Source organism: Platichthys flesus, chromosome 23 (assembly GCF_949316205.1).
Source record: "Platichthys flesus chromosome 23, fPlaFle2.1, whole genome shotgun sequence".
In the NCBI taxonomy this organism is placed as follows: Eukaryota; Metazoa; Chordata; class Actinopteri; order Pleuronectiformes; family Pleuronectidae; genus Platichthys; species Platichthys flesus.
In genome coordinates, this window is record NC_084967.1 from 2,052,223 (window position 1) to 2,196,401 (window position 144,179).

A 144,179-nucleotide genomic window follows, 5' to 3' on the forward strand; every position below is an offset into this window, starting at 1 on the left:
AAACTTTTAATAACCTATCCGATAAGAGGAATGGTGTCGTGGGACCTTCATTAGAGCGAGTTTAAGGTATGGCTCCACCAGGGACAGTCAGACAACCAGGGGCTGATAAACTGGGTGCTCCGCTCTCATTCCATTTAGAGTCAGGTCAGTCTGCTGTCCCCTTAGCCTCAAGTGTCCCAGCAGCACGAATACACACACAAACCAACACACACACAAACACGCTAAATGAAACTTGTGAAAAAAAGTGGTGAACACTTGATGAATGACTCCTGGACACAGCAATTTCAAAAACTAATTTCTTCCTGTGTGGTCACTTATAAGTTATGGGTGTAATAATGTGTTGTGGAAGTCCGGAAATGTGATTGTTGGCATCTTTAAGCTGCAAACAACAACAAAATCACAGCAGCAGATACATCCTCAGGGTTTGTTTCATTTTCACATACAGATCTGAATATATAAATAATTACACTCTTAATAATATCATAGGACGTGTCTTGAAAGGCAAATAACGATAATAACTCCCGTTGTGAGGGAAAATGCAGTTGTATTTTCTGTAGACTGTGTATTTAGTGTTTGCACTTATTCTCTTGAGGAAATGGATTAATGTGCAGTTTAAAAATCCTTTCCATGGTAAATGTTCAATATTTAGGCTGGAGATTTTTTCGTCTTAGCAACCACTACAATTCATATTCATTCATTCACACAGACATTTATACAGCGCTTCTATACGCTGCACTTTCACACATCATTCACTCTCTGATGGAACAGCTGCCAGGGACACTTTCGTTCCCAGCCTCTTGCCTGCTTACATTATACTCAAGCATAGTCCTCCACAAACAGTTCTACAATATAGTGTCACTTTTTTATCGTTTGCGAGACATTGCGTGCAGAATATATTATAAACGATATAGTGCAGAGTGAAGTTAGAAAACTTTGTGTTTATCCTACCTAGTTTATCGGAAGGGAAGACTTTATAGTGAAGGTTTTTCATAAACTGAAACTGGATTTGCTATATTGCTTTTCATATGTGTGGTTTTTAGTTTGAATGATTTACTTAACTGCTCTTATCCGTTCAGATGTTCCATGTCGGCTATTTGAGAGGTCTGTTGTATAGTGGACACAATATTCTGGCCGACAATCTTTCAAAAATAATAACTGGCACTATACCAAAATCCAAATCACTACACCTTAGTACCGCACTTATATATATATTGTTGTTTTATGTCCGACGCACCAACCACACCAAGTTAATTTCCTGTATTTGAAAATATAGTTTTAAGGATTCTGATTCTGAAATTTTAAATAATTCAGCTCAATATAAAACATTACAGCAACCAAATACAGTGGAAACTGACGCCACAATATCATATAATGATCAATACTTTTCCTCAAAGAGTAAAATTCTCCTTCATGGCTGCGCAAGCATTCCTCATCCCCGCTCACTCTTTTCCTCTCTCTCTCTTTCTCTCACACTGACTGACACACATACAGACACACACACACACACAAACTGTGGTCGGACACATGTGTAAACTCAGATTGGGTAAAAACGGGAATTTGTATGCAGAGCCGGAGGAGGAGGCTGCGCGCTCGGTTTGGCTCGATTTGGTTGGCAGCGTGAATGATAGAGACACAGAGAGGAGCAGTAAATTACTGACACAAAATATATTCTTCACTGTAACCAAATTATTAAAACAGCATTTTTATTGGAACGATTCCGTCCCAAGCTTTTTGATCCATATACATGGTTGATCACTATATCAGGGATTTACACTGTATAGGTTATGCTTTAACGTTAAAGACAACTTGCCAGAAAGAAAGTGATTCTTCGAATGTTGCAGTCTGATGGACAAACAGCTCCCGGGGTAATGTCAGTGTCAGTGTGATATGGTGAAAGAAATCTAAATGAACTGAAGGTTTGACCCAGTTACCCTCCACCGCCGTACTTTATCCGAGGACGTCGAAGAAGACAACCCTGTTCACAGACTGATTGTTGCATGATGCCCCGACTCCACTGACTGCTACAGCTTGTATATTGACTTGTATCTAAAGATTACATTTTTTTTTTATAATCAATGACTGAATGGCCAGTCACCAAACTCACAACATTGGTCCAGTTTTGTCATACAACACAAGGATAAGTCTCTTTATTCCCCAGTATATTTTTCAGTGGCAGCATTTTAAGTTCTATTCCCCTGCTTCCTTCATCAAGTATTTGCTGTGCAGCAGTCGGTCAGTAGCTGCAGAGGTGTGTCCTGCTGAACTTGAATGTATATTAGATCCTGTGACAACATTCTAAAATATATTATATATTAGTATTTGTGTTCGTATTCCTCTCGAACACATGATGTGAATGTTTGCGTTTAATCCAAATTTCTATCCTAAAGCTGAGCTCCCATGTGTCCCTACACATCACCCTGAAGTACTGTACCACTGGTTAAGACCCATTACTCACTGGAGTTTGGGATTGTACCTACTGGATTTGTCTACACACACATTAGCTTCAGTTGAATACCTCTATTCAGTGAACATTGTGTGTTAAATCGCACATATGCTTGTAACTCAGGCAGTCTGTTAACAAATCTGTAGTCAAGTGTTGATAACCCTGATATCAAAGTGATTTGATTTTCTCAGCTCCAGACAAAAGTGACATGTGCCCCTTTAACTCTGAAAGATGGCAACGCTCTTGGGACTTCTTGCCAGTACAAAGACACACACAGGTATGTAATATTCTGCTTTGTGTGTTTGTTTGCTTCACATTAAACTGATAATCATAAAGAAAGAAATGGTGAAACAGAATGACAGAAGAGTGTTTGACTTTGCTTTTATTCAGGTAGCAGCATCAGTCAGCACTGTCCTACTTACACACCGCAGCTCCTCCCAGCTCCACACTCACACACACACACACACACACACACTAGCAAATTGAACAGACATGTAAAATCAGAAAACGGCTCATTCACCTACTCACACACACGCACACGCACACACCTGCATGACTGCACCGAGCCCTTCTGCAGCTCTCCTGTACAGAGTGAGAGAGTGCTGTCGAGAGAGAGACAGACGGGGGGGGGGGACTCTAGTTAAACCCCACAGCAGAAACCAGTGGCGACGTGTGATGTTTGGCGAGCAGACTGAAAGGTCAGGCCTAATTAAAAATAATGATGTGTGGCTTGTTTGTCCCTTTACAAATTATCTCAGCTACTGTTCTCATGAAACTCATCACAGCTCAACAAACTTTTATTGACATGATCAGCCCCTACCCATGCGCAAACACGTGCACACACACTCTTTAGATACTGTATCTGATACAGAAAAATCTGTGGAAGATCATTTCCTTTCTCAGAAAGGAAATGAAATCAAAAATTTTTGATGGTGGCACGGTGGCAGAGTGGGCGGCCCTCTCTCTGGGTGCTTCTTCTTCCTCCCACAGTCCTCTGATGCAGATTGGGGTAAGGTTGATTGGAGATTCGAAATTAACTGTAGGTGTAAATGCAAGCTTGAATGGTTGCTATGCGATACACCGGTGAAGGGTTCATGATGGATAATGTATTTTTCGGATCGAGAATTGCATTATATTTGTAATGATTATATTATATTTTTTAAAGATTAGAGTGGGAAGAAATGTGTGAGCGGATTTGATTGCTTGGAGAAAACGTATTAATATATAAAACTCCGCTTTCTTCTTCTCGCCTCAGTGTCACTTCCTCAGTAGCTGATGTGCGGAAGTTAAATCTACGGAGCTGCCGGGGCATTAAACGCTAAGTGTAACCTCTAAATGTTCTGTGTGGGTGAGGCAGTGTCACTGGACCCTGGTTTCTACTGGGAACACCAGGAAAGATTCTAATCCTATTTGGATCTTTACTTGATCATTTAAAACCCTGCATTGTTTTTTCGTTCTATAATAAACTTGACAGAGGTTCTTATCTCAACCAAGGACGTTGTATATTCATTTCATGTGGCTGTTAAGTGAGCAGGATTACCCAAAATCTACTGGACAGTGTAGTGGAAGGGTATGTTTTTTGTTTTTTATATTCAAGACTTTGATGTCTCAGAGGATTATGTGTAACAAACGTTCAGACATTCAGCTTGTGAATTTTCTTACGGATCCAATAAAAAAAACTGGATATAGTGGATTTAAAGAAGAGGGCTAAAAGGTGTAGATGAGGAATGTAATGTGGAATTAGCTTTAAGGATTGGTTGGGATTGACTGATTGTTGGGCTGTGGTTAAAAATCATGTGCTCTGCTAAGTGCATACTGTCACATTGAAAATAAGATTGTAAAAACCTGTGACATTCCCCCAGTGTTACTTATTCTTGATCCACTTTAATTTTATTCTCTGTGACTTCGTCAAACTAGAGGCCAGAGTGAGAAAGAAATAGACAGAGTGCGAAAAAGAGATAGTGATAGTGGATCTCCTGTTCAGTTTCTTCTCCTCATGGCCACGCCAAGCGCCCCCCCCCCCTCCTCATTTCCTCCAGACAGTGAGTAGAGACCCTACCTCTCCCTGCTCCACCCAGGAGGTTGGTGATCGTTTAACACACTGATAAACGATTCTGATTCTTGGAAAGAAAAAGTAAACTGTGCGCTCATTGACTGGTGCTCCGCTGCTTAGTGCTCAGTGTGGTGGGGGGGGGGGGATTGCCCTGGCATTAATTTAAAATACAGTGGGATAAAAGCCCTCTGCACCAACTGCTGTCAGATTCTGTTAATTGTAACAAAACACTGGAAACACTCGCGAGCAGCACGGTCAGGCGGATGTGGAGACACCCTGAATATCAACCGTGTGGACGACCTCCTGCCATCCTTGCACTTAACTCCTCTTGTTATACAAGGAGGAGGATTTATTCTGATCGGTATCAGCTATGGAACAAATTAGACGGCAGCAGATGGTCGGCGGACTGGCTGCTCCACTTGATATCTGAGCACGTGTCATTCGTCAGGAGGAGATTTTCCAAATCTGTGTGGACGTGTTTACTGCTTTGTCTTATCTCAGCCGCTCGCCGGAGATTTGCATTTGAGTCGGGGTGCGCCGTCACTCAGACCACAGCAGCTTTTTGTTACTTCATGGCACTTGGAAGGCATTCCTCTTTGCAGCGTGCAAACAGAATGTTAAGCTCCCGACGCTTCACATCTTCATCTCTCCTTAAGCTTTTTGCCAAGCACCACCCTGAAGGGACACACACACACAGTAACACCTTTCATCCAACTCCATGTATACACACACACACACACACACACACTCAGATACAAACGTACATAATGTTACACATAGCTCACAACTTTGTCACTGCTCTTACAAATATGGCAAGGCATTAAATGTCTTCTGTCCTTTGCCTGTCGTCCGACACAGTTCCACATCTGGAGCCCAGGGCCCCTACAGCCGGGGCCCACGTTCAGCTGCTCCGACCCCTTGCAGTCCCACGCTGAGGATCAGTTTCTTGTAGTCCCTCATGTCATCATACCCCCCCCCCTCCCAAAACCCCATTCCCTCCACCACACCCCCAGGCTCTGGAGTGTGTTCAGCAGTTCACCGGGGGTGCGAGGGTCAGCAGCAGTGGCTAGCTGTTGTTCTCGGCCGTCATGTACTTAAGGGCGGCGAAGCCGTAGCGCCGCGACATGTTCTGCTGGAACTCCTCCTTCAGGGTCTTGAGACAGACCCGGTACTGCTTGTTGGAGCGGAACTTGGTGATGTCGAAGCTGGGTGCATGAGGCATGTGGATCATGTAAGCATTGGGCAGAACCACAAACTCGTACTCCTGCAGCGAGAGAAGAGCAAGAAGAACTGTTGAGTAACAAACATTTACGGCCCCTTGAATACAGAGAGCACACACGTGGCATCAGTCCTATCAGAACTGGTGAGTATTTCATTGGAAAGAGAGCAAAGGACAACGCTGGAGGCTTCTCTCCATGTGAAATATGTTTTCACTCTTCTCCTGATCGCCTTCGGCACCTGTGATAAACAGTGATAGACGGGTGGTTCAGCCTTTCACCTGAAGTATCTTTCCCAAACAGTTTCAAAAGAAGGCCTCCCAGATGAGTCTGTGTAACAAACCATGTGGTGCGTCAGGTTATATATTCAAAACTGCACATTTATTGTCTTACAAATTAAAATTAAGTCAACCTTGGGCGGTTAAGTACACATAATGGTTGTGCATTACCTTTTGTTGTCTTACCTCTTCCTAGATGATCATTTAGTTATTGTGACTCATGTGAGCTACTGTCGGCAAACTTTAGATATTGCTGTATAAAGCCCCTTTTCTGATATGTCAGAGAGAATCATAACTACTGCACCATCATCATACAAGTAGGGATGTTCTGAAAATTGCTTTTCTACAATGCCAACCAGTCAGTATGAATCCACATTCACCAGTAGTAATACTATCATATTGTGGGTTAGATTATGTAATGCAGTACTTCTCACTCAGTTTTAATCTCAATGCTGAAAATCACTTAAATCACAAGTCTGTCACCGGGTCAGAGTTTGAGGCTACAATCACTGATCTATAAACATCCGGCTCATAGTTTGATCTACATCTTCAACGGCTGCTGCCAGCAGCACTTTGTCTTCAGCTAAATAAATATATTTAAACATTTAATCTAACAAACAGTAGGCGTTCAGCACTTCAACATCCATTAAAGGAATTAAAGTCTGCTAAATAATGCGGTCTAGTAGACTATGCTGAATTAAATGTAACAGTGTTGACTTAACAATTTTCTAAGACTCACACTCTTCCACTGGTGCTGTTGTTATTTTCAATATGTGGGCTTTGACAAAAAAGTGAATTGTCTCAGGTTTTAAACCAAAACAGCACTGATAAACCCCTTTGTTTTCCTCCAGGAGGAAACAGCATCAGTAACAGCAGCATCTGCCTGTCCTGAGGGGGATGCAGGCAGCGGATATGAGGCAGCTGAGGTTGACGTGGAGCACAGTGTGAGCGATGTTTACAGATGTTCCTCAATCGTGCAAAGTGAGGGAGGGAGCCGAAAGAGGCCACGAGGAGGGAGGAGACTGCTTCAACTGCGTCCTTAAATCAAGCCTTCCCTGCAATCCTGAGTACACTGAGCCGAGCAGCAAGATCCATGTATATAGGACTCATTTGTATTTGAACTACATTACATTTAACATATATATTTGCAGCTGCTGCAGGTGCATCAAACTCATTATTACACGCCTCTCTGCATGACACACTCATTTCTTTGCATGAGGTAACTTGTTGTAGATCTGCTGTTCAGATGTCAGCAATCCAAAGTCAGATAATGGTTTTAAGAGCCAGTTTTGTAAGGGATAGGCAGCGTCGCTCAGGATGTAGTAGCCAACTTTCCCTCCTCTGGTGATTCTGGTGTGAGCTGCCACTGCTGGCCAGCTCCCCCACAATGAGGACTTCCACAAAAGCACGAGCATCATGCTACCTCCCAGGCTGTCCCCACAACCTGTTCCAGAAGAGTCCCATTCCAGCTACAACACCATGAGGGATGATGGAGCACCAGCCTTTACTGTTGAAATATTCACAGTGGTAGTTCTGATGGGCCAATAAGGGGTTCTGTGATCCATCAATGGCACCAATACACTGTGGGAGCCCCCACTTGGTCCCAGTATAGGCAGCCACGTCTTCAAACTTCTCCTGGACTGGGATACGAATGTATTCAAATGTACCACTAACGTCCCCACAGCCACAGTGAACTCATTGGAACAGCACTTCTCTGATACCCGCCATTATTTGTGTGTGTGTGCAGCATTGAAGATGATATCCTGATAGATTTATGTGTCATCACTACTGTAACCATGGCACATGGGCAAAATACTGTCTGCCTGATACCAGTGAGTCGAGTTGAGTCAGAGTATGTGGTGGAATAAACACCATGACTGAAATTTCTGAGACAGTTTGTGGACTTTTCTGTGACTGCTCTTTACTCTTAGGCTGCTTTAGGATAAAGATGAATTACTTACATTGTTTGCTCGCTATGTGGCAGAGAGAAAAAACAACACCTACATATACGGTTGAGATATCTCATAGTACCTTAGCTTATAATGACTTACAGTTAGCAAAGAACAGTTGCCCACACATTCACCAGACACTTGGCATCGATGCCATTCATTTTGAGAAAATTGGCTGAATGTTTCCTGTGCAACTTTAGGCTACTTGATTAAAATGAAGTACCTGTCCATGAATTACAAAGAGTAAAGTATGAACTTATTCATACAATTTATAACCTTATAACCGCTTCAGTAGCGGTTTTACATTTTTATTATGTTAAAGATGAGAAAAGAAAAGTATAAAAAAAGATCAGCCTGAACACAAGGAGATCCAGTGATAATTTCTGCCACTGCTGCATAGTTTTACTGATCCACACGCAAGTCACTGTAGTGCACATTACATCCGTGTGTTCTCCTGCTCAGGAAGGGTGCAAGGGCTCAGTTATGATGTAACTTTGTTGAAGGAGTACCAGTGATCGTGCCCACAGTCAAACACAGCTTAGTTCGAGGGCAGTGGAGGAGTTACACAACACGCAGCTGGTGCAAAGGCCTGTTGGCTCTCTTCACTGCTCATCCCACTCATCTCAGTAGTAACGAGTGGAGAATGGCTGCTGATGGAAAAGACTAATGAGAGTTTTTTGGGCTTGAACACCAAAACAATGAGCTTAAAGAACCTGAGGAGCTCAGTCGACCGGACAGGAAGGGCAGAGTTGATGATACATCCCCTCTCACCATTTATATTATATGATTTTATATTTCCTCTTTAAGGTGGTTAGTTATATAGATACAGGTCTTATTTTGGGGGAACCAGCATTCTTATGAATCAGAATCCAATATTTGAGATGTCACTTTGTCGAGGTTAGTGAGGCTGTGAGGCACGATCAGGGACTCCTTCATAATAAGATGGCATTTAATTGAATAGGTTATGAACAATTAAGCCGAACCTGGCCTTAGGCCATTTAATAAAGCCTTGATAATACCACCTAATTTTAGATGTGACTTTTCCACAAGGGCACTGTGGATCAGACAAGAGCATAAGTATGAGGTAGTTTTATTTCTGATCGTTCGACTTATTGTGTTTTTGGCCTAGTCTGATTTCATTTGAGCTATTTTGGTGCATTACCAGATTTTAGCGCTTCACTTGGCAGGTACAATGTTCTTATTGCTTTCACAAATGATGGCCAAAGTAAAGAAAAGAAATGAGTCCTGCAATAAACGGGAGTGATTCTTTAAAATGGTATTCAATGACTTGGGGACAAGGACTCTGTTTATATTTGTGAGGATTTTCATCTTTCTCCCAAAACCAGAGAACAAAGACACCAAAAGTGCTTCCAGTGATGTGAATCCAGCATACAGCTGATAGATTGACATTTAGAGAACACAGTTTAGGTGGCCAGACAGCATCCTCTGTGGCTGTGGACAAGAATATATTTACTGGAGCAGAGGCAAGCCATTGGCTGGATTCCGTGTCTTTTGTAAAACGTTTGTAAACTTATCAACACATCTGCCATAACTTGTTTATCAATCACGTTTCTGTGGGGAGTTTTACTTTTGATGATGGTCTGAATTCTTATTTTCTGAGCTTAAGAAATGTTTTCCTAGAAATCTGGTTATATTATCACTGTCACAAGAAAATACAACACATTTCTGCTTAATACAGATAGATAAGAGTTGGGTACAGTTACCTGCGCATCCAATTCCATGATGTGAGCCACCTTGTTCCAGCCGAAGCCCACAAATCGGCGGTCGTACTCAGGACTGTCCCGCCTCACCATTACATAGGGTTCGAAGTCCGCCTCCCACTGCACCCTGTAGGGCGTGGTGGCAGTCCGCCATTTGGCAAAGTTAGTCGGTGCGTGGCCTTTGGTCCACACATGATACCTGGCAGGAGAGAAGAGTAAAGGTTCTGACTATTGTTGGAGACGGTGTGAACTTTGCTGTTTAGAATGTTAGGTGTCATTTCAGTTATGAACCTGTCTTTATTTCACGCAAACTCTTAAAAATGTAGACTCTATTAGAATACTTTACCTTACATGGCGTATCAAATGATTTATTGGTTTAATTTATTTATTTATTGCTTTATTGGTCTGGCAGATATTGCACGGTGATACAAAGACATTCACATAATCTATCTTATCCTTTCAGAAATCTCTGTCTGTATGTGGCTTGCATGTTTCGAAAAACGTTCATTTTATAAGCATGTTCACAACGTGTTCAAGTTGCAGCACTGGCAACTGATTTAAGTTTGCGGTTCTATTTACCAAGTGAAGATTCACTGAACTACTGAATAAACAGATGACCAGATCCTGTTACTGCCAACCAGGCATCCCTTTGCAGCTTGACTCGCTTTGGCTTCCCGCACAACCTGGGTCCATAAGGTGCATTGTTAGTTACCACAATGTAGAACACAGCAACCTTCCAATTTAGTACTCTCGCAAATGTCTTAAAATTGCATTAAATTAAAACCTGTTTTGTATTTGCCTATTTTTCATTCATGTGCTGTCAGTAGCATTCCAAATTTCTTACTGTCCATCATTTTTAAATTATTATAAGCAATTTGCTCTTTGTGCTTTATCTATGGATAATTCAGCATAAGTGCAAATAAGTCTGTCTCAGTATGGCCCTGAGGGTTAAATTAATACTTGAGGTAATTAATGAAGAAAAAAAACGAATCAATATTATTGAGCGATAATTTTTGCAACCTCTACTACGTACTAGGAAGAATGTAAAGTACTGCTGCAGTTCTGTTGAACCAAAACTTGTATGATCTTGAACATTGTTGACTACTAAGAAAACAGTTTTACCTGAAGGTGAAGAGTGTACCCATGTCGAGCTGAGAGAGCAGCTCAGCCTTAGATTTGGGGTAGGACAGGCGATATCGCAGCGTCTCAAAGGCCGGAACCACCAGAGCTTTCTTGTTGTTGGCCATGTCCAGCTGCACCACTGACTTCCTGTTAACACACACACACAGCAATAAATGATTAATCTTACTGCATGTCCAATAGTTCAAAGAACTAGAACTAGTTCTTTGCGGTTTTACACCTCCACCAACCAGTGAAGTTGCAATTTACATCCATGTCTCTTCAGACTCTAGTTATTTGTCATATATCATAAGTGAACTCATGAGTCATGTCCGAATGTGTTTTGTGTTGTTGGACACTTTTATCACCAAAAATCTAATCGTTACATCCTTGAGTCCAAGTAGACAACTTGACAAAATTCCCTAAAAGTATTCCTGAGATGAGTCTGATAGGAATTGGATGCATAGACGGCTAAACCAAAAGCATAATGCCTCAAGCCGTACCTGTCACCAGCATGGAGGCCTTATGTTTAGTTGTATAAATCTGCTATCGATGAGAAATACCTATTTTGAATACCATCATGACCTATCGTTCAACACATTTTCTTACCCCTCTTACCTGAGATATTCGTAGAGGCCATACATGGGTAGGAAGTCGATGTCTGAAAGGAACATGTAGGGTGTGTTGACCTGCCGCATGGCCACGTTCCGCAGGAGGTTGACTGGGTAGAACTGTCCCTCCTTGTAGACGATGTGGTAACCTACGTTCCCTCGGCTCATCAGCACTTCGGAGCCCTGAGCATAACGCAGGAACTGCTGGGCCTCGGCATCGGACAGGTACAGGGCCAGGCTGATTGGGCCTTCCCAGTGCTTACAGATGGCCTCCAACATCTGGAGCCTGCAGCAGATAGGACAGAGGGTAAGTGACTTCACAAAAAAATACATTACTATCCTCCACTATGCAATGGATCAGAGTCAAGTTTTTCCCATTACTTATTTTGGGTAAGGATGTGAGATAATAATGTTTGTGCAAAACAATTTGGGGAAAAATAATGCTAACAAGATATTAAGTTACAACCAATATATTGGTACATAGAAATGTTCAATACACTACACTATATAGTCATATCTTGGTTTGTTTTGACATACAACTGAGCTTCAATGCAAATTGCAAAAATGGCATAATAAAAAAAGGTTGTGTTAGAAATAAATCCTTTGATTTAATTTATTTTGTGAAACTAAGGGAATAATAAATTACTCAGCCACTTGTTAAACTAGCAAAACAGAGTACTGATATTTATTTTATGTTTCTTACATTGAAGACATTTTCAGAAAGCCTGCCTTCAAGGAATACTGGGCTTTTGTTGAAGAACCAATATTTTATAACTTTTTTGGTGAGACTGGCACACAACGTTAATATTTAATAGACATCTAAAGTATTTACTGAGTCCAACACTATCTGTCTGTATTTAAGATTCTGAAGTGTCTACAACGTAATTTGTAAAACCATGTTTTGTTAATCGAATTCTTTCCAAACTACAGTTTATAATATGGTATTCTTGCTGAAGGTGAGATTGTGTTATTTGCTCAGAGTCTGACACTGATTTGGATCTGCAATAGGCCCGCGGTGGCTCCGGGCCCTCCACGGGCCTCATTAAAACAAGATGAAGTCTATAGTCAGCTAGCAGCCCCTAGAGGCAGCCATGTTTATTATACATACGCCACCATAATATATTGCAGAGCAGGAGACACAACAAACTGACAATATTAAATAGGGGCTTAAATTATGTTTGTCCTGTGGGTGATTTAAAAAACTATTTAAATATAAATGTTTATCACCCTGGGAACATGAATGAATTCGCATTACATAATTATCTTGTTTTGTGGTTTTACATTGTGTGGCACATCAGAAATGCTTGTGGGATGCCTGTAATAAAAAGTGCTCATCCTCAAAGGAACATGTGCCAAGCTAATTTCAATCAAACTGAACCTCAGCAGAACATAATTTGGAAAGCAGAGCCAAAGTTATTAGTCCGTCCCCTCACTTGAATGAAAAGCATTTTATTCTGTTGATTTCATGATTTCATGTGAGGAAAGTTACATCTTCCACAAATGAGCAATGCATTTTCTCTATATCATTTAGATTGAGGGATCCCAATGAGAAATTGAGTTATTGCAAACACGCAGTTTGAAAAAGTGAGAAAACATTCAGATGAGAAAAACAAACACTGAAGACAAGATTTAAACATATTGCATTGAAATGACCTTAATATGAAACACATCTGAGTGCTTGTCGTCTCAAAATTCCGGCATTACTTTTACTATTGGAGAACGTAGAGTATAGGGCAAGAAACTGTCCCTTTCTTTATCATACATATCATATCATAAGGTGCTTCAGTCGGACATAATACTGCGATTGAGAGCCAGTGCTTACTTATTGATGTATTAAGTGGCAAGACGACGATCCACAGGTCACCAGAGCATCATGGGAATTTTCTATGTATTTGCGAGTGTGGAAATACAAAGAAAATTCCCATGGTGTCTTTGTGGGACCAGTGACCATGTATCACTGTTGATCCTTCAGGGGCAAAAATGGAGTAAGTTGTCATATTGTGCGGCGAGGAAAAATAATAAAGTCACCCAAGGACTACACTTAAAAGATACTTGGACATGTTTTGCTTCAATACATGTATTTAAGAGGAATTGCATTTTTGCAGAAAAACACAATGCTCCCTCCAAAATTGGCCTTGAATCCCCCTGCCCACTGTTGGCAATGCAACAATCAGCACAATTTGCATATAAATAGCAGATTGATGTCTCCTCACCTTCACATATAACACAAAGCTCTTTATTAAATTTGACATTGGCACGTTCCAATTTCACTAAAAACCCGACATTGTATTTCTATTCAGATATCGGAGATTTGTCAATAGGCCTCATTGTGTCTCAGCATGGCGTTAGTAGAACAGTGACATCCATTCTGCTTTATTGTTTGTACATGACCCCCCCCCCCCCCCTTACATGAAATACTATCCTGAATACTTGCATGTGAACACTTTGAGCCTGAGGCCCTTTCATCTGTGTGTGCATGTGCATGGAAAAAGCTGTGAAGGATTATTATTCATGGATGCATGTCTGGTAAAAGCAGCACCACGAAGAGCAAATCCCGTCCCAGTCATCTGCACCGCTTCCCCTTTGCAATGCACAGACTACTAGCTATGTGATGAGTCTTGTAATTGAATATAAAGGCATGAACCTCTCCTAGTTCCCCTAACTGGGTGAGCGGTCAGCTTTGAAGGTGGTGGAAGTATTTGTGTCCCAAATGATAAGAGGGAGCTACAGACTGTGAGAAGCCCCTGGACCTGAAGGACTGTTGTATCCGTCGCATATTCCCATTTCAATTTTCCTTTCAAAGGGTTCCTACACACAGAGACACACGAGCTAGGGATACTGTAACCATGCTGCAGCTTTATGCTATTTCAACTCTGTCTCTGAGAGATCCTTGGCCATTAGTATGGTATGGTTGAAGGCTCCAATTCTTACTTCATGAACATCCATGAGGTAACTCCATAGCAACTATGGAGATAAAGCCAGTCAGGGGTGTGGATTATAAGTTTCGTCATTGCAATCATGATAAAACAATAAGTAGTTGCTAAACTAGTCCAAAGTGGCCTAAAATCTGAAAGAGAATTTGTTGTGGCTGCTTAAAACTATTTAATTATCTTTAGGTTATGTTTTCGTCTGCATTTGTGTGTTTGTCTGTTTGATTGTTACTTAGCAGGATTACGGAACAACTGCTGAACTGATTACCATGAAAACCTGGTGGGAGGAGGAGGTATATTCATTTACAGCAGTATTTCACTTATAAGTAGGGAGGCAACCACGAATCCGACATTACCTGTCCATGGAGAGCTGAGCGACAAGAGTGACGTCAGTATTGTCCGAGCTTGGTTCGTACTCATAGTGGAGGAAGTACAGGTGGGTTCGGTGGACGGTGAATCGCTCTCGGCGAAACTCGTAGCAAGGATCGTCTTCGTCCAGCTCGGACAGAGTCTTCTGGAGCTGCAGGGGGAAAAGGAGAGAGACAGGAGTGAGGCAGTATATGGGCCAGAGGGAAGCCCCCTAAGATGCTGTTTGCTGCATCAGCCACATGTATTGCCACTGCCTCTCTGCCTGGGTATATTCAGCACCCTGATCAAAAGCACAAAAAAATCTGCTTAAACAGAAACATCATTAATCATTTCACTGGTAGAAAACTGCACCAGGCTTAGGGATGTTTCCGTGTCCTTTTTGGCTGATCCAACTATTTCAGCTCACATTTTCAAGGAGTTAAGTCTTGAGACTGTTCACTACAGGTACAAGCTGCCACATAAGGAAGGTTTGTATGTGGCACCATCTCTACCTGTGGACTGATTTATGTTGCTTGTTTTTGAACAGCTGGAAGTGACAACATAAATATCCCCAACAGTTTAAATCACTGTTGCCACGTCCTAATCCGACTTGACATGGCATGGAAGAGCAAGACTGATGTGGTGTGAGAACTGGACGAGCAGAATGAAAGTTGGACACAGCCCAAACACACACACACACACACACACACAATCGGATAACATTTTAAATTGAACATCGTATATACTGTATGTAATCTAGAAATAATCTTGGGCCCATTACAGGTCAAGTCATAAACAAACTTTGGTCATGAGAGAATGAGAGAAAACATTATGCTGTTGTCCTTCATCTATAGGAGACCCGAATGAACAGGGTATATAAAGAGTGAAAAAGGGCTTATACAGAGCTTGTTGCGGAGGTTGATTGCTCACTTTCCCTTGTAGAGGACTGGCATATTAATCACATTTTACTTCATGATTTATTTGACCTATTATTTTCCTTATTATTATATTTAAATGTTTCACTAGGAAGCCTGCACTTCAGACTCCCTCATGAGTGAGGAGCTGATGTGAGGAGCTAATGCACAATTTGAATCACCTCATACACAGAGAGACAACTGAACCTGTTTAACAATTTAAATGGTTTCCAGAGTGAATGTCCTGTGCTTGAACCCTTCAACCACCATGATCAGTTACTCTATATATACTCACCTGGCTTCCTAGTCTCCCTTTGTTAAATTAAAGTACATTCCTTGCTAATAGAAAGACATGACAGTAATATTACACACAGAGCTTCCGTATTCCTCCCTCATTTCCATTTTTTCATACATTTTACGGGGGAAGTCAATTTAAGGGTGTTAATAATGTTATGCAAATAACATGCATGTAATGTGAAGATATAATAAAATTCAGTGTTCAGCTCAACTTTCTACTTTCTGATGTGTGTTCCACACAAACAGTGATGGAGGATGCAACAGTAATACATTAGTTGATGTGTTAATAGAGCAACACATCAACTAATGTATTATGGATGTCAGCATTCTGTTCGGGTCTATCTGACTTGATTTTAATTCAAGTGGAGATGAGCTCAAAAACACTGGAATCGCTGCAGCTCAGCAGAGCACAGTTGAGCGGTGCTGTGGGGAGAGTTAGACAGAAGTGTTTAAAAGGGCTTTCAGCGGAGGACTTGGTGTGTGGCGTCGCTCTGCTGTGAACAGCGTTTGATTCGCGGAGCCACGGAGAGTGACTGGGCTGCAGTGGCACTGAGGCCCTGAAGGACCCCGGCCTGCCATGTGCCAGTGGAGCCAATCCCTCGGTGACTTCATTAGTCTAATAATCACGTAATGGGATTTAAATCGCTGCTCAAACTCTGAAAAATTGAGTGGGCAAACTATTTCCTGAGTTAAGGACACATTGGAATTGACTGATGGCAAGAAAAAAAAAAGAAGCCTGGCACATCACGATGGAAATATATAATGTGATTAGCTGACCACAGAATAATTTTTATACCCCATCGAGGCTTGTCCTGTAAAAACCTAGCTCCTGAGTCCTGGCCATGTGTGACCTTTAGCAGGTCAGGGAGTGAGAAGGTGCAAAGAATGATCATCCTGTATTTTAAAACAAACAACAGAGTCTGCAGATTGCTAAACCTGTTCTGAATGGACAGCACATACTACCTGCCTGTTCCCTCTCTAGACATTCATGGTGTTCATACTTAGAGCTCTGTGTAGACATCTCCCCTTAACCTGGACACATTAGAGCGAACCCCACTGTTGCAGCAGATGTAGGTTGTCAGTGTTGCACATGAGCTAGCATCTGTTCAGGCCACTCTGACTGACTGACAGCGGTAGGACTGTTGCTGTCTGCAGAGCCAGCTGTTCTTTTATCAGGGCAGCTTAGGGACGAGCTGAAGGAGCAGCAGCTGTCTTCACAACCGTGGCTGTTATAGAACTTTAAAGTTCCTTTTAACCATCAGGAGGAGGCAATACACTTGCTTTGTCTGCAGGACATTAACAGAAGAAGAAATCACCTCAGGGATCAGACCTCAAACGTTTTCTCAATACCTCTTCGTGAGTTCACACCAGTCCACGTGTAATTGGAATCACCCTAGTCTTTTAAAGGACACATATTCAGCTTTTTCAGTTTTTCCCCTTTAATGTGTTGTATAGGTTTTTGGTGTTTATGAATGTTCTTCAAAGTTTAGAAGTCTAAAGTCTGAGATAAAGGGAGCTCCTCTCCCCCACAGAAAAATCCTGCCATGAAGCTCCTGAAACGCCTCGTCAGGTGGCCAGCCGATACTTCTGGGGTACTGTGATGTCCCTTAACAAAGCCAGTGAGTGGAGGTCCTCATTTCCTACATGCAATGAGGGCACGATCCCAATAGAGTGGGTGAGCTGGCCAGTCAGAGCATACTGGGCTTCATCGCAATGGGGGTCTTAGAGCGAAAAAGTGTTTCAGACAGAGGCTGAAGAGAGGAGCTGCAGCAATGGACAAGAAAGTGATGTGTTTTCTAAGCTTTAGAGCATGAAAACCTTTTCAAGTAATAACTCAAATGAAAGTTATGAATATGAGCATATGCAATGTCAGGCCACATTGTGGAGTCTAAGTCACCTAAAGTGCCCAATTATTAAAGCTGTTCAAATTCTTAAAAACTAAATCCTATACCAATAAACAGCACAAACAAATTCCCTATTCCCTTGATACATCTGGGATTCAACAATGCTCAGCAGGTGAGTGCGGTGATAGTTGGATTTGACAGTTATATTTTGATACTCTGATGCAGCTGCCTGGATGCTAGTTTTCCAACCCCTGTGCTTATCTTCATCACTGAATGGACCCCACATCCAGAACTACAAAGGCAGCTCCACCTACGTTCTCACTGTTGTGGTCGGCCTCGCTGGGACAGCCAAACAGCTCACGCCGTAGCAGGTTGCCATCGTACTCAAGAAAGGTCAGATAGAGGTTCCGGAAAAACTCAACGTGCTTGTTCTTTACCCGTAGCTTCTTGGGGGAGTTCCAGTGGATCACCTGTTTAGAAGAACCACAGAGTAAAGGAGGGTTGTGTTTATATCATCGTGCTCAGATTTGATTGAATAACAGCATTTTAAATATTTAAACATCGGAAACACTATCAGTCTAAAATTTTGACTTGCAGGTACTTCCATATATAACAATGATGAGTCAAATAATTATGACCACCACTGTCTAATATGCTGTTGGTCCTTTCTAAGCGGCTCTGACCTGCTGTCGCATGGTGTTCTAGAAGTTCTGTAATGCATTCACACAAAAAAGCAAATGTTCCCATCACGTTACTTCCATCAGTTTGGCTGCAAAGGACTACTGACTAAAGTGACTACAACTGCTGCATTATACCTGTAGTGGAAACACAGCACAGGGAGGTTTTATCCTGGAGCTGTTTCTGGTTGTCTGAGCTACCTGAGAATGACCCGTGGCTAATTTTTGTTTCAGTGTCAGGAGGACCTGTCTCTGGTGAGTGTCATTCTCCACAATGATTGGCTATCAAGATGTTTCATGATTTGAATGACAAATTTCGTGTCTTTCCATCCGTCTCGTTGCATCATTTGCGTGGCCCAGTACATCCCTCAACCCCTTGTATCCAGTCGGCAGTCTGGAATGTACTCACAGCTCCTGATTGGGTGCACAGATGCCTTCCTATTTATGTCATGTAGGTATTGTCAAAGTCCGACAGGTGTCTACAACTGCCATTTCTCCTGCATCCTACACATTCACTTCGGGAACCAATTCTTTACAAAATCCTGTATCCCAGACCTGCACGTAGTTCCCTTTATGTGTGAGTGGTGATTCTCATGTGTTATCGACGTACAAGAAAGTTACTTATAGCACTTTGTAGTTTTGCTTTATTTTGTAGAAATTGTACTTTCTTGATTCTTGTCGTCCTTGGTATGTACCCTCGGGGTTGAATGCACTTATTGTGTGTCGCTTTGGATAAAAGCGTCAGCTAAATGAAATGTAATGTAATGTAATGTAACATAGCTGGTTAAAACGCCACTTTATCTCCTTTCATTTGTTAAACATTAATTGCCACTTTAACTTCTTTCTGTGCTTACACAGAGTGCTTACACCTCAATTGCCCCTGAAGCCTGGAAAAAAACTGTGTTTCTTTACAAGGTTTACAAAATCCATAAAGTGGTTAAAAGTATAATCAAATATCAGAGTGTGGGCCTTGAGAATCTGATTAATGCAGGTCACGTCTTTGATAATCTTGTGAGATCGGATCTATCTCCACAGTGCTGGGTCAACACTAGAGATTGGTGTAAGAGAAATGCTTTAGCGTCTATTCCTTTTTCTTCAAACAAAACGCCACAAATAAAAATGTGAAAGACATTTTGTTTTCGAAAAGGGTTAACACAGCAGAAGCAGGGACACAGGGGAGGAGGATGCTGGGTGAATGACAGGCTTGTGTCTGAACTGCGGGGACAGCAGGGCCTCACCTTCAGGTCTGAAACATCCTTGTAGCACTTCTCAGAGCGTGTGTGATCGGACAGCTGCACGTTCCAGAAGCACGGCAGCTGGTGAACCAGGAACGGGTTCTGTTTGATCACAGCGTTGAAGATGTCCTGCACACACACACACAAAACAGACACAGAACACACACTGAGCCTCATGCTTTACCTTATGTTTCATCATCTACAGGCGTACACCTCGGTTTATTTGATTTGCACATGAAGCTGAATTTTATCTTACTCTGATGTTTGCACAGAGTTTTGGCTATAGACCAATTTGACCGGTACAGTAAAACCATGTGGGTAAAAAACGAATCATTTTTAACAAACGCTCTCCCCAAATTATAGGAGAGTAGGACCAACATGTCATACTCTCCTAGTGCGGTAATGCATCCTACAGCAGTTATTTTAGTTTGCTAGTTGACGGCCTACATTGAAGCACACTGGATGATCAGAGATCTTTATTCCCCTACAGCCCAAAATATCTGAAGTCTTGCTCAGAAGTCGACCAGTTGCACCAGGAAGGAACATCCTGTCTCTGTCTGTCTTGTTTTCTGTTATTACCGATTCTTTGAAGAACAATCCGCCACCTTAATCTTCCTCTGTATGTTCCCTACAGAAATAAATCACCATGCTATTCTGAGGTATCAGCTTCTCTCAAACTAGAAACATTATTTGATGACTGAATCCTGCTTCTGTAGGACAACACCACTGTGCTAATGCTGAGTGAGCAGTGACAGCGCAGGGAAAGGTGTATACTGATTACTTGATTTACTGACAACAGTTGCATTCTCTCAGAGAGGTGTGACATGGACATTTTCATGCCGGTGAACAGCATCTTTTCCACTGACCTCACAATGGAGGGGGATGACACCTGTAACCATGGTAACTGTGCTCATTTGCAGTCACTCTGTGTCTTCTTTGTGGTGGTTCAGAGTCTCTTTGTGGTCCAGTTAAGTGTCTCTGTGGTTGTTCTGGGACTGAGGGCGAGCGATTATGTTCTTCTTTGGTCAGTTTATTACCAGTTATTTTGGGTCTCCTCATGGTCTGTTTGTCTATGTAACTCTTTTATGACTCTGCAGTCTTTTTTTCTTCTGACTTTATCATCATTCCTGTCTCGTTGTATTCATATATATATATATATATATATATATATATATATATATATATATATATATATATATATATATATATATATAGAATAGTTTTGGACTTTACAATCTCCGGAATTAAAAATATATATTTTATGGATTTGGCTGCGTAGCATGAAATTGTACAGAGAGCTTTAAGTGGCCATTAAAATACCTTTTGATGGATGAAAAACGTTGTCATCCCAACTGACATTAGGGGTGAGAAGAATGATCACCCAATGGATGGCTTCGAATTAAATGACACTATTCTTCCCAGATGTGAGGCCAGCTAAACACTACTGACTCCTCCTCTGCGCTGTCTGTGTTTTGTACGTCTCCAGATGTTCAAGGTGGTACTCTTAATTTATGTGTCATTACAACCCGTAAGGCTGCACACTTGAAGTAGCTTTGAGTGGATGCCCTTGTGTTACAATGGAGACACATTTTAGCAATTTGAGGTTTTGAAGGTTCACGAGACACATTCCACTCCTGTAATGGGAGGCATAAAATCTCTATAGCCACATAATGAAGGCTGTGATAAAGAGAGATGATTGTCCATTGGAAGAGCTCATGCAGCAGAAGGAATGCTGAAACAATTTCTAAAGCCCTGCTCATTTTCCAAACTGCATACCTTGCAGGACCTTGCTTAATGAAGGTTGAGTTAAAATATCATAAATGCACCTGTAATCAAGATGAGCTCTGCGATAATAATAGAAAGCCTTTGCTGAGCGCTCAGATTATGAGCTTTACTATGTTAGGAAGACTGCACAAGCTAAGGTATGACTTATTAGGTGTTGAGATTTTTTTATTGATCAAATAAACATTGCTCAGTACCTCACAAAACACAAAATAAACCTCGGCCTGCAATTTACTGGAGTATAAGTATTTTAAAGCCCTGTTCAGACCTGGAATTCACATCTGCCTTGAGGGACCCCATCACAGGTAGGCAGCTCAACCTATGTCAGCTCACATCTGTCATTAGGGTTTGGCCGTGTGTCCGAAATCCCCCGCTCATTAACTAACCCCGACTTCACTATATGGGATGTTCTATTCTGAGCACTATAAAGTGAGCTCAGCAGAAAAGGAAAAATATGCTTTTGGTCACTATTCTTTGCATTTTCTCTGCACCGGTACAGCCTATGTCTCAACATGTGATCAGATGACACTTCCTCGCTCTATATGTAAATGCACATTTGCATCATTTCTGTCTGCAAAAATAAATAATAAAATTGAAAGAGTTGATAACCTTTTGAAACATGGCACGGACCATGGAAGTTAATCTTTTGTTGGATGATGAAAATTAAGTATTGTAATTTTAGAACACGGAAAATGTATATTCCCTGCATTTGCTGTATTACAATACCTAACTGCTAGCTTGGTAACTGCAAGCATGTGTGGCTTCCAGACAATGACAGGTATGTTAAAATTAGCATCCACATTGCTGTTGCACAGCAGTGGTGTTCTCAAGACTTAGGGCTTTGTCATATATTTAAAAAAATTTTTTATTTTGAATGAACAAAGACTCTACATTAAAATCGATCAGTCCCTAACACATAAAAATAACAATGGACGCAACACCTACAAGAACAAACCATCTTAAAATATGTGTTGTTATCTCCATTTGTGTGATTTAATGCACAAAGCTGAATAAACAGCACAGGTTGTCCGAGTCTAACTTGTCTGCCAGAGCTGGCTCCGGTCCAGGCGATGTTGTGATTTGTGCGTGTGAAACAGCAACTTCTGCCAAAAGGGGACAAATTTGCCCATGTGAGATGTGAGGATGGTTACCTGGTCTGCCAGTGAGGTGGATAGCATGCTCATTAGTTCTCTCTCTGCAGTCAGCCTCCACATCTGCTCCCATCTGAGCTTCCGTAGCCGATCCAGGAGAAGCAAAATCACCCCTGGAAAGCACACATACACATTATGCAAACACACACACGCAGGCAGCGATACGGCAGCTTAAGAAACAGAGAGATTAGTATCTTGCTGCCTGGTAAAGGTGATAAATTCCCATCACGAGGCTCTGAATCACCGTCTTGTATTTTCTGAGATAAAGCTGTCGCCTTTAAGCTTGCAGACAGACTGGCACTGGGTGGAGTAAACATGTTCAAATCCTCCTGGAAACACAAATTATTCTCAGAGGCTCATGTGCTTTTCACCGCTCAACTCCCCCCCACCCTCCTGCACCTGCCACAAACAGGAAGATTCAAAAAACAAAATCTTCTAAGTTCCCTTCGCTGACAAATCTTTTTTTCCCCAGTCGCCTCGAATAACATCCAGCTGCCAGTGTTCAGAAGACAGACTCTGTGAATCATTTCCGGGGATTGGAGCAACCTAACTATGTTTCACACACTGCCGTTGCCCCCCGTATATTGCCACAGTCACTGCCACAAAGCCGACCAACCGCAGCTGAAGTGGAGGTTCTCCTGTCAAATTGCTGTTCTGCCTAAGAGCAACACGCGCCTTCCTGTCCCTGAGATTTGCTTTTCAGTCACACTCACGGGAGGCTGAAGAGCGGAGCACTGAACCTTTACAGCACAGACGTGTCTGGGGGAGTTTTACACTGCACCCGCGGAAATTCACAACGCAGTGGGCCACACTGTTTGTTCTGGGTTATATTCAATATAAAGTTTATCCTCCTGCTCAAAACAGCACAACAAGAGCTATATGTCTCCTGAAGGGAAAGAGCTGCTGGATTTGATGGAGGTAAAAATATTTATATATAAAGGCAGGGGGAAATAATAGCAACGTGTAATGGAATCCAATCCATTCCACTATCAGCAGCTCTGAGGCTCTGTGAATTATACCCTGCACCTTACTGAAAATGTGTTTTCATACAACTTTTAACAAGCCTGCTGGATGCTGGCAAATTCCATCAATGACTGTGTCCTGCTTCACTGCACACTCACTGTTATTTATTTAGAACAGGGAGAATGAGTTCTTTGAGCTTAAGTTTCCCTCAAATTCTCTCGGATGGTGTAACACACCAACACAATCACAGTGTGAGCTTACCCATAATAAAGATATAAAGCATGACAACTGTCACAGTTCTCTGTGGTAAATATGTGTAAAAGTATCAAACAAAGTTTACGTAATCTTATAGAAACACATAGTGTTTGTGACTCAAGGAACTGTTTATTGACACAGTGGCCAAACAGTGCTTCTTCAGTATAAACCAGAAAAGCACTCAAGAGCCTCACTTGAGCTGAACGCTGTCTCAAAAATTCAATATATGCTACACTTTTTGAAAAGTTTTAACTTTTGAGCGCAGCAGAATGTTACTGTTTGACAAAATGATTAAATTATATCATGACATTTATCAGAGGGCTACAGGCCAGCAAAAATAAGAATCCATTGATAATGCCACAGTCTAAACAGATTGAGAGACCTAATGAGAATATTCATTTTGTCAGTCGTGTTCTGTAGCTATTACTATCAATAGTGTAGAGAACCATGTATATTTTTATGTATTCCACATGCAGCTGAATGAAATAGCAATTTAATCGTATCTGTAGGTATATGTGCTTTTAATGGCTTTTCCGTGCTTTAGCATTAGGCTCAAATTAAGTTACAATATAATGACACAATCAAGTGGTGATTTTGGTTCATAACTTCTATCAATTTTCTCTTTGTAAAGACGCATATCACAAAGGCACACACCTAAATCCTTGTTCTATTCTGTAATTTAGGTTTACACTTGGTATTTTATTCTATTATTTTTTGAGCTGTCTTATATGCATCCTTATACAATGTTTATGTAAGTCGTTACCACTTTTATACTGTTTTGCAGATATACCGATTTTACTGTTAGATATATGACACTGTTTACATTGTTAATATGGACCTAAAAAAAAAAAGGAAAGCTATATATTTTTCTTTAACTATAGAAGTTCCGAATTTTTCTATTTTAGTTCTGCTTTTGGACGACAACAACTCCAGGAGTGTTCGCTGTTTTTTAAATCAAAGGATTATGAAAGTTATATCACTGTGTTATTTCATAAAGTGTGATAACAAGATATTATTCATCACATCCATATTAAATTCATTAACAAGCTACATGCATGTTCACTTTCAGCTTTACAAGTGAGTTTCACACTTCGAAGCTGACAGCTGCTCTGGTATAAATAAACCAGATGTGTTACGACACACTAGAGTGTCTGCACAGTCAGAACAATGACTCCAGCAGCAATGAGCACAAACAGACTATTGATGTCTCTATACCAGCGCCATGTCATCAAGAACTTACCGGTGTTGAAGCCTCTGCCCAGAGACGGCCAGGGCCGATGGTTCTTCCACAGGTTCCCAAGGTACCAGTCACTCTGGTTCTCCACCAGACCCAGAACCTGCTGACCTGAAATACAGCAAACACATTATCACTGCTTGTTCCCACTTAAACTTTATTCACTCAACTTTCTTTTTTATTTAGCTAATATTTAGATATTAATCCTTATTTGTTTATTCTATAGTTACTTGTGTCCTTAAGGTTTTAGGCCTATTGGCTTGGTTTCCAAATTTGAATTTTCTTTCATGGCATAACATTTCATCAATGACATTCTTTTCATTCTCCTCTACTTGCTACACTTGTTAAAGAACTGCCTTTGACATTCAGTATTTCATGCAGGTGATTGACATAAGCACCATGTGAACACATTAGTGGAGCAGCAGGAGCAGCTCTGGGGCTCTGTGTGTGTCCACACAGAAGCAGTACAGGTTCGATAGTGAGTTGTAGACCAGAGCCCGAAACATCACTTCATAAACACAGGAAAATAATATAAAAATGTCCTTTGAGCCATTATGTACCTTGTGAGGACGGATGGTTTGATCAAAATGGGAGCGTGGCTGTTCTTACGTCGCACACTGACGGCTGACTGAGAAACAAAGCAGCAGAGAAGAAAGCCTAAAGTTTCCTTTGATCCTCACTCAGAGGTGTCAAAGGATTCCGCAGACTAAAGCCTGGCTAATGCTGCTGAAGAGGATCAATGCAGAGCCCATGCAAGTGGCCTGCACTGTTTGCAGTTACACCATCTAAACACAAGTTACACAAAACACACCGCTTCAGTCGGATTTAGTAAATGCTCTCGAAGTCGCTCCAATGCAAGTAAGAGAGAAGACGCCGGAGGAGATGATGTGCATGACCACCAAACTGATGGAGGCAGAAGGCAGATGAATTTTCATGGACAACAAGCTGACCAATCACAGTTGGTCTGCATCGCCATGACGCCTGGTTAAATGTCTAGATAAGTGCATGTCGAGCTATGGCGTAGGGCACGGGGCTACTTACACGGCAAATACACATGTGCTGTAGCTATGGCAACAGCATTGATTTGACACAGAAAAGATACCTAAACAGTAACTCTTTAGTCATCTGATTTACAAAGCCCAGCAGAAAGCTAAGCACATGTTTCATCGAGAGGACCGACTGTTAGTCCATGGCTGTAAACATAGGCCTCTGTAGGCAAATTTGATCTACAACAGTCAGATACTGACCCCAGCAACACTCAACATCACAGTCATGATATTTAAGGAACAGCTTTGAAAGAGGCAGCTTTAAAAACAAATCTATTTTTGCCATTTGTTGCTATGATGGGTTTTAGTTGCAGACAAGAAGGCAATTGAGTCACTATGTGCTGATTATCTACAGGGTCTGTGCAGTTTGCAGCTCATCAGCAGATCATCAGAGAAGATGGTTTCAGAAACTTCAGGGTTAACTAGTTCTACACCGAGCCAGAGGAAACGCAATCCTTCCAAAAAGCAAGCTTTTATGTCTGAGTCATCAGCAAACTTGGAGCGCACACCTCACAAATGGCATACAAGTGGCATGGGAGAAGGCGGAAATTGAATTTAACACTACGCTCGTATGAATTTAGATTTTCCGGGCCACTAGACATTAGGTAGAAAAGAGGACAGGAGGTGGGATGAAATAAAGAGGAAAGATCCAGAAGGCCAAGGGACGAGAGGGGAGGGATGTACGTGGGCTTCAGGGTGACAGATTATAGAAGGCATGCTGGGCAGAGATAAAGGTCGAAGAGATAGGCATTAGGGAGGAGATAGGAACCCAGAGTGCGGGGATGGGTGTAGAGGTGGCAGCTTTAATGAAGGTTGTAAGGAAGATTAATGACAGCCTATTGGAGCAGGCAGCCTTTAGAAGGGCTGCAAAACAAAGACCACAGATCTGCCATCAAGGTGACGACTGAGCAGGACAATTAGAGCACAGAAACAATACACTGCCCCCTTTTACTTGGAAGCACAGGTGACTCAACTAACAAAAAGTCCATAATATCAATGCTAGCAGTGGTAGGAACCAAAGTCCACTGCAGATCCTGTCTGTTTATATTCTAATAAACAGTTTTATGATGGTTAATCATTTTTATTGTAATGAAGTAATAACACTGTGTGATTTATTACAGTTAATGACTTTTTAATATGGTTGGAATCTATCATCTATTTTTCCTGGATCACATGCAATTTTAAATGTCACAGAGTGTCAAATATGGAAGTTAAGACATCTCACACGAGCACATAAATGAAAAACGTGAATGCAAATGTCACAACACGACTGCAAATCCACAACAACAAAAACCACACAACTGAAACGCAATCACAACGGAAGCGAGTGGCCACAGGTGTTGACCGTGAAATGAACACTGCTGCCAAGTTAGCTGTCATTTGTGAAAACCCAGTCAAATCAGTCGGCACTTAAAATGAGATGCTTGTCTATTTGAGACGTTAAGGTACAATTGTGCTTTTTGGATGCTCCAAGCACCTGTACTGTAACACCTCAAAAAGACAAGCATCTCATTTTAAACAGCTGGTCACTTTACTCTTACATCCAGGACTTGAAGACACTAAGTAACCCTGCTTGTTTAATTGTCGAACATCAATGAAAACTCACTTCCACTGTGGTTGTGTTTCCAATGTGTGGATGTTGTATTTTACGTTAACGTGCTTGTGTGAGACATCTCGGCCAACGCAGTTAAATGGGCAGGATGTCTGCCTTCCGTATTTTGAGAGGACAATTTCAAAGATGTGGGAGATTAACTCTCCGAGTTCAGTTACAGATAGATCTTAAAGGCCACAGCTAAAAGGGGAACACATTTCAAGGCGTCAGGGCTTTGTTTGTGTCCGCAGAGAGAGAACTGTGAAGTCTGATGAATGGCCTCAATATCATTTGAGTTAGTGTCGGCAGGATGTGAAGACTAAAAGTTTAAAAAAGAAAAGTCCGGTAGTTACAAAGATCCTCTGTCGGCTGATTTTCATCTCTGCTCAAGGCTCCATCCGACAATACTTTTCTCCCAATTTAATACTCTCACGATACTTAGATATACATGTGTTGTCATTTACAGATTCCATTACAGCATCATTACAATAAACCCCTTGCCTCTGTCTTAAAGGCATGCTAATTAAAAAATATATTAAAATAACATTACATACATACAGTAGGTCATAGGATTCTACCTATTGGTTAAATAAAGTACAGATCTAATAAGCGTGGTTTTTAAAAGTGAATAAAAAATATCCCCCGACCCGACTTGCAAAACACACCTGTTAGTGTTTGGGCTGCAATATAAGTGGTGTAAGGGCCAGGGTTTGACAAAAGTAAAACAGTATCTTAGGTTCTGCTGTATTGATTTTGAATTTGAATTGGTTTTGTTGGATTTAAGCTTTTCATTTTGAGCCCAATAATATTATAGGAGTACAATGCAGCATCTGTGGAGTGCTTTGAAATGAAGCCCCCCCCTCTGGCACTGCTGACTCTCTGCTGCTGAGCTTAGGGTCATTTTGTCGGGAATCACGAGGTCAGAGTTTTAAGGCCAAATAGTAACACTTTGGAAATTCTACATTCAAACATAGTCTTATCCACATGAGGTGTCTCAGTCAACTGATTAAATATAAAAATTTAATATACAGGAAATATCTTATTAAATTATCCCAGAGCGTCTGCAACACAACAATGCATCAATGGTGTATCTTTAAAAAAAGAGTTAGCGGCCTTAAAAAGTATGAATCGATCCAGAAAGGGTGCACGGAGAATGACAAGGTGGAGCTCTAAAGTGATGAACAAATAAAACAGCAGTCAGAGAGCAGCTTGTTCACAAGTTGCTCTCTGACTGCTGTTTGCTGCTGAGCAGGTATGTGAACAGTGGGTTTTTAGAGACGTTTACACTGGAAACAGCTGCCTGCCCCTAACCCTGGACCCTAGACCTAACCCTGCTGCTGTGGCTGGAAATAAGACTGATGAGTGCAGAGTTTGCACCAAATTAATGAGCTGACTGAGCCTGGAAAGTTGCACACAGCTTAGAAGTGTGGAGTTCTCTGTGGATGGGCAAGTAATAATTCAAATAATAATAAGAAACTACTTGAAAGCATCATTCTCTATGGAACTGTTTCTGTTTCAAAGGAGAAAAATGAAAAGGTTAATGTGATTAATGAACGGCTGTGGCTGGGTGCAGGTTGTGCACTATACAGAAGGTCGGCAGTTCGATCCCCCATTCAGCACAGTGAAGAGTCCTTGGGCAAGACACTGAACCCCAACTTGCCCCTGTCATCTGTGCCAGCAGGGTATGAGTGTCCGATTGAGAATGTGCTGCCCAAAGATGCCCTGTATGAATGTATATGTTAATGGTGGAATGGCAAAACTGTAATATGTGTCATTATTTTGAAATGAGCATAGAGTGTTGATGAATTTTTCGGCTTTGACAAAAATGTGCTCCTAAATCCAAACATTCAAAATGATAAAAACTGTGTGTGACTGACCGTTATGCCTTAACCATCCGCTCCGTCATATAGTCTGTTTCCAGGTGAGTAAGTCATGACAGGCAAGAAATCAAAAACTAAATCAATACAGCTCCACTCTATTTCAACAAAGAGGAAATGTTCTGCTCTGCAATAATCTACCCCTGGATAATATTCTGTCAAAAATGGCAGATTTTTCACCCTATTCTCTGTATTCAAGCAAAGCTGTCAGCCACACATACTGGATATTCGATACAGATTAATTCAAACTATCCTGTTTAGCTGTTATTGATCTATAATTTATCGACAGGCTACCTGGCCTGGGAGCCCCTGAGGAATTCAAGCCAATACTTGCTATTTAGCAACTGCAGTCTGGGTAGAATGTATTACAGAGGTGGACATAATTGGATGTACGTATGTCCCACAAAGCAAAGACCGCACACAGCAAACCTCAGGGCATCTAATCCCAGCCTGCTGGTGGCTGATGCATGTTCCTCAATGAACTGTGGCAGGGCACCACAGGAATGAGAGGGAATTCTTTACTGCAGTGTCAGTGGCGCTGATTTAGAAAGATGAATGTCAGGGTCAGCAGGCCACACACGCACTCTTCACTCGGCCTACACATCCTCCTCTGCTGCTACTCGCATGGAGCATCAGAGGTACAATCGACATGTGAGAACAGGGAATTCCTCGTCAGCGATTATGTAGCAACCTATTTATATCTGGAGATATTAGCTGACCTGGTCCATACCAAGGATGGATAATGTGAAAAATCTGTTGTCCAAGCTCTTGATTCCAAGTGAAAGTAGTAAATAGTTTGTACGGACGTAACGCACTACACAGTGGAACAGTTTGTTGCAGTGAATATCTCTTATTTCATGTTATTCTACGTAAGTGTGGGAACATAATTGACTGAAACAAATGTTGGAAATTATGTTTGGAAAAAACTATACAACAATTATGAGATATTCAGATATCAGACATCAGATATTCAATTTAAGGAGAGAAATAATTTTTTCACATTCTATAAAAACAGGACATTATTCTGCCACATCACCATAACTTAAAGTTTTATTTGGGGCAGAGCACACATTTATTTCTAGATCTGGGGCAATAAATAGGCCACATTTGACACAAATGCATCAATGTTCACAATCCAATCGCAAGTCCTTCTTCACTAAAGTACTTCCTTGTTTGCCACTAGCTGCTGTGAGCAAACACACACATATTGAATATATTCGGCAAATTGTTCCCTGTTAAAGCGCTAGTGAACAATCACTTGTGGGTTTTAAAATAACTCTTTCAGAATTTCTGATTTATTGCATTTTAAACTCATGTGCCTAGAAAACATATGATATGTAAAAGCCTTTTTTTAATAAAATAAATACTAATTAAATACTGAATTGCCACATTTTTTGACATTTACTTGTCCGTTCAGAGAATAGTGACAAGACCGTGGTGCTTCAGGGGCCAATCAGACTGTGCCCCTCTGATCCTCACCCATAGTTTTCTAGTTAAACTTCCCATTCTGCTGCCAGAGCTCATCTCATCTCATCTCATTTTCATCCGCTTATCCGGGGTCGGGTCGCGGGGGGAGCAGCTCAAGCTGCTGCCAGAGCTGTACATCAATATTGGACAAATTAGCAAAACCACACACTTTGTTCAATGCCAATGTTTATTTAGTTCTATAACCTCTCTCTACACACGACACTAAAACAAAGATACACTACCTGTTTTGCAGTAATATACTAGGTCCCTGCAGTAGCACTCAATTGTATATTGATAAGTGGGTAAAAAGGACAGTTGTGATCGGCCGATGTGTCAGGTGTGATTGGCCATTCTGTTTAAAAGCCCAGGGCGTTTAAATAATAAATGAAACATACTGAGCTCCAGGGAGAAATGGGAATGAGATTGACACAATTGAAGGCTCATACTGTCGCCCCTGAGATTTTTCCTGCTGACTGGGTCCAGTGAAGGCAATAACCCCCCCCCCCCCCCCCCCCCCCCCCCCCCGAGTGAGTGCAGTTTAGAGAAAGCTGGAAAACACAATAAATGTTTGTTTTAAAACTCAAAAAGGACATTTTGCTTTCTTATTAAGTGATACACTTGATTCTTGGTGTTCAGGATTGATAAAGAACAACCACCAGTGCTCCATTTTCAATGCTCAAGGGAACACAGTGAAGGACTCTCACCCTGCACTACAATCTGTAACCTCCTTCTGTCAGTTTCTGTATATATTGTGTATACTAAGACTGAATTGATATTTTATGATTCAAACCTAGAATTACTGCCTTGCAGTTGTATGCCTGCAGCAAACAGTCAAGTTTCAGTTAACGTCCATGTCTTTCTAGGCACATGCAATACATTTAGAGAAGAATTTGGAGATGTTATGGTATTAGATGTGATAGTAAGCGTAATAATCCTTGAGCTATGGCCGAATGTGAAGCCACTGTGATCCATGCAGTGCGATCCCTGAGTCAAAAGTGAAGAAATGTCCTCAAGCCATTCCATGAGGCATTCACGAGGCAAACAAAAACAGGTTTTGTGAGGACACAGGTACCTTTGACATTTAAGCACCAAATCCGGATCAGGTCATCCTCGAGTCTGAGTGAATGTTTGTGCCAGATGTAACAACAATCCTCTGGTCATTCCTTATGAATCGCGTTCACAAAAGGTGACCGCACAGTGACCTTGACTCATGACATTTGACCGACAAAATGTATTAAGTTCATTCATTTTAAGCAACTCGTGAGATATTTAGTACCGTAATTTCCGGACAATAGGAAGCACCTATATATAGGCCGCACCTGCTAATTTTTAAAAGGAAAAATAAATTGTACATAAATAAGCCGCACTTGTCTATAAGCCGCAGGTGTCCCCGTTGAAACATGACATATTATTTTTCAACTGTTAAATGCCGGTAACATCCAAAATTATGAGTCAGTTCTTCATGCTGACGTCTCTAGCATCTCACCATCGATTCATTGATGGTGAGTGTACGTGCAGCAGCTCTATTTTCATTGGCCACTGGAAACAGTTTCATTGGACCACTGTGACCTGTTAGATAATTTCATTGGTCTGATATGACTCGTACTCATACAACATGTTGCGCCCTACCCACAATTCTCAGGTGCACAACCCACACACACAACAACTTTCTTAAATGGGGCAGGCAATACCTGCAACACTATGAAAATCCATCAATTAGCCGCATCGTTGTAAAAGCCTCAGTCTCAAAGCGTGTGAAAAAAAGGAGCGGCTTATATGACGGAATTTACGGTAAATGATGCTGACCATGTCTTTTGTCAGGTCACAGTGATCTTTACCTCTGACCACCAAAATAAAATCATTTCATCCTTGAGCCAATGCCTAATTCCAAGGGAAATCCACAAAGTGTTCTGACCTGATGTGTTCTTTAAGGTGGGATGAAAGCACAGAACGAAAACCTGAAAAACACGTTGTGTTGAGCTGCAGCTTTGCAGAGGCATTGAAAAGGTCAGTGAGACTCTCAGAAGTTCTTCTTTGCAGTTTCTAAGCTCCTGAGTGGGCGGTCTGGTGTATGTGTGTGTGTCCGTGTTAGACAGCTGAGCCACAGCCAAACTGACCTTGGCCAGACAGTGTTTTGTTATCCACTCTTCATCAGCTAAACTTTTTGGGCTTTATTTGAAAGTTATTGTTTTCTCTAAGTTGTCTGCACACTGATGTCAGCAGTTCATCTGGTTTAAGTAGTTGCTTGTTTAGTACCACGAGCAAACAATCAGTGTTCAAGAGGAGACATGTGTCTTTGTAGATAAGAAGCAGCCATTTGCTTTAGTGGTTGTAGTGTAAAATCTATGGCTCTTGATTTCGGGCTGTTGTCGGATTCATGTCACTGTCAACCAATGGAGAAGTTCTCCATCAACATGATATCATTCTGACTTGCTTACTGGGCACTTTATAAAAAACTAAAACCTATTAAACACATATCATCCCATTTTGCCCTCAAGAGGGAGAACAGTTATTTATGTAGCAGAAAAACATTTAATTTTTATCTAAATCTCAGTGTCCTGTGTGCACAAATGACCCATTGATCCATCCATTATGCATTCAGCTAGCCAGCCAGCATTGCAATCTCAGATGACATTGGGTAAAAGGTGGTGTACCCCGTGGACAGGTTGCCAGTCTATCACAGACAACAAACATCCATTCACACTCACACCTATGGGGATTTTGAGTCTCCAGTGTACCAAACCTACACCGGTAACTACTGCAGAACCTGTACAACCACATCCGAGTTTTACATCAAACTAAAGTAAGCAGCATTTTTAATCAAATTTAATCATCACTTACGTACTCAGTAAGGAATGATATAGTCATGGTAGGAAAAGTAAAGGTGTTACTAACTTGGTCAACAGAGTACCTCCCTTCTATTTAATATTTGCCAAAACGAGTCAACATGAATACCTGAACAAAAAAGCCACAAAATGGAACTCAGCCTTTCATCTTGTTATATCCACCTGTGTTTTTTTTATAAAACTGTGACATGTCAAACTGTCTCCTGTGAATGAACAGACCACATTTTCTTTTCTGTTAAATTTTCTTAAAGTCCAGAGTGACCGCATGAAGCCATAAAGCTTTAAAAAAGCAACAGGTAAAACAAGAGGCTCGTTAGTGAGCTGGCATGACAGAGCAACTCACTTCCTCTGTCCCAGGGCCCTTGAACACAAAGTGATCAGCTAAAAAGCATTTCTACCACGAGGATTGAACTGCTGACAAAACAGCTAAGGGATGTCTCACGCTCTTAGAAAACTGTAATACACTTAAGTGTTCTTAATTCAAGGACAGGTAGTTTGGACGGCTACACTGCCAAAGAATCATCTGCCATTAGTACTGTTGATTGCATTTCCTCATGGGATGAGGGAAAGCATGGTGTCATAATTTATTGCAGGATGTTGCCATGGTGACCCACATACTATCCACATTAGCAGAACAAGTTTAATTTGGGTTTAATGCATATATCTTCTGCGCACACTAACTATGATCCTATTGAAAATTGTTCAAAGAACAAAATCCAGAACCAGCATTCACACTTTCCCTGCAGATATAGTCAGATCAGGGAGTAAATCTAAGGATGCAAGATGACGTTTGAGTCAAAGAATTTGAAAGAAAGACTCTGGAGACATTTACTCTGGAGACAATCTACATCTGCGAAGCCTTCCATCATGAATAACCTGCACAATCATGTAGATTCCCACACCCCTCCCCTTGATCCTCGCTGGCATTCTCTTTCTTGATCATGTACTCTTATGTTTAAAAAATTCAACAGGGTCCAGGGACATCCGCTAACAAATACCGACTGAATAAATATGTTTAAAAAAAAAAAAGGAAAAAATTCATATTTGCATTGAAAGTGGTTCTTGGAGCAGCCATGGAAGCTGGGATACCTCACAGCTATAACTTCATGGTACCAGTCTTTCTGCTGTCAAAAGTCTTTCATATTTCCAACGTATTCTTTGAAACTTTCATGATGGTACGTACATCCCTCTGTTTCAATGAACCACCAGAATTTCCTGGAGACAGGCCTGACACCCATCTTTGGTAACAGTATATCAGTATTGAAATCAATACCCAATATTATAAAAATTCTAACTAAAGGTCTTGATGCTGTAGAGTGTGCTGCATTGTCCTTAAGATGGCACTGAAGGCAAGCTGATGGTGTCATGAAGGTCTGCAATGGACTCTACAGTAAATGACATGGGATTAATGCATGAAATGACCTGCAGATTTGTGTGAAACGTGTGTTATCAAAATACAATATAAAGGACCATTAGAAAGGAAAAGTGTAAGTGTCCTGATAAACATTACTCTGAGGTGTGAGGTATAAACTTACTAAACTAATTTGGCAGTTTTTACATGTTGCTTTAATGGATGGAGATCTGCAAATCTGTCCATAGATCAGTTTTTTTCATTGCCCTGAGCTGAAGCTAACAAGCTTCACACTGGGAAGTGTGTAATGAAAACCGATATCATTCTTCCAACATGCCACAGGAGATGGGGTGCTTACAGGCAACCAGACAGCAGTTTAATCTTCTATTCGTTGAGCAGTAAGAAGGCTGTTTTTTACCATCCAGTTATTAACTCGTGAAAAAAGAAATTGTAAAACCATGACTCTTTAAAACTCCCTGGGAAAATAATAATTTCAGTAAATGAAGTTCTTTTCAGGACAATGAAATGTTAAGAAGTAAATCATCAATTTTTTCAGATCAGAACATAAAAGCAGACCAGAATGAATTGTCATTTGGCCCCTTACTTTGAAGTGTGAGACTGCTTCCAAATGAAGTTTGTATAGTTTGTTTCCTCTTCTTCTCACTTTCATCATTCCTTTAAACTGTTACAAACTTGGGGGTCACCTGATTTGGCAATTGGAAGGGCACATACCACATGAACACACATGCTCTGTGAGACAGGTCACTGGTTTTACTCCTGGCATGCCAGATGTTTTACGACACGTGTTTCCTCTTCTATCGCCTACATTTCCTGTCTCTCTCCAGTTTCTTGATCTAATAAAGGCATACAAGCCATTCAAAAACCACTTTTGTTGGCATCCACAGTAAAAATTTATTAGCAATTTACACTGCTAATCATCTAAAATAGTCCATCCCTCTATCTTTACCGCTTATGCTTCGAGGGTTGGCTGGAGCCAATTCAAGCTGACATTGGGCAAGAGGTTGCCAGCGTAAGGAAAGGCTAAAAAAAGAGACAAGCAACACTTCACTCTCACTTTAACACAACTGTCAATTTAGAGTCTACGATTAACCTAACTCCTGTTTGCATGACTTTGAACTGTGGGAGGAATCCAGTAAATCCACATAGACCCTTGCTAAACTCGGATTCCAACCAACGTGCCGCCAAGATAGCACCTTGTTAAGTGAATCATATACCGTATAGCTGCACCATATAGTATATGACTTCCCCTTGAAGATGAAGGTTATGTGGAGTAGAAGTGTCCAGAGCACTAACAGCTCATTCAGCAGAGGTTGAGGTGCAATGACTTTTGCCACCCGGGAAAGAAAAGTGTGGAGGAAAAGCTCCTGTTTGCAGCAGTTTTGCTCCTGGGGCTGAATGATGCTAGATGGGTTACAATTCCAATATCAAAAAGTGAGGGGCTTGTTCCAGCTCAGCAGCTCTTTGGAAAGACTTCATCACACCAGAGATGGGCAATTATTGTTTACGTCAATCAAAGTGATATCAAGCCCAGTCCCTGTTCACTGATAAGGTTCCGTTTGCGTATGGGCTAGTCTACTATCTCTGCCTCCGTTTCTGTTTGTGTCTAACGTCATCTGAGACAATTGGGTGTAAGTGGTAGATAGCAGAGATGGAACAAAAGAAAGTAAAAGCTGTGTGACTAATGGCTCTTAAAGCATGATATTTAACTGTGTGATATGAGGAAAGGAAATGGCTGGCCGCCTTTCATTTCACCGAGTCTCGATGATGAGAAGCAGCAGCGCGGCCTGAATTGCCAGCACTCCGAAAAACGAGTCAATGTCGACCCAAGGATGAATCACATTACCCTCAACATGCTACTACTGCAACCAATTTCAGATAAGGATTTGATTTTCTTCCAGATCAAACTCTTGATACATGATTAGAGACAAAGAGTTTGAGCCCAGGTTTTTCTATAAAAACACGGATGCTGAAGCTTGTAACCATGTTATATGTGTATAAAAGACTTTGTGTGGGTAACACCAGGCATTACTCCTCACCTGGCTGCCGAGAATTGAAGTAAAGATAAATGCTTTCTCACGGCAGACTGCTCACTCCCCTGTCCATCATGAAAACTCTCCTATGCGCATGTGTATTTGTGTTTCAGGAGAGGAGGGAAGCGATTCAGAAACCATCGAGAGGGAAAAAAGAGTTCACAAGGGTTCAGAGACAACTATTGAAGATGGCCTCGGGTGACATGGTTCCGACGGAAAAAAGCAGCGATCTTTCATTTGGCAGTGGTTCAGATATCGCGAGTAAGGCTATGAACAAAACCCTACCTATGCACTATATGCTGCCAAACAATTGCCACAAGAGGTAGCAGTACCACAAATTTGTTTCCCCACCTGAAATGCCAAAAAAATGCCTCAATCTTTGTATCTCCATATCTCCACCCACTTGAAATAAAACGCTGAGGGAAAAAGCCCTGCAGCAAATTACTCTGGCTTCTTCATTTGAATAGCAATCCCATTGGACAAAAACAAGGAAAGTGTCTATGGCAGCACTAACAAAACACATCGCCAAAGACATGGCCCTGATTAGTGTTGTGGAAAAGCCAGGTAACAAAGATCTCATAAAGACACTTGACCCAAAGTACAATTTGCCTGGTCTTACATTTTCTACATAGAAAGCGCTTTCAGAGTTCATCAGTAAGAGAAAACATGGCCTTCCAACTAACAGATGTGACCCCCACCTACGGATCTGTGGTCCAGCAAAACCTGTGAGCCTTATCTCAGGTTAACAGTACATGACATCTAACAGCTTTTTTTTCTTTATGATTATAAGGGAACGCTTATTGCACAAGGGCTGCAAGATGCTCTCATGTAATTGGACTTTTCAGACACTCGACAAGAGTGCATCACCGCAGATAATGGGTGAATAGCTGTGGGCCTGAACAAGTGCGATCGGTGAGTATAGGTTTGCCTCCCTCTGATGGGCAAATTATAATAACTTTTACTATCAACAAATGTAAACATTTAATAATTTGTTACGTTCAATTAAAAACTCTGACTGTATTTTTAATGATACAGTTAAAATCTGTATGAGAGCATTTCATGATTTTTGTGTACGCATGATCCATGTATATAAATATTAAGTATTTAATATATGTCAAGCATATATTGCCAGAAAACTTAGTTTAAATAAGAATATCTTTCTGAGATCTGTAGAATATATATGAAAAGATTAATGAAGAAGGCTCCTTTGATGACATAGCCTCCTTTGATGACATAGATGTCATCATTATATAGATGTCATCCAAAGAGCCTTTTTCATTTAGGAGAGTTAGATTCTAAGAAACACCTAAAACTCCAGCTTGATCCTCTGGAAAATAGTCCTATTCATCAGCATCAGAGATTTTAGACTCAGAATCAAGACAAAGCCTATTGAGTATATAAAGTTTTATTTTAGGTTACGCTAGCTACAAATATATAATGTCAAGAGCTAGTTAGTATTGTACATATTTCTCTTTCTCACTAGTAATGCATAAGATGAGCAAAAGCATGACCCATACAGTATGTGTCATTTTTGTGACCAAACACATTCCCTGTTTGATTTGAATGATAGTAACTTAATCTTTCTGTCACTCCGCAAGCATTTAATCTAGACCACTATGAGGGAGATACTGCATCTACAGGCTGGCCAGTGTGGCAACCAGATCGGAGCCAAGGTTTGAAACACGTTTTAAAAGTGTAGCAGAGCAAATGTTAAATTCAGATCAGATTCAGGCCGCTGAATTAACTTACCTGGTGACAAAGCCTGTGTAAAGTTTGACCTGCTACGACAGGTCGTGCTAGTTAGCCAGCTAATATAACCCCTAATATTTCTTCTCCTCTAGTTCTGGGAGGTGATAAGCGACGAACACGGCATCGACCCGTCTGGGACGTACCATGGAGACAATGAGCGGCAGTTGGAGCGAATCAACGTCTACTACAACGAGGCGACAGGTTAGCGACATTGTGCCAAAGCATTTCCGGCCAGAGTTAGATCATCTAAGTTTGTGGGATTAAAGTTTACTTACAAACCACTGTTGGAAACATTTCAAGTCACTCTGTGCTTCTTGTTCTTGTGAAAAGGGAGCGATCTCTGGTTGTGTATTATTTTCTATTTCAGCATTGTGTAAATTGTCTGTGTATTCTTATTCTTGTACCCGTCATCACCAGGTGGGAAGTATGTTCCTCGTGCAGTGCTCGTGGATTTGGAGCCAGGAACAATGGACTCTGTGAGGTCTGGTGCTTTTGGCCAGATCTTTAGGCCAGACAACTTTGTCTTTGGTGAGAATTTAAATGTAAAATTACAAGGCCTGAAAAAATTGGCTTGATTTGATCTTTAAAACTAAAATTTAAGTGCTTTCCACAATTCTGCAAGAGTAAGTATGCATTGCTCATTGCAAGTATATTAGTTTTACTTCCAAATACTATGAAGTCATTGTAAATAGATCAGGAATGTTTTTCTATGCAGCTGTGATACAGTTGTGTATTTGCTTGTACCACAGGCCAGAGTGGAGCAGGTAATAACTGGGCTAAAGGCCACTACACTGAGGGAGCCGAGCTGGTGGACTCTGTCATGGATGTGGTCAGAAAAGAAGCAGAGTGCTGTGACTGCCTCCAGGGCTTCCAGCTCACACACTCCCTTGGTGGAGGCACCGGCTCTGGCATGGGCACGCTGCTTATCAGCAAAATCCGTGAGGAGTATCCTGACCGCATCATGAACACTTTCAGCGTGGTCCCCTCACCCAAGGTACACTTCACTCATTAAAATGTTATCAGATGTTTGTTGCTATACCTGTTTCCTCTGTGCTTTAATGGTGTTCCTGCTTCTTCCCTTTGTCCCCTCTTTCCCTTCACTTTCCCTCTCCAGGTGTCAGACACAGTGGTGGAGCCCTACAATGCCACCCTGTCTGTCCACCAGCTGGTGGAGAACACAGATGAGACCTACTGCATTGATAATGAGGCCCTGTATGACATCTGCTTCCGTACACTGAAACTCACTACACCCACCTATGGTGATCTCAACCACCTTGTCTCAGCCACCATGAGCGGGGTGACCACCTGCCTGCGCTTTCCCGGCCAGCTCAATGCTGATCTGAGGAAACTGGCCGTCAACATGGTGCCCTTCCCCAGGCTGCACTTCTTCATGCCAGGCTTTGCACCCCTGACCAGTCGGGGCAGCCAGCAGTACAGGTAGGGAGGCAGATTCCGTATAAGACAAGGAAATAGTATTTAAAAGTATTCTGAATCTGACTTGAATTATCTTTCTCTTTCCAGGGCACTGACAGTTCCTGAACTCACCCAGCAAATGTTTGACGCCAAAAACATGATGGCTGCCTGTGACCCACGCCGTGGTCGCTACCTTACGGTCGCCGCCATCTTTCGGGGCCGCATGTCCATGAAAGAGGTGGACGAACAGTTGTTGAATGTGCAGAACAAGAACAGCAGCTACTTCGTGGAGTGGATCCCAAACAACGTCAAGACGGCCGTCTGTGACATCCCTCCCCGCGGCCTCAAGATGTCCTCCACTTTCATTGGCAACAGCACAGCCATTCAGGAGCTGTTCAAACGCATGTCAGAGCAGTTCACCGCCATGTTCCGTCGCAAGGCCTTCCTCCACTGGTGAGTGAAATAAGACTGATGCCAGGACATTATGGAGAATTTGTTTTTCTTGTTCTTACCTGTTCTTACCCAGAATTCATACACTTACTTAATGCCCATCAGTAAGTATTTACTTTATGTCCATTGTTTCAGGTACACGGGCGAAGGTATGGACGAGATGGAGTTCACAGAGGCTGAGAGCAACATGAACGACCTGGTGTCTGAGTACCAGCAGTACCAGGACGCCACTGCTGAGGAAGAGGGCGAGGGTGAGGAGGAAGGTGACGAGGATGTGGCCTAAAAAACAGCCATGACCTGCTTCTTACTATACACAAGTTTAGGGTTTGGAGACAATGATAAAACAATCCAACAATTTATTCAAAATTTACTTTTAAAATGTTAACACTCTGCCTGTTTTGCGCTTCTTTGGACTAATAAAAAGTGTTAACTTCACCTCTGTTATACACCAGTGTCAGGAAATTCTTCTCTTATGTCATAATCCACAGACTCTTACCTGTTCACCAGGTCCTGTATCAGTTTGAGTCAATGTAGAACAGTTCGGTCCATTCATGCAGACACCTGCTGACTGCTCGGTGGTGTTGTGCAGTAATGTGAATGATCACCTGTCTGTATTTTTCCAGTTGCAAAACCTGGGTTTATATTAAGTTTTGTTTGGTCCAAGCGGCCCCTTCACATAACTCTGACACTAATCCCTCCGCACTCTTGGAATTCTAAGACACATTGCATCAAAGACATTGTTTAGAATATATTGCATTTATTTAGGCACAAAATCGCAAATGAATAGTAGTAGTTTTTATTCCATCTGAAAAGTGACATACAGTCCCTGCTTATTACCTCTTGCATCAGACAAACAGCGGAATCTCACAATCATCTCTAGTGGAGGGAGTTTGCTTAGTTGTCATGGTGATAGCTCAGATTTTTCATTTGACTTTAGCTTGAGATTTATATAAAGTTAAAGAGCAGTAGCTGGCCCCCATTCATGACCTCAGCTGAGGTTCCCTTGTGCAAGGTCATCACAACAGAGCTTGGTGGATAGTCCACAGTACTGTACATATTTATATGTCTAGAAAACAAACACCCACCCAAGTTTGACATCTTGAAAAGAGATTGCAGATGCAGTGTGATGAAATCAAAATGGGGCTATGACAGCAAGCATTGCGACTCACTTTCTACAGTGTGGCTATTTGGCATAGGGAGATTACAACTCAGCTGTTTTCAGCCATGACCTATTATTTGTGAACAATATTTGTGCCTACATGTGTAGCCAAAGCCTGGAACCACATGTTTCCTGCCCCCGGACACAACTTTTAGCCACTATTGGTCACTGTGTGCCCCCTGACCCATAAGGTCATCAGCTCAATAAAAGCCCAGTTTCCCCTCTCTTCCTTCTCTTTCTACACACTTCAATGGAGAAATGGGTATCTCCCTCTCTTTTCTACTGACTTCTCCGGGAGGAGAGGTGTAGCTCTCAAGCTCACCCAGCCAGGGAGACCAATCTCTACCCCAGCTCTTCCAACCTCCAAGCTTGATTCATGTTGCTGTGATATTTTGGTAATAATTTATTTTAAAGCTAAAGCTAAAGTTATGTTATGCCCTTCACATTTTTTCTTTGCAATTTTAACTAAGTACTTGCTCTTACCTGGCACCAACACCTCACACACACACATCTATACAAACTTTACACATACATGTGACCTCGACCACATGGTGTAACCATTCCATATGATCTTTTGTCCTCATAGTGGCTAGCCTCCATTTTGAAACTCATTCACTCACTCACACATACACACGCACACGTATACGTGCATAGACATGTATATAGTAGTTAGTTTGTGTGTAAATGGGTTACTTTAATCAATTAGTGTTATTATTTGATATTCATATTGATATTTGTTTGTGTGGAGAGGACAGAGAGAGTAAGCTGTGAAGGGTGCAGACAGAGAGTGGGGGTACACGTGCAGCACAGGGCCACAGGGTGGACTCAAACCGGGGCATCTATGGGTGAGGCCTAGCCTCAATGGGGGGACAGCTCTACCAGGTGAGCTATATACGCCACCCCACTATTCATATCTGTAATACTAATACCCAATATATTTCTGAAATCCAAATTCATTGAATTCCCTCAGGCACACCATTTAAGGGTGGCACACCTAAGGTTTAATAATCACAACCGCCACCAAAACGTACATAAATAAACATTATTAAAGTTATTAAGTTATTAGGAGTATGTTTTTTCCTTTGGTTTTCCACGGTACTTTTTTAATAAATGGATTTGTGGATGATTCATTAAAGAACAAAGGGCAACTGAAAACTGTCAATGAAAAAATTGTGACATCTATCTCTTCAACTTTTAAACGATATAAGCCAACCCAGCCAGGGTTGGAGGGCCACTCTGCCAGTAAAGTTAAGGAGTCAACCTCAAGTTGCCTCTAGCTCTCTCCGTGGGAGTTTACTTGCCAGTATAGCTAAATACACTGCAGAGCTTCAATCATTAACCCAGATTTATGGTGATTTAGTCAGACAATGTCAGGATTATTGGAAAAAAAAACGATGTTATATCAGCAGTACACCAACTTGGGAATGTCTGCATGCTGACTATCATGTAGGGCTTATGGGCAACAATTAAATAACAATTTTATACTTGTTAATTTGTCTTGCAACAGAAGATGTGTGTATATATATATATATATATATATACCTACAATATATATATATATATATATTTATATATATATAAGATCAAGTATAAATTGTTGGTTCAGCTGTAAAATTTAAAAAAAGATGCAACTTTAATTGACTTCATGCTGCTGCTCCAACTGCTGACTGTGTTAGTGAGCAGACAAATTACAATAACTAACTTCCTGTTGTGTCTTTACCCGCTGTGACAACGCTGCATGTTGTTTCCACCTGTGTGACTGTGTCTACATGGCAAATCACGGTCCTGATAACAAGTACTGTACCACTGAGGCGATTTTGAGTATTTTGGTGTTTGTTTGACTGTGTGTTGGCAGAGTTTGAAGCTATTATGCACAACTGATCTCTGCTGGGAACTGTTTGCTGGTTGCAGTCACAACCACAGGAAAAGCTAAATCTACGGCATCATGCCAGCATGCAGGGGATGGTAAAAAACACGAATGAAGCAACGATACAAAACAGAGCTTAAAAGTGATAAACAAAGATTTTTATGAAACCGGACATATGAGTCGATTGTAGGTCACCAGAGGCAAGGTAGTTAATGGTAAACCTTGGGTCACATTTGTTAGTTCTATTGTCCTTTAAGTTCCACATCACTGTAGAATCACCTTTACTAATTAAATCCTATAAAACTAATAACAGCAATGCTGAGTAAACACTACACATCATTGAACAGCAACAATAAATGCATAAACAATTATGAATCCCATAAATGTTGACACACAGGGAAAAGGTCTGCCCACATCATCTGGATATTTGCCGGGTTAGTACTGTTGACAGAATGTCTTTGACATTCCCAGTGCAGAGTGATCTCTCCCTAGAATCAAAGAAAGTGCTCTGTGTCTGTAAATGGTTTAACGAGGAAAAATGCCAGGTAAAGAAAAAATGGACCAGGACTCTACACACAGTCCCTGAGAGATGTTTTAGAATGAATGAGTTCAAATGCATTACAACAGACTCTCTCTACTCCTGACCTCAACCTACCTGCCCTCCCCCTTAGTACTCACCCTCCCTCACCTGCCTCAAATTTGTCAAAGTGGCAAGGGTCATGGTTTCTACTCCCTGTAGGCCATGGTATGGGAATGAGGCTAACATTAAACATGGGGTCTTGAGTGGAGCGCTAATTTCCCTAGGGCTCCACACCTAACCCCAGAATATCTACTGATTACAACTCGAGGGATAACTCTTAATAAATTCCAGGCAGGGACCAGTGATTTGTGGCCCTGGAGCCCACTGGCAGGATCATACAATCTGTGGTGAGTGAAGAAAAGAGGCTGAATATTCATCGCTTTACCTGGCAAACAAATTGAAGTGTGTAGAAAATATAGTCCAGAAAATAATTTGAAGATGTGACCAAACCATAACCACAGGTTTTGGACTAATCACTCTCCCTCATGATCACAAATATGATGAAAACCTTGTGAAATCATATTCTCTCGAGCCGCAGCTGTCGCTGGTGCGGAGACATGGCGCTTTTCTACTGGCAATAAGAAAGCTGGCATCTGCTTTAAAAAAAAAAGAGGAAAAAAACACCAATAAATTAAAATTTTATTGTAAAAAGGCCACATTTCAACCTCAATTTAGAACTCCAAAATGCATGTAATTCAATGTTATTTTAAGGAGGTTGAAACAAAAAAACCCCTGCAAAGTGGAAGTAGCCGGATTTGATAAGAAATGTAAATTGTGTCTGTATGAAAATGAGAAAGTTGGGGCAGAAGAGTGACTCTGATGGAATAAGTGCTGTGTAAATTCATATTATGCTGAACTTATCATTCAATTACAAACACTGCAAACTCGATGAGAGCACTAGAAGCCTCCCAAATGGATTCCCACATGTGGCTCTGTTGCCAGAATATTGGAACCAGTCTTCAACTTGCAGGGGGGTCAGCATCTACCATAAAGAATTCAACACTTTCATATTTCTGCTGGTACACCCCAAGGACAGGACGACCTTGGGCCGGATGAAACAACAAGGATCCTGGACAAAAATCGGAATGAACAGCGAACACCAGTGTCAGTGAACACCTCAAAGAGCTCCACTGGGAAAAGATGGCTGCTCTTGGTGGATCAGGAGTCAGTGACCACTTAAGAAAGATCAGGGACATTCACGTCTGACATCAGACAACATTTTTTAAAAGATAGCGGAGACAGAGGTTATCATCTCTCACATTATCACAGCTGAGGCTGAGGAGTGGACATTTATTCATTATTTTTCTTGACTCCTGCCAAACAGCCTTTGTTTAGCATCGGTCTTATTATGTTCACTGAAGTAGTGTCAATAAAGTTGTTGAATACAATGATATAAGAAGCGTGGAATCTCAGCATGCCCGAATAAAATTAAGATGTTTTTTGCAGAATAACGCATTGATCCCGCAGAAGCACTCAAACAAGGGAGAAACTTCCGACAACAACTACAAACATGTAGCTAAACAGAGTTTGAATACAGTCAGAGCAGGAAGTTTGAGAGTAGGACGATGGAGACAAAGGAAGATCAAACTTTGTGTAAGAGTTGTTACAAGAATACGAGGTATGCTTAAATACGAGGCAAACGGACAGGGAAAGGCTTAGGAGGTTGATAAGCAAACAATGCGACAAAGTGGTGTCGACAAAGCCGATTGGCACAAAGAACTTTTCAAAGCATCATAAAGCACCCTGGGTCTTTATGATGAATTTGCGAATTATCAGTTAAACTAAAGTTTCAACAACATTTAGGTATTAAGTTATTATAAACATTTACCTGGCCGGTGGGACATGATAATGTTACCCCTTTAACTATTAGCCATTAGCAGATGGCCACATTAGACATCCATTAAATTATCATTAAGCTAGCGGCTAAGGCTTATAATAAAACATCTAATGTCAATTTGGGAGCAAGGTACCAAACGTTATCAGTCCTGCCCGTTTGTAATGTTAATAATCAAGTAGCGAGTATTTACCTTCGTATTGGTATCGAGTTTGACTTCTAGTATCGTTACAACCCTGATTCTAATAAATGTCTAATTGTATGTTTAAAAAGAAAAGCGGTTTACAAAAATCAGTAAATTAAGAAACTTATCACCCTGAAACATGACTGACCAATAAAAATATTATGAATTAATACTGTGAACACACGGCTCTTAGTTGTGAGTTAGTTAAAATAAGTCAGACATTACTTGTTTTGAGAACTAACTTCCATTAGGCTAATCTAAGAGGCAAACTACAATTTAGGTCAGGTTATGGCAGTGTATAGAAGCCTTCTCATCAGCAGGGAATTTGAAGAATTAGCGGAAGCCTAAATTGCATTTCAAAGTGTGCTAATGCATTGTTGTAATGCTTTAAACATAATGATACACAGTTCAGCCAGACTGAGCAACAAAAGGGGGTGGGTGGTAGGGGTGCCACGTTGGAGATGTCTGTTAATTAAGATTGATCCAATCCCCATTGAACATGCTGCGCTATGGGAAGGCACCATCCATAAATCGGTGTGTGACTCACCTACGCCTCCTTCCCTCTTCCTGCCTATGTGCCTTTCTCAATCTTTACTCTCTCCTCTCTTCCCTACCTCCCAGGGATATACTCTCGGGAAGGTCTTCTAACGCCTTTACACCTCCTGCCAGCCTTCTATTTAAGATAGAGGACAGGATTCTATTAAGGTCCGACTGTTCTAAAGAAGTAATGCTCTGACCATTTTACAGCATCTGAAACCCATTTTCCATTGGCACAGTCTGTTGTGGCCTTTGTGTTGGTTGTTTTCATCAGCCTCACTGAAGTCGTGTACAAGGTCATATTGTTTAAATGTGGACATAATGACACATATTGAAGGCATATTGGACATTGCATTGGGGAATCTACATGAAGAGTGCCAAAAGTGGTTAAACACACTTCCAATGTCACAATGGTATGCTTGACAGATTGTTGGCTTTGGAGGATCATGGACATTGATGGGTGCAGCCCGAAACTGTGTTCAGGAAGGTGTGGGAGCACGCTTTAAACATCATACCCACTGGATACATTGACGAAGGGTGCAGAGTTGTGAAAGCGGTCAGTGTTTCATCCTCTCTCCTTGGATCCTCATGTCAGTTTGAGATTATTGAACATTTGGTCCAGTTCAGTTCAAAGGCAAGGTTTGGATTCTCTTCATTTTTAGAACGATGGCGAGAATGACCAGACGATGAATGCCCCTCGTACGTTCGAAGGTCTTCTGCACTAATTAAGTTACCATCCACCAGTAATGTTTGAAGGTGTTAGTGGCCACCGGCGGATGTTAGGGTCATAACTAGTTGTGCGCCTTAGCGTCATCAAGTGTTTTGACCTTGTGATCGACGATACAGGCCGAACCTGATGGTGCGCTGAGGCTAAAATGGAAGCACTACGACAGCCATGTGTCCCACTCATTTTAGACCAGCGAATGTTAGGGGCGTATATTCCGTGCACTCAAGAGATACTTCAACTATGAAAATGTTATGTGGGAAGTGTCCCACTTTTTACTTGCAAAGCCTTCCCAGACTCCAACAGAGGAGTTGACAGGTTTTTGGTATTTGTATTAAACACCTACGGCCATCGACTGGATTGAGCCAAAAAGCACTGAGTGGATTGATACACTGTTAGAGACATGTAACTCCCCCTGAAAACCAAAATAGTATGTTTTGATATTTTGTTTTCTGTAAGGTTTACATAAGCAAGATGGTAGCTGAAATTTCGAGACATTTTACAAACATTTCCTTTAATAAATATAATTTCTATCTTAAAACCATGTATTGCATAACATTTCCTTAAAGTTTACTTTGCTATTGAATGCCAGTTTGGATTTACACAGGACAGGTCCGGGCATATATTTCTGACCAGTGTGGTACAAGAAAAGATGGAGAGTCACTCCCCCAGACTCACAGAAACACCACCTGTATAACACACAGCATCTACCGGGCGGATCACAACCACATATTGATTCAGTCGTACATGGTGAGTCATACTGTTGCATAAGCCATTGTTGGATAACGTGAGAGGAGAGAGAAATACAGCTGCTCTCCCAGACCTAGATGATAGAATGACTTTGTGGGCTATACCATATGCAAACATAATGACAGATGCCTATCAACAATACCAGAGTACAACATGCACTGTCAAAAATAAAGCTACAATATACAAGGGGTGCCACCATTTTGCACTTTCAAAATCATTTTGGAGCCAGAGTCAGGGCAACAGTGATCATGGCGTGGCTAGGTGGTATTGAGGCCCGGGAGAGCACTTAAAAATAAGTAAACTGTGTTCACCTGACAAACTTCCATTCTTTAGTAACATCCCAGGGGTGAGGTTAGCATAAAAGTAAAAGTCATGACCCCTTTGTCAAGGTAAGAAAACTGTTTAAGAAAGAAGTTTCTGCATTCGGCCCTCAGTTTTTTTGTCGCAACCATCTGAATCTGTGGGATTTTGAGTTCCTCCCTTTATTTGACTGTACTTTTTCAACTCTCAGCCAAATGACAGCTACTTTTGCCAGCCGGAAATTTGACATTAAATGTTTTCACAGCTCAGCTTGACTTGGATACAGCTTGCTCAACACGGTATTTGTTAACTACTCGAAACAGATAGACAAAACCCTGTCAAGCTGCTGACAGACCAATCCATCAGTCCACTAGTGCTGGCAAAATGGTTGTTAGACCTTAGTTATATTACTATTAAAGAAAATAATATTGCTTTAATAAGCTATTTTTAGCCACCTTTGATTTTAATTCCTATTTGCAGGACTACTGAACAAAAGCTGAACTGTACAAACACTTTGTTTGATTTTGTTGTATATATGCATGAATTCCATACTTCTGAAAGACAAGCCAGTCAGGTAAGAAGTTGACAAGCTGCATATTCATGTAGTGAAGTAGTAAAAAGACAGGAGCCTGATCCATAAGTGGAATGTTACTCTCACATACTGTCCCAGACTCGAGTGAATGGCTCCATCTAAATGCTGTACGCAAAAGCTTTCCACAACATACACCTATGGGAAACAGCTAAATCTTTAATTTGTCTAGATTTAAATCAGCTACTGTTGAAAACTGATAACCAAAATATTCATGGTGATTTATCAAGAGATGGAAAATGGGAGCCGTCTTACCTCTGAACTTGTGAAACACAGCCCAGAGTTCAGCGATATCTGTGGCAAAGGTAATGTCAGTGTCCAGAACGATGACCCTCTGCAGGTCGGACGGCAGCGTCTTGGTGAGCACAAGCTTCATCAGACCGTAGATCCCAGAGTAGTGTTTGTTCGGGATCCATGACACCTCACTCTGAAACACACAGAGGAAAGATCGGGATCATTTGCTGTTAAATGAAGTGAATAAAAGTGCAATTTACATAACATCATTCTTAAAGATGGTTTACAGAGCCGATAGCGTTCTCCGGAGGAGTAAAACGGGTAGCACATCATCGAGCGCTACAGGAGAGAAAGTGAGGCTGAGTACTGCTCTCTGTGTTTCTGGGGGGGATCAAGGGGTTAGTAAAGTGAAGAGCGGCTGGTGTTCCTCACCTTCAGCTCATCTGCGTCGTAGAAATCAACCCTGACGGCGGGAACCATCCAGGTGTGGAACAGAGAGGACAGGATCTGCTGAGCAATGGAGTCTGTGATGAAATGGAAATGTAGAGGGTTCCGCCTGTAGGGACACACACATGCACACGCCAAAGGTTAAATACATTCTGTTGTTCTATTACCGAAACATCCTAAACGGACAGTTAACATTAAAGGAAAACGTGAACAAATGACTGGAACGACACCGAATGCTGATGCTTCCATTCAGCTGCACCTCGTGATACAATTATGCATTAAAGCTCCCACCATGTTTTGCAGCAGTTATAAAAATGCTGAGCATGCAAGAGGAAAAGATCTGAGCGACTTTCGGCGAGGGGTTCATTGTTGGGGCATAGATGGCAGCAGCTACAGACACAAAGACACCCAACCGGCTGTTTCAAAAGGAGCAGTGACTGAAGAGACGTCAGTAAACACTGCTGGGAACCTTGGTGGACGAAAGATACGGAAGCAATGAGATTGCCGGCAACAACAGTCTGTCAACGGTAACATGAAACCTCAATAATTGGGACTGGACATTTTCCAGAGTTTGGCTTTCACATATGAAGATTGCAGCGGGAAACCGACCCGATCGGACCCCTTCACAACACATGCGAAAATATCCTGAACATTCTGGTGAGGGATGGTGCCTGAGTTCAGCATGTAGGAGGCAGGATGTGATGTACACATTCCACTGTGGAAAGCTCAGTTTGGAACACATCAACGACATGTTAGCCCTCACTGCCAAGATATGATTAATATTGTTGCCTTGCCAAGTTTTCGTCTTCGTCCGCATCTTCTTGGAAACTCACGTGTTTGAAACACTGCAAACTGGCTCGCTGTGAATTTTCTTGCTGTATTCTCACAAAATGTTTGGACATCAGTGTCCGAAAGCATCTGTCAAGCATCTATAAAGGAAGGATATCATTGTAGAGCTGGAGTGCATAAACCCTCCCTAGGCACTGGTCTGCACAGATGTAAAAAAGTGATACATCAAGATGACTCATCCTTCACCATGTTCTCCACAGGTGGGCGATTACTTGCGTGGTATATGCCAGAGAACAATATAGGCCTGAAAGCCTGACCCCTACAGAGAGGGGGTGTGTGACGGCTCTGTTATTCTGCAGGGGTCAGTTTGCTTGTATGGTTCAGCTCCACTTACCTAAGGATGCCTGCGAATCAATGCAAAGTTTGCCGGAGTGATCATCTTTATTCTACGATGGAACATGTCGTCCTTTCTCCGGGGATGACAATGTTCACAACCGCGCAACATGAAGAGTCAAATCATAGTTTGATGATTGTGAAAATTCATATGCATCTATCCTGCTTGAGCAAAGCTCCATTGTTTACAAAAACCTATTAAAATCCCATCAGTGAGTCACGCTGGGTGACATGGTCCTTCATCACTGTGAGCACACGCACTGTAGTGTGTTTGGATTCACACACACATCATCTTTTCACCCAAAATACTTTTAGCACCAAGTCATAATATTCTCAAACATCTCTTGTTTAAATGTTTTATAAGGAAATTGCTGAGCTTTAAAAAATGAAATAAAACAAGACATTTACAGGTAAAATATCAACTAGTTTCACAGCTTTTTTTTTACTGTGTTTTATCTCAGCAAAATTATTTTATAGCTTCAGACCTTTTATATTTTATGGCTTAATCTTCTGCTATTACCAGAAAAGAGCTCTGTGTTCTGAAACACATTCTGATCTAATCTTGCCATGCAGAGTTTTCGCTTTGACGTTTAGGAAGCAAAACATCCTGAGTACATCATGTGCATGTCTCTCTTAATCTTCATCAACAGTTTTATTTGCTCATGAGGGAAATGTGATGTGACTGGAAGCTACAGATAAAGCAAGTAATTTGGCTTTAGAGACTTGGGCTGGATGCAGAGACGATGGCCAAAAGCTTCATCCAGAGAAGACTGTACACTCTTTCTATATCTATCCATATATCTCTCACTCACACACGCGCACGCACGCACGCACCGACGCGCACACACACACACACACACACACACGCACGCACGCACACACAGACACAGACACAGACACAGACACACACACACACACACACACACACACACACACACACACACACACACACAGACAAGATGTGTGGGGTGTAAACTAGGTATTCAGAGCATTCTAATCAGGTCAAGATACAGCGACACTGAACCGGCGATGTGAGGACGGCCCCGGTGTCTTGTGCTGAATGACTTAGGGAATGAATGTGTCAGCTGCACTTGCTCAATAAGGACAGGAGGCTGAGAGCAGTCAGAATGCATCAGAATCATACAAGCTGGCATACACAGTAGTACAAATAGAAAGGATTTTCACATGCACAGCAACAAGCCCTTGACTGGATCCTGTGCCCATAAACAGTGTGAGTGCAGGCATTTTGTGTCTTTGTGGCCATTTTGTGTCTCTTTATGATCATTTTGTGTCTCTTTGTTGTCGTTATGCATCTCTCTGTCTCCTCATAGTTTGTTTTAATTATATGCTTCTGTAGGTCTTTACCTGTGTACTTCAGCTAAGCTGGGGGTTCATCTCCCACATCAGAAACCTGAACTCATCTGTTATTGAATTTGATAAAAAAATCTTTGTTGAGAAGACGAACCATTGGTCCTCCTTTCTAAGAACATCACAAAATCAATTATAATAGAGAGCAGATGTCAAAATTAAGAGCAGTGTCAAGTAAGTGTTGGTCACTACTTCAACTTTTATGCATTTCTAGTAAAGTGTAGTAATTGATGAGTTAGTATCAGCAGAAGGTCACACCTGTGGATGACATTGCTCAGTCCAGTGTGTAAAACAGTTTTTCTATGATTGATCTCTTGCAAACCAAATAGGCTCAGGAAGAATGATAATCATGACAATCCATAGATTCCATGAAGAATGATTTTATGCATTTTGTAAAAAAAGCACATAGGTTTGGGTTCTGCAGTTCTCCTGCCTCCTTCTCCTCTTGTTTCTAGTTTTCCTCTCCCCCTCTGTGTCATGTCTGTCTCTCCCTCTGTCTGTGAGTGTGTGTGCTGATACAGGGCGTTGCTGGCCGCTCTGCTCTATCCTTCCTCCTCTTCATGTGATCACTGTTGCCTATCATTGTTGAATCAAGGGCCACCAGCTGCCACCATATTTAAGCCCCAGCTTTGCACCCAGGATTTGTCCAATGGTCGAACCACCCAGTGGGTTTTCCTGCTTGCCTGCTATCCTGACTCCTGCCTGTGTTTCGGTCTCAGGTTCACACCCTCCATCTGTTTCACCTGCTCCCTGTGTGAGTCTGGTTTGTGTCGTGTTCCGTCTGGATTGGATTCATCACGTGCCTGTTCGTTCTCTTTCACCCTTTAATATTTATTAATTCTTTCCTGAACATTCACTATGCCTTCATGTCCTGAGGTAAGAATTTATGTCCGGATCTCTTGTTCAAAGCAACAACTTGCCTGTTTCCATTCTGAATTTATAAAGATTCAGATAAATTCGGAGTGGATGTTAGGTTTCTGATTGTGTGATATATAACGTGGAGGGCAAAAAGCCCTAACCTTGATTATAGTGATCTATCGTGTTTAGTGTGTCTGACATGTGTGCCTCGGTTTATACCTCCCGTAAATATTAAGTTTGTATAAATGTAATGGCGGATACTGCAATACCCCTTCCATCAATGGAAATGTCATATATATAATATAACACATGGGTCATTGGATATTTTTTAGAGCAGACTGGGTATTAGAGAATGGAGCAGCTTTGCAATGCATGGCTCATTTTGATATCTTTCATTCATATCTCATCAGCAAAATAGGCAGATTTTGACCCTTATAGGCAGTTGCTGATCTGGTTTTGGTAGGAGTTGCGATGTGACCTGTGGTTTCACTTTGAACGTTTTTGAAATGTACCAACACTGCCCTGCTTCAGCTGTTCCTTCTCACATATAGGATTTATCAATAATTCCACCAGTAAAGGTTACATAGCTCATTTAAAAATTAAAAAAGATGACTGCTCCTGTCGGTTTACTGCTGAGGACAGTATTGGATTCTCCCGACAAGACTTATAGTCGGCGTTGGACAGAGCAAATTATGAGAAGCCCCACGGTCTGACTGAATACAGCAGAAAGAGGCCATCTCTCAAATGGAACAGCATCAGTCACACAATGAGCAACTCTCCAGGGCTCTCCATTACTGAGGGAAGGTAATTTATAGCATATTCTATATTTCATTAATAAAACATATTTTAGCAGTGTCGGTGTTTATCAAATTATTTATCATATTTGACAAGACTTGTCAGCGGTTGCCAGCAGCGCTGTAGATGTTGCTTTGAGAACACAGTAAGTGTTGACCTAGCCCTGTCATCTGATTTGAGGGGGGATGAGGGGAGGTTCTGATAGTAAAATGACCAACATGCAGACAAAATACACAACCTTGATGTTATCCTTTCACCCTTCCTCCATTCCACTGCCGAACTGTGCTCTGCATTGTTAAAGCCATCAGACGCTGTCCATGGTGCTGAAGCTACCGAAGCTCATGCACTCACATTTCATATGAAGAATATAACAAATCCCTGCTGGTTGTAGCCAACAACCAAGTACCCAGATCATTTACTCTATTAAAGGTAACAATAGCACAGTGTAAAATATATATATATATATATATATATTTTTTTTTTATCTGTCAATGGTTAGAACCATCATAATCGCACCCACTGGCTCATAGTGACACAGGATAATATAGGGTTTTAAAAAGCTGGAGGAAAAAATGTCAGGGTTTTATGAAAAAAACACCAACATTTGGAACAGTAAAGAGAAGAACTCTAAAGAGCATGTTGAACTTGACTTCACATAAAACTACTAACCAAAGAATAGGAAAGAGGTGAGGGTGTGTGTGCGTCTGCCCCAGGCTCAACGTCCGGAGTTCGGTTCAATCCAGTTCAACGACGACAAACAGATACAACAAAAATAAACGGTTCCTGTTTTTTACCGCAGATCTTCATAAACCAACAAATCATGAAAGCAAACAGAGAGAGAAGCGTCTTTGTAGCTTCAACAACAACAGTGTTCCTATATACAATATGTTCAGGGCAGTCACTGTGCCGGCGATAGTCAAGTCGGTCAGCCAGCGGCTCATAAGCCGGCCGGCAGCTACTTAGAAATGATAAGGAAAAAACAATCCACACCTGATTTCCTCCTGACTTCGACTTTAGAGACAAGGCGTCTGCCAAAGAGTTAAACGTTCACTTATTAGCAAAGTTGACTCTCAAGTGAGTTTGATTATTTCATGAAATAATTAAGACACTGAAGCATAATCCAAATTAGAATGTTCAGATAATGAGTATGTATTTATTATCATTACCATTTCATAATGCTCTTTACGGTTGGTTCCTATTTATTTCCCCTTTCCTAATTACACGTTGTAGAGTTTTAACAAAGCAATGTTCCTGCAGGGATCAATCTTTCCGATTGTGATAAACACAACAGTAGTTAGACTCTCTGGTTTCCTTTAGAGCACCATCAGCTCTTTCAGGCAGAAGGCAGAAATCTTAACCAGACACAGGTTCAGTGCTGCTGAAGTTCCCGTGGCCATTAAAATAAAAAAATAACCAACACGGTGAAAGTGTCTCTGCCAGCGGGAGTTAAAGCTTGAATTCTGTCAGGATGAAATCTAATTATAATTGCACTTATGATTAATTCACCTGCAACTCTGAAGCTAATTAACAAGTGCTGTAAGAAGCCGCGATGCTGAATGCACACTGACTGATTGCTAATGGATCCTCATATCTCCAATGCGTAATAAACCTTTCATTATTCATGTTTACATGTGACTAATGACACATGCTGCACATCAAGTGATGTTTCACGCTGTTTAACAGTGAAATGCTACAGTGTCAAATTATGTGAGTGGAGAGTAGCCTTCAACATCCGTCAGGTCCAGCACATCCTTTATCACACTAAACAGGTTGACTGACTTGACACACGTTTCTTTCTTTACAACAAAGAGCTGGATGAAAAAAATACGAGATGAAGTTTCAGGGTAAATATAATTGCCCTCTGATTCTGTCAGATATTTCTGCAAGAGAATATTTGTGTACTTTCAAACTTCTGCAACGGAACGCATCGGAGGGGCGATGCATTCCCTGAGCAGGCTCAATAAATCGGTAATGCTAATACTTTATTTATTTCATAACAATGTCATGATGGAGGTAGTTATACCATGCAGATGCTGATGAATGTTTGGATAATCAGAGTGTAGATCATGTCTACATGCACAATATCCTAGGATCATAAATAATTTTCATAGAAACTTTGGTTGTGTTTATAGTTTCATAGGATGCAGAGATACATGAAATAATGCATGTTTTAAGAACACATGCCTTTTGTAGAGTTCAGTGGGCCTTCCTCACTCTTCATGTGACTTTATTTGATGGGTAATCATTTTCTGATCAATATAATATTTTGATTCTCTCTATATTTGCAGAGATAGCTTGGCAAATTTGTTTTTCAGACCTTATTGTTCCTGACCTTGAGGCTGGTCAGCTCTGAAACTTAATCACCTGACGGTATTAAGTAATATGACTTACTTATCTAAAGTGATGCGGTGCATTATCATGGGTCTCAAACATTTAGTGGTGTGTGTCTATCCCCTAGCAACTATATTTATATGTTGCCAAGCAGTTTTTCTAACTAATTTGTGTTATCAAACAACTATTAGTCACGTAAATATTAAGGTACTAATAGTAAATAGTAAGTGTTAATACTCACACAACTTTAACATGACATGTGAGAGAGGTTGTGTGTGTGGTCATATTTACCACACAATGTCCTGAGGGATGCTACCTGTATATGCCGTATATGGTAAAGTGTTGGTGTAGGAAGTGAGAAAGGAGCATTGCTTTACCTGTGGAAAAGGACAGATTTGACCAGTGTCACCACGTCTCGGCTCGCATTGTAACCTGCGCATACGATGGCCACGTGGATGGTCTGTGGAGGGAAACGAGTAAAGGATTAGAATAAATACACTGGAAAAAAGAAAAGGTTAGAAAAAGAGACATTTAATCTGCATGACACAGGGAAGGAACATGTTTTGAATTTGCTGAGGAAAAGTACCGGAAGAGAAAAATACATATAATCAAAGGCAAAAACAAAAAAGATATCCATTCCAGTGAGCAACAGTTTGTGTTACGGGTCGCAGGTCCAAATAGCACTTAAGTCAACACAGCACCTACTTGGGGCCATAACAAAACACATGCAGAGTGAGAAGCCGATAAAATGAACGGTCCTCAGGATATGCTAGACAGACAGACAGACAGATACAACTTATACTGAGCTGCCCTTCCACAGCCCTTGGTCGTAGCCACACTGCCAGCTTGACATATCACAACTCCATGTTCATTTTCTTTCCCCCAGGGATCAGGGGAGCAGGGGCTAACCCTTCAAATGAGCAGGGGTCACGTTCAAACACCGCTGGATAGGAGCTACAGTCACACATGCCCTCCCTAGATGTCTCCTCCTATGACCCTGAAGGAGCTCTGCTTCCCCTGCAGTGAGCTGGCTGCTTGAACAGTGACTGAAGGCTGAGTGTGAGTGACAGTGGCAGAACGAGGAAAGCCGAGGGTGGTGATATAAAAACAACAACCATAGGCTTTTTTCAGCACTACACTCAAATCACACACACCTGCCTTGAGAGAGTGGATGCTGGGGGTTGAGGTAGCTCTGAGGCTGCTGCTGCTATTCTAGTTGCATTCTGAGCTATGAAGAGATATGAAATCTGTTAGGAAGTCACGTCATTCTTCCAAAGCACAGGGTGCAGCTTTAGCAGTTTGACATGCATTTAGAGACATTTATTAAATCAATGTTTGTGCATCTGTAACTTTCTCCTACTTTCTCATTTCTCCTGGTGTTGCGTACGGCCCACTTGCTCTACTCTTCTAAAATACCTGATGAATGTACAGTATAGGCTCCTATTTGCCAAGGGCTTAACACTGTGTGTATACAAACGTCATCTGTATTTAATAGTTAACTATACACGGATTCTGATAGCGTGTGATGTACTGAGACACTTCCCTCAAGTGGGATAAAAGTGTATCCTGCCTCAAAACGTGGAGAAGCGTCTCCACGTCCGCTCACTGTCCAGAAATGAAGCCCAAATATCCAGGCTACCAAAGCTGCCATGTTGCTCATATGCAGCTGGACTTTGCACAGTAACAACCTGCCAGTATGTAGGGTTGTGATCTGTACTGCAGATAGCCACCAGCTGGCGATCAAAATGCGGTGGCTTTAGTTTTGGGGAGCACTCATGTTTTCCATCTTGATAAACAGTCTGCCCCTCTATTTCTTTAATACAGGAGTATTCTGCTTATTCAAAACTGCACAGCCCTTATTTTAACATCTTTCATGTCAAAACCTCATGCCCATTGAGCCGACTATTTAATGTGACCCACTGGCAGTTTGGTTGGACATACTAGTATCATATTCTGTAAAACATGAGGGATGTTTTTTACCAAATGGAAGACAAGCATTCTGTCAGGATTTCCAACAGTGTCTTACAATGGTTTAAATTATCACATTTTATCAAAAATATTGTATTAGGTATACAAGAGAAAAACAAAACATTGAAGTGCTTATTCTACTGTCGTTCCATGAAAAAATCTGTACTATTGCCGCAACCGGCTGCAGCCTTGAACAAATTACATTTATGAAAGCAAAACATTTGTTAGATGCGAGGAAAGTAACTCATGTCCGAACCCATCCGTTCCCACTGAAAACAATTTGAGTTTTTCGCAATGGTTCCTCAAAAGCAGTAAAGAGGGCATTTATTGGTGACTAAGTACTTCTGACAGCAGGACAATGAATTAAGGACTGAGTCAAAATATATGTTACACTGTGCCACACTGTTTCTCACGGATCTGTTTTTTAATAGTTTTAACTATGGTCTCCATGGCTCAGACGAATGGGATATCTCAGTCTTTGATACAAACACTAATTGTTACTAGAATATTCATTATTGGTTTGGCTCTAAACATGGGACTTGTTGACACCAGGGGAAACAGACTGTCATCATTAACCTGGAGTACTTAAGAGAGCCCGACTAATAAAACTGCAGGGCAGAAATTAGCCAGCTGAGGATACTACAGTACTGAGATATACTGTGTGCAATAGGCAAAATAATTAACAAGGGTTCGTTTGCAGTGTAATTTCTAACTATCCCTTTCAGTCTCTCTGTCAAGCTTCTTCAATATGTCAATTTCAAAATATACATATTTTGAAATTGACCCTATTAACCCTATTGCATTGATCCAATGGCTATATCGCTAATCCTTTGAGGGGGCGCAGAGGATCTGGAGCCAATCCGGGCTGACATTGGGTGATAGGGAGGAAACGCCCTGAACAGGTCACAAAGCTATCGCATGACCGACATACAGACTTCATTCAGACCTGGTATTAACATCTATCCTGAGTGATCTGATCACTAGTGGAGAGTACTAAGCACTCGCTGGGGCGGTTGGGGGTCAGGGGAGAGAGACGATCATCTTTTATCCAGAAGGTCGGTGGTTTGATCCTAGTCTTACCCATAACGAGGTGTCCTTGGGCAAGATACTGACGGCTCCCAGACGGCTGTACCATTCTCATAGACAAAGGGCCGTCCATAGTAGCACTGTTAATGTGTGTGTTTTGTTTCTTGTTGTTCTGGGTTTGTAGCCTCCTGGTTAAATACACTTATTGTAAGTCGCTTTGGATAAAAGCGTCAGTTAAATAAAATAATGTAAAGTAATGTAATGCCCAATATGGGGTAAAGATATCTTATTATCAAAATGACCTGGCAGCGATTTACAATTTATCTGAGGAGGTCAAAGAGGACGTGTTTAACTGGGTCAACACACTGACCCATCCCCATTTAGTGCTAGAGAGAGCTGGTTGTTTATTACAGTTGTGTCAATATTGAATGTATCACATATCCAACTAGCACCAGATTATATTATTATTATAATAATACAGTTGCCAAGTGTGAAGCCGATTAGGGGGACACTTTGCAACATATGCCTCCACATACATAAATGAGGAGGGGGGGGGGGCACAAGAGACACATTCAGGATGCATCTTATGCCAATAGAAAAATACACCAGAAAAACGTTGCACTGCCCACATGTGATCGAATCTCTTAGGCCAGATTAGCAAATTCACAGAATCTGCACGTCTAAAAATAACAGCCTGGATATGAAAATAAAGAAGGAAAAGAGATAACATGAACACTAAATTAACAAAATAAGTTTTGTATGTAAAGCCCATGACCCTGTTTCAAGGCAATAAACCACTACCCTGAACTCCTTAGCTGTGACTGCGTGTTACTGTTGCACTCATCTAGACAATCTCCCAATAAGCTGAAAGCTGATGTGCTGTGATGCAGGGAGGTACTATCAGTGCATGGCTGTAACACAGATCTCACATCACGCAGCCCACTGCCAGAGAACCACATCCCAACAGCAAATCAACACTGCTGGTGGATTAGGCTAATACGAAGGCAATTACAGCCTCTAACAGGTTCCCACAATGTGCTAATGGCCCTCTGGTTCCTGGAAACTAGCTCCGAGGTCATAATGTATTCCCACGCGAGAAAGCTTTGAGTGGTCTGCTGACAATGGAACAGCTTGTTGTTATAGCAGTTGTTTTTTAAACTGTTGTCTCACCTCGCACTTATCCACAACCGGCTGCTGCACGCAGTCGGAACTGTTCCCCGCCGCCGCCGCTTTCTGGCCCTCGTTGTCGCCGGTGCCCTCCTCCGAGTGGGCTCGGCTCTGGTTGCCACGGTGACTGCCGTTTGGGAGGCGCGCTGGCGGGATCCTCGGCGGCTGGCTGAGCTCCCGGCGCAGAGCCCGGTTCTCCTCCTCCACCGCCCGCACCCGCAGCTCCAGGGCCTGCCGCTCGCCCACTCCGCCCACCGCCGTCGATGACTGGACTTCCAGTGGGGAAAGAGGGAGGGGCTTCACTGTGGGACAGGTCAGGGAGAAATTGATTAAGCATGGGGATTAAAACCAAAAAATTAGGGCATAACATTATGAAAATATGTTTGCACTGAAATTGGTATATTGACACAATGCTGCTGCATGGAAGGAGAAGGCAATCAGTTGGGAACCCTCAGGGCCTCCGAGACCTTCAGAGAACATTTCAGCCTTTTTTTAAATGTTAAAATCTTGGATTTAATCATTATTGTCCTCTCTTTCTAATCCAAAACCAAATTTTCTATCACATTTTGCTTTATGGGGGTTCGGACCAAAAATCCTTGCCCGAGACCTTTCCATAGGCTCAAGGTTCGATACATGTCTCAGGGTTTACCTTTGTTCTGTCCAGGGGTATAAGCCACCTGTCAGATCAGAGACTTCAGTCAGTCAGCACAGAGGGCAAAGTGAGAGGACGGTGGATGGTGAGGTAGAGAGGAAAATAGGTCACAAACCAAACTGGCAAAAGATATAATAACTCGGTTGCCTCCAGTAATTGCTCGCTGTTCAGGGATTACGGGCTCCAGGAATTTTCTACAAATGGAATAACTGAAGAAGTTGCGGAGTCATCTTAGAGAAATTTATTGTCAAATAAAAAGTCTAAATGTACTTGACCAAGCATTCTTGGATGCTGTGTTTATTTCGTGGGGGTGTGCAGCTGGCGACAACGGGCCACACAACCACACTAACACGCTCTGATTTGTACATTCGCTATTTAAACAAGATTAACAAAACGATGCAAAATGACACGCATTGTATCACTCCCTCAAAAAAACAGGGTCGTAAAAACAAATAGGTTAAACTTTAGAATCAGATCTGGTGCATTCCTCTATTCATCCTGGACAGTGGATCGACTGGAAGTTCAAAGGATCGATAATGGGGCTGACACAGACATATTTCCAAAGGTGATTGTTTCTTTTCTGTAACCTACTGCATTTTGACCAATTCAGCTTGTTGCAGAACAGTTTTCCTGTGTTGTCAGTTTTCAGTGCATGGTATCTTTGCATAATAGGGTGAGGTGAGCAAAACGCACAGACTCGCAAAACTCGCACACACCTCTCTGCTCCCTCGTTCTCGTAAGCAAAGGATAAGCACGCAACACGGTCTGGCGGCAGCTTCTCATCTTAATGCAAACCTTCCATCAGTTGAAAGAAGCAGTAAACACAGATGTCAAGTTTGCATGTCTAATAGTTTTGAAACCGGAACTCTCTCTGTATTTGGATTAAGAAGCCCTTGGAAAATAAGACGTATCATAGGGTTAGAAAGCTACAGCTCCTAGTTAAGTGTGTTGGATGCATATTAAAAAATAATTGAGGTAAATTATGCTTTCTAGGAGACAATGTAATGGCTGATCCCCGATATTTAAAGAACTCAAACTTAAATCAAACTATATTTTTACAATTCCAGAAATCTGTGTCTATGGTTTGTTTATCGGCTTCAAAGTTGACATATGCATTGTTAAAGGGATAATTCCTCCAAAAATGAAAAGAGTGTAGGTCATTAATATGCTACACTATGTAGCCCTGACTCCAACAATGTTTTGTGGACTCAAACAACTTCACTACTTTATGCAGCAGGGGTGGTGCAGCCTCAGGGTTCCACAGACCCCAAGCAGCCGGTCTTTACTTGCCATAGCTCAATTATGCTGCAGGTCACTTTGACAGTTACAGAAAGAAAGCTCCATTTGTATTACCACAGGCCAAACAAACAGCCCATTCCAAACAGGCAGGTTTAGAATGGCCACTGCACTGTAGTACTTGAAAATACATTACAAACACAGGCCTGCAATCACTGCAGCAAACTCTGATTTAAGCCAGGGGCATGAACCAGGCTGTAAAAGACTCTTAAGGCCACAGCTTCCTCAGTCTTGACCCGGTTTGTTAAATGAAACACAGGCTCCATATGGTTAGAAGCTGCCAGAACAAGATTGAAACCAGACTGTGTGAATAAGATGAAACAAGAGCATCACAAGCATTTTGAACAGAAGCTGAAAAACAGCTACAGCAGCGGTTAGCAGGTAAAGAAGATTCCTTTGAAAATGACGCCTCACACACACTTTACCATAGATACAACCAGACAGTTCAGTGCTTCTGACTCGGCACGAGGATTATCTGAGGTAACTGGGGTTTCAGAAACCGATCAGACAGTGTGAAGACATCACATGAACCTGTACGGACCACTGCTCACACAGCTGCACAACACTGTGGAGTGGACACGCTGGCCTCAGTGACAAGATATTAAAGAGGTCACTGAAAGACCAGTCACAGCCGGCACACCAAAAGGTTTGAACTACCTGCCCCCTCCTTATCTAGCGTAGAGGAAACCGAGACATAGGGTCTATATTTTAGAGAGAGCATTAAGACATCAGAGAGAGATATACGATAGGCGACATGATATATGTCCAGCCCTTGGGAAAAAAAGGCATTAGGAAATTGAAATTAGCAAGCAATACCTCTAAAGCAGTGGTCTTCAACAGGGGGTCCGCGACCCCTAGGGGGTCCGCGTGGGTACTGCAGGGGGGTCGCTACATTTTTGGTTGATGAGACAATTTATTTATTTTTTTTTTAGAATTTTTTTTTCCACAAAATTCACCTATTCAGAACCAGAATTGTATATATTGTCTTTAGATACACATTGACATGTATTCAACATATTGTAGCGACAGATAAATTGAGGCAGAAGACGTTAACTTTCAGTCAGCAATGCACACATTCAGCTACACACAGTAGCTCTCTCCCCTTTCATGCAAATACGACAGCACAGGCACTAGCCAATCAGATCACGTTTATGCTCACGTCTAAAGAGTGCGAAGCTCAAAAATAAGAGATGGCGGACCAAACTCTGTAGATGGTCGTATTTGTACCTAAAAGTTGTTTGTTTGACTTTTTTTTGCTTAGATTTTTAAAAATGTACAGAGAAATAGACACTGTACAATGTAAAAAAAACATTACTGTAGATGAAAAATAATTCTGAGAGGATTTGGGAGGTGTCTGAGCCACCTTTCTAATGTTAGCGTGCTACTACCCACAAGTGTAGTATTGAATGGACAATAACAGGGTAGCTATGTTTATACATGGCACTAGGCCCAGAATAATGTAAACACTATTTTATGCAATTTATATAGTAGGGGGTCCCTGTTCCATCTCGCCATCAGTTTGGGGGACCTTGGCCTGAAAAACGTTTAAGACCCCTGCTCTAAAGAGTAAAGCTAAGTTGATCACAACACACATCCCCCGTTTGAAACAAAGGTAGCAGCACATGCAGCTGCTTGTCTGACTGACATCTCCTGAAAATCATCCTGACAAGACCAAGCTAGTTCCTTTTACTTCCTGGGAAGGGCTCTCCCACCCATGACCTTACCATCACCAGCGACAACTCTTTGTAAGCCCCCACCCAGGCCGCAAAGGAACCATGCTGCTCCGTCAGTGCGAGGGACGCCTAGCCACTCTACAAAATCACGACTGTTTGCAATCCTGGCTCCCAAATGGTGGAACAAGGTCCCCATGGACATCAGGGCAGCAGAAAGTCTAAACACCGCAGGCTAAAAACTCATCTCTTCCGACTACACCTTAGTTAAAGGATGAGGGTCTAGTAACCGTCGTCAACTCTGGCAAAAAAATAAATTAATATATATACTATATACTAACATGTAGCACTTTGTATTCTGGCTTTTTTAAAAGCTGGTGTATTTATGTTATTCTTGCTGTTCTGGGTTTGGACATCCATGGTTGAATGCACTTATTGCATGTCGCTTTGGATAAATGATACATAATGTAATATGTAGAGTGATGTAACAAAATTAGGTTTGTCTTTGATTAATATTTGACTTTTACTCCCAACCATGCAAGTAACATGATATGATTATAATTACCGGAATGGAGTGAACCCCTTCTCACACCATGGACTCACTGATCCACAAACAAACACTAAATTTCCCCCCATTTCCTCCTCTCTCTCAGATAACAGGTCCGACCATAAATCATTTGACAGACCAACTGTGTCTTGGATAGCATTTTGCCCTGTTAGCACATGGTGGAATAAAAGTAAATTAGTTGTTTCATTGTGCTGTAATTAATTTAATATCGCATATCAAATGACGTTATTATCATTTCCTGTTATATACAGAGCCTGAATAACACACCAGCACAGTGCTATAAATGCAATGGTATATTTCTCAAGTTAAATTGAACAAAAGGTTGATAAATATATAATGTAAATAGTTGTTGTAATTGAGTTTTTGTTAAGTGTAATTGTTTTTCTATCCTTAAATGTAAAATTGGATGCTTCAAAAATTGAATACCTGGCCAATAGATGGCAAACAACTAAAAGCTTAAATACAAACAATAATCATGGGCTAGGAAGAGTAGACACTGTTAAGGGATACAAAACAAAATGAAAAACAAATATCTCCCGGTGAAAAGGCGGAGCCATACACGTAGAAGACACCAACAAATATGTGGAGAGAGTTTGTGGTGGTAAGAGCTGACACCCAGTACCTGATTACCTATCAACCCATCTGATACATACGCCTGCCAACTGAGACATGCACAGCAGTGCTAAAGGAGAGAACTTGGAAAAACTGAAACAACACAGAGACATTATTGGCAAATACCATGACCGCTGTAAGGATAGTGGCCACAACACTAACAGATTGGGTTTTGAGTGAGAGTCTAATCCAGACCACAAGCCACATTAAGCGGAGCCACATCCTGTTCTCCCTGTCTTCCTCCTGACCGGGATGACATCGGGATACCAGCGTTAATCCTTAAATCTGAATCACAGACATCTTATCAGCTGGAAATATTTTCGAAATATTTCAGCTATCACCACTGTTCTTTTGCTCCGTCTTGTTGATTATCTGTCAGTGGACTTCTGTGCAGCTTGACAACACCTAATAAATTATTTACGTCATTTATTTTCGTTCAAATGGCAGAGAATGGAGAACGGAGAACGGCGGAATGTCTCTCGCAGATGGGTTTACTGATATCATCCATGCCCAAGAGGATTGAATCCGTCATTCAAAATAAAAGCAGATACTGTATGTAGGATTTAATAAAATGTAACAATAGATGAAGAGTCCACTGAGTTTGCTGAAGCTGTTATTTTGGATTAATGATCTTTCCATTCAATCAACATAATTCCTCTTGAGCTTTGGCTAAAAATGAACAATATTTTTAATGATTTAAGATTTGATCTGGACAAGATATACTAATCTGGGGTGTTCAGGTGTGTTGTGTACAGTGGCATCATAACATATTTTAAAAGACTAACAAACAGAAACAGAGGCTTTAACAGCTGTTTCCAAAGTTAAGGTAAACATTGTAGCAGCCGAATCCGATACAGTTTAAGTCAATGGTGACCTACACTTACAGACGTAATAGAACAACAGAAAAAAGATAACAAGCCTCCATACTGCTCATGTGGTGTCATCCAAGTGTCTGCAAGCGTAGGTCACCATTGAATTCAACTGTATTGGATTCTACTGGAACGCTGTTTATCCCTGAGTCTCCAGAAGAGTTTTGTGGACTCCAACACTTCATCCACCCCTCCATCGCCATAATGGTGAGTAGATGATGAGTGAATTTTCATTTTTCAGTGTACTCTCCCTTTAAGCAGAACTTTCCAATGAGAACCCCATGAGGCAGTAGCCGTTCACATTTAGGAGTTGCATCAAAGTGTTGATGCCTTTCAAGACGGGGAAGTACACAGATTTGTTTTGATCAATACCACCAGCACTAACAGCTGGTCCGCCTGCACTCTGGATATACGTCAGCAGCAATTTCCTCTCCTCCCCTCTGTCTGTTTCAAATGTGAACAAGCAGCTCGGAATCCTGCAGAGAGGAAGGGAGATACATCTTCTGAGAGGATATGGAGCTCTCGCTCTCTCCACTTCATCTCAGTAGCCTCAGCTCCCACAGGGGGAGGTGGAGGAGAGGGAGGGATGGGGGAAGACTTGGTTGAAGATCACTTAAAGCACGGAGTGGGTTCTCCATTGAGACTCAGATGGGGGGAGGGCAGACCGCCTTGTGCTGCATCCACAGCACTATGTTTCAGTTGTAAGAGCATCAACTCTGCTGTGGATGCACCAGGCAGCTAGAGAGTTTTAGAGCCGCTTAAATTCAGAAGTTTTGGATACGCTGCCGGTTTTAGTTTCGTACAAAACCTTCGCAGATTCTTCGGACACTTATCACATGACCCCCTTCCAGAAGAAAACAACCGGCATTAGCCTCAGCTGCCAGTGTAGAACGCAACATGGTCAATCAATTACAGCACATGCCAATAAAGCCTGCTAGTATGCACAGGGGTTAAAACTGACACAGGGCCCAACACTCTTATGTCAACAGAGCTTGTTTTGGTAAATTCAAATGTAGTAGCATAGATATGACCTTATTGACAGATCCTAATCTTTACAGTATGGCAGAGAACCAGAGGCATTTTAGCTCATTTTACATGTATTGATCTATGTTAAGGGGGAAAGGCAGCTTTCCAGTGCGATACCATCTGTTATCTGACAACCACCAGTTGCTCCCACCCAAAGACAGTTTCCCATTTTGACAGAGATACTCAAAAACATGTCCGCACTCCTACAGATAAAATGGCAGTAGAATTCAGCACACGTAACAGTTTTTTCTTCTACAATGTGCTCAAATGGTTTTATATGTAAAGGCATCTAATTCATTCTCATGATAATGTTAGAAAACTTCATATTGGCCACGGCTTGATTTTCTGTCATAACAAATGAGTTAAGCAAGTGGCATATTTTCTCTTTCTTTCCTCCTCCGAGATTTATTGTCCCCCCTGAGGTCATAATACATAAAGACAGCCAGATACACTGAATGTGCAGGGACACATAGGCTTTCTCCCAGATAACCAGAGCACCTACTGGGCTCAATTTTGTCCAAGCCGTAATTCATTTTCAGAATGGATTTGCTGGGCCTAATCCCACTGAAACGGACTCAATGACCATTTGATTGTGATGCTCAGAGATTACATATGGCATTTGCAGGGCAGCGGATGCACCTGGTCTTTCATGCTGCCCAGCCAATTCATCTGGCTCCGAGGTAATTGTCATGAAGTTCATTGTCTATGTGCAAACAAAAGCCTCAAACAAAATACATGGATCAACATTTCCCTGCCGAGGACGGGAAAAAAAGAGCACATCAGCTGCCGTGCGACGCAATGAGAGAAAGCAACCAGGAAATGAGTTGCTTAAACACTGATCAGGTTTAGAGTAAATGTTTGGCTCTGATGTGTTGTAAAATTTAAATTCCACAGACTATCACATTTGTTGTAGTTTGCTGGGCTGCATCTCCTCTAGATGTGTCGGCAAAGTAAAAACTGTCTTGATTTTATCACTTGCTCTCTGTCCTAAAATGCAGTTCACTCCTACAGTTTTATGGTCAGAACTTGTCGCAGTTAAGAAATAAAATTTGAAATTACTCTCAAACAGGAGTGGTACATTTACCTCAGAGGAATGTGACATTTATTTAAAACTGGGTTTTACTATAAATGAAAATGTTGTGACACTGGAGTCAGAAGTTTAAAGGGATAGTTCACAGAAAAAATGTATTTCCCCCAGTATCTGCTCATCACTATGCCGATGGATAGTTGGGTGAAGTATCTGAGTCCACAAAACACTTTAGGTGTCTCAGGGGTGAACAGCGTTTCAACCAGGGCGACCTCTTCTTCAGACGTAATAAAACAACTCATACTACTTTGAATATGAATGTGGGTGCTTGTCAACACTTGGATGACACCAAACGAGCAGAATAGAGGCGTGTTATATGTTTTTTTTTTTAATGTTATATTACGTCTAAAGAAGAGGGCCATTAACTTTGGTTGTATTGGATTTGACTGCATCGCTGTTTACACACTTAACCCCCCCCCCCCCCCCCCCCTCGGCATAGTGGTGAGTAGATAACGAGTGAATTTTAATTTTTCTGTGAACTTTCCCTTTAATTACAGTTGGGTTCGGGTAGAGTTGTTTCTGAAACACTTTTTATTTAATTTATTGAAATGCTCTTTACGTCCCAAAAGCCATCGATAAACAATGGACATACTTATTAAAAGATAATGAAATATTTTTAAAAAGTTGCCGTCTGTGGCCCTCACAGGACTGTAATAAACAACCAATAATTTAAATCGTGAGATGATTGGTCGGCATGCCTGTCTGTCACTAACTGACCTGCCAACCCGCACGCACCCTGACTACTCTCACTGCACATGAACTCATGAGTATTCAGCTGGGGAGACATCCAGAGGCACAAACAGCAGCCAGAGATCAGTGAGTGAGTCACTGCAAAGAAGACTTCTCGCAGATGCAGGCAGTGCATGCTTATAGTTTGGACGAGAGCGCCAAGTGGAATGTATGAGACACAATTCATCACTTCCTGCATGTGAATTTGCCAGCACTAATCCATCCTGACCCTTGATTGCATTTGCTTTTACTCTGTGAGTGAATGGTCTAAATGGTCTGTATTTAAAAACACTTTTCCATTCTTGATGGCCACTCAAAATACTTCACAGTATAGTTTTTTTGGCACTTTTTTTACTATGAGGGGCCATTTAGGGTTCACAATATCTTGTACAAGGACCCTTCGGTATGCAGATCGGGAAGACTATGGTTAGAGGACGACCGCTCTACCCCCTCAGCCACAGCTGCCTCCAACCTGTGGTTAAGCTACTGATACCAAACTCACGACTTCAAGCAAAGACGTTTCACATTACAACCTCATTCAGTTTAAAGAGTAAAACAATTTTTTGCATATTTGTTACAGTTTGCACACTTTTCTGCAAGGTTCCTTAAATAAACTATATAATAAAATAAATGTGTGACTTTCGATCATTAGAAAAGAGCATTTTCATATGTTTCCTCTAATTAACACAATGCTGTGTCAATCCCTGCTGTGCTTTGGGCTGCCCTCAAATCAAATACATTTTTACGTTACGTCACCTCTTGAACTTTTCTTCACTGACGGTATTTGTTGTGTGTATTGCCCCGGCAGCCATACAGACGGGAAAGGGATGGGAGAGCCAAGGAGCGAGATTCACAACACCCAATTGACCACGCTGTTGTGCTATCCACCGCAAAATATGGCTCCCCCAAAACCCAATGTGTAATTCGAACTCTGTAAAGAGAGACTAACACTGTGCAGAGTTCATAGTTACAATTTATAGATTTGTATTAACTTTCCAACTCATAAATTCATAAATCTCTGTCTAAACAAAATCGACCAGTAACTAGAACAGCGGCGCATCACAGAGCGGCCCATTTGGAGCGTGCAGAAACTAATGATCTTAGAGCTAATCAGCTGACCCCTTATCCAGACACACCTGTGGCACTGAATGATTCATGATTGTTTGGGTGCCCCACTCCCAGTGTGTTCACGTTTGTCAGCTTTAATTCTCCTCAGCTGTTCTCTAGCTTGGTTTCTTTTCTTATCCTCTCCCTCCTGCTCTTGGGCAGATATCCTCTGGGCAGTGGCAACAAATCCATCATGTGATGGCAGCTGTTGACCTGGCAGATGGCTTGAAACTGCTCGGCACAAGTACAGTGCCTTGAATAAGTATTCACCCCCCTTGGACTTTTTCCCATTATGTACTGTTACTAACTGGAATTCAAATAGACTTAAATAAACTTTTTCCCGTTTGATCAACAAAACATGCATAGTACTTTGGAGGTGCAAAATAAATTTTATTGTGACACAAACAATAATGAGAACAAAAAGTTGTCGTCTGTTAGGTGCATAAGTATTCACCCCCCTGTGTCAATACTTGGTAGAACCCCCTTTCGCTGCAATTACAGCTGCAAGTCTTTTGGGGTATGTCTCTACCAGCTTTGCACATCTAGAGATGGAAAGGTTTGTCCATTCTTCTTGGCAAAAAGATGAAGCTCAGTCAGATTGGATGGAGACCGTCTGTGAACCGCAATCTTCAAGTCTTGCCATAGATTCTCTATTGGATTGAGGTCTGGGCTTTGACTGGACCATTTTAAGACATTAACATTCTTTAATCCAAACCATTCCTTTGTAGCTCTGGCTGTATGTTTAGGGTCATTGTCCTGCTGGAAGATGAACCTCCGCCCCAGTCTCAAGTCTTTTGCAGACTGCATCAGATTTTCTTCAAGGATTTCCCTGTATTTAGCTCCATCCATCTTTCCCTCAGTTCTGACCAGTTTCCCTGTACCTGCTGAAGAGAAGAATCCCCACAGCATGATGCTACCACCACCATGTTTCACTGTTGGGATGGTGTGCTCAGGGTGATGGGCAGTGTTGGGTTTTCGCCACACATAGCGTTTTGCATTGAGGCCAAAAAGTTCAATTTTGGTCTCATCTGACCAGAGCACCTTCTTCCACATGTTTGCTGTGTCTCCCACATGGCTTCTGGCAAACTCCAAACGGGATTTTTTATGGATCCCTTTCAACAATGGCTTTCTTCTTGCCACTCTTCCATAAAGGCCAGATTTGTTGAGTAGACGACTAATTGTTGTCCTGTGGACAGATTCTCCCACCTCAGCTGTGGATCTCTGCAACTCCTCCAGAGTAACCATGGGCCTCCTGGTTGCTTCTCTGATTAATTTTCTCCTTGTCCGACTCTTCAGTTTGGGTGGACGGCCTCCTCTTGGTAGGTTTGCGGTTGTGCCATATTCTTTACATTTTCTTATGATGGATTTTATGGTGCTCAGAGAGATGTTCAAAGCTCTGGATATTTTTGTATAACCTAACCCTGCTTCATATTTCTCCACAACTTTATCCCTGACCTGTTTGGTGAGCTCCTTGGTCTTCATGATGCTGTTTGTTCAGTAATGATCTCCAACAAGCTCTGAGTCCGTCACAGAACAGGTGTATTTATACTGAGATTAAATTGCAGACAGATGGACCCTATTTACTAATTATGTGACTTGCAAATGTGACTTGTGAATGCAATTGGTCGCACCAGATCTTTGTTAGGGGTTTCACAGTAAAGGGGGTGAATACATATGCACTCAACACTTTTCAGATTTTTATTTGTAAATAATTCCATGTATTATTTCCCCCCACTTCCAAATGATGCACTATTTTGTGTTGGTCCATTACATAAACTCACAATGAAATAAATTTAAATCTGTGGTTATACCATGACAAAATGTAGAAAAGTCCAAAGGGAGTGAATACTTCCCTGGCTGGTATACAAGGCACTGTATACCAGCCAGCCATTATTTTGTCTTATCATTAGGACAAGGAGTGAATACTGTTCACCAAACATTGCCACTGATAAAAGTGAAACTTCATTTGGAAAAAAAGAATAGATTAAAAGAATAGATTAATGAATCGATTCAGTATTTTTTACACAAATGTGATTTGGATAAATGTGAATAATATGTTCAATGAAATGGTAGAGGGGTAAAGGGATTTAAAGAGAATAGAAATAATGCATTGCAGAATTAGAAACGAATTCAAATTAGTCAGATTTTCAAAGCATATTATTTATATCATCTACCAATTAGACTGAAGAATGAAAATACAAAAGGTTCTGACAATATAATGTTCGACATCATCTGAAAACAAAAATGTACTTCACTTCATGGCCACGCTAAATGGGTGGGGGGGGGGGGGTGGTTGGTGGTGACCCTCCTAGCCTCCCCCTGGCTGCGTCACCCTGCCTATCATCTTTTTGTGTCTTGTATCTTGTGTCTTTCTAGTCTCAAAATGATAAAGTGAGGAGGATGAAGCAAACTTTCAGTTTATCTTCAAAAGGCATCCATGGGGTTACACTTACTTGTACTGTATGAAAAGATGAACAACATGAACCCTGCCAAAAGTGAAGGCACATTATCTGGATCGACCCACCCGGTATGATGGCTGCGGTATAGCTTATAAACCCCACTCCCGCCATGTTGGCAGAGACCCATTGACCAAGTTTAATTTTTGTTTAGCTACAATCAAAGTACATGTCAAACAAATGTTTATTGATGATGGTTGGTCATTTTGGGTAGTTACAATCATTTTTTATGTATCTTCAATGGTTGTTTGGGTTCTGGACATTCTGTGCAGAGTTTTTATAAACAGTCTATGGTGCAGAGTGGTTAGAAAACGTTGTGTTAATCCTCCCTGGTTTATCTGCAGAGAAGATTTGATAGTCAATGTTTTTCATAAAGAGAAACTGAATTTGCTTCATTGTATTGCATTTGTGTGGCTTTTATAGTATTTAGTCAACACTGGGCAATTTACAAAACAAATGCGTGTGTGAAATCGCTAAGAAAGATGTGCTCCACAGGCCGACAGTCGGACAGACGTTTGTGGAATTCAAAGTTAGCTAAATTTTCTTGACCAGAGAGGAAAGGACTCTTGTAGAAAGAAAATAAACTAAGCTGGAGGTATCGAAACCTGCATAGTTTAATTGAAAACCTTAAAATGGCAAACAAGAACATTGTTTTAATGCAAGTTCAGTTAATCAATACTTGAGATTTACTTGAATTGTTTGCAATGATACTACTACAACTACTACGTGACAAAGTCTGGGCAAGAATATGTACAGACAGATTAGGGGGACCACTTTATATAGAGGGTTAAAAGAAGTGAGCACACTAAATATGCTACACATCCCTGAGTGCAATGGAAAACACATTGCGCAGTTACTGTAAGGGATGTGTCAAGTCAAAACTGAACATAGCCCTCTTCGTGACCTTAATTCAGTCACACAGTCTGCTGTCTACACAGAATTCTAAATTAGTTTTTTCAGGGTGAAAGCTTTTTTAAGTCCCGAAATTATCTTGTTGCTGTCTGCACTTCCTCGCTGTGCTAACGGCAGGTCAGAGGACTGGCTGAGACGGTCTACAGAAATGCTTATTTTAAATGTGGGATTTGCCCTTGGCTAATGTGCTGTCCTTCTGGGCTTGCAGGGGGCATCCGTGAGGTCAGGTATATACCTTTGAAAGGATAGTTAAGGTGAGTCAGTGATGGAAATGTAGCTGTGCTCACAGATCTTGGTTAAAACGAAGCAGATGCTTATGGACAGGTGCATAGACGACTCAAAAGCTCTTAGTTTACTAATCTACCACCCACATGTGAGGTTTAATGAGCCTTGTAGCAGCCTTTCTAATGTTCTGTGTGTGAGTGCCCAACAGCATGTGTTTGTGTGTGTGTGTGTGTGTGTGTGTGTGTGTGTGTGTGTGTGTGTGTGTGTGTGTGTGTGTGTGCGTGTGTGTGTGTGTGTGTGTGTGCCAGGACAGATGGATTATGTCAGCTGCCTAATGTTGGCATTGACAGTGATGGTTTGATCCCATGATAATAAAAACTGATGAACTGTCTGGGTCAGTGACCTTCAATGTTGCTTGAAGATTGGATGGATGGTATTCTGCATGGCAGCTGCTAACAGGCTTGACTACTCACATCAAAACACACAATGCATCATGTATACAATCAGTCTGTTTACTACGTATCACTGCATACGTGTGCGATATGGTGATGCATTCTTTTTGCTTATTGTTAGGACATTACTGAATGTATCTTGTGTGCCGGAAACCCCAAATGACTGTTCATGTTGACAACAGGATTCACTGAGAAATCATTTAATTTTTTCATCTCTGTCTATCCAATTCAGGCTGAAATGATTTAACCTTTGTATCATTTTTCTACCTTTATATTTAACCCCTTAAAATGTCAGTTCAGTTCAGTTGGCATGCCACATTTTTTCATGTGTTTATTAAATATTTTAGTTTTGGTTTTTAATATATCTCAGCCACATTCGCTCTGTAAGGAAACAGATCTCTGCACAGTATATAGTATAAAACTATAAGTATTGTGATGATGAGAAATGTTTATATTTTCACCTTATTCTGTATCTAATCATTCTCATGCAGTATCTTTCATCATTTTGTGTTCTTCCACACACCAAGGAATGCAGACAGGGAATTTGCATGAAGGCAATGCAACCAAACATGGAGGGGACTGAAAGTGAGAGGTTAATTCTGAAAAGGAGAGAGACTCTGACCAGTCGAGACAAGCCAAGGAGCTCATTCCTAAAAGTGAGGTTAGGTTTGTTGCATGGACAGAGTCTGAGACTGACCAGAAAACTGGACATTGCAAATAATGCTGCAGAGTAGACTGGTCCCCACAACAGACTCAAAACACTGCTAACGTCTTTTACAACCTGCACAAGTATTGTACTGTTAGGGTACAGAGAGAGAGTAGGGATAAGAGCCACATACGCACAATTAAGTGCTAAAAACAAACCCCAGACATTGACATTGCAAGAGAATCATATAGATGGAAGAAGATAAAGGCTGCAACTAAAATCTGCAAATACCCAATTAACAGCATTCAGAAAAAGGCAGTACTAACAAATTATGATATGCATCATTATCTCGAAATTAAATTGTCTCCATTTCTAAGAAGACACAAATTAGAAGTAAATTAACATTAAAATGGAAGTAAATTGCATTATAACTATATACTGTTTATGTTAATACTTTTACTCAATGCAAAATTAGACGTGATGAAGCCATTTTGTCTTTGTCAAAGTTTGGCCCACTCTAAAAGAAACCTCAACTGTCTCCCCACCACATTAAGGACCCAAGACAATAGACATTGAAAGTGACATCTCGCGTCCTATGGGACCTAAGAAGAATGGGGAGGGTATGATATACACTGACTGATCTAACTAAGCATGTCAAATATATGTGCAATAACCAGTTCCAAAGCACACTTTTAATGATTCTGGAGGGATGATGAACTCTCCAAAGTTCTTAGCACTGTTCCCCTTGAGTCAGGGCAACACTGGGTTGTAAATTTGCATTGCAAATTACTGGCAGCTCTTCAAAGGTGACCTATCAAAGTTTGGATAATGCCAAAGTATCCCAATTATCAGGAAGAAAGGGATTGTTGTGCTTTGTTCTAGGCATGACATCCCAGCATATTCATGAGAGGCTCGCAAATAAATAATGTCTTGGACCAATCATTCAATATGGCTGCTTTGGTTTGTATGACTGGAGTAAAACCACATCCACACTAATATGTTTTAATCTAAAAACACATCACATATGCTTCATTTATGTGTTTTCACCAGTGCTCAAGGCAACATGCACAACAAATGTAAAGCATTTTGACATCCACCTGGTCGACCGCCCAGTGTACGTTACAATGTTATAGATAATTTGATAACCCACCAACAAGATAAGTTGGACCCTGGCAGGCTGCCACAGTCTTGAAGGGAAACACTGACTTAACTAGTACTGTTTGGAATAGAGGAACATAAGCACTTTATAATAATGTCCTAAAAACAAATGTCAAGTCATGGAAACTAAATAATTTACATGTTTAAAAAACAAACCTATAGAAATAATGTAAGGCTCTAACAATTCATACTGGAATTTAACTCAAAAAAGAAAATGCCTTTTTTTACAACGTAAATGTTTACATCTGATACTTATTAAAATATTCTGCCACTTTGTTGTATTATGTGATCAAAGCTGATATTGAGAACATACATACACATAAGCTACATTCAGACATGCACTGGACTCTGAAGTTCCTCCGTATTTTCTCCAGAGGAGGTGCATGTGTGAACGCAAATGTCAGAGTGAGATGCTCTGATGTCTCTGTGGACTTATTCACCTGACCTCCAAGTACAAAAGTCTGTAGAGAGTGGATGTTGAACACAGCAGGGTCCCCCGCTGGATTCACCGCGAGTGTGTGGAGAGGTTGATGACGCTTATATTGCGCAACAGCCATAAAAATAAAAAAAAACAAAAGGAAAACAAATATCTCCCGTTGAAAAAGCGGTGTCACACAGGCGAAGAAGTCAAGAGACTTTCTGGCAATAAGAACCAAAACTAGCTCACAGTGTCACACTTTGAAAGCCCCTGGATGTGAGACCTGTGAGGATTTAATGAGAATCCTACCTGTCCTAATTAGACTAATTGTAGTTTGGATTGGGTCTGACTCACATCCCCGGGTCAATTCTCGGTTGCTCGTAACTGAATGGACTTGTGAATGGACCTTTCCTCTAGAAAGGCAGAGTAAAGTGAAGCTGTGGCTGAGGGGTAGAGCTGTCATCCTCCAACCAGAAGGTTGACAGTCCGATCCCAGTCTTCCCCATCTTCATTCTGAAGTGACATTGGGCAAGATGCAAAAAAATATATATATGCTGCTAATAGATGCACTGTGTGAATGGTTGACTGGAAAACAGTACTATAAAGCGCTTTCAGTGCTAATCAAAACTAGATAGAAAATCGCTATATAAATATCCAACCATTTACCAAAGTTCTTTACTGCTGAAACACAGCATCTTTCCTGTTCTTAAATAAACAAATGTATATGAGGCAGAGGACACCTAGAGCAATTCCAAAAGAAATGGCTCCCTTACCTTCCCTACAGCCAAAGTTTCAATTGGAAGACAAAGCCTCATGGTGAAGCAGAGGACTGTACGTCTTCACTGAGCTAAACCAAGTTACAGAGACCTGAAACTGTCATACACTGTGTGGCTCAGATTGCTGTGCTGTGGAGTATACCACACCTTCAAAGACAGTGATTACACTATGGGAAAACTGGGACATGTAGGGGGACTGAGGGAATTAGAGTATGACCGAAATAGATAAGAAGAGAACATCAGGTGAAACGCTTACATTATGGTTACAGTCTTACAGTTTGTAAGATGATTTGCTCCAAAGCAAATCATTTTCATGTGGCACAATGACTGAATGACAAAATCATCCCACCAAAACCAGTCTACCTCTTTCATAACCCGGCAGGCTAATGGTAGAGCCCGTGCAAACAGATGTGATCTACAACAAAGAACCTGGCTCCATCCACAGCTTCTCATTCCCCTTAGGCACTGAATAAAAGCTGTTGAATGACCAACACACATATGAGAACACACATGGATTCTACAACTGTTGAACATCCAGACCTCAAAATATAAGGCAACATACATCAAACTAGCTGAGTGTGGAGTCTTGGTCTTTTTGTTGACATGGGTTATGAAGGGTACCTCGGGGTAATAAAGCCAAAATGTTTCCACATCCATAGAAGACAGCTGAGTAGATGAGCCCATAATGCAAACATTACATATCTCTCACACATGAATTGTGGGATTGTATCAGGATGTAGTTCACTGTCGTCAAGACAATTGTGTGGGGTCTGTATAAAGGTGTAAGTCAGGTTGAGGACAGAGACACATTCATTTCCACTTGTGGGCGAAACAGAGGGGATGTTACTGTCAATGGATTTCCCCAGTGTGAGTTTCTTTTCTGATGAATATAAAAGACTGTTGTCCATTTACAAAAGCAGGAGCCGCAAGGTTCAACTAAACCACAAAGGGAGGTAAAATGAATTTGACAGGAAGGCCAAAGTAATGAAGTAGCCAACGGGCAATGTGATTAATGAGGGACAGACAATATTTGCATACAGGGCTTCAGGAGAAGAAATCAAAGAGTAGGCTAATTTCACTGAGAAGTTCAAAATAAACCCGGCATTTTTCAGACCCCATTACTGCCAATTTGAATGAAATATGGGATTCACTAATCTGGTTTTCCGGGGCAACATGTGATTTGTTATTCTAAGATGCACGAAAATAATTTGAGCTAATACTTATTTGTTCATTCATTTGTTTTGTTAATTGAATAATTCCCTTATCCGCTGTGTGTGTCCTTGGGTGGTCTTAGTGAGGCATTGACCACAGTGTGTTAAAATTTGAGGGCGGAAAGCCAAACTTGGCCATGTATCGTTACCTAATGGAAGTTAAAATTTGGCAGTGTTCTGGGAGAAAATACACTCAAGGGAAAACTGTGCCACTGAGACAATGAGACGAGACATAATCTAATGGAGGCATTGGATAACCTTTGAAAAGTGAGGCAAGACTAAACTTTGGTTCTTGGCCCTGAGCTGAGGTAAATTGGCTTTTTACATCATAGATTATATATTTATGAAAATTGATGGAGAAAATGAAAAACGAAATGTTGGTACGTATCAGTGAGATCAAGTGTTCAGGCCGTCACAAGCCTGATTTAAGGCTAAACTTTAACATAGCAAATTTATCAGGTGTTATCAGGTATTAAGTAAGTGAGAAACGTGTTATGCTAACTATGAAATGTGTGTCACCCACCCAGTCGATCATATTGATGACTGGGCCGAACCACAATAACCAACTCCCCTCCTGTCTTTTGAGAAATCTCAATTTACCACAAATGTTAGCTCAACACATTTTATTAAGTGTTCTTTCTGGTTAAGACAACCTTGGAAAGTCATTTACTTTCTTGTGTCACCTCGGTTTTTTTCTTTGTAGCTGCATATATAAAGTTTCCTTCAAACATCACCCACTTAAAAACAAGTAACATTAATACCTGTGAGGCTTAATAAACAAGCTTTTCTACAGAAATAATTTAAACACTTAATGGATTTTTTCGTTTGCCAAAGAAATCTGTTTACCCCTACGAGCCTGATGACAACATTTCTCCAGGTTGGGCGGCGGCTGATTCATTTAACTGACTAGCTGACTCAGTCACATCAGAAACACTGAATGTTCTCATTAATATCATTAGTCGGTCGAAGTCTCTATAGACATATTTGGATTTGATTGAGTCAAATTACATTTCCAACAGAAGCACTCGTATATAAAATAATACTATTGACTTTTTATTGTGTGTTTCATCTAAACAGTTTTCTAGGATAGAGCGGATTCAGATAGTTTGATCCCAGTCTTCCCCAATTCGCATGCCGAAATGTCCTTGGGCAAGATACTGATCCCCACATATCGCCTTGTCAATGTGTGTGTGAGTGGGTGAAAGTAAAACTGCACTGTAAAGCACTTTGAGTGGTCACGCTTTTTTTTTCACAAAGTCTCAAGTTTGTAGAATTGCTATTTTAGGATTTAAAATGTTACCAGGTTTTTTGTTTTGTTTTTTGTGTATTTGACATGGTTTTTAATCTGTGGTGCTACTCACAGTTTGATTTCCGTCCAAAGCCTAATTTGCTCTCACTGTGCAATATGCAAATTATCCAGACACCCCAGCCAGGCTCCACATTCACTCACACTTTATTTTAACTTCTAGTGAAAATAAAACATATCCCCTGCAGCTGAATATATTATATATATATGCTAATTAAAGGTAGAGCTGGTAAATTGTTTTTGAAACACTTTTGAAATCCTATTCATGTCCCGACAGCCATCAATAAATCAAATTGTCATGAAAAAAAGGCTGGTGTCCCTGGCCCTCGCAGGACTGTAATACATGTGACCAATCATTTCATTTGGACCGATTGAAATGATTGGCTGGCACAGACTGAGAATAACCAACCTGCCTGCCTGGGTGCAACCTGCCCTTTCTCTCACTGCACATGACTGGAGTCTTCAGCCGGAGACACGTGCACAGCTGAAGCAGAGATGACAGTCAGAAGTTGGCTAGCGAATCATGGAAAGTCACCTTAGAGCAGTTGACAGTGCACGGTCGTGTGTTTTCGGGGGAGCAACTTTGACAGGACGGTCAATAGGAGCAACTGGGATGCATAAATTGCATATTTTCAAAGTGTAGCCTGCTCTTGCTAACTTTTTCCAGGATGACCAACCCCAGCTTTAATGAAGAGACCATTATGGTTAAAAGAAACCCTTTAGCTGCCATGTGGTTATCTCCACCACCACAAAGTCTGCCTCTGCAATATCACTTTATATGGGCATGTGACAAAAGGGTTCAGATGTTGTGTAGTTATGAGTAAAAAAAAAATCAATAAAAGGTTTCAGAACCCCAACAAATTCATATCAGGGGCATTTTGGAGAAAAGTAAAAAATGTGATAGACAGGGGATTGGTGGGGGGATTTTGTGAGATTTCCAACATAAAAGTCTCCAAGTTCTTTTTATGTTTGCCTGTTAATCCACTCGACTCTAGTCCCGCCACCTCTCCATAACCAGCTCATCTGCACGGGCCTCCACCTTCACTCAGCCCCCTGTCTCCTGCCTCTGCTCCACAGCTCTTTCTCACTGCTGTAAAGCCAGCCTCCACTGCAAAAACACGGTCAGGCTACACCATGCTGGTTCTACCACAGCACAGTTCTCCCTCCTGCTGAGCAGTCATCCGGCCCCCCGCACAGCTCAGCCCTCATCGGCTGCGTCCTGATAACGGACCCTTCCCTCTTTGCCTTCAGCCTTCACCTGCCAGAAGCCTCATCTCCCCTATAATTCTTAACCAAAAACCTAAGTCTTACAACATTGCTCCACCCCTATTTCTCCATAATAAATATATAAATATTTACTTATAATGGCCATTGTACACCATCGTACCCTTGCTATATTTCTATTGGCACCAAAGAAAAACTACATAAGAATATTGCTGTTACACCAGAAAAATTAAAATAAAAAGGTTCCTGATATCATATCATCAGCTATCAGGTGGAGGCCGACCCCCCATTACATACATTGTGGCTGGCTTAAAACACTGCAGTTAAGTAAAGCACAGGTGAAGCCTCCTTCTGATTAGAGTAATGTACACAACCAGCTACTGGTTTATTTCCATAAAAAAAAATACTAAATCCGATAGGGAGGAAAAACTTTGGTCTCTATGTAGTAGGCAGTGGGACGGAGGGCTGGGAAAAGTGGGGTCACCTAAATCAATACACAGCCTAACCCATTAATTTCTTGTATGACAGTAATACACTTTATAAAAACACCCTCACACCAAAGTACATATATGTATGTATGTGGACAGGGGTCACACACCTTTCGCCATACGGTGTACTTTTCTATCTGTGGCCCTATTCTGTCTGCCATGAGCAGCTCATCCAGACATAGCACTCAAGACCCCAGGGACTTGCACTCTTTCTCAATCTGCCAGACAGATAAACACAGCAGAGAGAGAGAGAGAGAGAGAGAGAGAGAGAGAGAGAGAGAGAGAGAGAGAGAGAGAGAGAGAGAGAGAGATGTGTTAAAGGAAGAGTTTGAGCTAGCAGAAGCACATTGCTCCTGTCTCACACTTTCAGGCCTCACCTACAGCTGATGCTCCCTGCAGCCTGGTCCTTTCAGAACTTATCATATTTCTACCAACTACTCTCCAGCCGCCAGGAACTTACTGCCAAATCGAATAATTACTTTGCAGACCCTGGCGACAATTGCATTATGGGAATGTATTCACAAGTACAGTCTCCAGGACAGTGACCCCCAAGTCAAAATTGTCAGTTTAATCATAATTAAAAATGGCACTACCGCAGCGTTTCAATCCTGCGAGTCAAAGTCATTAAAATGGCTCCAAGCACTCCAGAACTATATTGTCTGGAGGAAGTAATCAACTTTGGACAGGCCCGAGTAATTCATTAATAAACCACCTCCACAGCAGCGAGGGAGGAGGGAGGGGTGACTTTGTCGGCAGGACATTTGTTTCCTCACATTTCCTCTGATGAGTTTGGCTGTTAAGACTTGGCTGCAGTGTACAGAGGTGGGCAACACTTTGTGTTAGGTCTAATCACACAGTCTGAAGAAGAAGAACTCACATACACCAGTGAATCTACAGGTGAGTCAGAGGAGACCACAGGCCCACTGAAACTTAGCAAATAACCCCCGCATGTTGTCTCTGGTAAGAAAACATTCAACGGTTTTTAAAAAACGAATTATTATCACATTTCATTCAGGATATCTAAATATTCAATGATGTTTATTCTGTTTCACATAGTGTTGCAAATGTATTTGTTTTCATTGGATTGTTGTTAACTGGTTGTTCATGGTGTGGTTCCTGTTTAAATTTTTTAGGGTTCAGTTTTTATTCGTAATGTTCTTACTTTTTTAATGCTTGATTTTCTAAAAGGAACAAGAGGTCCAATAATAAGCCTCCGTCTTCCTTATGTCCAAACACGTTTCTAGTTCGTTTTTGTAATAAAATGGAATCGCCTGATAATATCTGACAACATTTGAATTTACACTCTCACACATGTTTCTTAGGACCGGTTAGCTTGACTGTCATCTATGTTTGATATTCGTCTAAATCAGCAAAAGATCAAATTCAGTGCTTTGTCATACATGTAGTGGGAATAGCTAAATATTTCCCCCCGAACTTTCCTCATAGGAATCAAGAATCTCACACATGACACATGCACACACTACACAATAACACATTGTGCTCTTTTTTTTTTAAGTAAGGATGCATTTAAATTATCTGTTTACCAGAGACAGTAACACACATGTGCATCAGTAATGGCGGCATTTAAACAGACTGAGTTTCACCAGTGTAATACACTTGTGAGTGAGCAACTGTGCACGGAAAGTGGTGGATACAGGACGACCAGAGACTTACATACAAGCCGTGCACACAGCAGACACGGAGACCAACATTAGGTGGGAAGAGTTCAGTGACCATAGAGTGGGATGTGGAGTTAGCTGATCCTGAAGACTGAGTGGAAATAGGAACTAGCCATCTGTTAGCTTTTAGAGGCTTTTGATGACTGGTAATTATAAATGTCATGTATTAATGGATTTTTCTTGTGTGCTGGAAATCTTTGCATAGTGCAGAGGACAATGAGCTGCTGTCATGTTATCTGTCTTGGTGCAGATGTGTCGCTCCCTCAGCTGCTAAGCACACTCACTCGTACCTTGAAAGCTCCCAACTGACAGGTAAAGCCAGGTGAGTGTTGGGATGAAGACCAGGGCAAGGGTGGCCGCCAGGAACTTCCTGCGCCCGCGACACATTACCAGCATCCTCTGGACCACAGCAAATGGAAAGAGAGGTGAAGTGACCTCTATGTGGGTAGCAGCTGTTGTCCAGGCTGATTCATGGCACTGGAAGAGAAGGCAGAGGAGGGGAAAACTGGGTTAGAGGTGTAGACAGTCACATCCTCTACAGACGCAATTACAGCTCAGCACTAAGCGCAATGCATCTGAAGGACCAGAGCCAAAACACACATTCTGAATTATTCACCCAAGATTCTGGAGGACTGGTAATTATCATTCATTCTGAATGGTTCTGAAAAAGACGCATAGGGGCGACCCCATGGCCAAACGGTTAGTGCACATACGCCTTAAGCAGCCAGTCCCTGGAATAATTCTCAATGGACTGGCCAAAAATACGACCAAATCCCCAACATTTTTGAGAAAGAGAACTATAAATCCTGGATGGGCCCTCTGATCGGGAACTACACCAAAATGTAATGGGTTCTTCCTTGGGCTGCCACAAAATTCATGGCAATGGCCCAGTAGGTTCTGTGTATCCTTCTAACAAACAAACAGACATAGACAAAACCTCTTCGGTGGACGTAATAATTTATATATAGTTATAAACAGGATATGGTGGGGGGAGTCTTTTTCTCAAATCTATTTTTGGATATGCACACCAAATGTGCTCACAATGTATTGGTAAGATAATACCAATACTGTTCTGTTTTATCATGTCACTATGTCATATCAAATTTAGTGGAGACAATCTGCAATAGATAGAGGATATGCATAATTTGATCGGGAGCTTCCCAAAGATATGTATTGTACTGCTTCAAGTGGTTATTATGACTGGGGCTACACTGAAGAGGGCTTTTAAATAGGCTGTCAATTTACCAAAAATCAATCGTGATCTGGCCCCCCCAAAAAAATTAACTATATAATTAATAAAATCAATAGTGATGTGATTATATGGATTATGTTGACACTCTCTACACCAATGCACTTAGGCTTGTGTGGTAAAAAACTCTGATTATATCCTTAACAGAATCAGGGTTGCCAGCTTCTGGGTGGCCACTGCATCCAGGTACGTTACTCGGTGTCGGTCGACAAGATATTCTACTCCATCTTTATAAAAGACCTGCTGAATTCATATTTATGTTCCTGGATAAACGGGGCGATGCTTCTTTTGCAACAATGAAGTTAAAATACAGCATTGCATCACAATTTGTGGGAAGTTCTCTCCAGTCTGCAGGAGTATGTGTGTCTGCCCATTTCTGTCTCCCTTCACAGAAAAAAAATGATTACATTTATCTAGATGTCAATGTGTTTAAATACAAGTCTCATAAACCCAGGCTAATCAAACAAACATGAAGTAAACTTCAGTGATAACCTAATAACTTCTTATAAGTGATGATGTTTTATTGTTAACGTGTAAAGTGAGTGCGTGTCCGCGTGGGAGGAGGGGGGGCATGAGCCAGGGTAACACAGCACGGTAAAAGGATTCCGGTTTCATAATGTGCGTCTGCGCTAATCCTCTAGTCCTGTTGCAACGTTCACATTTGCACCTCCCGGGGTTTTAGCTGCAGATTGATTTCTTTTGCCAAAATTGGAAGAATAAAAAATGGATATAAGCATCAATGGGATTCTAAACCACCCTGATTACACCTACCCAATGTGGGGTTAGACATGACAGTTCAGATGAGTGTCTCCATGGAGCCAGCTGATCAAGCTCTATAAATAAATGATGTTGAGTTTAGATTAGGCACTCGTAAAATCCTAACTACAACCACGGAGCAGTTGAATTGTTTTTAACCTACCCACCAAGTCTTAAGAGATATTTATCTTGTTATTAAATGTTGCATATAATATCAAGCAGTGACACATCAATCCAACCTGATGACCTAAGTCGATTCGTCAATTTCTGTGGCGGGGGCAGGGCACAGAGTGCAGAAGTCTCATTAGATCATATTAGCTGAATTCCTCAATCCGTTTTCGACCACATTTGTCCAATTACCCGGACGACCTCAGACGCTACCCAACAGCAGGGATGAAACCTAATACCTCCGGCTGGCACTGCGGAGGCTGGCGCATACACAAGCCGGGATGCCAATTATCATAGTGTCACTCTCTCAAAGCTTACTGAATCTCGGAGATATTGTACTGTTGCCTGGGCTGTGTGGAGAGCACCAAGTGAGACAGGGTTAAACGAGGCTAGAGGAGATTAAAAAAGGATTTGACAGCCACTGCTTTGATATGCTGTGAACTGTTTCAGCTGCTCCCTAGCCTTTGACCCCCGTGTGATATTAGCTTTTACTGGACGCTCGTGATCTAAATTGCAAATACTACACTTAAGACATTTATTACCACATCCAAGGGAAGTGTCGGACCGCAGGGAAGAGAGCTGCAGTCATGGAGGGACGCAGGGAGAACAGGCATTATGTTGCTGTCGGAGAAGTTTTCCTCCTTTAGGTAGTTTTCTGTATTACTGGGTCTTTATGTCTCCATGTGGTACTAGGCCATGCTTCTGGGCACAGTTTACACTCAAATGTCATTTACAGTGTACAATACTTCAGTGGAGTCTGTGCCATATAAGGATTATTTGGGTTTATATGGGCCCTGCAGAGGACACCCTTCAGATCTGGGTGGCATTACACAGAGTTAGCTTGTATTGCTTCATCTCTCTCTTCCTCGATGCTTTGAGCACCAATAAAACTGCCTCTGCTTTAAGACTTTTGGTTCTACTGAAAGTTTCTTCAAGCACTTCACTGGATTTTTTTCATCCCAGCTGCATTGAGAGAAGACACAGGAGCTGAGGTTGAAGTCTAGCAGCACACCCAAAGACATTTTCGGGCTTTGTAGCCAAGGTGTGACATGGTGCCATTAGCGGGCCAAAGCTTTACGAAAGTGTCGCAAGTCAGGAAAAAGACAGCGGTTTATCGAAGCACCATCTCTATTCAGAACACCACCAACGTTATACTTGGTTTTACAGTAAGGAAAATTGACCGGCTGAAATAAAACACTGGAGAACATGAGCACTCATGAGCAATCCCCAAGGTCTGAGTTATTTCTTGGGGGTAAAATGATTCCTTGGAACATAATTTAGACCCTGGTCCCTGCAGTGGAAATGTACAAAGTTCCTGGGGAAAGTTCCAGCAGTGGAAACAGCTTATGTAATTCGTCCTCTACTCACTCCTCAAAATAACCAGGCCACTCCCCCAGTCAGTGAATCACAGCCTTCAAACTCTGTCGCAGAACCATGAGGCTCATATCACTGCTTGTACCCTGACAGAGCCAATCTTTGTAAAACTCACACACACATTTATAATATGAAGGGCGGGAATTGAATACTATCTTTTCCTCATCTTTCCTGGTCCACAACATAAGATGATATCCATAGGCTGCCTTCATATCTTTGGTGACTGCTAGAGATGTCAATAACAAGCCATCCCTCATGGCTCATCGGGAAGTTGAGAGAAATGTAATTTTATCTCCACAACTCAATATTAAATTGCCGTGTGTTGACACTAATAGTGATGAGCAATGATTACAGGGCAGTGTTTTATTGGTTGAAAAAGGCCATGGGGGAAAACCCTGAGAGCGTCTGATTGAATCATCTGCTGTGAAGGAAGGCACTGCAGTGGAGATGGGAAATGGTCAAAGATGGCAGATTTACACAGGTTCCAAATATTGTTATGAGAAATAGAAGAAGAATGATGTCCAAAGGCACCTAATTCCACATTAAGGCCCCATTTCAATTTGACTCAAGGTCCATTCAAAGTTAAAATCACAAAGAGCGTTCCTCTGGACTTTTATTTTTAACCAAAGAAAGAGTCCCTCTCCAAACAGACCACACTGTGTTGGGTGGATAATGTGGGATATTGTGAAGAGGATGCTTGCATGCAAAGCGAGAATCCATCATTTTTTAATTGACAAGCAACATCTAGAGGCTGCATGAGTAATGACTCCTTGCAAAAATTAGGTTGGGGTGATGGGTAAAAAAAAATTATAATAATAATATGATGACCTCTGTTTCTGATTCTACTCCAAAGCGTTAATATTGGTTCATTTTAAAAGTGGCTATGATTACTCTACTCTTACTAATATTAACCAAATATTGAAACAAACCATTATTTATTTTTTCTATCAGATGTCTTAACCTATATAACCAAACTTTAAATTAAGCTCCGTTGAAAGTACATCTTTATTCCTGTTAAAGTAAATGTCTGCTATTTTCTCATGTTTTTATTCACCCTCAACTTTAAGTTTCCCTACCTGCTGGGTTAACTCCACCACCACTACCCCTGTCCCGTCTTTTACGTGAGCCTACTGATCTGATGCTTAATGGAGAAGTTTTCACTTCGATGGAGTCAAATCCCGAGAGCCTTTCTCTGTTGCAACCTGAATACATTTTGTTGGACGTGTGCAGCTGATCTCTCCTTACTGTAGCAGATTAGAAAACTGCCATGCAATCATTTTCTGGAAGAGTGATTTCTAATATTTTTTAAAAGCACTGACAAACATGATTTGTGGCTGGGACACAAGATTAGGAAACATCAACATGGTCTATAAGCACTGAGAAATGCTGTAAATAACACATTTAACTTCATCGTATTGAGATAGAGAAATAGACAGATCTCAAGGGTTGATTAATATGTAAGGAAATCTTCACTGGTGTCATCAGGCTTTCCTTAACACATTCCCTTAATATGTTGCTACATATTCATCAGGTATCTTTCATGATATTTGCCAAAATTTCATTTTGCATTTATAAGAAACATTACAAGTCTGAGACCTGACCAGCACAGAATGGACAAACCAAAGGCAGGACCCAAGAGTAACACTAAGAACATGAATTGAATTCATAATAAAAATACTAATAACAAAACACTAAGCATTTGTCAGGCTGCTGCCTGTCATATCACAATTTTTATGTTGCAGTTTAGTTGTTGTACATGCTCAAAGAAGGTCCTACTTTGCACTCAATTTACAATTTCAGAAGTTTTGAATCAATTTAGAATAGGGAGAAGTGAAGGGTCAGATTGTGAAAAACTGGAAATATTGAGTAAAACATTATTTGAATTTGAGGTGACACAAGACGATGGACAGGAGCTCAAAAACTAACTCTAATAATAATAATTATAGACTTTATTTATATAGCACCTTTCCAAAACAAGGTTTACAAGGTGCTTTAGATGATACAAAACAACAGAATCATAAAAGTGTAATCCCAAGAACAGTATCAATAGAGGAGTATAAAAAACAGTCTATTAAGTGTGCTTAAAGAAGAGTCTTGAACAAGGTAATGCATTTCAGGCAGGCGGCTTGAATGGCAAATGCTCTTTCAAGAAGAGATTATAAAAGATGACTTAAAGGACAACCCTGTCGGGTAGTGGAAAAATAGCACTGTTTGCCCTAACTGAGACTAAGATCCACTCCACGTTATCCAAAGGCCTTTTCTGGATCTAAGGATATTGCAGATTCTGGCACGGACACAATTGACGGATGGTAGATCACATTAAAAAGGCATCTTGGGTAGAGAAAAAATGTGTGCTTACTATTAAGGAATCCGTCTTAGCGAAAGGAAATAGTTGTCGGTAGGACAGTTTTCAACGTGTTGGACAAGCATTTCAGCGATCTTAAAATCAACATTTAACAAGCTGATTGCTGGGTAAGGACAACTTTATTGGATGGCTGTCCAGCCATGCACATTTATCGCTTGATGTAATAGCAACACACAGATTAGTACTTATTGGATTCTCCAACTTTTCCACTCCACCAGTGTAATCCTGAGGGATTTCAGGCATAGTGTAAAAAGTTGCCATGGTCCCCCTCATGTCCGGAGTTGGTTTCCGATGTGTGTTAGGAAGCATAGCAGTCTTTACATTTATCCTCTATTCTTTGGGGTCTATTCTATATCAGAGGATGTTGGAACTTGGGGGATTAGGTGAAACGGAATGGTGTGACGTGATTGCTGGGCCAGTAATCTGCCAGTTTTGTCACCCTGCTCATGATTACTTATGGATTTAGAGATTAGATCAGCAGCGGGGCCTCCAGTCAACGTGTTGACTTCTGATTGTAGTGGAACTTAAAACCAAGTACTGAAAAAATGCATATTCCCTTCATCGCTAGTTCTTGTCTATCAGTTCATAGACCTGATACTTTGAAAAACCCCATATAATTTGTTCATATTATGCATGAGGGAGAGAAGGAGTCCTTCGGTGCGAGAAATCATCTCTGCCGCACAAAACTGTGACACTTCCTTATAACATTTTATTAAACCTGTCACTTGTGGTCTGATCCCGGATTGCCCTTAAACTGAGGCCCAGGGGCACCTCATAACTTCCCCGTGCCTTCCAACATCCACATCGTCCAGACAAAAAGGAGAGAACAAAGGCGACCTTACATTCGCTTTGAGAGCTGAACAGAAGTCATGAAAGAAAAGGCACAAAGAGTGTGACCGAGTATACGCTTACAGCCACATGGCAGGGTAGGAGTACAAAGATGAAGAGGTGCAGCTGTTCAGTGGAGACCAGCAAAGAGTCCCTTTCTTTGTCTCGCTAACGATAATCAAGAGTGGCCATAGGTCAAAACAATCCAAATTATCCTGACAGGAGTGCATAATGTACTGTGAACTACATGGTGTCGGCTTCACCCGCATAGATGGGGGAAAGATATATTGATTTTGCACCGGGAGTTAGTTGCCTCTCATTTCATTATGTTACCTTGGCCATACACACTCATTAGTATTCTGTTAAAGCAGAGGGTGACGTGTGCACTGCCCTGCAAAGGAGCATCTACCCTATGTGTGTCACAGGAGCTTATAAAGATATTTAAATGTAGAAATACTCACAAATCCTCATCAATGATGTGTTATACACAAACGATGTGGTACCAGTACCCAATGGTAACTTTTTTTGGTTATTCACTCTCTTTGTAGGCGTAACACTTGCATTATCTGATATATTTTTGTTGTTGTCATCATTACTGTAGTGCTTGCACAGTGTGTATACTCTGCTATTTATACTATTAGTTTGATACATACACTTTAAGCGTAATGAATAGTGGCTCATCATTCATTCCACATCATCAAACTGCAGCAAGTCGTGATGTCTGCATCAGTCAACGCTTTCAAATCACAATGTCCTGAGTGGTCCTGTCGTCCATATTTATACACAGTAATATGATTCATGTAATTTGAAAGGAAACCAGATGTAGGATCCTATTTCAAGGAAACATGACATGGCTTACCACAAACTGTTATCTTAAAAGAATATGTTCATAGGATAATTTACAATTCATTACAACTGTTATTTCAAGATGGACAAAGTTAATTGCGGCAACCTGTAAACCAATAGAAACGAATCAGACAGAGCCATACAATCAAATCTTCTTTCAAGAAAGCATGTTTATAATGTTAGATGTAGAAACCCCGTTGTCACGTTCAAAGGTTTGCTCCTCACTCGCCAAATACCACAGGTCCGATGTCAAGAGAGGAGAAAAAAAAAAGGAGGAATAAAGTCCAAATGAAAGAAAGCCAGTGTGCTCCAGATTTCATTGAGACCATTAATGATGATCAACAGTGACCCTCATCTCTAAAGTAAGTTTCCTTTGAATTTGTGTCCATTTGTTAACCTAAATTAAGTGAAACTGGCTGGTTCCTCATATTTCAAGATTTGTAGCAAATATACAGGCTATATTCTGAAAGCTCTCATTTCAGCTTGTACAAAAAAAACATATTCCTCTAAGCTTAATAAGTGGACTGTGGCTATGTTGAGTTTCCCCTTGTTCACAGCGCTTACCCTGGCCTCTGTACTCCGCAGTCCACTCAGTTTGCACGTGAGCCGAGCCCTCAGTCAAATGGACAGAGTAGAGGACAGAGAAGAAAGAGTGACCATAGGCGACCTCAAAACTCTCAGCCATTTTTTCTTTTCATTCAGCAAAGGAGCTGCAAAGAAAATAAAAAATATATAACTGTTGTGATGATAGGAAAACCCTTGAAACTCTCTTCTGCTGGGTTTATCTCTACCTTTCAAGGTTCCATTTGGAATATGCACAGCTTCCTCTACCATGGAGGCTGCCCATCTATTCTCCAAGAGTGCACTCAGAAACCAATTGTTTGTGGCCAATTTGTGACTTGGTGTAAACTTCTCTGTGTGCCTTAAATCTCAGAAAATGTTTTTCTTCTTTAATCGCTGCACTAGGGTAAACCTCACTCCCAGCCGTTACTGGCAGCTCTCTCAGTTGAGTGGTCGGTTTTCACTCAGCGGCTGACAACATCTCCCAGCTACACAAGGAGCCTCCTCTTATACGAAGCAGCACTGCACAGCTAAAACAGCTTGAAGATGAACTAGTGTTTAGTTGGGAGGGACACGGACCTTTAGTGGTCCAGATGAAGCAATTAATCACGGCCAACTCTGAGCTGCAGGCGAAGCAAGAGAAAAAAGAGCACATCCCACTGAAACATTCATCTTCATGGTGATTTTTTTCCCCTTTCGGCATCGCTCTCCGGCTGCAAGTTCTTTGTTGTTGTCAAAAGCCAAGTAGCACCATTAGTCCAGGGAAAGTTATAACTCCAACACTTTTATAATGTTGATCGGCTTCAAAACACTACCAGGTAAGGAAAAATTCAGCGTAGCACATAGACCTTACATAATAATCCAATAGGTCTCTTTGGTGGCATGTATGAATCATCATTTCCAAAAAATGATTTTGGCCAAAAACCATGTTTCTTTGAATCGGTTCAATTGATTGGTTGATCCTTTGCGCAACATTGAGTCATAGTCTGTACATGGTGGTTTTCTAGAACACACACTACAAAGAGTACCAGGGTTTTGAGCAAGGAATTGAAGTAGCAAGCCAGTAGGTAATATGAGCCAGCGCTGGGGGGATACGAAGACATGCCCCCCAGGAGACAATTTGGTTAATTTCGTTGACGAAGACGATGACGAAATATATTCGTTAACGACCCTTTTTCCATGACGACAGAGGCGTCAATTGGGTATGGCAAGGTATGGCAGCTGCCACACCTTGGCTCCAGGGGAAAATGTAAATGTTCGTTTTAAAAAAATAAATTTATGGAATTACTCTGTGTCAATTTGTATTGATTATTCTATTATTTAATACATATAAATTAAATACAAATGAAAAGCAGAACAACACAATCGATTTCTCTAGTCTAGATATTATCTTTCCCAATACTTATCGTAACGTATCCCCCCTCCCTATCTTGAAATGTGGTATCTCCTGACGAGAAGCCGCCGGAGGTCAGAGCGGGTCATGTTATCGCGGTTTTTTTTATTTTTCGGCTAAGCTAATTAACTAAAATGAAAAGAAAGCAAAGAACTTTAGAATCTTTTTTTATCAAAAAAAAGGCAGGTGAAGGTGATGGCTCCAATGTTGCCCCAGCAGCAGAGGGAGAAGGACCAGGTAGTGAAGGTGGGATTCAAGCTGTTAACGAGGCTGTTAGCCACTCCAGCACCTGCGCAGGGGATGCAGATATGCATGGAGGCTGAGAACTCGTCCACACCGACTTCTCAAATTGAATCCGAGTCTGAGTCCCCACCAATTTCTCAGATTGAAAGAGCTGGATCAGACGTGGACAGCGATAAGGAAGGTCAAGGCCCGGGTGCAGCAGCAGTAGCAGCCTCTGGGTCAACTGGAGCAGAGAAGAAGGATATTAGTGGATGTAAAACAGACGGACTCAGGCGTCCTCGTTTGACCCACTTCCCAACTAGAAATGGAAGACGCTTTAATGTCAGTGTGTATCAGGAATATGACTGGGTTGAATATTCTGCGCAAGAAGATGCAGTTTATTGCTTTGCATGCCGTCATTTTGGAGGAGCCTCAACTTTAACAGGTGACCGGCATGGACTGCGTGTGTTCATAGACACTGGATACACATGTTGGAAGAACATGAAAAAAAATCTCCGGGATCATCAAGGGAGCAGTAGACACAATTGTGCTGCATTAGCGTGGTCTAACTTTAAGGCTGTGATCAGCGGACATAAGGAATCCATCGCAAGTCGGATTGACGCAAACAGGACAGATGAGGTGCAGGAGAACCGGGCTCACGTCAAATCCTTGTTCAAAATCACGTCATTTCTGGGAAGACAGGCCCTCCCTCTCCGTGGCCACAACGAGAGAGATGAGGATGAAAATAAAGGAAATTTCCTTGAACTTTTGGACGTTATTGCAACAGATGACAGGAACGTGAAAAGCAAACAGGAACGCAGGTATGCGCACTATTCTTCCCCAGAAGCCCAGAATGATATGGTGAGAGTTATTGGGGAAAATATCAGAAGTATAATCATAAATGAAGTAGGAGAAGCACGGTACTTTTCAGTGTTAGTGGATGAAACGAAAGACCTGTCTAAGAAGGAGCAGCTGGCCATTTTGATCCGTTATGTACATGACGGGATTATAAAGGAAAGAGCCATTGGAACCTATCACATGAAGGACCTGACAGCTGAATCCCTGGCCCAGAAAATAATAAAGGAATTATCGAGTTTAGATATTCAGCTGTGTGTTGCACAATGCTACGATGGTGCAAGTGTTATGTGGGGTAATGTGCGTGGAGTGCAGGCTTTAATACGTGAAAAAGTGCCGCATGCAGCGTATATACACTGTCATGCACATAGACTAAATCTTGTGCTTGTGAGCTCGATAACTGAAATACCAGAGATGGCAGAGTTTTTTGGTGTTGTTCAAACACTATATACTTTTATTGCAAATAGCAATACCATACACATGCTTTTCATTGAGGCTCAAAAGAAGTTGGGACACAACAAAATACTGCACTTGGAGCGCACCTGTCCCACTCGGTGGCTGTATTGGTATAGGGCTCTACAGAAGATAAAACTGCGCTACGAGGCTATACTAGCTGTGTTAGATGCCACTATTGACGCTCATGCAGAGGGTTCAACTGAAGCTGCTGGACTTCGGACAAATATGCTGACAGTCACTTTTGTTGTGCGTCTTCATGTCCTAGAAAAAATCTTAAATCTCACTTATGGACTGTCTGAACAGCTTCAGACAAAAGACATTGCAATCATGATGGCTTCCAACCTCATACGGAGTACTAAGGCCCAGCTGGAAAAGATGAGGTCAGATAAAGAGTACCAGGACACACTGAGCAGAGCCAAGGCATTTTCCACAGAGCTCGGCCTCCCAAGCAGCGACACTGCCCCTCTGCGACCAGCAAGAGCACGGAGTGTGTCCAAAGCCTTGGCAGGGTTTATTGTCGGATCATCCAGTGGCCAGAGACAAACAGGAGATGACCAAGAAAAAAGACTATACTTTGAAACACTGGACCGCTTCATCTCTGAGTTAGATCGCCGATTTACAGATAATGATGAGCTACTTAATGCTATCCAGGCATTTGATTGTTCATCTCCCCATTTCATGGATGTAGTTAAAATGGAACAGTTTGCACAACTCTATGATGAACTGATCGACACCACCCTTCTCAGTTCCCAGTGTCACACAGCAAAAGCTTTCCTTGAACTTGAGATGAAGGAGGACGTGGAGGAGGAGAAAAACATAATGCTGGCTTTGACACGACTGAAGACCATGTCTGTCGCTTTTTCAGAGGTCATCAAGCTATTCAAGATCGCAACAACAATTCCTGTATCCACTGCATCCAACGAAAGATTCTTTTCCGTTTTAAAAAGAGTCAAGACTTACCTGCGGACCACCATGAGCGATGACAGGCTCACAAACCTCATGTTGATGGCTGTTGAGCCTGCTGTCGTAAAATCCCTGGACGCAGATGAACTCGTCAATAACTTTGCTGCTTTGAGGACCCGCCGTTATCCACTTGTGGAATAATTAATAAAGTTCATCTCAAAGTAAGATACCCAAACATCTTATTAATATGATTTCTCTTTCTCTTTTCTTCTCCCTCCCTCCCTCTCCTCTCTCCCTCCCTCCCTCCCTCCCTCTCCTCTTTATATTTGGACTTTAACAGTTTACAGCAGTTTACCTGGTATGTTCACGTGATATTGTTGCAATTACATAATGAATGAAGTGAACAGAAAGATTGAAATTGTGTCAGAAAGGCTATTACTGCTGTCTAAACCTGCCGCTTGCTATCCATGGTGCTGAAAACGGATGCGTAACGGCGCATTTGACTGAATTGATTGATTGACGTGCGTAGTTAAGTGTTTGTGTCCATAGTTACTTGCGCTAGCGGGATGTGAGTGAGGCTGCATTTGAAAAAGTTCAAATTTTCCTAACCATACAAAAAAGCTACATAGCAGACTTGTCACTTTTGTTATGATTATTTGCTGGGCATGTATATTGATTGATACTGTAGTTAAGTCATGTGACTAGTAACCTTGCCATACCTTAGCTTTGGCTGAATTGACGCCACTGCATGACGAAGACGAGACGAAGACGTATTGAAAACAAATCTTTGAAAATAAAAACTATGACGAAATCTATTTTAATTTTCGTTGACGAGACGAGACGAGACGAAAATGTTGGTGGTTGACTAAGTCACAATCATTTTTAAAACATCATCTTATCAGGCCGTCATGAAGTATCAGGAGCGGGCGAGTGAGTGTGTCTGTGTGTGTGTGTGTGTGCCCCAGATAGCGCTCTGGTCCGTAGCTCCGCCCCCCGCCTCGCGCACTCGCTCAGAGAGACACAGTGAAAGCAGAGCTCGTTCTCTATGAGCAGCCTCTCAGTGACTGACTGCTTCTTAACTATGGAAACAGTGAAAACACAGAGTTTCTCTGGTCTCAGCTGCTCAGAGATCAGCGCTGCAGCTTCTTGATCAGAGCAGAAGCTGCAGTTGGTTTGTACCGATGTTCAGTTTCTGTGTCCGGCTCCAGTCTGACCTGCTCTCCCTTTTTGTTTTCACATTTAAAACTAAATATATATTTTTAAGCTATCAGGATGCAGCTTTATGTTTTTATAGAAAAGGAGTTTAATTGCCATTAAATGTGACTAAAACTAGACTAAAACTAAGAAGGATAAAAATGACTAAATGTGACTAAAACTAGACTAAAATGGAATTCGTTTTCGTCGACTAAAACTAGACTAAAATGTAATTTGTTTTAGTTGACTAAAACGAGACTAAAACTAAGAAGGATAAAAATGACTAAATGTGACTAAAACTAGACTAAAATGGAATTTGTTTTCTTCGACTAAAACTAGACTAAAACGTAATTTGTTTTAGTCGACTAAAACTAGACTAAAACTAAGAAGGATAAAAATGACTAAATGTGAGTAAAACTAATATGCATTTTTGTCAAAAGACTAAGACTAAATCAAAAATTGCTGCCAAAATTAACACTGCTAGTGATTGAGTTTGTAATTGCCATTTGAATTTTTAACCACACAGAAACTGTGTAGTTACTTCGCCTGGTTAATTGTGTCTGTCAAAATTTGTCTTTGTACATGTGTGTGTACGTCTGTGTGTGTGTGTGTGTGTGTGTGTGTGCGTGCGCCCGTGCTTGCGTGTGGACGCAGCCTCTCCAGGAGGAGACAGAGAATCAGAGAAAATAGATACGGCCGACTATACAATTCAACAGGACATTAGAATTAGAATCACAATAAGGCTGAATAACATAACCAACAGAAATTAAATGAGTACTTGGCTATTTGGCAGACAGCTGCTTGTTGGAAGACCAACGTAAGGACTATATAGAGAAACATGGTAAGCAATGCCTCCAGTGAAAGATGAGGACAAAACCACATTAAACACTACATGTGGAATGTTACTCTTGCAGTCTTGGCTTCATCATCTAACTTCAGTTCCAATATTTCCCCTCAGTCTTCTTCACTAAGATGAGAGGGAAGCTGTCTCTTGACACGATTCTTGAAGCCCTATTTTTGCTTTATTTCAACCAACCATCGCTGTCCATGAGCTCTTCATGCTGATGCAACTCATTAACTGCTCTAAACTGTCTCTTTCGCTATTCCCACTGGGCACTGCAGGGCTTACTTTTTCCCCAAAGATTACATGTGCTCCTCAGTTAAAAAAATTCAGGAGTAAATTAAGAACTTTAAAGGCTCAAAGAAAAGGCAAAGCTAACATTTGCCTTTGGCAGTTCATGTGAAATTGTTTCTGTTCCATGGGCCTTGATCCAGATCTAACTCTTTTAAAATTAGCCACATCTAACTACTGATACCAAGTACTCTAGTTTATATTAAAGGAAACATATTATGCCCATATTGGGGCTAATACTTCTAATTTGGGTTCAAATAAAAAAAAAAAAAAGGTACTATGCTCTAATGTTCAGAAAACACATTTCCTCATACTGCTTCCAACAGGTGTAAGGTTGTCAGCCTCCATCCTGGATTTACCTGGCTTCCAGGGAGTTTGCTATACTAGCTGTCAGGTGCAGGTGTACATGTGGTGCAGAGGTATCGGCCGGACTACTGACAAGGTGTTTCACTTCAAGAGAGGGGTTTTCTGTAGAGGAGAGGAGCTCCCTGTGTTGCAGACTTTGGCCTTTTTAACTTTTTACCTTTTACATACACGAAAACCTTTAACACACTAGACGAAAGGGAAAGCATAATATTTCTCCTTTAAAATGTCGACCATTTTAGTGTTGTTACAGAGTGGAGGTTCTCTCACAAACTGTCTTTGGCTGTGCAGAGACACGCAAACCAACAGTTTGTTTCTTTCAGCGATGACAGTGACGCTCAGAGTCAGAGAAACCTGAGAAACCACAGCTGAACGGTTTCCACACTAATATGTAAATGATTATTACAATTTGTATTTATGGAGACAACATTGGTGCAGTTTAGTGACTACGTCGTAGTTATTGTTGTGTTATTAATCTTTTTGTTATTTCCACACCTCCATAAATACATTTTACTGCTTGATGACATCTATGCACATCATATGGATGAAGGACTTTGACATTATCACAGAGAGAGAGAGAGAGAGAAAAAAGAATTCTCCCACACTGACTTGTTCAGCAAAAACCCTCACATAAGAGTAATGTCTCAATTTACCACCACTGACAGATAAACAGTTAGAATAACACATTCGCCTTTCAATGTGGTCTGATGACAATTGAATAGAAACTTGTTAATTTAATTTCAGTCAATTAACAATAATATTTCATCATTAATAGTAACCCTGCTGTGACTATAGGAGGTGCTTTAACAGGAAAACCCCCTTGTGTCAACCAGTAGTGTGAGCCAAACAGACAGGGAGAGCACGCCGCTGTGATAGTAACAAAGAGGTTTAAAAGGTTTAAATAGTGGAACAATATCAGAAACACTCTGGAGGCCTACAGCTGGGTGTCAGCTGAGCAAGGTGCATTTATCTCGGCAACCCAGTGGGTCAATATCAAGCCTCCTCTGTAAAAATCAATGGCACATGCCTTCGGCAGTGACAGGGCCTCTGTAGGAGACTCATGAGACACAGAGGAAATGTTTCATATGTCACATGTTGCTACGTGTCTCTGATACATCTGCTGAGCTCTGTCAGTGGCACAACGGTAACAACCAGCATATCTACATCTACACTCAAATATCTACATAGAGATACAACCAGCCGATTAATTGTGACTAGTAAATAGAAGCTGAGTCATGGTGTGAATAACCAACAGTCACGTGTATACAACAGTCTGGAGGGGCATTGATGTCATAACTTGTGGCTAAAATCGGATTCTAATTACGCAGATAAATAGCACCGGAAAAGAAAGAAGGCTTAATGTTAAATGAATCAAAGCCAATCAATGGGAAATAATTAATAACCACTTATATCCTCAGTGGATGACGATCAGCAAGCCACCGAATCATTATTTGTTTAGTCAACTGTTGTGATTAGGGATTCCACCATGTGGAAATTCTCCCGCCAGTTAATAAACTTGTGACAGCACCGGTGTTGCCGCTTACGCCGAAGAGTTGAAGAAAAGAAGTGTGTTGGCTTTGTTTGTGCAGACTTACTCTTGTGGTGCATTTAAAGGCAGACAGACTGAGGGCCCGGTCACATTCATGGGAATGTTCCAGGAGCGAACCTTTGCCATCCGTTCTCTTCTAATCTGTGATAGTGAGGGGGAAAATAACAGGCTTGCTTCCGGTAGCAAGACAAATTGCAATGTGGCTTCACATGGAGTTCAAATTTGGTGAACTTTAACCCCCAATATTTGCTTTGCATTCGTGTTTGAGTGACCAGGCCCCTAGAGCAGTGATTCTCAAATGGGGGTATGCGTACCCCTGGGGGTACTTGAAGATACTCCAGGGGGTACTTGAGATTTTTTTTTTATATATTTAAAATTAGCATCCATTCAAAAATCCTTGAAAAATTGTTATTTAACAAATATTCAATAAAATATAAGTGTAAGTTCATGAACTCAATTTTATATTCAGTAGGCTTTTCAATTTAATTATCCTAAAAAAACAGAGTCTCCCCCATACCGATGGTTTGACCCAACCTGGCACACGCCACCTGTCATCACCTGTCATCACCTGCCTTGAAAACTTAAACAATGGAGTCGAATTGAAGTGCAGCAGCAATACTGCTGAAACACGGAGGGACAAGTTCTTAAGAAGGCGAAACCAGAGCAGAGAGCCTTCCCTAAACTTGTGCCTCTTCGGAGGGGCGCTAAAACGTAAAAGTTTTCCGTTGTGAAGTTAATGATTCATAACAAGAAGTCCGAGTCTCTACTGGTACCCTTTCAAAATAAAAGCATGTAATACAAAAGCGGAAATGAAATTGTATGACCTTAAAGCGAGCAAATATTTCACAATAAAATAACAGAAAGACACTTCAATAATATTAACAATAACATAGATTGGGTTATTTACACTTTTTGTTTTTTCTGTGGGGAGAGATTAGCCAACAGTGGCATTAAGCCTCCACATCTTCAAAACATGAAAACATGAAAGTCATGTTGGTAAGCCACCTGAGTTTTTTAAGAGGAAACTTTCTGAATACAGGTCATCTCAAGACACGATGCGAAAAGCCTCCCCGAAGCAAACGGAAACATGCTACCTGTCAGTATTCTTTTCGATCCTTAAAGAAGATATTTTAAGATGATAAATATTAAAAAAATATGTTTGAGCTAATCTTTTATTTAAAACTAAGTTGATGATTTATTTTTTGGGAAGAAGTGTTTAGCTATAATTAAGTTCATGAATTCAGTTTGAGAACATATCTTTATTATGATCCCAAAAGAGGTCACTTTAAGTTGATAATTATTTTGAGGTGCACAAATCTGTATTTATATTGAATTAATAATAAAAGTCTTTAGTTATTTTTATATCTTTTTATTTCCAAATAGTTCAAGAGAGACCACTACAAATGAGCAATGTTATGGACATTGATGGAGTTTTAAATTTGAATGTGTCTAGTTACAAGGCTTAATAAATCACATTACATCTTTCTTTCAACCAAAAATTCTTTGCGCTGGTTAGGGGGTACTCTGCAGAATTTTTTCTTCGAAGGGGGTACGTCACTGAAAAAAGGTTGAGAACCACTGCCCTAGAGAGTAATAGATAAATTCTGGATAATAAAAACTCCATGGACTAAAGCACAAACACGCAGTGAATCATGGTTGTGCTAGGACGGGGTGGCGAGAGAGAGAGTGAGTGAGCACAGAGCAAATAGAGCTGCAAACAGCGCTGCACACATCAAGTTGGAGATCCCTTGTTATTAAGAGAAGTGTGAAAAATGTTTTAGTTCATTATGAAACTGTGGCAGGACATATTAGAATATGGCGGGCCGCCACAGACTAGATAATTACTGGGAACAGTGCAGTGGCAACTTGCCATGGTCTAACTTGTCCCAACACAGTTTATATTGATATAATAAGGCAATGTTATATCCACAAACTAATGCAGCATAAAAGACCTATAGATTGGTGTTATATTTTGTGCCATAGCTTCATGTAAGAGCTCAATTTTGGCTGACATTGGCTGAACAGGAGAAATCCCTCTGTGTTGCTGGTGAGCCATCAGAAGTTCAGTTTACAGGGACCTACATGTCCCCAGACAGAGCTGCTCAGTGACAGAGGAAAAAAGAAATGCTCATCTTGGGTCCCCAAATGATGATTCAACAGTCAGCGGAGGGGGGGCAGCCCCAGTGTTTCCATACATTATTATTATTCTAGGCTGTGAGCAGAGTGATAGTAGCTGCATAATTTATCGTGCTGTTCAGACTATCGAATTGGGACTTTAATTTGTATTTGCTGACAAGTACATAAAGTTTTGCTGGATATGAATGATTCAATCCACAGAAGTGTTGTGACAAAGAGAAAGCGATGCAGCTGATATTTTCCGATCAAAGACTTTCAGAAGGGAAAACACTTTCTCCAGTCGGTTGTGTAAACGACAACTGGTCTTAACGGTTCTCTTGTTAACACAGAGGCTGTATGATGTGCAGCACATCAGCAGAGCTAACAACGTCTCTGTAGCTACGTTTATGAAGCTTTTTGTGACTGTTACAAAATTCAAATCAGACATGTAGCAGGTCTGACCTAGAGAGACCGCTGCTGTGACCTGTATGTACAAGTGACACGAGTCTGACATTCAAAATGGCAGCGGCGTTGTCATGTCTCTCGTTGTGTCTCGTTCAACGGTGTCACATTTAGAGAAGAAATTATCCTGTGCTGGGGAGTGACAGCGAGAGAGGAGGCGGAGGAAATGAGACACCACACAGAAGCCAACAGTAGATAATTAAGTTTATACTGCAAGTGTGTGCGAGCGAAAACAAGAGGGGCATGTGTCATTTAAAAATAAAAACATAGATGTGCATCATTAGAAGTCTACAGTGCAGGGCCTGCGATCAGCACCGGCTGATTGACAGCCCTGTTCCCGCATGAGACGTAAACATGGGGGTAGTAACCAGCCATGAAAACAGCCTGGTAACCAGCCGCTGAGTTCCTCCCACAGGAACGCACGCCCACTGCAGAGCGAGGCTGGAGAGAGAGGAGCCCTTTCACTCAGTGTGAATGTCAGAGGTCATTTCAGCAGCATCTCTTCAGGGCAGTGGACAGTCGCCCCCATTACTTCTACACAATGCACAACAATCGGGAGCGTTACATTTCACTGGCTTTCTCCTGACTAAGTGTACTCTACACAGCACCACACAGGCGCCATTACTCATCCAACATCAGCAGCAATTGACAAAGGGGTAGATATCTACATGCTAACCAGTGAGCTGCGGCACACCCATCATCGAGCTCCATCCATTTTGTGTATTTGACTCAGTTTTGACTGACACTTCGTACCCTAAACAATATTTGTAGTCGAAAAAACATATCAGACAAGTTCTCATAAAAAAAGTCATGGCTTTGCCAAAGCTTTGGTGTTTTCTCTGTACACAGGTCAAGTATGGACTGATATTGAGTGGGAGTGTGTGTATATATGGATTTTGAGAGAAACAACTCCTCCTCGATCCTCTGAGAGATGGAAATACATGATCAGAAATTCCGTCAATTCTTTCTCAAGATTCAAGAAGACTTACTGTATTGTCATTCCCAAACACGACGTACATGGGAGGGAAAGAAACTAAATACTGAGGTCCCGGTTTCTGGTGTGTGGGTGGTGTCTTGTTCTTCACCATCAGTGTCTAAGATGCTCGGAACGACATGAGACACAGCAGCATGTACCAGTAAATGCCAGTAAGAACATCCCATAGAGTGAGACAACGCTCCACCACAGACCAACTTATCCCCTCCATGCAGAGGACATGTCTTGCAACATACCACAAAGGGATGTCCCTACAGCTGGCGAGTAACTCTGCATACCGTGTAGCGTTGTGCCTCGCAGTTTCTCGTCTTTCACAGCGATTGGACAAACGGATGAACGGAGGGACAGGTGAACAGCCAACCGGAAAACGTCGTACCTGCAGAATCAACTGTAACGCAGAGGCATTAATCCAGGAGAGCTGTTTGAATTGTTCCTTCCTTTATATTTTCTGTGCCAAGTTGCATGACCTAGAAAAAGAAACCTATGAGCATATTGTGCTATTTCTGACCCACTTCATTTCACTTTTTAACTCCTACATGATATTTGGAGCAGATGACAGATAATCCCGATATCACAGACACAAAGCCATGAGGTGTGAAGCAAACTGTGGCTCTTCCTCTCGTTATGATGTGAACTGCTGAGTAGGTGCACAGGTCCTTATTGTACCACCTGCAGCCACCACACTGCGCTGGATGCACTCCCAGAACTTCTTCTTCAGTCAAATCCTGCTCTGAGGGTTGTGGCTTAACTTCAGGGTCCAAGCATGTTACATGAAGTCACAAATATTTTTAGTTTTGTTAAAAAAAAGGGACAAAGGGATCCTTAACATTTACCTAATTGGCCAACATGTCCAATTAAAAATACAGCTAAGTTACAAATTTAGTTTTTGAGCATTACTTACACTTTCCAACCATTTACAATCATCAAGTTATAATTTTATTTAGCCTCAATATGATTAAAGCCATTACATTTTAAGTATGAGCATGGAGGAAAACCATTATTTCAAATGGGACCTGTCAGGTTGCTCTATAAATATATGTTCCTGACTTTTTTTTTTGTTATGATTTGGCTCTTAAAATTTAACTGAACTGAAAACCTTTCTATTGTAATTCATTCCTCATTTTGCCATGGATTTTTTTTTTGTTGAGTAAAGCACTTTGTAACCTTGTTAAGATCAGTGCGAAACAAATAAAGCTATTATCATTACTATTATTATTTTAATATAAAAGTGGTATAGGAGCACAACGAAACAAATGCAAATTTCTCTAAAGCCAGAGAACTTTAAACTGTTTCATTTAACTTCCAACAATACCCTTCTTTAAACACAGACCTGTGCCGTTGAACTTCCTCTCATGTGTTGGCTCACTTCCATCCTGTTCCCTACACCGCATCAGGGAACCTCGAACCAGACGCTTGCAAGGTTCCAAAAAGTTCAAGCAGTGTGAAGGCCCATGCTTTTAGTAGTTGTTTTTGCATTTTAGAACAGGGCAAGATACAGCTTTCTTAAGATTTAGGACCGTGGACCCCATGGTAAAGGATTTTCCATCTAAATGAGAAAGGAGGACACTGATCTTTTGCTTGATAGAATTTAAATAAAAATCAAAAATTCTGTGATAATGAATTACCTAAATGTTTCTGATGCAAACAGCCCTCATTTCTGTGGGGACCATTAAGCTTCTATACCTAAACAAACAGCGTCTTGGCAGGCCCCTCAAAAGATGCAAAATGCAATGATTAGTGTCACATCAGGGGATAATCCTGTATGTGAGAAACAGCGGCTGCACTTTGCCTAATTTGATCAAATTGGAACACAACGGTGTTAGTATTTTTCCCGAATGGCCACACTTGGATGGTGGGGTGAAAAGTTTGCGGTCGCAGAGAAGGGTGAGACATGATAATTGTACAAATGGAAGCTCCAACGCACATTTCCAGGCAGCCTGTGGCACTCGTTCATTCGCTCACACAAAGAGATGGGAGCTCGAAAAGAGAAAATCAAACCGTTGCCTACCTCCACATCTCCACAGCCACTGCCTGGGGGGGGGGGGAAGAATGTCACAATGTCAATTTCTGAAGCTACAGACTATTTTCATTATCCATTTTTTCTAATTATTTCTTTACAAGTAGCAGGTTAATTATTCAGAAATGCCCTGAGTAAAAGATGGCTTTCTGCAAATTCCATCCGACATGTTGGACTTAAAATGAACTCACATAATCAATTAATTGGCTGATTTATTCATTGTTTCAGCTCATCATTAATCCATTTTCTGTTGATTGCTGAATTAATCTTTGTTTAAAGTTTAATTTGTTTTAGTCCTAAACACAACAATGAAATGCAGTGACTGTTAACTCTGGGCTCGTCAGCAAGTGCACAGCACAAGTCGGTTAGTTCAAATCAGACTGCATCGCAATCTGCAACACTTCATATAGTACAGCTCTGAGCATGGAAATGGAATAATTAATAAATCCATGCTTCCTAATGACAAATCTACCCTGGCAATGGCAACAGCATCAGAGCAACTCCAAGACCCTAATAAAAAGAAATGTTATGTCCCAGTTCCTTGTTGTCCAGGGTTCCCTTCAGTTCAGTAAAATGCATTGATAGTCCACATGCGGGAGCGGTAATATGCCATGGGGGTGTTTTCCCTCCTCAGTTCAGTGAAGAGACAAATCCAGAGACGGAGCGATTCAGTCATTGGCGGGATCTCCAGCGGAGAGGGGGGGAATTAACTCCCAGAATATCTAAAGTTGTTACATCGTGATGAGTGCATCACCTGGAATGTGACTGCCGGGCCTGAATGGGGAAAATCAATGAGGCCTCATTGATGAGGTAAATCAATTGTTTTCCACCACATGACTATTATGTCACGCAAAATCCAAGTGCCTACTTATCCTTTACTTTACTTCACGACCACACAAGTTCTGATTTGCCACGGCGGGCCGGAGGATTAAACCCAAGCTACCTAGCAGAAGTGCCAAGGTAACATTAGTGTCCGAAGAAGCTAGCCAGCAGCGCTTGTGAGCTAAATTTAGCATCTGTGAAGTGTGTGCAACAGGCAGATCTGTGTTTCTGCCATAGTGGACAGTGTAGCCTCAAGTATACACGGAACATCATTGTGTCTGACTGTTTCCCACTGCTTCTTTCTTCAATTGGTAGTCGTTTGATTGTGTAAAGAAACTACACTTTTGAATGCTTCACACACTACAGCTGACATTGAGAGACATAACTGTGGCATCACAGGCTCATTGCAGTTCCTTAGCTGAGCACTGGTTTGTAAGACTGGGAATTGTGTGGCGCTGGGTCGTACTCTGCCCAAATGAATACTTAACATTGAGCATAGAAGAAATCAACACCCATCGGGGTTACACTATTGAGGACATAAAACTGGCAGTTACTTAGGACTTAGGCTTTGAATACGTTTTTGTGGTAGGACACTGTGCATGATAATTGTCCCATCAGCCTTAAATGCACAGCCTGCAAATTCCTTCCTTTACAGTAAATTGATGGTCTATTTAAATAAACAAATAATAAGTTGGTACTTAACAGTGTATTTAAATAGTTTAATATAACGTTTGTAGTATTTGCTGAGCTGAATCAACATTTGATTTGAGTTTGTGGTGAATCATCAACATGTAAATTGACAGTAAAGAGGACCATGATGCCAGCTGATCAGGGCAGAGCTTGTCTCAAATATACTTATTTTCAACGTCTTGACTGTGACTGTAGCCTTAGACCAAGCTCAACGTCAGCAACTCATTCCAGTGCGATTTATCAAGTATTTCCAGCTACAGATGTATTACGACACTACTGCATGCCCTGCTGCCAGTGTTTCCTTCTGCTGCCACCTGTTGGGAGCCGCTGAGGGGAACGGGGAACATTTCTCCCAACAACCTGCCTGTCAAGAAAAGTAGATGTGGGATATCATGTTTGCCGAGAGCAACAGACAAACTATTATTTTCAATTTGACAAGCCTGTGTTTCTAGTTTATAGAGACATGCATCATTACAGCTGGGCATGACCAAAATATTGAAACAACCACTGAGGCACAGAAATACTTTTTTTCTCTATCCTACAATGAAACAAACAAATACACACCAACCAGCCATATTTGTTTGTTGGATCACTTGTTTGAGCAACTTGTTTTGGCTTAAACCTGCTGCGAGCAGCCTTGTCATCATCAGCATCCTCATCACTACCATCTGACATCAAATGCCTTGCCAAAGAGAGGCAGTTCAGTTGGTGTATTGATTGTTCAAATTTTAATTGCCCACATAGGTTGTTATGAAAGCTAGAATGGGCCATAATAGGAAAATGGTTCCCCAGACATCCTTTGTCTTGTATTGAGGAGAGGGAATGTGCATGTACAACGAGGGTCAGGTTAGAAATACCTGACCAATCAGTAACCATAGACAAGGTAGAACATTTTAAATCCACATTTTATTGCATGTTATAATCTACTCACTACCTTTATAATATTGACCGTGTTATTAATATACAAGTCATTTCAAAAGTAATTTTCAGTTATAATATCTATGATTTTTCTCATGTGGGGAGTGGTAAGGCAGCGTCCTATCTCCTCCTATTAATCTTCCATCACTGAAAAAATACTTAAATAGTTATGACTGATTAAATCACCGTTGTACTGTTGAAGTATTTTGTTTGCCTCAGTTCCTTGGTGCATTATAAGAAAGCGGCCGTTATAAAGTAATGAAACTCAACCAGGTCGATGTTTTTTTTTAGGTTTTGGGGTTGTTTTTTTTCCCCCTTGTCTTTAAGACAAACTGAATCGATGCTGGCCTTTCAGAGGACAATGCCGAATGGACTGTTAAGATGTTGATTCATTAGGAAAAGCGATGGAAGTTGTTAACAAGCTTGTATTAAATTAACCTATGGTACGACTCAAGTTTGTTTGGTCTTAGCAAAATAAAAATTGTGGTCACAAGGACATTTGTAAATTATGTAACAATATTAGGATATATTACATAGAATTCATAATCTGCAGAATTAGTTGGTAAAAACAGTTGTAAGCTCCCCAATGTGTCATTGTTAATATCCCCTGTGTTACTACTGTCTGTGTACAACTGTTGCCTCTCAGCTCCCTCCACTGTTGTGTGCGGCTGCTGAGGAGAAGAAGTGGACAGGGACGAGCATTAGCATACTTATCAAAGACATCAAAGACCGCTTGTCCACATTTCTCCAACACGGACAGACCAACTGCGTCAGCGGGGGAAACTCTGAGGGTTTGACCGAGTCCGCCGCTCATCCTCTGCCCCTCCGTTGGCCACGGAGGTTTATGGGGGATTAAAGGACCGTTATCCCCCTGGTTTCTGCAGGATGGGAGATAAAGCCTCATTCTGCTGCATTACTGCCTGGGCTCTGACTCATGTACACGCGCACACATACATACACATATATATTTATATATGGAGATCGAAGCACAAGGACTTTCTAAGGTTACCATAAGTGAACAGACACAACACAGAGCGGTGCCAGAGCCACAGCGGGAACGGGCGGTGGGAAGCGGCCACAGTGGGACTGGTGAGGTGAGGTCGCTGCCGGCGCTCAGGCGCGAGTATGTGCGGCTTCCACTTTACCTGATGCGGGGAGGCTTCAAACTGCTGCTGGTCCGATGCTCCAGCCAAATAAATCCGCGCTCGCGCCACCCCAGGAGCGGCTCTTTCACGCGGACACCAGCTGCGTGCGGCTCAATAATAGTCGTAGCGGCTCCTCATGCGCAAAACCCAGACGGAGCTCCGCCGCTCACTTCTTCCATGGAGTTGGAGCGCTGTCTTGTTGTTTACGAGCCCCGGCAGTTAGCAGCGGCTACCGGCAGCAACAAGCCGGCCGGGCGCGTCTCCTCCGGGCAGCTTGAGCACTCGAGTCCCTGATGTGTCTGTGGCTGTGTCGCCACGGAGCAGATCCAGCGGGTCTGGATGACTGCGACCAGGAGGCAGGCGACAAGCAGCCCGGGCAGGGTAGGGGGGGGGGGCTCACAGAGGCCTCGGCGGCTGGAGCACGGACTCTCGGTCTGTGCTGCCAGTGGCGCTCAGCTACTCAATACGCGTTAGGAGTGTGCGGGGAAGTGTGCATCGCCTCCGCGGTGGTTTTCCTCCATCGCCCGGGTCCTGCCTGTGTCTGAGAGCTCGGCCTCAACACAGCAGCTCTTTCTTCCTGACAAGCGGCCAATCACGGCGTGGCGCTCGGGGAGGTGGGAGGGAGGAGAACGAGGAGCGGATCGTCACTGGTCCGGAGACTGGAGCGGACTCACCGATGTACCGGGCGTCCGAGGCCGATCCGAGGGTCCGGGAGAGCCGCTACACCTCCCGTTAAACACACCTCAAGGACCGGCGCCCTGTGAGCACAACATCCCCTGAAATGTCAGAGGTATTAATAGTGGACAGGGTTATTACACAAGAGATTAGGCACAGATGTAGGAGTCGCCCCCGAAGCCATTCATTTTAGTTTTATATTAATCAATAAATCAAATTACCACAAAAGGCCCCACACAGTGAACCCGGGGCCTTCGGGGCCACAGAGTTTGGCAGTTGGCCACAGCGCTCAGCTGGATGAGTCCTGGTCCCAAGCAGTTTGAAGGTTAAGCAAAAACTGTGGCTGCATGAAAAAGCACGAAATGACTCAAGATGCGGAGGTGGATGTTGGAGAAAGTTTGTAAATCTTACATAACACACTAAATACACTTTTGACATTATGAGTGTAGTTCCTTAGTGTGAGGACACTGGATCACACACTTTATTTACATTTAATAAATGTAACTTTTTTTTAAATAACACAAGGAGCTCTAAACAGCTCCTTCAGCCACCGGCTGATTCATCCCCGGTGTGTGAGGGAGAGGTACCGCAGGTCCTTCCTTCCTGCTGCTTTCAGACTGTACAACCAGCTGTGATCCCATTGAATCACAACACATTTCGTGAAATTTGTGCAATTCATTTAATTATTTAATTATTTAATTGTATTATTTAGTTGTTCTACTACTTATTATTTATTTACTTGTTGACTATTATACTTTTTTGCTCATTGTTGTTTTTGTTTCTTAAATATGTTGTTTTTCTTTTGCTCTTGTTGCATTGTGCTTGCGCTGCTGTTGTAAACCCTCAAATTTCCCCAATGTGGGACTATTAAAGGATTCTGATTCTGAAGAATCACATATAGGGGCAAAAAATAAGTTTTTTGTAAAATTGGACACAAATTTCTTAATCATGTTTTAGTAGATTTATTCTCGACAATGTTGTTATTACAGAAATCCCTGACTGTATTAAATCAAAAATCAGAATTGCAGGTCAATTTTTGAATCAAACATTAATTAGAGTAAACATAAAGTTGTATCAATGCTAATTTGAAGCTGTATGATCGTAAGATTGTTTTTTTTTTTGTATATTTACCAACAAAATAAATTGAGCATTACATAAACTGCGAAATTGATGGTGTGAATGTTTTTCTCTAAATCTGAAAGGATTGTCATGAAAGACTTTGAGCTTCTCCCAATAGTGCATTTTATGTTGTTTGTCACTTTGGCACACCAAACTTTCCACAAATGTACATTTACTGTGGCTTTGAAAATGTCATCAAACACTATATATGCTTTTTAAATGCATGCTCACATTTCCCATTTTTGTGACTGCCAAAAAAAATCTGTAAATTGTAAATTAATGCTACAGCTGTGTGAGTGGACATACTGAAACTCAATGTGTTATTAAGAAAACATTATTTTAGAGCAGAGCATTTGTCAAAAGTATGTGATGTGAGTCTGATGTGATGGTTGATTTCGTTAAACAAATTAGTATCATAACTCAGGCCTTGACATTTTGAACGTTTCAGTTGACTCTAATGTACACTATTATCAATTAACCCTACATTCGTGGGATAAATGTCACAGCATTACAGAAGAGGCAGGTCCATGGGTGAGTCAAAGGATCGCAGATTGCTCCGAAATGTCTGTAGTAACACCAGCAACCAGCTCAGAGAGTGTGCACACTGTCTCCTTGTGTTGAGACCTTCAAATTAAAATTTAAACTCCTCATTGCACCTGATCTTTTAGTTATTACCCAATTATTTCCTTTCAGGCTTTTACAATTCTGCCACCAGCGAGTCTGTCTCAATCTCAATTAATCAGTTCTACCCAGTACTGTATAATCTGTACAATGTATAGTTGGGGCTTGTCCTTCCGACGAGGTTACGATAAACTTTCTAAAAAAAACTTTAACACTGTAGCTTAGTTTATTTGCTCCCTCAAGCACATGAGCATCCAGGCAGTGCACCCCTGTCTCCCTCTCCCCTTTCTCGCTCCTTCCTGTCCTCTCTTTTCATCTCTCTCTCTCCCCTGTAGTTTTGTGCTTTTTCATCTCCCTCCTCTCTCCTTCTGTTCTCTGTTAGGCTCCCTTTTGGAGCTGCACAGTCTGGAGTCTGACGGTAAGCCTCCTACTGGCCCCGTGTTCCGGCTCAACACCCACTGCTGCTGTTTCTTCTTATTATTCTCAAGATTTGTTAGAAATGCACAACTTTTCTACCTTCTCCTTTTGTGTCATGTATGTTCTCTATTTGTTGTGTGAGAGAGCGAGAGAGAGAGAGAGAGAGAGACAAAGAGAGAGAGAGAGAACGAGAGAGAGAGATCCAGTTCCGCCGAGCACCAGACCTGCTTCCGCTAATCAGCTACTCACCATGAGCAGCAGTATAAAGGCTCAGTCATTCCATCCAGACTTTGTCAGATCATCCAGTCCCTCTCTGTGGTAATTCTGCAGCAATCCCCCTCAATCTGTTCTTCTAAATTAATAACATGTTTATTTTAGTTTTCATTTGACCTTTTAGCAAAGTAGAATGAAGGCATACACAAAGTTGGGCACCCTTTAAAAAGATGTCACCTTACATAACAAGGTAAAGCAAATTTGTGGTAGTGGACTGAAATTAAAACAGGCCTAACCATGTCAACCCTAGTCGTCTATATGGAAATGTAATGTGCCTCACAACTTTTCAACATTTGAACCACAAGGCAAAGAAGTTCAATGAATTATATTAGTGGTCACTGTGCATTCTCCCTGCCCTTTCAAAAACATTTTGTTATCCATAGTGTAAATATGAGGTATGGACAGTATGGAGGCTACAGCAGTGACTTGGTTGTGATTTGATGCCTTACATGAGGCGCTTGGGGAAAGGCCTCCCACCCCTGTTGCCTTTAGATGTAAAGAAAAGGCAGAGAGAAGGGCAGAAGTGCTCAGTGCATGATGAGAGTTCCCCCAGCCATGTAGACCTATAGCAGTATATTTAAGGGATGGTTCAGGACTCACCTGATCCAGTCCTAACTATAGGCTTTATCAAAAAGGAGCGTTTTAAGATTAGCCTTAAATGTAGAGACAGTGTGCCTACAGAACCTAGAATGGGAGCTAGTTCCACAGGAGAGGAGCCAAAGCTCTAGCTCCCCTAAGTCAATCACATTTTAATAGCACCAATTTATAACATTATGCTATTTCAAGGTATTTTAATGAGTAAGATGGAGACCTTAAAATTATAGAGAAACCCAACAGTTCCACAATGAGCAAACACTTTCACAACTGTGGAGACAAAAAAAACTCCCTCATTAACTGGAAGAAACTTTGAGCAGAACCAGACTCAACGTAGGCGGCCATCTGCTTCAACTGGTTTGGGGTGAGCGGAGAAAAACGGGGGTGCAAGGAGTAGGTGGGTGGGAAAGAGGGGAGAGAGGAGGAGAGTGTAGAACAGCAGTGTAGAACACAAATTCTTGAATAAACGACTTACAGAAAACTTTGACTATAAATATTCTTGCACAGGTGGAGGCATTGCATCCTCTTCATGCATCAGTTCCTCAACAATGATGCAGTCTTTAGTGAGTGGTGCACACACTGCAATGGCATGAGGAGCAAAGGTGTGATCCACTTCCAGAGCTTGAAAGAAAATTCATTGCCACTCTATTTTCATCATAACAAGGCCCCTTCTATAATGGATCCATGTCTGGACTGGTGAGAGTTGATGCCCACCCTCATCCATCCCGACACTGGTTCCTGATTCAGGGTATTGAAAGTGACTGGTGCAGTCAGACACAGGTATCCCCCATCCCCCACGTTGAAGCGACCCCCTGATAACAGCGCCGGACAAATCCTGGATTGGACTGAACCATGGTAGCCGACAAATATATCCAGAAATGTTCCAGTGTTGCAGGTCACCTGAGGCTGGATGCAGCGGAAGAGTTTCCAGTTCAGGTAATCTTGTGCATGTGGCGAGCGGGGAGCCTAAACACAGAAGTGGCATTAAAGGCTCCTACATGGTACAGCTGAGAGCTTTTTGCTGTAGTATATCTGAAGGCATTTTGCTTTCCAACTGTTCCTGTTTGGGAAAGTGGACCATGTCATCTTGGAGACACAGGATTGCGTCTACATCAGATGAACAATGTCAACATGGAAGACAACTGTGTAAGGCAGTTCATGTACCAGCCTGTACAAGGACCACCAGGTCTTCTCCTTCCCGAGAAAAGCCATGACTGCCTCGAAAGATGGATTTGATAGGCTGTGGTCAAACTGCTTTTGCTTGACATAATAAATCGGTGTAAATATTGTAAATAATGTGTAAATACACGTTGTGTTTATAGTGGGTACAATGTGTACCCAACGTGTAAACATACTGTCTTATCAACATAATGATGCATTATATATGCAGGAAAACTCATATCTGTATCTTCTTATCTCTTGTGAGAACAATGTGAAGAGCGTGCTCAGTCGTACCCTCCTCCTGTGTACGTCACTTTGATTCAGCTATAAGTTGAGCCACACAGCAGCGGCAGGCTGCAGATCTCCCATAATGCTCTGCAACTGTAATACTCCCCATAGGCCACTAATTGAAAATAGGCTCATCAGGATGTAAACTAATCAGCAGGGTAGAGAGGTTGTTGCCCATTCACTAAGTGCAGTTGTGCTAAGCTCTTGATAACCTGGTGGTAATATGTTTAAGGAATCAACTATTTTTTCGTATTGCTATTTATATTTCTAATACCATCACAAATTAACATGAGCCATGATTACCATCACAGTCAAGTCAACTCTCTAAATGTGTGAACTGAGTGGCATTGTGGTTCTTATGCATATAGGCGAATAATCATTGGTAGAAGAGGTATTCTGATTCTTGACTTTCATAGGTGTTTTCACAGTCTAAAAATACTCTACAAGCAAAGGTCCTGCATGTAAAATCATAGTGAAGTAAAATTGCATAAGCAGAAAAACATTTTAGGATTATCCCTTTGTTTGCTTTTTGTTTGCTGCCCCCTCGTCCCTGTTTCCTGCTCTTTGCCTGTCCTCATTTGGTCCCCGATCCTGACTGTGTATGCTGCTGGATGGGTGTCATTTCTGGATTCTTGCTCTCCCACCAATCAATTTAAACTCCCAAAGGTTCCCACAATGAGCAGCACTGTAGCGAATGTGGAGAGAGAAAACTCCCCCATTAACTCGAAGAAAACCTCTAGCAGGACCATACTCAGTGTGGGCGGCCATCTGCCTCGACCGGTTTGGTTGAGCCAAGAAAAATGGGGGAGAGGTAGAGAGATGGGTGGAAAAGAAGGGGGAGAAGAGGGAGAGATGGCGGGGAGGGGGAGGTGAGGGGGAGAGAGAGACCAATTGCTTCCTGGTTGTCTTAAAAGTAAAAGTGCAACGTTCGTTTGAGTTTTTATTTTGAAAAGTTTTGAGCTTGGGTATGAAAATTGTGTAATTTGCTTGACGTACCTCTGAAATAGTTGAGATGGAATGTAGGAAAAAATGACACCATTCATCAGTCAGAGTTATTGGGGAGGAGGGGCTCACTCACGATTTTTTCGATCCTTTTCTTTTAAGAGTAGGGCACAATGCACGGCTAACTGCTGGTTAAAAATATCATATTTGGTGTTTGGAAACATAAATGACGTAACGTTCATTATTTTTTGTATAGCAATTTGTAAAAAAATGTAACACTTTAGTTTGAGACTTAATCTCAGAAGCTTGCCAAACTGGTCAGAAAAGGTGGATGTGTTTGGAAAATTGAATGAGCTAAACTCCAACACAGCAGCTTTTGGGTAGAATTCATCAATAAAAGCAATGCCACGGAGTGACAACAAAAACAACATACCTGGACGGACAATACCTGGATCTGTTCCACACTGTCAAAGGGCCTACACCTGTCTTAGTGCCACTGAGCAAGGCACCTTACTCCCTTAACACACGCTCCCTGGGGTGCCGTGCATGGCTGCCCACTGCTCTGTGTGTCCTCCTGTGTACACCAGATGGGTCATAACAGAAAACAAATTTACCCCCTTGCATGTCGTGTGTGTGTGGATGTGTGTGTGTGGGACCAATAAAGTGTATCTGTATCTCAGGGGTTACATTGCAATTCTTCTTCTTCTTCTTCTTCTTCTTCTTCTTCTTCTTGTTGAAGCAGAGTGGAATATTAGCCTATCAGAAATGTAATTTGAAGCAGAGTCAAGAAAAAATCTCCACTGCTTTTTAAATACAGTAATATTTTTAATTAATTACTCAGTCATTGAGCGACAAACACTTGTGTTTAAGGATTCTCCTCCAGCAAGAAGGAAAAAATTATTGCAATGCACTTATCTTCAGAATTACTCGTTGGCAAAGTTTCCCTTATCACATCTATTGTGTTCAATATGCAAAACAGTCAGCGGAGAGTTTTTATTTGCAGACAGTGCATGTTAGGAAGGCCGCTAATATATTTGTTTTGCTTCTTTAAAAACTCAATTCAATTAGTTAAGTCAAGCTTGAATAATTCATGCTCAAAGGTTCTGAGGTAATGAGAATAACAAGAGTTGATTCCATTAAATCCCTGAATGTCTGGCAACAAATTCATGAGAGAGAATCTAGCAGGATAATGTGGGTGACTGTAAAACAATTTGATTATCACAGATTCAAATGAATAGATAAAGCGTATATTTTTCTGAAATGTCCTTAGTATCAACAAATCCCACAAAAAGACAAAAAACAGCAACATGATGACGTCACTGTCAACACTTGCTTACCTCACTCTTCTGTTCCTGGTTAACATACATCTTTAATCATAGCTCTGTAAGTTTGCTTAAAAAAAATATTATTTTCTAAGGCAAAGGAATCCTGAAGTTTATTTTTACTCTGGTTTTATTAGGGTATTTGTTGGGGACTATTTTCAGTGCCTTACTGACTCGGGGCACCAGCCAAGTATAGATATGGAATTGAGTCAAAGGAACAAATCATCCAGTGCAACTGTGTGGCTCATTGATATGGTGTAAATAGATTGTGGACATCAATGAAGATCAATGAACCACAGAGAAAATAAGGCTTTGGATACACAGTAGTTGTTTTAGGATGTGTTTATGTTCTGGTTTGGCTCTGCACATGGGTTTTAGTAAACAAGAAATGTAGAATATCCCTTTCAACATTAAATGCAAGTTATAGATTAAACATATTGACAGTTCCATCCAAATAAACCCCCACAGTATGAGTAAACACATAAATTGATTTGATTATTTTACACCAACCAAAGACTTTCGCTTGAGTTTGAGAACTCACTGCCTCAGAGGCACTTTGGTTAATCACTTGTTCTGCAGCTCAGAGGAACTTGATGGTCAAATGTTATTTCATTTTACTTCTTGATGTTGTCTGTGTCTCGAGGGGCTAGTTCACCAGTTTAAAACATCCTGTTAGATTCTTTGAAAGGAAGTCAAACATAATCCCCCTGAAGTTTATTGAAGTGCGAACCAGGCGGGTTGAGCCGGCGCCAGCCTTCCAGCTTTGATGGCTAACATCTGAACCACATTCTGTTATTTGGGTTTTCTTTTTCTCTGCATCATACGTACATAGCCACAGTTTCATTCTGCAATGTGATGAGGTTAAATGTAAGTCTCTCCTTACAGGTACTTTGCAATTGAAATCAATGTTTCCCGGAGGATTCTACAGGGTGTGGGAGTCTTTGTTTCAGCAGGCTGTGCACCATGTGGCGATGACCTCAAAGTCCTCGCGGTGGGATCAGCGGTGGCAGGCTACTGTAAAGCTGCTGTGCTTGCCTTCAAAGCTCCCAGCAGGGAGCTGGTCTCTGAGCTGCACCAGTGCCTGGTAGGAGCTCAGGTCTCTCTAACACTGGAAATCCTCGCGCCGATCTCACCGTGCTTTGCTCCGCTCAGCCTCGCTCTCTGTCCAAGTGATGAGCCGCTTGGATACATGGAAATTTGACTGTGAAACATCAAAGGTTGGTGTTGGATCAGGAGCTAATCCCCCTCTTCGCCCTGTTAAAGAAAACGATGATCAGTGTCTTTGTGAATAATCACATCCTGATTTTCTACCTCAAGCTCTGTGGCTTCGAGTCGTGCTTTTCAATTTAGTGTAACCTTTGAGAATGAAACAAACAGGAACAGCCTTGTATGGCAAAATGTGGTTGTTGATGTTTACGCTCCCCAGACATTCTGCATACATCACACACATTACGTCAGACACACAACTACCTCACAGTATACACAACACACACACGCACATGCTGACTCCCAATATGACAGAAAGGTTTAGATATTAAACAAGGAAAGTAGAAATCAGTTACATGATTAATCAGCCATTAAAAATTTGAATTTCCTTTCTAAACTCAGTGGCAGCCCCACCACCAGATCATACACTCAGCTACACTTGTCTTAGTCCAGTTTTTTAAATCTCCTCCCGACTCCTGTGTCAGACCTCCAGCTGCCGTCAGTTACTTCTCGTCCAGCCTCCGCTCACGTCTGGCCCCCATACAAAAAAATTATCCCTCATTCCAATTCCTCTGCATCTGCGCTCGAATGAGCAAACACACTCATCTTCAAAGTAGTTTTTGTTAAATTTCAGATTCTCTTAATTAACCAGCATCAAGAGAACGCACAGGATGTGTTTAAGTACACAGAGTTATAATAGAGAACACAGCAGCTCATAGGCACTGATCAGCCTAAACAAGCAATTTGTGAGCAGTTTGTATAGCTAAGTGTGTTTGGTGAACCACTTGAAACACAAAAGGTTGGAGGGGTCAGGAACAAGCTTCACAGAAAAAGAAAGACAGACTCCCATTGAATATGTCTCGACGAGAAAGGGAAGATTATGTGTTGCCCAAAACATAAAAAGCTTATGGGGTGTTCAGTGCATATAGATTTGAGTTTAATGTATAAATCGATAAGAATCAACCTGATGATGTTTTGATTGCCGTAACAACACGGGACCACAATGATCTACAGTAGATTTTATTGCAATTCAATCACTGGTTTAGAATACTTTGCGATAGACCAAATTGTTGATTTAGGGGGAGTTTTGATCTGGTGGTTGGGTTAGAGAAAGGAAAAGTCTCACTGTGAATATAAATAATGAATTATAAAAACCTTTGGACCAAAGTATTGGACAGAAAAATATTGTAAATGATACATAAAATAGATAAAGATCCAGGAGAAGGAGGCTGAGGCAGAGGAGGAGCTTCTGTAGCAGAGATGGGCACCGAGTCAGCATTAAAGCTTGATGCTTCCTGCTGATTTACTGCAGGACTTCACAGGGCCACAGCCTCATTAGCCCAACGCACCCCCCAGGGTCAGGATCACATGGGGTTAATACAAGCTAAACACCGTTTCATTACTTTGTTATACATCATTTTGACTTGTTCAGAGGTGTTTTCGCTTATCACTCGCCATCTGCAGATCAGTGTCAGATTAACTCTGTGCCGATGTGTTCTATGAAAAACAGGGCCAATGGAAACTCACAGCCTCTTATAAGGTGCACAGGTAAAAGATTATCCTATTGATGCCAGTCCCCTCATTTGAATAGGTTTTGTTACGGTTGTGAACGCACCCGAGCAGAGAACGTCCGACTGCGTTGTGCAACAGTCGAAAGAAAAACTCTGAAAAGAGTCAGGACCCGATTCTTCAGAGAATCCTCCACAGGACATGTTTGAAAGTGTCTTTAGTTTCATTTGGCAGGCAACATGATGGGTGTAGAGAAGGCTAGAGGAGTGTAAAACTGTAAGAGTGATTCTGAATCGTTTTCCAAGTAGCAAAGTCTAAAACTACAGTTATAGTAATGAAACTTTGTCTTCAACCCCTTTTTTGAATAAGGTTATTGTTATATAGGTGTTAACCTTTGCATATTTAGATATTTTACAAGGCTTTTATAACTGACCTATACCTGCATTATTATTTGATTAGGAGAAGTTATATACAGTACAACTCATGATGTTTCGTGTTGAGCTGAACCCACAGAGGAGGGGCCAATTCATAATGTTACCAAAGACCCCGACGTACACTAACAAGAATACATCAGGGCACTTCGAACACCATGTCCAGAATAAACGCATCTCGATCTTTCTTGATGCTTCGCGGAGGCTTTTAGTGACACTCAACGCCTCCTCTAAAAGCCTCCCAGGGAAAAATGGAATGCTGCAAGGCTTTTAATGTGAAACAGAACAGATTAAGAGCAATTAACTATACACGGCAGTGAAAGTCTGGGGGAGCTCTGTCGAGCCTGACGAATCCCATCGCCGTGCTGTCAACAGGGTTGTCTTTGTTTGAGGCTCCGAATACATGACAAAAAGCCTGTGTTAAAACCTGAGGGCATGAGGTTTCGAAGATGATGTGAATGGATTGAAAGCGCATGCGATAGGTTGCATTACGGTGAGTGCAGGTTCTGTCAGAGTAATGGTGATTTCAGCTGCGTGAGTCCTCAGCCCCGTAATACTGATAGTTATATCATGTCACATTCACTTAGCGCTGCTGTGAGTCACTCCTGCTTCGAGTCCCCTCTCTCTCTTTGTCTGATTCACTCAGGTCAACAGGGACAGGTTCGCTGCTGACATTGTCCACTTCATCTCTTTAGTGAGGCCCATCTCTCCACAGGGCTCAGCAAACACCAATTTAGAACCCATTTTGCAGGGCAGGCCTCATAAAGAGGTTGGGGGTTTGTAAGGTGGACTAGCAGAGCGTCGTGCCACAGAGTTGCAAAGGGAGAGGAGGAAGAGGAGTGTCACTGAGGCAGAATTCTGCAGGATACGCCTGAACAGCAGCAGAGCAGCCAAGCTTCAAACTGTCAGTGATGGGAGCAGACAGGGCTGCTCCTCCCACAAAGAGAGACCATCACCACTGAAATCAGACTGACGGGGCCCACTGATCTGTTGTACATGGGAGGCATGATTCCAAATGAGCTTTTTCCATTACAGCACCACTGTTCATTAACTTTCATCATAACGTTCTATTGGTGTCCTTGCTATAAGAGTCCCAACACGTGATAGTGGTGTGTTTCAGTGTTTCGGGAAAACCCTTTCTCACATTGGGATATACTAACATGATTACGTTATCCTCACAACACAGTTATGGTAAAGTGTGCCTATACTTTTCGTATGGGTTCAATTAAGGCTTCTATGCTGCATTGTGTAAAGCTACAATGAAGAAGAATAATGCTGCACATCTCTGATGGACACAATGTGTAATTTTTGTGGTATTCTGTGAATTATTTTGGGATATAAAATTAGAAAGATGACAGGACAGGAGTTGTTGTTAACTGGATGCAAACTGGGGATGTTTCCAATAATGGTTGGCTCCTTAAGGCCAATACTGCACCAGGACATCTCTGTTCTTCTATTAAAAGCTGTTAATGGACAGGATGCATTATACTGGAAATGTCAAAAAGTCGTTTTCCAAATATGAGTTTGAGCCAAATAGTCAGATGGCAGATGGTGGCCCATGAGGAAAAAGGGAGTGAAAATGCTCTGGAATGCTACAGGAGGCGATAGACTTAATGTGAATAAGCAGCAACATTACAGAAAATTTTACACAGACTCATAAGACTTGGTCTAACAAAATCCATTATTAAGTTTTGATATTTTAGAAGAGTAACAGGAGAGGAAGCTTCCATTCGTCCTTTGTCCTTTGGAGCCAACATAACAAGATCGTTTAGAACAAACAACTTTTTTTATCACTGCTCAGGTCAAACTAAAAAGTGAACTGAGAGGACACCAAGGAAGTTTAATGAAGGAATCAGCACGGGTTGAGCTCACAGTTAAAACTCTGAATCCTTGTGAATCCTGAAATGCCAATAGAAGATAATGTTCTTATTGTGTTGGAGAGGCTGGTGCTGTTTGTCATGGACAGCAACCTATAGAGCAGCTGTGTGTGCAAGTAGCCATCAGGTGACTGGGGGTCTGCAGGCAGAGCCGGAGCCAACAGCTGAATGGAAAGTCAATGACAGGAGAAATTTGAGCAGGCCAATAGAGTGAACGGCAGAAAACATGTTGTTATGACAACTTGCTGTGCCTCATCATCTCTGGTGATAGAATGGAAGCGTATAAACTGCAGCTATGCACCAGCACACTCGTTTTTTTTTTAACTAGTACAAACTGCAACCCACAAACTTGAACAAGTGGGTCAGGTTTTTTAGGCTCATGGGGGAGTCTGGTGTAAATGTGCATGTCGAGCTCTTTCAACCAATTCACCACTGGTTTTGTCCGGCAAGGTGGTTTTATATATACAGCACATTTCATACACAGAGGTAGATTCAAGGTGATGTACAGGGACATTAAAAACAGCACGGAGACCAAATGAAACCAGCTCAATAAAGAAGAGTTTTCAAGCTCAATAGAAGCAAATATAAAGAGTAGAATAAAAGCGCTTTAAAGAGGTAGAATAAATACGAATGATAAATCCATATAAAAACAAAAAACATAAGCTGTGGGAGTGAAATAATCCAAAGTAGATAGAAATGTGTACAAACATAGCCACAAATTGAATAAAATACTATGAGGGTATAAGGCGCTTTTTTTAAACACAATAGATAAAAAATAGATACACACTCATATCAGACAGGAAAGTGGTACATGATTACCCTAATATAGGTTTGATTATGGAGTGTAATTTGCATTATATTCATAGGGTTCTCTCTGCTTTTCCGCTGAGGCAAATATCTCTGGGGGAGGAGAGCTCCCTCGGGGAGTAATTACAACCAACTGTGTGACACCCGCTCATGCACAAATGCAAACTCCCTCTGTTTCGCATATGATCTCACATCAATTGGCCAAAATTAAAACTCCCCACAGAGGGGGAGGCAAAGAGAAAGAGGTTTTTCCGCTGGTCCTGGTTTTCTCTCCCACTGAGCGTGCTCAGTTTTACACTGCTGTGCAGAGCAGGGATTTAGGAGGTGCGCTGAGCACCCCCCCCGAGGGCAGCAGGGGCCAGTTCTGCCTGGACGTGCTGTTACTGTTAGCTTTATCCTCTAATCTCTGTGTCTGGGTTAATAAAGGACTGACTGGCTTCAGACGGGAAAATGCTGGGAAGACAATATTTTAGACTGGCGTGCTGTGCGTATGCGCTAACCATTCTTCAAATAAATCAATTAGTCATAATGAGACCTCAAGGGCAAACTGATGTGCAATTCATATTTGTTTTGGGGCCTCGCACTGCCTGTTGTATTTTGGCTGACCTTTTTAAAGAATTCATAAGCATTTCAAACACACTCAGAGTTAACATTAGCATCTCAGCACCAAATTATGCAGCTAAATTAAGAACGGGTTCAGAGAGACGAGCGGTGCTGCACGAGACGGGCGCAAGCGCAGCTCATCACTGTCATGGTGTGAAATGACGGTATGCTTTCAGGCTCATTTGCTCCCCCCTGAGATTAAAGCGCTGCAATGGATAATCATCAAACCTATCACGGGCTGGGACTGCACACACACACAACCGACCAAAGGATGTGAGAGACGGTGAGAACAAATACGAGGTCTACTCAAGAAGCAGCATTGTTTGTCAAGGAGTGAAAAGAATCGGTCCAGAAATACATCATGTGAGGAAACGGGTAAACATTTAGGTTCACAGGTTTTTCAAGCTTTCTTGAGGCGGTAAATGTGTATAAAATAGAAGTGAATGCCATGCTGACAATGCAAATATGCTGATGTTTATCGTTCGCTATCTCCACTGACAGTGCAGTGAAGACAATAACAATGGAAATGCTCTTAGATTTATCTTTAAATGAACATACATCAAATGACTAATTAACAAATGTAATACATTTAGGTGCCAGGGGCTGATTTTTAACCTCAGCATTACAACATGCTCACAATGACTATGCTAACATAAGCTGATGTTTAGCAGGCACAAGGTTGACCACGCTGACCCAGGTCCCAGAAGTGCCAAACCTCCATTGTAGAGGCAGCTGGTAGGAGTTGGGATCAGAAGGTTATCTGGGCCTGTGGTGGGGATTAGAAGTGCTCTGTAGGAACCCCCCTGGGTCTCCTGCAGCAGCACACAGGTACTGAAAGGCCGGAGGGGCGGCAGCGAAAGCAAACAATTCGATGGGTGAGGATTTTCATGGAGGCCATGGAGCATGGTGAAGTAATTTTGTCTGGTATCAATCAAGTTCTGCCAGGGAATAAGCTCAGGCTGTGTTTCAGAAGGCAGCATGACGTTCCCCTTTCACCACCTCTGATGGTGAAGGCAGGGACGTTAACATCAAGCATATTGTGCAACATTAAACACATATTTAAACTCATGTCATACACCTGCAAGAATTCTTCCACAAGAATGCCACGAATGACCTTATCAGCTGCCATACTTGTAACGTTCACACATGTCTCAACAGGGCGTTCTACTCAAAACTAAACAAACTTTTGAATACATTTTTCTCCTGGTGACAGAAACTTCAAAATAAAAATCTAAACAACGAATCCAAAATGCAAACCACTGGGCTAGAAATCCAAACATTTTAATCCAAAGAACAAGCACAAGGAAATAAGAAGGCCGTAAGAACAGAATGGAAATTCAAAGTCCGAACTAAGTTAAACGAAATGACGTTTGAATTTAGATTTATTTAGAACCTAATGATAGAGGAAAAATCACGGCTTTATTATGTATATGTATATAGATATCATGTTAAAAATATAAAAATTCTGATATTGTGCACATCATCAAGTGCCTCTTATAACATTTTAATAGACACCTGCCCTCACAGAAAAACGGTAGTAGTATCTTGAGTGTGATCAATTTTCAAAACAGAGAGAAAACTATATGACAAATATGACTTTGATAGCCTTATTGTTTTTTTTTATTTAATTTTGACAGTGACGATCGGGTACTGGTCATCTGATATCATGACAGCACTAATCACTGTATTTATAACATATTGTGAATGATATTATCTATTACATAGGTATCATTCTTAAGTGAAAATATGATCCCCGTCTCATAGCTTCACTTGGCTGTGATTTTATTCCCCGACCGATCAACGATTTACATGATTTACTGGCAGGTAGAAATTTAGGTCAGCCGTCTGAACATTACCACACCAACATGACTGCTGCCAAAAGCTTGGTAGTAATTTGCAGTGAGCATTTTTAATATTATGGAGTTGTATTTTACTGACCGAGGCTAAAATTCCACTCATGCGACGCTCAGTAACACTGCCTTCCTCCCTCTTTGTCGACTCTGATGTAGGTGTGTCTCTTTGGAATAAAACATAGAGGTTGTCACTGGACACAACCAATTGGGTTTACATGGAGTGTCATCATCACAGGGAGAGCAGAACAGTTGCATGCCTTGCCAACTGAGATCTGTACAATGTACAGGATTGTTCAAAAATGAATGCAACCTTTACTCCTTATGGCAGCCGGTGCCATTTGAATCTCCTGTGTGTGGAAAAGGCAATAAACTGTAAACAATTTAGAGATGCAGAGCTGGACTGCTCACCCAGGTCTTTATCAGACTTGATGAACTGGATCTCCTTTGTTTGGCTCCTCAATCCAGGGGGACCCCAGTGTTAAGGTTGAGATCAGCATTGACATCGCTTGAGTAATGGCCCCCTGCTCTGGACAGGAACTCATAAAGCTTCCGATAGCACTTTATGTCAGTATAACCACCACATTTCCCTCTGTGGAATACAAACTAGGACTTGGTGCGTCTGTGCACCGCTTGCCTCTGAATTATAGAAAAAAATGGAAAGAAAAAGCAAAACTGACACGTCTTTATGAAGCAGAGGCTCTTTTTTTAACCTATTCTCAGCTGCTGTCTTCCCATCACACACCACATGCTTTACTCCACATGCCATGCACCGAGTCTCCAGAGGTCCAACTGCTGTGTTTATGGCTGGGAGGAACAATACAATGAATCAACTGACAGCTGACTGATGTGTTTCTTTATAATGCATGCTGCCGTTCCCTGTCAGCTGCACACTTAACATCCCTGCTGCTTTAGGTGAAGCAGCGTACTGTATGTCCGCAAGAGCCAAGGCTTTTAAAAGATCACATCAAATGATAGACCCAATGCCACACACCTCATGGAACCGCCGCAGATGGGTCGTCGGTGGATGCTTGATCTTTGACATATCTCACGTTGGGCTGGTACGTTTAGGGATAGTGATATGTTTTAAAGACCGTCCCTGCAGGGGGATAGTGAATTATTATCCACTCCGATGAAATAGACCTGCGGCTTTTGCAATAACAATCTCCCAATGTCACCTTGCCCTGCCAAGCTGCAAATATACAGTAGAAGGCTGTTATCACCTCCAATGTGTGTTGACTGATAGTCAGGTAGCACACGCTGCAGTCGGCTTCACTGGGGATAATTGAAAGAGGTGCAGTCAGTAGGTCCTCCCGCAGGAAGCGCCTCAGCTCACACATATTCTTATGATGTGCGATGTGTTTACGGATGTCTGAGCTCGTTCTGCAAGCATCTCTCCTGAATTCATTTTCTTTCAAATCACAATTATTATTATGGTTGAGGGTCACACTCCTGCTGCATCAGCCAACTTCCTATCCACCCTGACATTCTCCTAGAGGATAACTGTAAAGATATGAAGCCTCAAATTACGATGCTCCCTCCACTGCTCTTCACTCCACTGAGATTACATTTTCATGTTGGTACACAATTTCCATTTTATGCCATATATCGTGTGTTCTTTACAAATAAGTCTACAGTACATTTCCCAGTAGCAATGCAAAGTATTTTTTATTTACATATTCCATGCACCATGATATGTGTGCAGGAGAGTCGTGACCCGAGATGTGTGCATGTGTTGTCAGCCTCTTTAGCCTCCATTGTCTCCTTTAATTGTAACGTGTGCATGCACATACACATGTGGAATATCTTTGTTTCCTGTGTGGTACACCACCATACTTAGTACAGTGCAGGCAGCCACCCTCAACCAACTGTAATGATTAAACACAGGAAAGGAAAAGCTAGGGGAGGGGAAGTGGGACACCTTAGTCCCCGATGACAGTCACATGTGTGGCCACAGTAATAACTGGTTTCCATTTACTGTGGACGGTTAAATATCAAAACTTTGTAACAATTTCCAGCTTTACATAAATTCTCAGCAGATGCTTCTTGTGATTACCAACCTCCAAATGTCTGAGTGTTTTTCTTTTTCATCACTGTAACTCTAATCCTGTCTCAGTAATTATAGCCTGCTCCAGGGATCTGTACCGCGGAGCAGAATGTTAACCTGTTAGCCGACGCGCTGGAGCAGCTTCGGCTCTAGATCACAGATCAGAACCTGCCAACGGCCAAACTACTGAACAGTCAGATCACTGGAAACTGGACCAGAATCATTTACTCTAGTTTTTTTAAAACCGAGCCTGTCATTTTTGCTTCATTTGAATTCAACACCCTTGGACCCTGAGAGATGTCCTGACAGGGTTGATGCTGTTATTCTATCGCAACCATCCAGGAACACAAGCAGAACCTAGTGTACACATGGAGATTCTATTTGTTGGTACAACGATGCCTTTACTTTCTCAGGAGACTGAGGTCTTTTGGAGGAAACAAACAGAAACCTGCTATTGATTTTCAAAACTACGTGTCCAACAGTATGGAATCAGTGCGTGGTTGTCTCTCTGTTAAAGCTCCATTGGGTAGACTGCTACATATCTGCTCTAAGATTGTGAGTCAATTGCTTGAGTCAAGTTTTCAAGCTGTGTATTCAAAGTTTGATCCTCAAAGCCTGTGTCCCCTTGAGCACTAAATGTTTAAAGGGAGTGATAATATTGATTGCGCGGCAGCCACTCATTCATAATGAAGTGTGTCTTCATGACCTGCTGTGTTGTTTCGTTATGTTTCGTTGCAGTTGTTGTTGTCGTTAATGTAAAAGTGCAAGTTTAGTGATGATATAGTGGACTCTTAATGTTTTACCTACATTACATAAGAGCTAAGGTATTTCAGTAGATCATATTGCAGTGCCAGTTTTTCAGAGTTGTGGAATTGTGTCATTACAGACCAAAGGGAGATGGAATCCATCCCTCACGGTGGATAAGCGAATTTTTCCTGCCTCACCTATTACCTGAAACAAAACAGCCTCCCTAGCATGGGCTCTGCTTTTAGTCAAACAGCGTGTCAGGCTGTGATACACTTCCTGAAAGAAAAAAGAAATGAAACAAAAATGCAAGAGGATATAAATCTTTTTTTAGCTGAGGACCCAGTTGAGGAAACATTACCAGACACACAAATCTGATTAAATCAAGATGATAAATAGAAGGTGGCGTGAGTAGATTATCTTCCTTTCATTAGAGGGTGAATCCTGCTCGGAGCCTCATTCTGTGTGTCCGTGGCGACATCGCTAATTCTATTAAGCACGTGGAGATTCACCGGCGGGTCCGTTACGATTTGCCCCTGAACGCAGCAGATAAGAGACAGGGACAGTCCTCATGTCAGATGGTTTCGACTGAGAGATGCATTTAAGGCCCTGATATTTTCACATGATGAAAATCAACACAGACTTAAGGCAAGTTACACCATGTGATGAATCTCAGAGCTCCTGTGCTCACACTTTTGTATTGGTTGTCTTTATAAAACAAACACATTATGTCCAATGCAAACCTCACCTAATGTATAATTGTATTGATTGGATAGGTTAGTAGCACGAGCAAACGTTTATTATATTCTACATACCATTCTTTCACACTTATGAAGTAACTTACTTCCCTAATATATAGAATATCCATCATAAGGCTATGCAGTCTAATTATTCCAATTTGTATGTGAAGTATTTCCTAAAATTAAGTTTTATTTTTTAATCCTCTAGTCCCCCTTTTTTTAACTTATTTATGCAATGTTTTTAAACAACATGGGATTTGAAAATCATGTGTCAGATTTTGAGTTCAAGTTGAGTTTCATAAAGTCTGTATTTTGCCAGTTAACTTATGTTATCACTTTGGAACACACAGCATTAGTTTCAGGCAGAGCACTACTGGAAGTACAACTACATCATTTTCAACTTGTTGTAATTGTAATTGTAACCATTCATCTTTCCTCTCCTGGAACCGTCACCTTATCGTGGTGGAGAGGTTTGCGTGTCCCTGTGAACCTGAGGGCTGTGTTGTCTGGAGCCTTGTGCTCCTGGTAGGGTCTCTCATGGCAGAGTGGTCTCAGGTGAGGGGCCAGACTAAGAATGGTTCAAAAAGCCTCAATGAATAGCGAAAAAAGAGGAGATGGGACCCGGCCCGGAGAAGGCCCGGGGCCCCCGTCTGGAGGCGCAGACGGAGGGCTCGATGGCGAGCGCCTGGTGGCCGGGTTTGCCACGGAGCCCGGTCGGGCATAGCCCGAACAAACTACATGGCACCCCCCATCTCTTTATCTCATGGGCCCACCACCTGTGGGAAGACCCGTTGGGGTCGGGTGCGCAGCCACACGGATGGCAGCGAAGGTCAAGGGTCTCGACGGACCAGACCCAGGCGGCAGAAGCTGGCTCTGGGGACGTGGAACGTCACCTCGCTGTGGGGAAAGGAACCGGAGCTTGTGAGGGAGGTGGAGCGCTATCAGTTAGATCTGGTGGGGCTTACCTCCACGCACAGTCTCAGCTCTGGTACCGTACTCCTGGATAAGGGTTGGACTCTATTCTTCTCCGGAGTTGCCAAGGGCGTGAGGCGCCGGGCGGATGTGGGGATACTCATAAATCCCCGGCTGAGCGCCGCGGTGTTGGAGTTTACCCCGGTAGACGAGAGGGTCGCCTCCCTGCGCCTAAGGGTTGTAGGGGGGAAAACTCTGACGGTTGTTTGTGCGTATGCACCAAACAGCAGCTCAGAGTACTCGGCCTTCTTGGAGACCCTGAATGGAGTCATGTATGGGGCTCCAGTAGGGGACTCCGTAGTTCTGCTGGGTGACTTGATCCTGGAGGGGGCCTGGGAGTATGCCCATCCGGTCTACATGTGTTTTGTGGATCTGGAGAAGGCGTATGACCGGGTCCCCCGGGATAAACTGTGGGAGGTGCTGCGGGAGTATGGGGTAAGGGGGTCTATCCTCAGGGCCATCCAATCCCTGTACTCCCAAAGCGAGAGCTGTGTTCGCGTCCTCGGCAGCCAGTCAGTTTCGTTCTCGTGGATGCTGGTCTCCGCCAGGGCTGCGCCTTGTCACCAATCCTGTTTGTGATATACATGGACAGGATATCGAGGCGTAGTCGTGGTGGGGAGGGGTTGCAGTTCGGTGGTCTGAGGATCTCGTCACTGCTTTTTGCAGATGACGTGGTCCTCATTGGATCATCGGCCTGTGACCTTCAGCACTCACTGGATCGGCTGGCGGCCGAGTGTGAAGCGGTTGGGATGAGGATCAGCACCGCTAAATCTGAGGCCATGACTCTTAGCAGGAAACCGATGGATTGCTTACTCCGGGTAGGAAATGAGTCCTTAGCCCAAGTGAAGGAGTTCAAGTACCTTGGGGTCTTGTTCGCGAGTGAGGGTACTATGGAGCGTGAGATTGGCCGGAGAATCGGAGCAGCGGGGGCGGTATTGCGTTCGCTTTACCGCACCGTTGTAACGAAAAGAGAGCTGAGCCGCAAGGCAAAGCTCTCGATCTACCGGTCGATCTTCGTTCCTATCCTCATCTATGGTCATGAGGGCTGGGTGATGACCGAAAGGACGAGATCGCGGGTACAAGCGGCCGAGATGAGTTTTCTCAGAAGGGTGGCTGGCGTCTCCCTTAGGGATAGGGTGAGAAGCTCAGCCATCCGTGAGGAGCTCGGATTAGAGCCGCTGCTCCTTTACTTAGAAAGGAGTCAGCTGAGGTGGTTCGGGCATCTGGTAAGGATGCCCACTGGGCGCCTTCCTTGGGAGGTGTTTCAGGCACGTCCAGTGGGGAGGAGACCTCGGGGAAGACCCAGGACTAGGTGGAGAGATTATATCTCAACACTGGCCTGGGAACGCCTCGGGATCCCCCCGTCAGAGTCGGTCAATGTGGCTCGGGAAAGGGAAGTCTGGGGCCCCCTGCTTGAGCTGCTCCCCCCGCGACCCGACCCCGGATAAGCGGACGAAAATGAGATGAGATGAGATCTTTCAATTGTTGTGCCTGCACACTACAAGACTGGTCAGTGACAGGGGATCATAAGTTACAAGATCTTTCACCGGGAGGAATCTCCAACAGGTCTGTCCGCTCTTCAGACTATGTTCTATCACACCGACACGCATAAGAGCTGACACAGAAAATGCTGCCTCATTGTAAATACAAAGTGTGGCTGATACAATATCAAGTTGGCAACAAACCACAAACGGATCAAAGCACAGAGCGAGCACATCCATCCATCTATTTTCTTCTACTAATCTGATGTTGGTTTGTGGAGGCAGCAAGCTCAGAAGGGTGTTCCACATCCCCTCGCCCCAATAACACTCTCCAGCTCCACAGGAGGGATGTGTTCCCAGGTAAGATGAGATAACTAATCCCTTCGATGAGTTTCAGCTCCACCTTGGGTGTCATCGTTCGCCACGATCTCAGCTTTTTCCGGTCTACTCCGTTGTTATTCTGCCCTCCTTTGTGTTGTTTGTGTATTTTGGTGGGCGTGGCTACTCCCTCTTTAGCCCAAATGGACTAACCTTCATCTCATCTTCCTGGTACACACCCCACTTTGACTGGCTCGTTTCAACGCAGAGGTTTTACTCCGTGCTCCCTGGATATCTAACTTCTCATCCAATACGTTGGGCCCCTTCTGACTGAGCACAGATCAATAAAAGAAGAGGCTGAAAAGAGAAAAAATCTAAAAACAGTCCCTTATGTTTTGATAGAGACCTAACGCTTAAAATGAGAATCATCATTTTGTGGCGTGCACTCATGGGTGTGTCCTCTCACCCAGTGGGTTGATGGGTAATGTTAGAGGCTGTAGCTATATATACTTCCCGTATGGGGAACATGTGCTAGTTCTTCCTTGCTACTGAATAAACGACAGTAAACAGTACCTGCGTCTCTGCCTTTCCTTGTCTTGCCACAATTTGACCACATTTAAGCAGCTTATATTATATCGACCACTCAAAGCCCTTTACACTATAATCCACATTCAACCATTTACATACACATTCCTAATATGTTTTTTCCACAGGGACACTTTGACAAGTGGATATGTGAATAAATTGTTTAACAATAACAGTCGGGCTGTTTTGTATAATTTCCAATGTATTCATCCTCCATAATAACAGTTAAGATTATTATCTATCTTTCTAATCTGGATGATTTTCAAATCCTTCAGAAAATACTGTCTTATTACAGAACTCACAAAACTCACCTTTGTTTTTATCAGTGTTGTTCATTAGAACACGTTTAAAGTAAATAAAATGTATATTTATTTCCGTTTTAAACACTTGAGAGTGAGGAATCTGTTCTTTATGTAATCAAATGATCGCTTCAAGTTCTGAGGCCACATCCATTACGACTACAATTACGACAACAAATCAACGCTCCACTCTACTGCACAGCTTTAGAGCAACAGAATGGAAAAGTGTAGAAATGCTGCTGGCCCCGTTTTAGTTTGAAAACTCCAGTGGTACATTTCATTCTGGACAGGCAGACACAGAGACGTTTGCAGAAAGATGCTGTTTTCGGAACAGGTCAGCAGTGCTTCCTAAATCACAAGCAGAAATCTCAGCACAACTATACGCAGAGACCTGTGCATAAAGAAATCTGACTGGTGGATTCAGCTGCTGTCAGGGTGCATGTCTGTTCAGGAATCACCGGAGCTGGTAAACAGCTCTGTTAATGAACGTGTCCACTGTACTCCTGTGAGAAGGTTGTGTGGACTGATGTCAAACTTTGACTTGATCGGGCAGAACATGCATCAGTACCTGTGACGTACTGATGTACTGCTGCATGCCCAGCGCCATGAGTTTGTCCAACTCTTTGGTTTATACTGTGCAAAGACTCAGTTGCAAATGTCAGCATGTCAACACACTCAACTGTGGCGGTGATCATGGGAGACATTACATGCTAAACATTGGGATATTAGCATTTAGATTAGAGCCCCGCTTTGCTTCAGCAGAGCCTCATAGAGCTGTCTACAGTCTCCCGTCACACGTCAGTCACCGTGGTGAAAACGCTTTGTCCTCCGGGCCGCTGGCAGGACGTTTGATTCTCAGAACGTTGATGGCAGAACGGAGGCTGGAGTCGGTGAGGATTGAATTTGTGTGCAACTCGTGCTATGTAAATTCCTTGTAACTCCTCTTGCTGATTTAACTACCCAAAAGTATATTGATCAACTGAAATAAGCTAGTTAAACATTATATATATTATATGACATATATGTAGTATACAATACTGATGTATTTTCAATATGATTTGAATGCAGGGCATTTGCATGTAATATTGCATTGCTATCCCTACATAATAAAGAATGTGAGTCAGTCTTCCAGCTCTGCTCAGAGCGGTGCAGCCTTGTGGAAATGAACCATCACGTCGGAACATGAAATGAAAGGCAGTGGCTGGTCTCTGCTGGAAACAGACAAGTGGAGACGGATGAAGAGGGTTACAGCCTCAGCGTCACCTCATTACTTTGATAGCTTTCAAATAATTCCAGTGTCACACCCGTGCTCGCATATCAGACACCTTGTATCATTTACCGTACACTCTCTGATCATCCCCGCCTCCGTTCCTCAACACCTTGGTGATCTACGACAGTTATTCATCCCACAACAGTCAGTGACATTCACGGGAAACCATAAAAAGCAAAGCAAAAACAATTATCCCTTGGCAGACGAGTCAACACGTAGAGACACCACACAGCACAGAAACAATGCCTCAGCATAAACCAGAGCTTGGTAGTCGGGTCACGTCTGTGACCTTCATGTGGACCGCCAGGGATGTGATCACACAAAGTGTATGCATCCCTGAGCCCTGATGATCCAGCGTCCCCCGCGTCCGTGTCTCCAAATGAGACGTCTTATCTTAAGTTCATACCACAGCAGCTTCAGGATCAGAGTAAAGACTGAAAGGTTGAGTCTGTTCCATTCAACTCCAGAGGGGCAACAAGAGGCTGTAAGGGGATTTCCAGAGCTCATATGAATCCATGTAGCATTATGTTAATGCTATGCTGGCTTTTATGCTTATTAACATGTGTTTATGTTGACACCAGTTGATTCATGGTCCTCACTGTTAACACTGTACAGTATAAACAGCCACATATAATGTTTCATGTTCTCTACTTTCACTTCTGGAGTTGACAAAAGCCATTAGCTTAAAAGACAAAATAGGACAATTGTAAGAGTAAAGGAACAGGATCATTCCAAAAACTAATGATTGGTGTTAGCTAGTCTGCCACCCGTATAAACACTTAAAACTATATGGATATGGACGCATGGAGGTCTGAATGAAAGCAATGTTGGTTGGCAGGATATGAGAGTGCTGTCTTCAATGTCCAAGTCAGAATTGTTGAACACCACCATGACCCCATGGTTGTCACATTGACTTAGATCTGTAGGGGCAGGCGTAGATCTACAGAAACATTCATGTTGGGGAAAGAGGGTAGCAGAAATATTACAAAAGTATATATATATGTTGAATTAAAACAATACAATTATGTATAACTCTTTGTTTTGAAAAGATCCCCAAATTCCCACAAGCTTGTCACTGTTTATCATAAAGTGGACGTGTGATTGTCAAGCTCCGATTGCTTGATTATAAAAGTGGGCATCAGTGGGAACACTATATCTAACTGTACGAGAGCAGTGATTAAAAGGTCTGGAACCAGGCTGACAAATTTGATGAAGTCAATGACGTTGACCAAGCAAAGAGTGCAGTTCTTAAATGCATCATCTGAATAGGAGATGGGAGGGTGTGTAGAAGTTGCTGATGTATTCAATGAAACCCCTCCAAAACCCTCTTCTCTCATAAGGTCTTATATCTGCCTCCACATCGAAGTAATGTGCCTTAATGTTGTTGTGACATTGTGTGGCAGTAAGTGTTGCAAAGGGGCGGAACATTTCCGGTAAATTTCCGGACACTTTCCGGAAACTTTCCATGGGAAGTTAAGCTCGGGAATATGGGAGATTAAAAAAAAAAAAAAATGTAACACTGAGCAGTCAAAACATCATTCAAAACTCTATTTTAAAGATGTATGGAATGCAACACACGCTGCACGTTGAATTTCAACCCTCCACTGGGCATTCTTTCATCACATGCACAGATAATTACCAGCATCCTGCACACTACAGCAGAGCTATTGAGCCCTGCTGTAGTGTGCAGGACTTATCAGGTACGTTTCGATGATATTACTGGGGAAATTATATTAACATGCTGATTGAGGATTGTTCATCTGTTCATCTAGCCTATTTCTATTCATTTATCCATCAATTGCAAAATATTTTTACAGACGATTACAATTATTTGGCCAACTATTTATATCTCTGGCATTGCATTAGTGTTTATTTACATACTCTTTTCTCATCTTATTACAGAACAATTTCACGTGCAATATCTCATGTGTGTAGACATTTCACCCCATCCAATGTATTAGGAAAGAATGTGTACATTTGTAAATACTGTGCAAGGACCTATGTTAAGAACTAAGACACTAAGATGCAGAAGCATATAGTCAAGTGCCCAAAGTTTCCTCAGGGCTCAAATCAGCCTATGACAAAACAAATGTTTATATTTATGTCTTTATATGACAAGGTAAATACAGTTAGTATAAATTACACACAACATTTCCAGTTTATTCCCGTGGAAAGTTTCCAACTTTGAATATTCCCCGGAATTTTGCAACCCTAGTGGAAGTGTTGTTGAAGAGCTACCAGGGAAAATACCACTTTAGTTAAGTACTTGAGGGAATTTAAATAGTGGGGCTGGGTTCAATAGTTGTTAGCCTGTGGTGAAATATAACTGTCAGGGGAATCAAAGGGTTACCTACCTGAGTCGTTTTGGAAAACCATTTAAAATGCATTTACATATAAATGTGTTGAAAAGACATTTCAACTTGTCACCCGGGTTTCCCCGCCCCCACTGTCGGTCAGATGTATAGACCACCCGTGTTCCACCACCTAAGCACCAGGGTGAAAGCAGCAGGTATGACAGCCGGTAATGAAAATGCTGTGTCTCCCACATTAGTGATGGAGTGCCACAATATCACATTAAACAATCAATAACGCTTTACGTCACTTATATTCTTCATAGCCAATGAATTGTGACAGTTTTGTTGACTGCTGCTAATGGAAAATTCAGAGGTCCATTGTTTGTATTTTGCCAAATCATTTTGACATTCTTTGGGTACTTAATAACATTGTTTACCTTCCAGCATGTGACACTGTAATTCAAATACCTTGTATGTGCAAATTGTCTGAATTTAGCAAAAGCTTAGAAAACATGAAATGTACTTAATTCATTTCTCTTTGTGAGGAATTTGTGATGTGCATGGAACTTTGAACATATCATATAATGCAAATGGTAATAGTAAGAAATAAAGGAAAATGTACTCACTCAATCTCACTGTAATGAGTATTTACTCAATGTACATACTCATTACATTATAATGTAATTTCTCCTAGTTAAAGTGATGAAGTGATGAACCCCACTGTGGCTCACAGGTTAGTTTAATTTACCCAAAATGTGCAGATTTGCACATTTTAAACTACATGAATAAATTGTGGTCCGACTCATAGAAGTATCAGCAGGATCATGTAAATGATGCAGAGGATTTTGCACGATAGAGCTAAAAAGGGATCTGGACAGTCTAATACGATCACTGATTTATTTCAAAACAACATTAACACCCAACTCAGATCACTTACCCTCTAGACTAACAGTAAACTACAACAGGTTCATAGTACTAAAAATATGAATAATACTATAGGATAGGTTAACCAGGCTGTTCGGAATACCACACTGGATTATCCCCCAGAAACCTTCCTCTGTGATGCTCTCCTCCTGAGTCTTGCGTCACAACAGTACACCTGCAGATCCCAGTTGCCATCTGGTGCAAATTGTACAGCGGCTTGGACTCTCTTGATACGTGCCTGCAGGTCTAGTTTGAAATATCTAACGGAGCTCCACCGTCTTAATATTTTTCAGATTTCATAGAACTATAGCTATGTCTGTAATTTTCATTTAGAAGTTGTACATTGAATTACCTCCTTTTTGAATAAATATTGAATTAAATAAAAATGTTCACAATCATTCTCTTTGGCACCTTTATCACAGTTTGTAACTGGTTGAGTAGAGTTGGGAAAGCAAAACTGCTCAGCTTGCTGAATTGCATCTAATCAAACACTCTCCTCACCCCCATATCCCCCAGCTCTTCACTCATGCCTCATCTCCTGGTAGGGTATTTTTGTTTTTTAACAATCCAGGGAATGCTGTGGCTGCTGTGAATACGTTTATGTTCCTCCTCTGGGAGCCAGAGGCCTGAGACGTCGGAGGAGGGAGCCCGAGGGAAGCCTCCTTCTCCAGTGGCACAAGGAATTGAGAGACTTTGCCTCCATCAGCCCTCCACACAATCAGGGCTTTGACCCGCCAGCAGCAAGCGCTCAGAATGGAAATGAACTTGCCTAGGAAGTGGTAGTGTGGTTGAAAGTGTGTGTGTGTGTGTGTGAGAGACTGATTATATGTGTGTGTGTGTGTGTGTGTGTGTATGTGTGTGTGTGTGTGTGCAGGGGCGGGCACAGAGGCTGGTAAGGTGTCTAGACAATGAGGAAGCACTTTTGAACTCTCTGTTGTCTCATTACTTTTGAGCTTCTTGTCTGTAATCCTCATAAGTGTTTGCAGTTACTTCCTGAATGAAGGCGTCTCTCATACCTGACAGCAGCCGAGGGTCATAGCATCAAGAGAGGACTTTTCACCTACTCAGCCTCCATACTAATGCGGCAGACAGGCGCCGGTGGGGAATTCTTAATCATGCTGCAGGGCATCGTCCTCATCACCGCTCCGCGGTTACAGCACAAGTACTGAAGGTCATCACAATCGTCTATAGCTTTGTATCTACAATAGCTCTCAAGTGATCTCACTGACCATCACCTCAATAAAATTGTTTTATTGTTTCTAAGTCCCTTCCTGAGGAAGTATTTTATGAGCAAACCGGTTAATATCTGCCGACCGGACCTCAGAGAACAGAGGTGAGTAAATACACAGCATGCAGGCGAAAGGTCTCTTTCTATAAACATGTTGGAGGCTGAACCGCTGGTGGAGAAAGCTAAACAAAATAAAACAGGATTATCTAGAGCTTTTGAACTATTTGTCTGTAAAAAGAGGTTCCATATGATTTTGAAAAAAAAATCATCGCTAATGAACACTTTGTCTATAATTTGTACAATTAATCAATCAATAAATATGCTGAAGACATTTAAAAGGTTTCACAGGGAATTAAGTGCTTGGATATTTCGTAGCTTCAGTTCAGAAGGTCCCTGCAGACGCTTCATCTATCCATCAATCAACTTATACAATTTTATTTGTACAGCTCATATTCACAAAATTACAATTTGTCTCATGTGGCTTAACAAGGTACAACATCCTCTGTCCTTAACACTCAGAAAGAGTGGGGGAAAACTCAGGTACCGGGGGAGAAAACGTTGAAACCCCAGAGACAGAACAGCAACAAAAAAAAATATTTAAAACATTGATGAGAAAAGACAGAGTCGAACACAAATGAAGAGATGCATCAATGTTTAAAGCAATTATATGTAATATCTGCATGTCTGAGTATGGGTGTGGTTTTCTCTCTGGCACAACTGTAGCTGATCTTCATTTTTGACACACCCCTGCCACAAACTGGTCACCCAGCATCTCCCCAACAATTCCCACTATCTCATCAGTGATGTGGCTGCTGGTATATTTGGTGTTTGCACGGACGTAATGGGGACAGAAAAGTAATTAGGACAGTACCTAATTATTTGACAATAATTACAAGGAGATGCTTAGTTTACAACCATGTAACTAAAGAGCTGAAGTTTTTACATTCGCACAGGGACATGCTAGGCTCATAGCTTGTGTTGTGGGGCCACTTTAGCTTGAGGCGTTCATAAATTATTTTGAACCAGCCCTCTAGACAGTGGTCCATGTCTACTTGTGCAGCCAAGGCATGCTGCAGTGTTCTCCCTTAAGGCTAAACAAAGTAATTATTTTCTAAACAAATATTTGCATTAGTTTTGATGGAATAAACTTGCTGTAAATGCGCTACCTTTTCTAATCATTCACTTTATGGGAATCAGTCATATCATGGCGTTTTAATGTTTCAAGTCATCTTTTGGCCTATATGACATATTCCACCCTCCTCATCATGACTCAGCCAAGTGAAACTCTCCAGCCACTGCAGGTCAAAGCCGCTCCCACTATGCTTTTGAGAACAACCCCTTCCCAAACCTATGGCACAGCACAGGAGAGTCAGCTCCTCAGGCCAGGACACAGCAGTCCACCTACATCTAAAGGAGCAGGGACAGTCATTTCAAGACAACGTCCACATTTTGGCCATGAAGACAGATGGTTTGAAAGTGAAGTGAAGGAAACCATCTATGTGAAACTAGAGGAACCATCTTTCAACAGGGTAAGAGGTTTAAGACACAACCTATCAGCCGCAGACAATGCAGTCTTGACTTCCATCCCCAGGAAGTTTAACAACAATTTACACCTTAGGACACATGAGCCATGTGACACAGTCGGGTTGGTGGGTCAACGACTCCCAATGGAACCAACAGCAGGGTGGGTCCAGCCTCTCAAGTAATCTCAATGACTCCTGACTACCCCCAAGTTAAATACCAGGGAGTCCCAGCAGTAAGTTAGAACTTAAGATGAGAGGGGAAACATCTTTAAGAAACTCAACCAAGACCATTTGACCTGTTTTTGGCACTTGAATATTTGAGTGAGCATTCGTGCGGATAGCAAATTAGTATAGAATATATTGAAAACCATTTCAGTAACAGTGTTATAGTCAATTAGGAATCAGATGGTATGGTCCTGTCATTCCTTCACATTTACCAAAAGAGGCAATTGTCTGGCTAACAATCTCTATGAAAGCAAGACTCCCTCCTCTTTATTTCTGGACGTGATGAGTTTGTTTAAATGTGGTAATCTTTTCAGAAATATCACCTGCAGAGTTCAGCAAACCCACAAAGACCCCTTGACAAATGTATACTCATTCTTTGATGACAAGAATTGCTCCCATTAAAGGGCTCCTCCGGGATTTGAACCCGGGACCTCTCGCACCCGAAGCGAGAATCATACCCCTAGACCAACGAGCCATGAGAGACACATAGTCCATGTCTGTGAATATTATTGATTGGAATTAAAGTAGGTCATTGTAAGCCTTAAGTGCAGCACACAAGTCTAAACTGAATGAAAATCTAATTTGAACCAGGGACCTCTCACACCCTAAAAAAGTATATAAAAAACTTCTTCTGAATAGTTCTCTTGCTCTTTGGATCAAAAAGATTGATTTGATGTTCAATTCTAAGGCTGTTCTGTAACTGGCACAACACAATTATTACTATATATATAAAACTTTATAAGCTGTGTTATCAAATATCTTTTGTGGCTCCAGACAAATTTTTTTGGTAGAAGAATGGCTCTTTTGATAGTAAAGGTCGCTGACCCCTGGTCTAGGAGTACGACTCTCGCGTAGGGTGCAAGAGGTCCCGGTTTTAAATCCCACACGTGCCCATGACTCCATCGTTGGAAACCCTTTCTCTCTAACAATGTAATTTCAATGTGGCAGGTAAAGTTAGTTCTAGACAGTCAAGGAATTATGGGCATTGGTTCAACTAAATTACTGAAAAATAATCAACTTATGATCCATTTGGTTGTCAAAAGTGGTTCCAAGTAATTGAGGTAACTAAATTCTACACAGAATTTTGTATTACAATTTGATGCATCTACACATAATTGTTAAAAAATGTTGATAGTTTTTTCTCTCTTACTATTTACCATCTTTCAAAGTTTTTTTAACTGTTAAACAACCTCACTGTAAGTGATAAGGCAAAGGGACACCGGGGAAGAAGTCAAGTCAGTAACTTGTATTGATGAGATATTCATTTCTTTGATGTGATAAGGAGGGAGAAGAGGCAGGAGAAGCTGGGAAGAGAAGCTCCGTGTGTCATGTGTCCCCCGACGTTCTAGACCTATAGCAGCATAACTAAGAGCAGGTCTGGAATCGGCTCTAGCTGTAAGCTTTATTGTTAAGGAAGGATTTAAGCTTTTCTTTCCCTCTTCTTAAAGGTAGACATAATCTACCAATGAAATTATTTCTGCTCCCCAATTTGCCCAGTCTCTGGTTTGGGGTTTTGTAACACACACACACCGTTTTTTTCTCCCTCACTGAGTAGACATTTGAGTAGACATTTCAAAGTAAAAAAACAGGAATATCACCTGGAAAAAATGATCCAGTATGGTTGAAATGAGGCTTTTGATGTCTTGCCATGCACCTTTGGTGTATAAACTCTCTTCCTTTCCTTGCTGGATTGCTGTATTGCTGGATTGCGCTCATGCAGGGAAACTCAATGAAGGAACATCAAAGTGAGTTTGTGGCTTCCACCAATTTTCAGTTCCTCTTCGCTGACTGTGTGGATGTGGCTGTTCAAAGAAGCCCCAGCCAGTAGGCATACACTTACATACTCCAAATGACTGTATTAAATATGTTTGTGTGACCCACTTGTGCTCTATACAATGTTATTTAATCAAATATGCCTCAATAATAAATGAAATACATTTAATAACCAGATTAAACTCCTATTCTATAAAAACATATAGCTACAGCCCAATAGCTTAAAAATATATATTTAGTTTTAAATGTGAAAACAAGAAGGGAGAGCAGGTCAGACTGGAGGCCAATACAGAAACTGCAGCTCGGTAGAAACCAACTGCAGCTTCTACTCTGATCAAGAAGCTGCAGCGCTGATCTCTGAGCAGCTGAGACCAGAGAAACTCTGTGTTTTCACAGTTTCCATAGTTAAGAAGCAGTCGGTCACTGAGAGGCTTCTTCACGTGATCGAGCTCTGCTCTAACTGAGTCTCTCTGAGCGATGCGCGGGGCGGGGGGCGGAGCTACGGACCGGAGCGCTATCTGGGAGCGCACAGGCACACACACACACACACACACACAGACTCACTGACCCGCTCCTGATACTTCATGACGGCCTGATACGATGATGTTTTAAAAATGATTGGGACTTAGTCAGCCACCAACATTTTCGTCTCGTCAACGAAAGTTAAAATAGATTTAGTCATAGTTTTTATTTTCAAAGATCCGTTTTCGTTACGTCTTCGTCTCGTCTTCGTCATGGAAAAAGGGTCGTTAACGAATATATTTCGTTAAAGTTATCGTCAACGAAATTAACACTGTTTCAAACTTGTGTTTTTCATTTTTTGTTTGTGTCTTGACTTTGCAGTTAAGACAAAATCCCTGAAAACATGTGGTCATACAGGGGAGATTACAACTTCTATCTCTATCCAAAGGTTCTGTGGTGTCAGATCTAACTCCAGCAGTAAATCACACTTTCCAGTAATTCTGGTCTATTGTTCACAGTGGATTCAGAGCTTTAGACCTTGTCTGGTTGAATATCGTTTAACCCTTTAAACACCCTGAGGCCTTTTCTGGCTTCTTTCTTCTTCCTAGTGGGGTCAAGGGGTCAATCACAGCATTATGTGAACACTGAGGCAGTGGACGGTTCTTTAAATGTAACAGGGAATGTAAAAGTGGCTACATGCTACATTATCAACCTGAATTTATTCAGGCGAAATATGAAACTCTGCTTATAACCCATCACAACCGCATATTGACTAGGTCCCTTAAGGTTCATGTTATTTGTATTTAGACCATCCCCCCATCCCCTTTCAGGTTTACTGCCTTTTTCTACCTGCATGCCTGCACAACACCTGCGTTATCACTGTAAATCAGATGTAGCTCAATGTTGTATATCAAATGAATATTTTCTGTGAATGCAATATTCAGGCTTCTCTGTTATTCAATGGAGAGCATATATACCTCAGGGAAAGCCTGCAGTGTCTCCTTCAGTGATTCAACCAATTATTTATCATGTGTTTGTTTCTTTTTTTGTCTTGTCGTTGACATGTGTGAGGAATAAAACATGTGTGCACAACTGATGGATGGGAGCCATATTCCTAACTATTCCGTATCAAGGAGCAGATCATGCTGGGGTAGTCGCATGATGTCCTGTATATCTTTATTCTACAGATCCTATTCAGGCACATTACAATGCCCTCATCGGCACCAACAATCAGATCGCCAGAGGCATGTCTCCTGTCTCTCATTATGAGACTGCTGACAGCTGAACTGTTCTGGAACATAGGTCCATAAGTGTCAATGATGTTTCTTCTTCGCAGGATGAGGAACTGATTGTTGACAACTGGTGGTGTCAGCAATGTTGACGGACTGACAGTGATATTGGTTAATGTCCATTAGCAGTATTTGTGTATATTTTTTTACAAAGCATGTTTTACATCTAGACTGCTGATCTTCATTATTATTATGAATCACCTCCTCAAAGGAGCTTATGTTTTCACCCCTGTCTGTTTGTTTGTTGCCTGGTTTTGTATTTTTGTTTTGAAGCATGCCTACTTTACACAACTGAACATATTTCCATGAAACTTGGTGGAAGGATGTGATATGGATCAGGGAACATCCAGGTGCAGATCTGGATCAGGGTATGGATCTAGGGATCTTTTTTACCTTGACCTTGAACTTTGAGTGATCGATAGAATGTAAGGGGACTGTAAGGCATACAGTTGCAATCAGAAATATTCAACCCCCCAAAGATTTTAAGGATTTATCAATTAAAGTAGACAGAATCTTGTTCTTTTATCAAGATTCTGCTTCGGATGCATTCTTTATGAGTTGAGTGATAAAGAAAATCAACACGGAAAATGCATGATGTAGTATTTGTGTGTAGCAGTATATTTTGTTAAGATAGCCATGTCACAATTATTCAACCCCTATATAATATTGTTGTTTTTAAAGCTGTCTGACAGTTTTTTTTGTCCTAAAGTTGAGTTGAAACATTATTAAGCCTTTAGGCACTCTATACTGATCCTTCATTTGCTTCAGCTGTGATGCATATATAAACCCCACCCATGAAGGTATTCAAGGTGAGTTGCAATCATGGGAAAGACAAAGGAGCTTACACAAAACCTGAGAGAGGAGATTATTTCATCACACCTGAAAGGCCTTGGGTAGAAGAAGAATTCCCCAAAAAATTATATTCCAAGAGACACAATTGGGAACATTATAAGGAAGTTTACAACTGATGGAGCACCTTCAAACATGCCTGGCCATGGAAGAAAACCCAGCATTTCATCAAGGACCCCTGTGTGCAGGGCCGGTCTTTCCTACAGGCGACACAGGCGGTTGCCTAGGGCGCCACTCAGAGGGGGGCGCCAAAAATTGCGCCGAGCAAAAAAAATTAAAAAAGTTTTTTATTTACTTTTTGCTAGGCAGAGTTTTTTGCGCCCCCTTCTATATGTGGTATGGCCAAAAATATTGTATTTAATTACTTTAACAGTAATTTAAGTAGTTTCATTAGAGAAATCAGTGAATGACAGCAGCACTCAGGTGGAACGTTTGGCACCGGAGCAGTTGCACCCCGTCCTGTCTCTTTGGCCAGGTGCAGTCTGGATGAGGAAGTGAATGCTCCGTGTCTTTACTGCTGCTGCATTCATCCTGTATTCTACGGGTTAGTAGTGGGTGAGAGTCACCTACGTTAGCTCCTAAAGCTTCGCTTGATCACCACGAGTGTCATTGAGACGTGTTGATGTTGTTTTGATTATCTACTTAGACTGGTAACAACTGAGAAACTCCGCTGGGCAGTGAGGGGAGATGCTCGCGCACTAGGTGGGCGGGGCTACATTCGCCTGTATAGGTGTTTATTTTACCCGCACGTCGTC

At 41.7% G+C, this 144,179-nt stretch overlaps 2 protein-coding genes and 1 non-coding gene across 11 annotated transcripts; 1 reads left to right on the top strand and 2 right to left on the bottom strand.

Moving 5' to 3' along the window:
* Positions 1-5,493: 5,493 nt before the first annotated feature.
* large1 (LARGE xylosyl- and glucuronyltransferase 1) lies at positions 5,494-110,308 on the bottom strand. The gene is made up of 15 exons (XM_062383149.1): positions 108,707-110,308; positions 83,620-83,806; positions 60,766-61,064; positions 56,979-57,061; positions 50,053-50,176; positions 49,642-49,813; positions 25,028-25,132; positions 22,570-22,682; positions 19,640-19,765; positions 18,039-18,194; positions 14,678-14,841; positions 11,399-11,677; positions 10,784-10,930; positions 9,665-9,860; positions 5,494-5,760 (listed from the first exon to the last, which is right to left on the bottom strand). The coding sequence occupies exons 2-15, from the start codon at positions 83,723-83,725 to the stop codon at positions 5,563-5,565; spliced, it is 2,268 nt and encodes a 755-aa protein (XP_062239133.1). The 5' UTR covers positions 83,726-83,806; positions 108,707-110,308; the 3' UTR covers positions 5,494-5,562.
* Positions 33,348-41,145, top strand: LOC133949086 (tubulin beta chain). Of its 9 annotated transcripts, none has more exons than XM_062383248.1 (7): positions 38,867-38,923; positions 39,092-39,201; positions 39,409-39,527; positions 39,749-39,993; positions 40,114-40,436; positions 40,521-40,865; positions 40,998-41,145. In XM_062383248.1, the coding sequence occupies exons 1-7, from the start codon at positions 38,867-38,869 to the stop codon at positions 41,143-41,145; spliced, it is 1,347 nt and encodes a 448-aa protein (XP_062239232.1). The 9 variants fall into 9 exon arrangements, with proteins under 9 accessions (XP_062239236.1, XP_062239232.1, XP_062239233.1 ...); XM_062383249.1 differs by having other exon boundaries at positions 39,092-39,200; positions 39,417-39,527; XM_062383253.1 differs by having other exon boundaries at positions 39,092-39,200; positions 39,417-39,527; positions 40,114-40,217; positions 40,776-40,865.
* Positions 110,309-139,454: 29,146 nt separating the features above from the next.
* Positions 139,455-139,526, bottom strand: trnap-cgg (transfer RNA proline (anticodon CGG)). The gene has a single exon. It is a non-coding gene; the product is annotated as a tRNA-Pro (tRNA).
* Between the last annotated feature and the right edge of the window lie 4,653 nt (positions 139,527-144,179).

Excerpts from the sequence above, each read along its gene's own strand:
- large1 (XM_062383149.1), bottom strand. The coding sequence starts at position 83,725 with ATGCTGGTAATGTGTCGCGGGCGCAGGAAGTTCCTGGCGGCCACCCTT. Across the intron at positions 22,683-25,027 it reads GGGCAGAGGCTTCAACACCG|GGGTGATTTTGCTTCTCCTG; the intron begins GTAAGTTCTTGA and ends TGTGCTTTCCAG. Across the intron at positions 10,931-11,398 it reads GGCCTCTACGAATATCTCAG|GAAGTCAGTGGTGCAGCTGG; the intron begins GTAAGAGGGGTA and ends GTGTGTTAACAG.
- LOC133949086 (XM_062383248.1), top strand. The coding sequence starts at position 38,867 with ATGAGGGAGATACTGCATCTACAGGCTGGCCAGTGTGGCAACCAGATC. Across the intron at positions 38,924-39,091 it reads GCAACCAGATCGGAGCCAAG|TTCTGGGAGGTGATAAGCGA; the intron begins GTTTGAAACACG and ends CTTCTCCTCTAG. Across the intron at positions 39,528-39,748 it reads GCCAGACAACTTTGTCTTTG|GCCAGAGTGGAGCAGGTAAT; the intron begins GTGAGAATTTAA and ends CTTGTACCACAG.